Below are 144179 nucleotides of genomic sequence, written 5' to 3'. Positions count from 1 at the left end.
GATAATGTACTAATTAGGATATTCAATATATTTTGTTTGGGGAAAGAACTTATTACAAAAGTTTTACCTCTAGGAACTGTGCATTCACTTTAAATTCTGGAGGAGGAAGCCCTTGTTTGATAGCAGAATGTTTTTTTTCTTCAATACATTTGAAAAGATGTTTCACAGCTCGTGGTATAATGCCCTGTTCCACTTCCATTATGTTGACGTCAAATCCAGTTCCCATTGTATAAGTTTTCCCGGCACCTGTCTAGATTTAAGGGAAGAGACTAATGAAAATCAACAAGATGTGCACCACAACACAATCTTGCTTCACAAAAAAGTATGATGAAGCCCTGTTAAAACTCTACTATTAATGCATTAGCCTTTGACTCCAGCAGCTTATGTTGCATTTTTCTAAAAAAAAAAACCTTAATTTGAAAAATAAATATTTCCAAAGCGTTAAAACTGTTTGTTTGACAGAAATTAGTACTAAGTGGAGATGGATATCCGGTTAGCCCATGAATAGCAGACACTTCCTTGAGTCTACTAGACTTAAACTGATTTGGTAACCTTAAACATCTTATCCTAATCACCTGGTTTAAGAAACAGGATGCTTGCACCTTACTAGCAAGGACAGAAGCCTATGCTTAAAGAACCATCGGGACCTATTATCCCAAAACTCATGTTCCATTTAGAATTACTGAGACATGGTTCTCAGTACTGAGAAATGCAACCCATCACTGCATCTGTACAGTCAAGCATTCATTAGATCAGTGATTTTCAACCTTTTTCATTTCACAGCACATTGACAAGGAGCTAAAACTGGAAAGGTACATAATCAGGTTTTTTTTACCATTGACAGGGCATACCATGCTGCTGGTAGGGGACTCAAATCCTCCAATTGCCCTACTGATAAATGACACATCCCAAATTCCCATGGCACACCTGCAAACCATTCACCGCACACCAGTGTGCCACGGCACAGTGGTTAAAAATCATTGCATTCGATGCTTGTCAAGGTAGGCAGCTACTCTTGAAGCTTACTCAAAACTTTATTTAATCCCATACTTAGCGTCTCTTAGGAACTGTCCTTCCTTCCCCAACAGTTTGCATTTTAGTTCACAGTCTCAATATCCCAAATGTGTGAATTGGCTGTTTCCCAATCCAAGTCCCACCAATATGATTCCTAATCCTAATTCATTACAATTTTATTTGAATGATAGATCTGAATGTTACATAAGGCAGAGATGTTTGAAGAAGTTATATAATGTATAATTATTATGTAGTATAATAAGAAATTATAGTAAGAAATTATAGTAATAGTGGTAAATGTAGTATGTTCCAATACATTCTACACCATTTATATAACAACAACAGTATTTATATACCGCTTTTCAACAAAATATAAGCAGTGCTCTTGGAAATTGATTTCAATATAGATTTGATATTTACTGTATCTTAAATTTTTTATTCAAAAGCACACAAGGTGACATTAAATATCCCTGAATGCATGCAGAATCATATCAGGGAGGTTGGAGTCAAGCATTTCCCCAATTCAAGTTTGAGACAAGTGGCTAAATCTTATCCAAAACTGAAATAATTTTGCCATCCCCACTACCAAAACCTGAAGCTGCATTTCTCCTTGAATGATCCCACCATCTCTCTACAAGTTGCTTATTTTTCTTTGGTCAGAAAATTGTTTGCATTTATTCTTCCGGAAACTTGCGTGATGCTTACCTGACCATAAGCAAACACGGTAGCATTGTATCCTTCAAAGCATCCTTCAATCAGTTTTTCAATGCACTGCACATAGATGTCTTCTTGCTGGGATTCAATATCAAAGACATAATCAAATGTGAAGGCCTTGTCTTTTCCCAGGAATACTTGGGGCTCACCAGGTGTGACGGATGTACAGATGTGGCATCCTTCAATCTTCTCTTTGGCAAGCTGAGGTCTGATCCTGGTTTTTGGAAAGGAATGGAAGGTTACACATTACATGATGAAACAGAGAACACTTTTGCTTTTTCCAGAACTTACCCAATAAATAGAAGAGTGATTCCCAAGCTTTTTAAAACCAAGACCCACTTTTAAAAATGACACTCTATTCAGGACCCATGTGGTTTAAGAGACTTAAAAAAAAAAAAAGATATAGAAAGATGTATTTCTATTATTCAGTTACAAGTAATAATATTTTATGTTTTTCTTTATCTACTAAAACTCAATTCATTTGTCATAATGAAGCAGCCCAAATGAACTTAATGAATGCTCTTCTTTCCCCACATTTCTCCACAGAAAATTAAAAAAAAAAATTTTTTTAAATTCTTTTATCAACTAAGGGCGCAATCCTGTCCTTGATTTGGGCTGGCGCTTCCTCCCAGCGCCTTGCATTGGCTTGGATATGCTGACACAAGGACAAAAGGTAGGTGTGGGGAGGAGGCGAAAGGGAGGCGCTTCTGGGCAGGGGGAGGGCAGGTGGTGGGTGGCTCCGGGGGTGGGCGGAGCTGGGATTGGCAGTTATGCCGGATTCCAACCCCGTTCCCAGGGAGAACGGAGCGGCTCTCCTCGAACTTCTGCCACCTCAAGAGGCCCTGAAGACTTGTGCCACCTCAAGCCTCTTGGCTTGCCTGTTCCAGCGCAGGACAGGATTGTGCCCTAAGACACATTTATCTTCCTATATTTATACATGCTTGCAAACCCCAGGAGCTGAGCTGTTTGCAAGGTAATTAGCAGCGACCTGATTTTTTAATAGCTTCAGGCCTTGAGGCAATTAGCTATCTGGTCTTGCCATTATCTTTGTTTACATTGGAAGCCTGCCCAGCCTTTTGTGACACACCAAAAACCGGGTCACAACCCACCAGTGGGTCCTGACCCACAGTTTGGGAAACAATGAATTACAACATTTAGGCCTGTCAGGATACGAACCACTCACAACTCGCACCAAGTTCACGATCACCAAGGGAAATGAGAAACTTCATAAATTTAAATGGCCAGAGAACCAAGTATAGTTTGTTTCCATACAAGGTTGCTGTTTTTTGTTGTTTTTTTTAAAGTGCAATTCTTCTGAGAACCAGAAGTCCTATAGGAGCCAGATCATCTCCAGAGACCAGTCTAAACAGCAGTCCATTATTGATAAGCCTGCAAATTTATTATTTCAGGACATTACAATCCATGAAGTGGAGGAGACAAACAGCAGGAGACAAACAGCAGGAGCCCGCTTCTTCACGCCATCCCGAAGGGACTTATTTAAGCCATTTCTGCTCAGTATTGTATATACGCAACAGGGACCAAATACATACAACTGTGGGCCGGGCAAGAATGGGTTAAACCTGCAGAACAACTACCTGATAATTTGTAGAATAATTTCTGAAGAAACAACCCCCAGAGAACTATATTTAATTTGTTTACTTACAGCCCAATCTTTTCAAACTCCCCTGCTTGTCGATGCAGTTGTGCTACTGGAGCGCGTGTACCAAAAAAATTGTACACTTCAAACACTACCACACATTTTTAAGTTTAGTGTGCTAGCCACAAAACACCACTACTACAAAAATCCCTACTCATCTCAACAGGGCTTGCACCCTATTTTTATGGCACTATACAAGCAGTCTGTTATACTGTAGGGATGGGAGCCCTGGCCCCCTCATGGCTACATGACACCAAGTTGTAGAGTTAACATTTTACAACTTATTTTCAAGAGACATCTGAAAACAGCTGGTGCTCCCTGGTATTTGGAGCAGGAAAGACCTTCAAGGAGTTAGAAAAATACATATTGCTCGACTTCCTTGCCCACCCCACTTAGTAACACAGAGGTGATTAAAAGTTATAAGCTTTACAACTGCAAAAAACACTTCATAACAGCTTGCACAATGGCTCACTGCCAGTTAATCCCTTTACAAGAATTTCTAAAGAAGCAGAACTTTGCCCATGTCTTGAACACAAACTGCAATATGTGATGAAACCATGAAAAGTATTCTCAACTGTTTTAAAACAAACAACTGCTTTTAAAAAAACATATTATGTCAATCTACCCACCAGGAAGACATGCACATTGGGGTAAAAAATCAAAACTTCACACATAGGCTAAAGGTTTCTGAGCTGTCTGTGACAGATCAGGAGAGAGATCTTGGGGCAGTGGTGGACAGGTCAATGAAAGTGTCGAGCAGTGAAGAAGGCCAATTCTATGCTTGGGATCGTTAGAAAAGGTACTGAGAACAAAACGGCTAATATTATAATGTCGTTGTACAAATCGATGGTAAGGCCACATCTGGAGTATTGTGTCCAGTTCTGGTCGCCACATCTCAAAAAGGACATAGTGGAAATGGAAAAGGTGCAAAAGAGAGCAACTAAGATGATTACTGGGCTGGGGCACCTTCCTTATGAGGAAAGGCTACGGCATTTGGGCCTCTTCAGCCTAGAAAAGAGACGCCTGAGGGGGGACATGATTGAGACATACAAAATTATGCAACGGATGATAGAGAGATGCTCTTTACATGCTCACATAACACCAGAACCAGGGGACATCCACTAAAATTGAGTGTTGGGAGAGTTAGGACAGACAAAAGAAAATATTTCTTTACTCAGCATGTGGTTGGTCTGTGGAACTTCTTGCCACAGGATGTGGTGATGGTGTCTGGCCTGGACGCCTTTAAAAGGGGATTGGACAAGTTTCTGGAGGAAAAATCCATTATGGGTTACAAGCCACGATGCGTATGTGCAACCTCCTGATTTTAGAAATGGGCTATGTCAGAATGCCAGATGCAAGGGAGGGCACCAGGATGAGGTCTCTTGTTATCTGGTGTGCTCCCTGGGGCATTTGGTGGGACGCTGTGAGATACAGGAAGCTGGACTAGATGGGCCTATGGCCTGATCCAGTGGGGCTGTTCTTATGTTCTTAAGACAAATTTACACTGCAGAAGTCTACTTTCTCATAATTAACGTCTATGCAACTTTACAATGCAAGCGTGTTCTCCCTTCTATGAGATAGGAAGGGAAAAGAAATGTTTCAAGACTTGATTTTAGAAATCTATGTGCCATTCTACACAACCCTCTTGTACGTGGTAGACACTGGTCATGTCAACAGCCAGTTGATGTTACCAGAATTGGAAGCAATCATGGGTGGGAAGGAACATATGCAGAACTCTGCATGCAAGGATCTTTGCACCACCCCTGCAATCAGTAGGTTGCTCTTGACATCTTCTTGCAGACGTATGGGAGCCACTCATCTCTGAACAACTCCCACACAGCTGGAAAACTGTTTCAGTGACCCAACCACACCAGCAGGGCCAGCAAGGAAAAAGCCACTGCCTATTCAAGGGTTCATTGTTCACTGTTAGGTTAGATTCACAAGTGCCTGTTCAATACATCACATTACCACCAAATGTGGCGTGTGTTCTTACCATCATTAAGTAGTATTCTGCACCGATACTTTGCATATGTATAGCATTTTAAAGCACTTTACATATATCTCTCAGGTAATATGTGATTATGAAAGCTCTGACTACAGTACTTAATATAGATTAAGTAGACTGCAATTTCATATATGCAAGTCATTTCATCTCTCAGTGATTGTAACATCAAGTAATGACTCATTACTTGATGTTACAATCACTGAGAGATGAAAAAGCATAGTAGAATAGCCACTGATTTGGGTGCTGCCATCTTGGATCCCACAAAATCTCACAATATCCAAGATGGTGGCACCTGCGGGGAACAGTTAGGGGGTCAACCGGAAACATCCTGCAGCATGCAGGTGAATGTGCCACAACACCCTAAGTCATTGCAATGCACAACTTCGGAGCCCCTGGGGTACATGACGGAAGTCCCCTCCTCCCTTACCAGTATCCAGGCAGTTCCAGCTACCTAAGGCTTATTATCAGGGCAAGGAGCAAGCCCTTCCCTGGAAGCCCCTAGAAGCATTACAGGAAGTCAAGACTGGTGCTGTCACACAGCTCTTCCCACAGTCAGCTTTAATTATTTCGTGTATATGATCCATTCATAGTCAGGTGGCAATCTGCTTTATACTTTACCATCTATACCAGGGGTGCCCAAACCCCGGCCCTGGGGCCACTTGCGACCCTCAAGGCCTCCCAATGCGGCCCTCAGGGAGACCCTAGTCTCCAATGAGCCTCTGGCCCTCCGGAGATTTGTTGGAGCCCACACTGGCCCGACGCAACTGTTCTCAGCGTGAGGGCAACTGTTTGGCCTCTCGAGTGAGCTGTGGGATGAGGGCTCCCTCCACTGCTTGTTGTTTCACATCTGTGATGCAGTAGCAGCAGCAAAGGAAAGGCCAGCCTTGCTTTGTGCAAGGCCTTTTATAGGCCTTGAGCTACTGCAAGACCTTCATCCATTCATATACGTTTATCTTTAATATATGCATTAATATAAACTTATTCAAATTTGAAATGTAAATTAATTTGGCCCCCAAGACAGTGTCAGAAAGATGATGTGGCCCAACTGCCAAAAACTTTGGACACCCTGATCTATACGCACAAGAGGAAGATCATTATTTTTAACTGTGGCTTTATACTGGCTAGTTGGCACTTTACTACCAAACCCATTAACTTGTATAAATTACCCAGGAAAATAAAGCAGTTGCTAGACATTCTGCCATCCATCTGTCTTACACATAAGGCTTAAACACAGAGATTGGTTTAAAAGAGCTAAATTAAGAACTGGGAAACCTACAAGCTGTCACTCTGAATCTGCAAATAAGAGAGAGAGTAACAATCATGGCCATGTAATTTTAATTAAAAGGAAAATCTGGCACTGGAGTAATTGGATTTGTGTGGCAACAGTCTGTGTATGTTGCTGTCAAGGGTGTGCTTTGCTTAGAGATATTTATTTTCTTGAAGTCATTCTTTTCTGGATCTCTCATCAGACAGGCTTCTCTGCCCATTAACTTAATGCACAATATTCATATCTATTCTGCTGCATCACTGCTTATTAGACTTGCTTATTGTTTCCCTTCTACATTTTGATTTGGTTTTCTTGACCCTTTCGTCTCCATTGCTGGGCTGTTGCTAACGTTAGCTGCAGAGCAGTCAAGCTGTGTTTTTTTTGTTTCTCAAGTAGTCCTTTGGTCATTAACCAAATATAATGGTCTACCAGACAGCACAATACAGGCTGCATCCTCTTGCAGCCTGACAAGGTCTTTTGTGTGCTTGCCAGAAAACATTTTAAAAAGGGAATGGCTCAGTGTTGGCTCTCGAGTATACAGACCTCCCTCTATGAGCAGGTACTTAGTTTTCTTTTTTAGAAGCTACATACAAATATAGCACTTGTGAGTCTTATTCAGCATTTCTGTTTTATTTTTTCAGTATCATACATCTGTAATATTCAGTAAAATTAAAATTGAGTGTTGGAAGGGTTAGGACAGACAAAAGAAAATATTTCTTTACTCAACGTGTGGTCTGTCTGTGGAACTCCTTGCCGCAGGATGTGGTGATGGCATCTGGCCTGGATGCCTTTAAAAGGGGATTGGACAAGTATCTGGAGGAAAAATCCATTATGGGTTACAAGCCATGATGTGTATGTGCAACCTCCTGATTTTAGAAATGGGCTATGTCAGAATGCCAATGCAAGGGAGGGCACCAGAATGAGGTTTCTTGTTATCTGGTGTGCTCCCTCGGGCATTTGGTGGGCCGCTGTGAGATACAGGAAGCTGGACTAGATGGGCCTATGGCCTGATCCAGTGGGGCTACTCTTATGCTAATACTCGCTTCAAGTATTCAGCACCAAACATCATTCAGTCCAAATAACCCTAAAGCACTATAAAAGTCTTACCACTCTTTACTACTTAACAGTCCCTTATTAGCCGATATTAGTGAATCTCAGCAGTTCCCACACTGTGGGTCCATGGCCTACCCGTGGATCACAACCCGATTTTTGGTGGGTCACAACACTAACAAGGCAGATTAGGCTATGTGCATCAGGGGTTAAACAACCAGCTACTTGGAGAGAGCACTGCTGTCCATCACCATTATAGCCACAGAGGCTTGAGCAGTGAAACTTTTTTTTAGGTGGGACCTGATGCTTAAAAGTTTCAGAACCACTAGATTAAATTTTTAGGAATTTGGCACTAAATAGTCAAGGGTAACAGAGTACAATAGCACCACGCCATTCTATTCCACATCACTACAAGCGATGGACCAAGTTTCCATTACGAGGGCAATGTTTTCAAGCCCGGATTATAAAAGGCTGCCTTGCAGAGCAGTCCAAAGAAATTGCATGTTAACAAATTCCCCCCTCCCTCCCACTTTTTAAACTTTAATTCAATTGTTTCCATTACACTGACATTCCATTTCTTTTTTCTCACGGAAGCTCACACAAGGAGGTGGAATGTCAGATGTACAGAGAGGACCAGGACATTCAACAAAACTATTCCGCAAACACTGAGCGCTTAAATTCTCTGCTGTACTAAGCTCACTTCTACTACTAGCCTGCAAATGAAAGAAAATGTGAAGACATCTAAAAACTCTGCAGAGATGCTTACATTAATGAACCATTTTAGAAATGTGAAGACATCTAAAAACTCTGCAGAGATGCTTACATTAATGAACCATTTTAGAAATGGAAATAAAAATTACTTGAGTTCTGACTCCTATTACCAGGTTTACATCATTTTTTTCCTTCTGTGAAATAACTCATTTCTATCATTTCATTCATTTTCCTGTCTTTCAGCTGGTCAGTCGGCCAGCCAGCTTTTATTCAGTGTTGTATGTTTAATACTCCCTTCCATAAAAAGCTCCAAGCCAAACTTCACAGGGAAAAATGTTCCTTCATGTTTATTGTTGACTGTTTCAACAGACTGAACAGAAGCTGCACTGTTTAAAACAGAAGGTAGACTGTTCACGCAAAGGCTGAATTGCCATGAGTCAGTAAAAACCAAACTAGTCAGCAGTAAAATGCCACTTCATTCCAGGATCACACAAAATAGTACAGACAGAAAATTATACACTTGCCCATACTGTATTTGGGGCAGTTACATTTTAACATTCCTAAGTAGCAACCTAGCAGATCAGAACCATGCAAATTGCTGCTCCTCACTAACTACACACTACATCACTTTCAGGAAGAGTTGGGAGTGGTACGCACAGCAGAAAAAAAGAACTTGCAATTCATTTTTGCAGTTGCTCAGCAGAAGACAGCACTGGCTTGTCAGCAACTCTTGCCTTCTTCACCATAAAACACTGATTTTCCAGCCTTTTTCATCTCACGGCACACTGACAAGGCACAAAAATTGTCCTGCAATTGTGAGCAGCTTCGGTACCCAGCTTGGCTTGGGCAACCTGGCCAGTGCTGACTGGGTAGTGAAGAGGGACACGAAGTGGAACCAACTACTGCCTGCATTTATTGAATTCCAATCTGCCTCCCAAGGCATTGCTCTTCCATCTAGGTGAAAACGACCTCTGCCACAGGACGCTGTTGTCCTTGAAGCTGCAGGTTTGGCAGGATTTGAATGTGATAGAGTCCTGGGTCCCAGGGATTTATATCCTTTGGTCCAGTTTGTTACCAAGAAGGGTTTGAAGAGGGGCTAGGTATCCCTGTATATTGGATGCCACCAGGTGGAAGCTTAACGCTTACCTGGGGAAGGTTTTTGTCAGGATGGGATGGGAGATTATTCCACATCCAAACATACAATATGCCCGACCTGAGTGTTTCAGGGCTGATGGAGTGCACTTATCTCCTATTGGTTCTGTTGATTTTATTTTTGATTTGCAGCAGGGTCTACGGAGTTTGCTACTCCATTTGGGTGGTGGGGGTCAAGTGCTAGGCTGATTCCCCCATGTGGCAGGTGTTGTGTGCAGGTTCTGAAAGGCAGTTCAGGATAGCTGGTGTCCATCTTGAGACAGCAAAGTTGATGGGTGAGCCAGAGTCAGTCAAATGTTGATTGTTCAGCTTAGAGAGGCAGGCTGGCAAGGCCTACAGCCTTCGGTGCAAACCAGCTGTCTTGACATCACCTTGGGTCTAGAGTGATCAGCTTTGAGGCAGATGGCACATCCATGGTTAGCAAAGGGGAAACAGATGACCAGCGCCTTTCCTCCAGCTTAGATACCGCATGACAGGGGAATTGAGTTAGGCCCTGCTGCAAAAAAAATTTCTGTATTGGATTCAAATAAAGTGGTCCTAGGTTAAATCCACAGCATCTGTCTCACGTCATTTCCTGGTGGGTGCAAGGGCAATACAGTGGTTATATAGTGCTTAGGTGGTTACCTGTTTCATACAGAGGGGGAAAAAATTAGAGGGAATATTGATGGCAAGGAATAGCATTTTAAAAATAACCCCTGCAAGGGTCAACCTTTTTAAGGGAGGTTTCTTTCTTGGAGAAGCCGAAGTAGGAAGGCAACTCTTTAAACAGTTGCCGAATTAATTCTCAGTGGAGGAACTTACAAAGGCATAAAGAGAAGTTTATAGTACAGGGTGACCCAAAAAAAACAGAACCCACAAATCTTTGAATAAAACTGTCAATTTTTCATCTTTTTTCTTTCTGGGTATACAAGTCGACTTTGTGCATGAAATATTGGAACAATAATCTTCCCCAATATGTGTTGGTCAACCAAGGAAAAGACATTTCTTGAAATTTACTGGACCTTTGTAGGATTTAATAAAATTTTTATGGGTTCTGTTTTTTTTGGGTCACCCTGTATTAAAAACTGTGCAAGGACAAACCTGTGAGTAGGCATAATTTGATGGTAGAATGAATACTTTACAGGTAGAAGGACCCTAGTCTTGGTGACTGCTATCTGCTATTAAAAGCTCTCAAGAAGAAGGGCTAGGAAAGACCTGTGCCCGATATTGAGGAGACCCACTGATAATCAATAGTTTGACTGAACATAAGACAGCTTCACATGCACGCCTCTTTTTCATTTGCCCAAGGAAAGAGTGGTGTTGGAAACGAGTGTCTCTGTTCCAGCTGAGCTAATGCCAATGTGAGGAAAGCAATTCTTCTGTATGTTCTCAGAGACCAAAATAAGCTCCCCACCCTTGCTGGAGGGTTCTTCTATTTCACAAGAGAATTGGGAATACACAGTTGAAAACCTAAGATAGCCTACACTGTTCAGTAGCTATACATGGCCTTCTTCTCAGCCCCTTGGAAATAAAAGTAATAAGAGTACTGAAGCACATATATGTTCATCACTTACATGTCGATGCTATTAAATGGAACTGGAACTACCATATTGGTGGTCTGGCAGAAGTATCATTGCCAAATTTCAAAATCAAGGAGCATCAGAGCCATCAGATCTAATTTGCAGAGGTCTCCCAAAAGTAAAATATAGGCTCTCTTATATATTGTCACCTTCGGAAGGGGGTTTTACATATTATGAAGTAATATGCACAAATTAGTTCCATAGTTCATCTACTTCTGCTGCAGCTTCATAAAAAGGAGCCTGTTGGGTTTTACTTGTACAAGCTCTTGATGTGAAAATGGTGGGCACGTCTCATCTCTGCAAACTCACTTACATACGTATTTCACACCAGGAATGTGATGAAGCAAAGCACTGCAATCCCTTGCACCCTCACCTGCCACTTCAATTCATTGTACAAAGCTGCCCTAAGGGGGGAAAACAAAACTGGAAACCCTAAGCGATTTACTATTTTTTTTCTTCCCCAAGTTTGTGGTTTACATAAAACTCGATAAAACATCAGACACCTGTTGAACCATATGAGCACCTATACTATAATTCCAGGCATCTTGTAGTCAACTCCAGATGGGCTGATTTCATAAACAGGGCCCTCTCGGTTGTGGCACCACGACTCTGGAAACAGCTGCCAGAAGACCCAAGAACAGCCTCTCATTATTTGGTTTCCAGTGATGTTTGAAGATCCAATCTGTTTTGCTTGGCCGTTGAGGAGGAAGATACTCGTTAACTTTTAATCTGCTTTTATATTTTTTTACAGCTATGCTACAAGTTAATCTGCTCTTTTATTGTGGTTATCTTAAAAATTGTTTTAATGGGTGTTTTTTTGTTGTTGTTGTTTGTTTTTGCTTTATTCTGATGTTTTTATCATTTATATGTATATATTCTGTGTACCCTACTTAGGGTTTTTTTGGGGTTTTTTTTTTAGAAAAGTGGCATAGACACCTTTTAAATAATTAAATAAATAAATAATATGCGCATTCAGAGAAGACGGGACCAGACTGAACAGATGGCAGGTTAGCCCAGTACTGGAAGCCCAGTAACAGACAACCAACCCAAGGAAAGAAATCTCTCTCTTACAATGGTATGGAGAAATTGTCTCAAATGTGTGGTGAACTGATCCACATGGATGGCAAACCTTATTATAACAGTCTCCACCTGTTAACACTTTAAAGCACCCCCCTCATGGCAGTCATGATAACTGCCTCCCTGGGGGATGGATGTAAATAATACAGATTTATTTATCTAATGCCAGATATACACAGTACTTTGTAAACGTGACTGTTAAAAAAGTGTGGAATTATCAACTTCACAGAAGGTTCACGTGCAACAGCTGGGGAGGAGGCCAAATGAAGTTGGTTATTCTGGTGCATCCTAAGTGGTAGATTTCATGCAGCAGAGAGCAGTTATTTTCTCATAATGGGCGGAACAATTCTTTCCTTATTCGCCCAGCTGCAGCCGGTTCTGTGCTCTGCCAGTCTCCCTCAGCTCCAGTTCATCACACAAAGCAGAAACACCTGATCCTAGAGCCTTGTCTGTCCACTGAATGCCTTGCTGATGTTCCTTGGGGACAGAGGAGAAAAGGTCTGTCTCAGGCTAGCTTTTGAAGGGTCAAAACCCATTTCTTTGTTTGGCCTGAATTAAATCAGCCTCCTTAAATCGTTTTCCTTGACAAGAGAGTGGTTCCAAATCATGCATTTCCCAGCTGTGAGAAAATCATTAAATGCATATTACTTCTGGCCTGGTTGTACAGTGGAGCCCACAGAAACACCAGGAATAGAAGGAGGGCAACATTTTGTTGAGAGTCTCAGATTTACTTTTAAAAGTGATGTTTTGCAGAATCAATCTCTAAAAAAAGGGATAACAAAATGGATAAACCCAGTGCAAGTGTTGATGTTATGAACAATCCAAAAGAGAATTGTAAGCATTTTATTAAAAGTGGGTTTTGTGCCACAATCACAGGTAGGCTAGCCTGACAAGAACTTTACAAAGTGAAACCTTATCTTTTTCCCCACCAAGCTATCCATTTGATTTTTCTCCCTTGCAAAATCAAACAGAAGGTGCAAATTGTGAACTCTATTATGAGAAAACTCTACACACCTAGGTGAATAATTTAAGAATCAGAAGGAAAGCAACAACAAAGAATCCAGAGGCCAGAAGGATACAAGGTAATAATGTTCATTTTTAAAGGGTTGACAGCAACTACTTGCCAGAAACTGGTGGCAAATAGGCTTTGGAAGGCCACCAGTAAAGTCCTGATTATGCACTCCTTGGAAGCTAGTGGCGTAGTAGACCACAGTTTGAGACTCTTTCTTCCCCCTATTTCTCTAGAAAGCCCACCAGCTTTCAGGCTTTCTGCTATTTCCACGTGATCCTCTCTGCTGAAGAATCTATGCAGCACAAATTATCATCTGTCCTTCTTGAAATAGAATGGCATTGATTCACGTACTGCATGCAGTACAAATTTCTTCCCAGCTTTGCTACTGGCTAATGAGCCCATTTGTTTTCTTTCCCACCGTTTCTAAGCGAATGCCATCTTATCGCTGTCAGTCTAATTTATCAATTTTAATTTGCTTCTGCCATCTGAAATCACTCCCCTTTTTTGTCTCATCTAAATCTACAAATTTGTTTATCATACCCTCACCTCAGTTAATTTCCAACTTTAAAGCCTGAAACCTGAACACTATAATTTGACACTTGTAGGGACAAGATTGTATGACAGAGAAAAAGGAAAGAACAAAGAAGGGTTACGAGAGTCTGAAATTCATTTCATTACCTTAAGAGTCATTTCTTAGAGGTGATCCACTGGAGTCACAAACGCATAAATAATATTTATGTAAAAATACGGAGACAGAGAGTCCCATATACATGACCAAACTTCACTATTATAGATGACCAAAGGAAAAGAAGTCCCCTCCCTTTTGAGAATCTAAGAAGCCAGTATTCTTACTATGTAACTCTTATAAACACAAGAAGCTGCCTTACTCCTAGTCATGCTGCTGATCCAGTTAGACCAGGGGGTCAAACATAAAGACCGTGGGCCAAATGCAGCCCCCAAAAGCAATTTATTCAGACCCCATTAAAATTGGGCTCTCCCAACATGATAACTGGGTTTTCTCATATTTTGAAAATATGGACAAGATTTGCCTATTTTCTCTTCTGTCATTTGTAGATAATGAGCTTCTCTGTGAGAACAAAGTGCTTATTTTGAGCCATCATCTGCTTAATGAGGTCACTTCTGAACCTCAGCAAGCACCACGAATGCTAACTTCGGCCCTCTGTATGAAACGTATTTGACATCCCTGAACTAGACCATTATTTCAACTTTTGAAAGTGACGGTCACTTTCCAAGGGCACAAGTAGAAGAATCTTTTATTCTTTTTAGGAGATGCCAAGAATTCTATCTGAAAGCTTATGCACATAAAGTATGTGCTGTACCCACTAATCTATGGCACTCTTTTTAATTCAAAAGTGCATCCGCTTAAAAAAAACTCTCTAGTCCAATGAATAAATGAGGGGGGATACTGTATCCATAATATCTGGTTCATGGGGGTCTGGATAGTCATTGGTGAAAAAAAAGATACTGAACTAGAAGGACCTTTATTACTGTAAGTAGGGAGGGAGACAGCATGTTAATCAGATAATGTTCTTTCTCATTTCCGCACATAGTAGCAAGAACAAGATCACCTTGTTGCAGCAACTTCAGGCACAGCAAACGTATGAAGAGAAATACACACTGACTTCCTTGAGCCACAGAACTTGCTCCCTTTGCACATTACCAAAACTTGAACAGCGTTTGGAAATACTGTTTCAGAAGTTTGTCACTCCTCTTATGCTTTTGTCACTCATCCTAAGCTTTCAAAATAGAATCATTTCATCCCTCCCAGATGAAAGGGAGGGCACCAGGATGAGGTCTCTTGTTATCTGGTGTGTTCCCTGGGGCAACTGGTGAGCCGCTGTGTGATGCAGGAAGCTGGACTAGATGGGCCTATGGCCTGATCCAGTGAGGCTGTTCTGATGTTCTTAACTACAATTACCAGGAAGCCTTGCAGGTCTCTTGTTATCTGGTGTGCTCCCTGGGGCATTTGGTGGGCCGCTGTGACATACAGAAAGCTGGACTAGATGGGCCTATGGCCTGATCCAGTGGGGCTGTTCTTATGTTCTTAACTACAATTCCCAGGAGGCCTTGCAGGTCTCTTGTTATCTGGTGTGCTCCCTGGGGCATGTGGTGGGCCGCTGTGACATACAGAAAGCTGGACTAGATGGGCCTATGGCCTGATCCAGTGGGGCTGTTCTTATGTTCTTAACTACAATTACCAGGAAGCCTTGCAGGTCTCTTGTTATCTGGTGTGCTCCCTGGGGCATTTGGTGGGCCGCTGTGACATACAGAAAGCTGGACTAGATGGGCCTATGGCCTGATCCAGTGGGGCTGTTCTTATGTTCTTAACTACAATTCCCAGGAGGCCTTGCAGGTCTCTTGTTGTCTGGTGTGCTCCCTGGGCATTTGGTGGGCCGCTGTGAGATACAGGAAGCTGGACTAGATGGGCCTGTGGCCTGATCCAGTGGGGCTGTTCTTATGTTCATTTTACAATCACGCACAACCACTAAGTCCTTCATGGTAACGAGACATGAAAACCAGGCTAAGAAAGAGAAGTAGGGTGATCTAGACCAGGGGTTCCCAAATCCCGGCCCAGGGATCAGATGCGGCCCGCAGCAAGCCTCTATCCAGCCTGCAGCCAGCCTCTGATTCTCAAAGAGCCTCTGGCCCAGTTGACCAAACACAACCAGAATTGTGCTTGTGGGGTGGGGGAATGGGGATCCATTTAAGTGTGTGCTTTATTTTTTGGGCTGTGTTGGTGCTTGGAGAAGTCCTGGACATTTGAGCCCATTCATTTATTCATTCATCTAAGTTCCATCTCTAATGTACGTATTTAAATTTTATATTTAATTTTTTCCCCAGCCCTTGACACTGGGCCAGATATTTGATGCAGACCTTCTGCTGAAAAGTTCAGAAAACCCTGATCTAGATGACTGACTTTCAACCTTTTTTCATCTCACAGCACACTGACAGGTGCTAAAATTGTCCAAAAACTGATAGTGTGCCTTGACAAGGCACACTGCACTGCCGGTGGTTGGGGTCACATCCCCCGATAGCCCTACGAATAAGTGACCCTCCACCAAGCTTCCATGGTGCACCCGTGAACCATTTGCAGCACACCAATGTGCCACAGCATACTAGTTGAAAATTGCTGGTATAAACTTGTTGAATTTCCCCAAGTCAAATAAGCATTGCACAAATAAAAAGAGCAGATCCTGATTTTGTTGAAAAAATAGCAAAAAGACACCAGAAGGTTCAAGCTCAATGTATAAACCTGCCTGGCAAAGCAATATCCCTTTTTTCCCCTTTTTGGAACCAATCCATGATTGACAGCAGGATACCAATTCTTTTCTGACTCCACACCTATTTTAGCTGCAGACAGGAGATTCAGCATTAATTATTATATGTTTCTTTCATCTCTTATATTAGAAAACCCTATTTGGTTCATCATAAAACAAAATAGTCAGGTAATTAATAATATTGAGAATTCCATCTCCCTCCCCCTCACTGCAAGGACACTCCAATTCAAAAAGGCATGTGAGCAATCTACCTTGGAGGAAACTGTACATTTCCAACATGAATAACTCTATTGAGAGATGTTGGCAACCTTCAGTCTCGAAAGACTCTGGTATCGCGCTCTGAATGGTGGTTCTGGAACAGCGTCTAGTGTGGCTGAAAAGGCCAATTCGGGAGTGACCATCCCTTCCACATTGGGAGCAAGTGCAGTCTGTCCCTGGTCTGTCTCCCTGGCTATGGGCCTTCCTTCTTTACCACTTAGCCTCAGACTGTTGGCCAAGTCTGAGGCTAAGAGGCAAAGAAGGAAGGCCCATAGCCAGGGAGACAGACCAGGGACAGACTGCACTTGAGATAGTACATAACTTTAGAGCTGAAATATAAAGGCAGTATACAAATACCAGTATTATTATTATTTAGTTATAAATGACAACTTTCTTCATTAACCAGAATTAGTCTTTGTCAAATTCTTACACATAACACAGGGCTACAAAAAAAAGTTTTTTTAAGTTGCTAAGGACGTTTGAACGAATTAATATTTTACATAGGAACTGATTCTGATTATATTCTGATTACACACAACTGTTACCCTGCACATGCCTGATCTTGTCTGATCTTGGAAGCTAAGCAGGGTCAGGCCTGGTTAGTACTTTGATGGGAGACCGCCTGGGAATACCGGGTGCTGTAGGCTTATACCATAGTCTTTTGAGACTGAAGGTTGCCAACCAGGAGTCTAAGCTTTAAAGGAGAGCAGGGAGGAACAACAGATGCCTTTAAAAAGTATGGAACTGGACAGTCGTTAGATGGAACAGGTGGTTGAATTAGGTAATTGGGGGCATGAGGATATCAATCAGTGAGCTGATTAGCTAGGATTTCCTGGGTTAGAAAGTCTCTGGGTATATATATCATCCCCTTCCTCTCTGCATTCAGATGGGAGTGGGTGTTTGTAGAAGCCAGATTTTAACCTAAATTTCCCAGGCTTAGGGTTCCACACTCCCATATCTGAAGAAACCACGTGAGAAACAAGGAAAGGAGGTGGGTGATCCACTTTCTGCTCACTTTTAGCAGGCATAAAACTGATCAATGCAGGATTCATCCATAGTAGACTGGAGGGAGGCAGTGGCGTCAGCGGCATCGGGATGAAGGGTACACTGAATCTGCCATCCTCCTGCCACCCCCTCACCCACACCATAATCTTCTGCCAATGCAACCAACATCACCTCACCGAATGGACAGACTGACCCCAATAGTCTGTCAAAAGAACATATTAATGTAACACGGAGCAGACGAAGACCCCAAGGTCGGTAAGGTAAAAAAAAAAGATGCTGCCAAGTTGTAAAACTATCCACAGCTGGCATATTGCCATGACAATAAGCCACAGGGCTCATATTATTAAAGCAACTACAGATTGGGTGAATAAACTCCAGGACATAAGAACAGCCCCATTGGATCAGGCCATAGGCCCATCTAGTCCAGCTTCCTGTATCTCACAGCGGCCCACCAAATGCCCCAGGGAGCACACCAGATAACAAGAGACCTGCATCCTGGTGCCCCCCTTGCATCTGGCATTCTGACATAGCCCATTTCTAAAATCAGGAGGTTGCGCATACACATCACGGCTTGTAACCCGTAATGGATTTTTCCTCCAGAAACCTGTCCAATCCCCTTTTAAAGGCGCCCCGGCCAGACACCATCACCACATCCTGTGGCAAGGAGTTCCACAGACCGACCACACGCTGAGTAAAGAAATATTTTCTTTTGTCTATCCTAACCCGCCCAACACTCAATTTTAGTGGATTTCCCCTGGTTCTGGTGTTATGTGAGAGTGTAAAGAGCATTTCTCTATCCACTCTGTCCATCCCCTGCATAATTTTGTATGTCTCAATCATGCCCCCCCCCTCAGGCGTCTCTTTTCTAGGCTGAAGAGGCCCAAACACCGTAGCCTTTCCTCATAAGGAAGGTGCCCCAGCCCAGTAATCATCTTAATCGCTCTCTTTTGCACCTTTTCCATTTCCACTATGTCTTTTTTGAGATGCGGCAACCAGAACTGGACACAATACTCCAGTTGTGGCCTTACCATCGATTTGTACAACAGCATTATAATATTAGCTGTTTTGTTCTCAATACCTTTCCTAATGATCCCAAGCATAGAATTGGCCTTCTTCACTGCCGCTGCACTTTGGGCCGACACTTTCATCGACCTGTCCACCACTACCCCAAAATCTCTCTCCTGATCTGTTACAGGTCAGAACTCATCAGCCTATTCTTTGGGCAATTTATAGAGAGAGATGCCTTTTATGCTTTGAACCAGTCTTTGCCTGCAGGATATTAAAATCCATCATGTAACACTGTTGCAAATGAAACCTGGCAGGAAATGGAGGGTACATGTAGTCCTAATACCTGTGTATCCTCAATTCACCCCCACGACAAGCTGGCATACTAGAACAAAGGAAAGATGACACAACAGGAACCATCACAAGTATTTATTAAAATTACCTTTTCTTACTTCCCATTCGTAACTCTGTAGCTTAAGTCCAACTCTTGCGATTTTGGAAATAGACTTAATGCTGCAAGCCAAGCAAAGCCTGGGTAAAGTAGCTATGGAGGACAGACTGTTTCCCATGCAGCAAATCCCCCCTCTCCATGTCGCTGAAATGGTCCAATGGAAAGGCAGAGGCCAATACGGTTGGTTCCAGCGGCGTCGCAGGAGTTGCCAGAACGTGACTGTGTTCAGCCATGAACTGCCTCAGGGACTCCGGCTCCGGATTTTGCCTCCAGGTTGACTCCTGAAGCCTTTTCCATAACTGGATGTAGCCACAAGGCAGTGGAGATTTGGGATCAGAGTTTTCCTTCTCTCAGATGAGCTGCCTTCCCAGGCTAACGAGTCCCATCTACCCGGTGGCTGTTTAGTCGCCTCTTACGACAAGTACAGCCAAACTGAGGGCCTATTCTTATCCCCCAGCCCCCAGGGGTATTGATATCTAAGCGCTTGGTTTCTGGTACAGCGCAAAATGTGTATAAGAGACTCTACCTCGCCTAAACTACAACTACAAGAATGTTCTTCCCTGTGGGCATTTCTAAACCTGCCAAGTAAATCATTAGAAGGCATCACATTACAGCATGCCAATGTGAAAGCCCTCCTCGCAAGGGGGCAATCTAAAAGGGTCAAATACTTTGGCTGTTGACCAAATGTACTTTTGAGTTGCAAGTTCAAGGGAGAGCATTTTTTGTGTGTGTTGCACCCAAGGTCTCTTGCCTTTCTATATCAGTTAACCTAGCTGTCAATAGCCCAATGGTGGCCTCAAGAGTGGAAGCACCTTGTAAATCTGCCTCAAGACCCATCTGTTGAATTTTCTAATCTAATAAAAGGGCTAGGCATGGAGTTAACAATGAATCAGCCAACAGACCATTTAATAGCAGACTCAGTTCTGCCACTGAAAACACATTCCTGGGCTGAAATGAACAGCCCCGAATTAAGTATATGCTTAACTGCCTCCACCACTATTTTTCTCTACAGTTGATGGACATAAAGCAGTGGTTTTCAAACATTTTTAGACTGCTGACTCCCTTGACCTACTGGGAAAATGGCCTTGGCTCCCTATTAGAGCTACAATCCTATACATTGTATAGGGTGACAGGTTTCTATCCCATACATTGTATAGGGTAGCAGGTTTTTTACAAGGATTCCACAACTCCCCTGGCTACTTTCCACAGCTCCCCAAGGTGCCATGGCTCACAGTTTGAGAATCACTGGACATAAAAACCATTTACCTAAAAACCATTTACTAAAAAAAGTAAATTCTATTCAATAAGCCTGAAGTTAATCTATCCCTACTGCGTCCATATCCTAAACACAGAAGAAAGACACAGAGAGAAAAACTTTATTTGAGAACTCCTTTTCTGTCCCCCACCCTGTAAGTTACCAAACAGACAACAAATGGATCAAACTGATCCTGCTGGGTCTCCAGAAGGAAATTTCTCCAGCAAAATTAGAATTCTGAGCCTTTCCTTTTTTTTCCTCTACACCTTTGGAAAGGGACAGCAGATGGAAGTGAGAAAGCCACCTGGACTGTAGTCTTTGAATTTGTTAATGAGCTCCAAGCATCATATTTATACATTGACACCTATAAACAACAAAAGAAACAGTGGGGCCTTACAACACAAAGTTCACTTAAAATTGTCCCGCAACAGTTGTGGCATGCTGATCTGAATACATTGTTTTTCACCAAAGTACATTTTTATATTTACTTTTAAAATTAGGATTGTGTGTTTCTTCAGCCTTTGATCTAAGCCTCCAAACATGCTCTTGAAGCAGGCTTGGAGCTCCAGCCATCATTCCCCCCCTTGCCACAGAACATGAGAAAAATCACACAAAACTAATAATAATGTTTCTCCCTGAGATTCTGGTACTGCCAGGTTTCAACATTACATCACTTGTTTACAAAAATGACTGCCACAAGACTTTTGCAATTGTTCAACTGGATTCAGAAAATCAAGGACACAACAAGGAAATTCTGTTGGGGATAAGTGGCCCAAAGCTGTACAGTTCTTGATGTCATTCCCCTGCACACAACTCCTTAGAAAGGCTGTGTGTCATTTGGCTCTTGATTTTTTGAAGCTGTTGTATTGGGAGGGGGGGTCTGAAATGTTGACCACCCCATTCTACAACACAGAAAAAGAGTGGTGGATTGAAAATGCATGCTAGTATCTCGTTCAACAGTTCTCAGCTTGTCACATCAAACTTCCTACATCAAGAAAATAACTCTGAATATCTCCCTAGCAGATATTCAGCAAGGAGACTGGTTCTCAGACAAGAAACCCAGTAGGAACAGAAAAGATGAACCTACAGCACATTGCAGAAACCACTGTGCCATATGAAGTCTTAAAAGTACGAATTCTATCAAACCATTTTTATACAATCTTGAGGTCCTCAAATGCAGCAAGGTTAGCTTTCCTCTGGAGCCATCCTTCAGGGAGTTCTCAGTTGCAGCTCAGCGTTTGCTCCACAAAATGCCTGCGTTAGCTAATTTGTGAAATGAAGCACTGCTCAGCTCTCTTTCCTAATGCTGGAGAGATTAAGTAATCTTTTCCCAAGCTTTGAGTACATTCTAGAAAGCTACTCATTACCTCTGGACTTTTCTTTCCCTTTATTTACTCAAAAGAAAAGGCACATTGAGGCAAATATCCTTACCATTTGGATTCCAACTTTTTAAAAAAGACCATTTATCTTCAAAAATCAAACCTAGAATTTGTATCCAAAAAAGAATAGATAAGAGGCCAATTCTTCTGTAGGGATAATACCCAAAAGTTATCTCAGGCTTTAAGACCATGATGCTATTTTTTTGAGACAAAATTATTAACATCTACAAAATGTACAAATGGTACCCATACTACAAAATAAATAAATAAACAAACCCATGGAATTGGCCGTAATTTTTAAATAGAGCTTGAGAAGCAATAAGAAATCTGCCACAAAATATTTCTCTTTCAAATGAACCCCTCCCCATGTGGGACAGACGCCACTGTACTACATCATCTTTTATCAGGGAAGGATGAAGCATGTACACATCAGGTTGTACATATCTCCATTTAATAATGCAAAGATGTAGCGCAATTGTACCATCATGCCAATCCTGATTGAGTGTGTTGGGGTAACCCACTGAAGTGTTGGGGGCTTAGTAAGCCTGTGGTTTATTAAGAGTGTATTGTTTTATGTAATGCCAATAAAGGTTCCTGAATCTGAATCAAATGAACCACATAAGACCAACAGCACTACTTTCAGGACACATGAAAGTTTATTGCATACATCTCTCCAGTTGTATTTCTTAACTGGTATGCATTTTGACAATTGCTTCTTGACAAAACAATCACATCCACCTCTTGAATGCTCATATCAACAGTTTCTTCTAAATGTGGAACACAGAGGCAAGTCTAGTCAGAAAGACACTGTCAGTCTTAAGAGCACTTTGTAGCTCTTAAAGGAAATACATCTATCATAAACTTCTAATCACGCTTGGCGGAGGGGAGAACCATAACATACCAAACACACAATGGCAAAAATGTTGTGTCATTTCCAAGCTACAATCTGGGCCTCCCTATAGAGCCAATACAAAGGCCTATCCTTTTCAGATTGAGTGTCCCTTGCTATCTTCCATCTATGCAGTCTTCCCTTGTTTAATGTCATTGCTATGGTGACACCTTTGGAATCTAATTCAACAGCCATTCATGCTGTGGGTAACTCAATGGATTTACATCAATGCCTGGAAGACTAGACTCTGGGGATCAAGTGCAGCTTTTAAAATATAAAATAAGAGAAACTGTAGTTGAGTAGAAAAGTTGGAAACAGAAACTGATGGGGATATCTGGAGATGTTGACATATACTGAGCACTTCACTCCACAACACCCTTTCCACCAAATTCAGGTATAGCAGAAGGGATGCTAAACTGGAGTCTGGGATCAGTAACTGAATATACAGGTTGTGAATCCCTTATCCGAAGTGCTAAGGACAGAAACATTTTGGATATCAGATTTTTCCATATTTTGGAATACTTGCATATACATAATGAGAGATACTGGGAATGGGGCCCAAGTCTAAACACAAAATTCATTTATGTTTCATATATAGCCCTTATATACATAGCCTGAAAGTAATGTTATACAATATTTTTGATACTTTTGTGCATGAAACAAGGTTTTTACATGAAACATAGTTTGTGATTTTTATTTCTTTAGGCAAAAAAAAATGTAAAAAATGTCAAGCTGGTGCTCAAAAAAGTTACATATTTCTGAATACTCCATATTTCAGAATTCCAGATAAGGGATGCCCAACCTGTATATTCAGTCATAAGAAGATAGAGACACTGCAGGTAAGGTGATCACCTTTCTCACTCTGGCTGCTCTGGACAGCGTTGCAATCACCCAGAAGAATCAGGCTCACTATTTTAGAGTGCTGCTAGATTCAGCTCTGTCACCAGAAGTCCATGCGGTATCTGTGGTTCAAAGTTTAACCAGCCGAGGTTGGTGTGTCACTTCCAACTCCTCCGATGCGATTGTTTACATTCTAGTAATCACTGCAATGCATTACGTATTGGGAGGCAGCTTTGAAGACCTCTTAGAAACTTCAGTTAATCAAGAACACAGATGATAGGTTGTTAATTAGTATTAGCCAAAAGAGAACACATCTCACTGGCTGTTAAAACAGCTACAATGACTCAGGGAAACTCAGGTTGAAGCTTTAGCCAGAAGTGCATTCACCTAACTCCAACTGCAACTGCAACTCCTAATGCCAACTGCACCCTTATCTGAAAAAGGCATATCTGGCCACAGTTTACAGTCTAGTTACATTGTGGTTGGACTACTACAATGTGCTCTACATGGGGCTGCCCTTGCAGATGAGCCAGAAGGATCAGTTGGTACAAAACACAGCAGTGTCCTTTCAGGAGTCCCTTGGTCTGACCACATTATGCCAATCCTTTGCCAAGTTCACCAGCTGCCGCTGTATTTTCAGGCTCAATTCAAGGACTGGTGATGACATTTGAAGCCCTACATGGCTTGGGACTCAGACACCTAAAGGACTACTTTCTCCCAGATAAAACTGCCCATTCACTTCATTCAGCATTACAGGCCTTGCTCGTCATTGGCGCACATACAGCCGGTGAGAGTACAAGACAGGATCTTCTCAGCCGCTACACCAAGATTACAGAATTCTCTTCCTGGGGATGCCTGGGAGGGCCAATCACTGCCCATGATTAAAAATCCATTTATGTAGGTTAGTATTCCATCAATACTTTCTTTTTTGGCCTCAGTTCTTGGGTGTTTTTCAATTGTGTGTATGTCTGTGCCTCCCTTCTTATGTACTTTGGTTTTGTGTTTTTGGTTATTTTGTTTTAATGCTTATTTTAAACTATGTTGTCACCCTTGTGGTTCCTGTAGAAACAGAAGGTCTAGAACAAAATATTTTAAATAAGTAAAAAGTTACAGTCTACAATAGAATTAGATTGCTGCTTCAGCACTAAATCCCACAGAGATTTAATTCCTTTTGAACAAGTCACAGGATGACATATGCAAATCCCTTCTCCACTGACTGATCAATAGCCTGTTGATCCAAGTACGTGTTCACAAATGATACTCAGAAAGAACAGGATTTGAAAACCCTAGATTTGTAAATTTAAAAAAAAACAGCAACAGCTATCAGGTGTACTCAAGTATCTACGGTTTCAGTTAACCATGGTTCCATGGATACCAAGAATGCCCTTTAAAAAGATGGTGAAAATAAAGGACAACATGAAAAATAGCTTTGTTTACCTCAGTGCAGCAAAACCACTGCATTTTCAGGGCTGCAGGCAGTCTTCCAAGCTGGATAGGAAGCTGGAGCTTTATTTCTGAATAAAGAAAGATTTTCTTTCGTCTGCTCTAATTCTCCCTTCACTCAGTTTTAGTGGATGACCCCTAGTTCTGGTGTTCCATAAGAGGGGAAAAAACATCCCTCTAGCCACCCCCTGCATAATTTTGTTATCTAAAGTGAAGGAAGCTAGAATCATTTCAAAAAAGCTTTACGATCATTGTCACAAACTATGTTGTTACTGTATAGGAAGTCAGTATGCTAGAAAGATGCAAAACTGAAAATATACAGAACGTTTCAAGTTACTATACTATCATCTCTGGCAGAATATTAAATATTGACAGTGGAAAAACAGAGCACATGACGGAGAAAGAACAGTACAGTAATGACAGGTGAATTAATCTGATGGGGCAAAAGTGCACTTAGAAGACTAAAATCAGAAGAAAAGCATACTGTTAGAAGACCGCAATTAAAATATATTTATTGTAGGTAAAGGAACAAGCCATTGCTGAAGAGCATCCCTTCGCACCCACACAAAGAGAACCGCTATAGGATTCTCTGCTCCAGAAGTAGTGGAAGCCTCTGATACTTCAAAACTACTTACTACTACTACTGCTGCTGCTGCAAAACTGTGAGTCAAGTATTTCTTTTGGAACCTTAGCTGCCTCTGCTCTTCTCTGTGTTTATCAATAGCAGCAATACCTGTATATTTATTCAGGTAGTCATCCTGAACCAAAGAAATACAACTTCGCTTATCTTTAAAAAATATGATCAAAAGAGTCAACTGCTTTGCAAAATAAAATATTTGAACAGGAAGTAATCTGTTGGAATTCATAAAGAAATACAGGTTGGGCATCCCTTATCTTGAATTCCAAAATATGAAGCATTTCGAAATACAAAACTTTTCTGAGAACCAACATGACTTGTTTTTTCTTTTTACTTTTTTACCTAAAGAAACAAAATCACAAACTCTGTTTAATGCATAAACCTTGTTTCATGCAAAATTTTATTTAAAATATTGCATAAAATAACCTTCAGGATATGTGTATAAGGTGTATAAATGAATGAATAAATGAATTTGTGTTTAGACAGGCCTCATCCCCAGGATTTCTCATTATGTATATATTCCTAAATATGGCAAAATTCAATATCCAACATGGGGAAGGCTAGGAGAGGGCATAACAGAGGTGTTTCAGAGTGGGGCATGGGCGGGCAGGTCAGGACCAACTTCCAGCACTTAGGCCAGATCCTAACCCCCCTACCAAGCAGCCCAGCATTACACTGGGCTGCTCAGATCCACACCAGCAATTTTGCTGGTACAGATTTGAGTAAACCCATTGAGGTGCCTGGGGTATTACTCAGGGTAAGGGAACAGAAGTCCCCTTACTCTGAGTTGCATTCCTTCCACCTTCAAACCTGCATTGGATACAGCACAGGCCAACTGGCTGGGCTGTGAAGCACATAAGCAAAAGTATACTGGGCCCTCTGTATGGACAGGGGATCTGTTCCAGGAACCCCCATGCATTTCTGTAGATAATGAAATCCATGGAAGGGCCTCACAAACCTCCAAGATGCAACCGGAAGTGTCTTCCAGTAGTGTCCAGAAGCTCCTTTGAGGCCCTCCAGATGCGGGCTTGGCATCCACGCGGAGTCAAATCTGCAGGAGCCAACCCCACAGATAAGGAGGGGGCTGACTAGTTGAGTGAATCCATTTGAAGATATTGAGAGTAGGGCTTACTAGCTTTCTGTTGAGAAATTCTCAGAAAATAACAGGATTTTAATTTATTTATTTTTTGTGGCTGCTAATAAAATTTAATTCCTGAACTATGTTAGTTAAGGAGGATAAATCTAAGCAATAAGATCACTGATGGGCCTGCAGAGACTTTGACCAAGATCATCCTTTTGTTCATACTGCTCTGTATTGATGCAGAATTTGTATATCAGTAAGCTGCTTTTCCAAACCTTCACACAGTACTATCCCATCTAACATGATGTAGTCGGAGGGAAGATGTTCCAATTTTCCCAATTATTGCAGCCCTTAAGCTATCAGCTTGCACACCATTATTCTAGAACAGTGTGCGTAATTATGGGGTAGTGAATGGTGCACCAGATATTCCTGTTGAGTGAAGCATGAAAGCCCCAAAAGGCTTTTGGCAAATAATCTTAGCAACGAATGTCAAATTCCCCAGAACAATAGTCATTCACTGTAGTCATTCGCTAATGTAAGAGAGGCTTAAAAACGACAACTTGATGATGAGCTACAGCTTCAACTAAAAGGTTTGCTATTTCCTCTGTGTCTTTGATCCTGCCCAATTCTCAGTCATTAATGTTTTCAGTTACCTGTAATAAAAATTGCTCTTATGTTATCTGGACATTTAAAATACAGATGACAGCTTTGGCGAATAATACTTGCTTTCAGTCCAGAAACTAGAGATTTGCTACATGCTAAATACAGGTGTCCCCAGGAATCTGCAGGGGATTTGTGGGAGATAGTTCCCTCCCCCCTCCCCAGTACCAGAAACCACAGATAAGGGAACCATAGCTCTACAGCCCATTACCTTTATTTAAGTTTATAACAGTTGTGTGACGTGTCTCCTGATTTAACCCAGGGGTGACAAAATTTTCATCCTTGAGTCTCCTGTCATCTGTGGGATGACTAGGTCCAGGAGCCCTAAAGCTGAAAGATTGATCGCCCCTGCTTCAACCAAACAAGCAGTCACGCAGCCTCTTGTAAATACTGAATGTCTCCTGCTTTAAGAGACAAGCAAGCAGATAGGCTAGAAGGGAGAGTGAACATTAACTTCCTGTTTCCTGCTTCCAGTTAACATTCATTTCCCCTTCCAGACTGCCTGCTGCTTAAAGCAAGAGACACACAATAATCGCAAGAGTAAACAAAGAAATTTTAACATAAATAGGAATCCCTGCTCCAGTTCACACAGCAACGGAGTATAGAATGGAGTAAGAGACATATTGATACAGTTGCCTCCACTGCCACTACACGAATGATTTTCAACCAGTGTGCAGTGACACACTGGTTTGCTGTGAATGGTCCACAGGTGTGCTGTGGGAGTTTGAGGGGAGGGTTACTAGGGGTCATTGGGAGCCCCCCACCAGCAGTACAGCATGCCTTCTCAATTGTCAAAAAACTGATGGAGTGCCTTGTCAGTGTGTCGTGAGATGAAAAAGGTTGAAAATTGCTGCACTACATCAAGTCCCAAACTTACAAAGACATTGGGGGGGGTCAGCACAACATCAGCAGCAGATGTGGGGTGGGGGGCAGCACCAACCACCTCCTTCCAGCCTTCCTGCAAGCGGCACCAGTCTCCTACCCACCCCTTCCTCCACGCACACTCTTGCATGGATGAAATGTGAACAGCACGAAGTTCCATATTCTCTCCTCTGTTCAAAGAATATGGGTAGAGGAAGGGGTCAGATCCAGAAGCTGCACTCCAATCCAAGGCCTGTCCAGGCTTACACAAAGGTGAATTTACGTAAATTGAGACTTAAATAATTTGGGGACCTGCTGCATTACAACTATAACTACTGCCCAATTACAGTGTAAGAAACATCCTTTATGGGGTCTAAGATAAATGCACATGAATAAGTGACATGATGAATGTGACTTCACACCACTAAAAAAAATTAAACCTTACTGTTTTCACTGAGTTTCATCTCACTGTTCACTGGGTGTTGCCTTTTCATGCTCTAGTCTAGAAGGACTGCTAAACTCCCTTGCAATAAAAGCATAATGAGAAGTCAGTAACCTAATCACCCCAAGCCCTCTGCATCCATCATACTAGGTGCCTGTCCAGTCTCGTGAATGCATACGAACATAACAGCTCTCCACATCACCAGTGAAAACTAAATCTGTCTCTTATAAAAATGATGTTCCAGCTGCAGCAAATTCCACAAGGAATTTCATTCATTCTCAAGATCATTATTTCATACAACTAAAGCCCAGCTAAAGCCAGACTCCAAAGAACTCTATTTCTTTGCAGCATGTGATGCATTTTGTACATCTACAATGTCACACTGCAAGTCCCATCCAGCACTGAAGGGCAACAAAGTGGCTGTACAAGCTGATATAAGTGAATGTTTAGAGCAGGAACTAGGAAGGTTTGTTGCAATTATCTAAATGCTTTTAATTGAATAAGTAAACACTTTGATAATAAAGGTCCCAATTGCAAACTCTTAAATTTATTAATCTGGTATTAGAAAAGTTTGCAAGCATTATACTTGCATCACCTCAAATTCTGCAGTTAAATTAAAGCTTGCTTAGCGTAGCGAATCCTGGAAAAGAAGAAGTACACAAAAATCTACAGCAGGGGTATCAAACTAATTTTAAACCAAGGGACGAATAGCATTTATGATGTCTGCTGAGGGCTGGAAGTGATGTCATTAGGCAGGAAATGATGTCATTAAACAGGTCATAACCAAAAATAAGCACTTTTTCTCACTTAGGACCTCATTAGCTGCAAATGACAGAAGAGAAAATTTGCAAATCTTGATCATATTTCAGATATGGGAGAGCCTAATTTTCATATGGGCTGCCCTTTCAGAAGTAATAGCACTGCTTAGCAGATGAGAGCCTGAGGGCCAGATAAAGAGCTTCCACGGGCTGCATCCGGCCCCCCGGACCTTATGTTTAACACCCCTGATCTACAGCGTAGGCACACACAGGATCGAGATTTACAATGCAATCATATGCAGGTCTATTCAGAAGTTAGCTCTACTGAGTTCAATGGGATTTACTATCAGGTAAGTGTGTATACAGGACTGAAGCCTTACAGTAATTTCATCAATTATCTATGGCAGTAACTGGGTCAATTTTGACAATCTCTTATTCTAGCACCATTACAGTACCAGACTTCCCATGCACATTGGAAACACCAAAATAATTCTAATAATAAATAATTGGAAACACCAAAATAATTAAATGTTTCAATTCTGTTTGTCTGAAGACTTTCAAAAAGAAGCTTGTGAACACAGGGAAATTTCTTTGGTGTCAGGGAAGTACAATAAATTGCTGGCAAAAAAAAGTAGCAGTGAGCAGGTTTCTTCCTATGCTTCATTAACTTTTTAGCCCAGTAGCATGATGTTGCAATTTTCCATCCATGAGAAAAAAAACTCACGTATTCACTCCCTGGTTCTTTTTTTTTCACAACTCCAGCCAGCCAACCCAGTTACAGTCAATTAGCCAATCCAGGGCTGCAACAACAAAGGCAACAGCAGCATCTACCCAGCACAGTAGCCTCTAGAACACAACTGAGCATAGCACATGCAATGTTTTCAAACATAACATTCCACGCACTGTGTGCTCAAGTGCTTGATGTTTAAACTCCACCACTGGAGTCTTATTCACCCTCTTGAGCACACAGCCGCAAACCAGGCCAAGGATCTTAATAGTGTGTTCCCACTCACCCCCCCAAAATGATACACCAGAGAAAGCAGCACACACACATACAAACAACCCGGTTTTTCCAGCCACAGCTAATACATCATTAAACACTTGAGATTAAATATGCAAGATCTGAAGGAAACCAAATTCCTGGATGCAACAGCTGCAAGCAAGACCTTTTCCTGGACAAAGAGCAGCTAATAAGACTGCAGTGGTTCCCAAACTTTGGGACCCACTGGTGGTCACAACCCGATTTTTGGTGGGTCCCCAAATGATGAGGGAAAGATCAGATAACTAATTGCCTCAAGCCCTGAGACTGTTCAGGAATCAGATACTGTGGCTGCTAATTACCCTGCAAAGAGCTCAGCTCTTGCAGTTTGCAAGGATGTGTAAATATAGGGAGCAAAATGTTTGAGGGTCTTCTTCTGGTTAATATAAATAAATAATTATTTCTTTCTCATTTTTTAAAAGTCTGGCAAACCTAGGTGGGTCCTGATAGAGTGTCATTTTAAGAAGCGGGTCCTGGCACTAAAAAGTTTGGGAACCACTGATCACACCAGCCCTCATGCATATGTATTTCCTAGGCCTCTACATAGGATGAGAGCAAAGAGAGGAAATAATGTTTGCTTTCTTCTTCCCCAGCCTTACAACAACCTCTCTACCAAGAAGGGCAATCCACCATCCCTCCTGGTTCTCTGAGCCCTGGCAGGCCCTGGGTTTGCAATGCCGCTTCCAGCAGCACCAGCTCCCTGATCATGAACCCCCTTACCTGAGCCAGAGGGCTGTTGGCAACCAGAGGTGGAAGCCGAACTGCACCAGTGGTGTAGTGGGGGGGGGGGCAAAGCACTACGTTCTGTAGGGCACACACACACCCCCTCAGCATCAGTAGCACAGCCAGAGAAGGGCAAAGCACTAAGTTTTGCATGGCGCGTGCCCCCCTTGGCACCAGTGGCATAGACGGGGGGGGGCAAAGCACTACATTTCCCAGGGAGCCTCACCGCAGCATGCAAGCGCGCCCCCCTTCAGAGCCATTCCAGGTGGGGGAGCCAAACAAATGGCTCCAAAGGGGAGAGATCGCTTGCAAACTGCGGAGAGGCTCCCTGCAAAACTTAGTGCTTTGCCCCCCCCCGGCTACGCCACTGCCTGGCACCGTCTCGGGCCTGCCGCCAGCCAGGAGTCTTTCTCCTCCCCTCCCCCAGCCCAGCAAGGCTGCCATCCTCTCCCCACTTACTCCACTTACCTGGGAGTAAGCCCCGTTGACTCTAATGGGACTTGCTTCCGAGCAGGCTTGGGCTGCCAGACCCCCGCCCCGCCCGCCCCGCGGGGAAGCGCCTGTGCCCGGGGAAGGACTCACCTGACGGCCACCCGCACCGAGCTCTCGTCCGCCGACATGGCTCCGCAGCCGGGGGAGAGCCTGCGAGTGCGCGGACGGCGTTCCCAAGCCGGGCTCCGGGGGAGGCTGCAGGGCGCGGAGGGGGCCGCCTCACCGCCTCCTCCTCGCGCACCTTCGCCGCTCTCCAGCCATGTTAGGCGGCTGGCCGGGGGGAGAGGTGGCGGCGGTGGCGCGCTCGGCTCTGCTCTGCTCTGCTCTGCGCTCCTCCCACTCCGGGCGCAGGGAGCGAGTGGCCCCCGCCTTGCCCTCCCGCTCACCCCTTCCCCGGCCGGGCACAGCAGCGCCTCCCCCCGCTGCGCACTTGCGCCTTTGCGCGCGCCCGGCAGCACCTCTCCAGCCGCAATGCGCAACCGCGCCCCTTCTGGGCGGGCAGGCGACGCCTCCCTCAGCCGGCCGCGGGGGGGCACCAAGCGGGGGGGCACGTGCCGGCCTGCTGCTCGCGCGCGCGCGCGCGCGCACCTGGGCACAGCAGCCTCCCTGGCGCGCGCTCTCCAGCGTCTCCACAAGCCCCTTCACCTGGCCAGGCTCGCCTTTCCCCTCAAGGGGGAGCTGCTGAGGAGCCTGCCTCGTGCCACCTGCTGGGTGGGGAGGGGAGGCAGGGGAGGCAGAGCCTCCCCACTGGAGTCTTCCAAAAGCACCCACCGTGTGAGGCACTCGCAAGCAGCACATGGGTCACCATTTTCGTGGGCTCACACAGCGGCAGCGCTTGTTGAAGGACTCCGGTGGGGTGGGGACATCCCTGAGGGGGGCAAGGGGTGCGTAGCCCTGGGCGCCAGGCTTGGGGGACGGCACCACGCTCCCGTCTGGTCCCCCGGTAGCCCCCCCATGACACTCAGTCGGCATGCTGATATCAGAGCATTGGCTGACCCCTAAGGGCCATCCCCCCCCCCGTGTTCCACATGCTCAGTCAACATTGTTCAGGGAGGTGGGTGGGTGGGGAGGCAGAGCTTCCCCACCAGAGTCCTTCAACAAGCACTGTCACCGCCATGTGAGACACGCAACACTCACAAACCCATGCGCTGGTTGTCAGCATGTGTGCACCTCACATGGCAGCAGTAGTGCTTTTCAAAGGACTCTGGTGGGGCGGTGGCGTACCTGAAGGGGGGCAAGGGGTGCTCAGTCAGCCATGGGCACCAGGTTTGGGGGGGCAGTACCACACCACCATCCGCTTCCCCCAAAAGTCCACCCGGCACTCACTCAGCACGCTGATATCAGCGCACCAATCTGAGGGCCAATCTCTCAGGGCCACACCCCCCCAGGCTTTCTGAGGGCCAGGGAGGCCATGCACAGAAAAGTCAGTGGTTTTCAGCCAGAAACCAGACATGACTATTTACCACCTCCAGAAGGTCGTACAAGGACTTCTGAGGGCCAGGGAGGCCATGCACAGCCTCCCTGGCCCTCAGAACACCTGGAAGGGGGAGACAGGCACCTCCAGGTGTCACGAGAGGGCAGTATCTCCAAGTAGGGGGTGGCACCCCTAGGGGTGTACCCCAAAAGGGGCAGTGGCCAGGAACGCCACTGCAGTGGGAGAGCCACAGCAGAGCGGCAGAGCCTTCACACCCAACAACTGATAGTTGTTGCTATCAGTTTTAATAGTGAAATGCCCGTCTGGATGGGTGGAAGCATATATATTGCAAAGATCAAAGCAGGGAAGGGGTGCCTGTGTAATCTGCACACACACACTGCATTGTGCACACACGAAATGCACACTCAAGGCCATCCAGTTCCTGAGGTGGCGTGTTGGATGCGGCCCCGTCTTACCTGGTCATGCACCCACCTTTGCTCTTCCCACATTGGAAAAGAAGGGAAAATATGGAGGAAGCAATGGACTGGATTGCCTTCCCTGGATATGCTGTAGCCCAGCAATTTTCAATCTTTTTCATCTCAGGGCACACTGACAAGGTGCTAAAATTGTCAAGGCTTATTATCCATTTTTTGACAATTGACAGGACACACCATGCTGCTAGTGGGAGGGTTCACATCCCCCAATGGCCCTACTAATAAATGACCCTTCCCCAAACTCCCACAACACACCTGGGGGGAGTCAGAAGGGGCAAGTGACCCAGGGCGACACGCTTGTGGGGGCTGCACCACTATCCACTGCCCTCCCCCAAAGCCACTTGGCGTGGTTGTACATTACTCGGAGCGGCTGTCCGCTTCTTTCAAAGAGAGCGGAATAATACTTGTAAAAATTCCATTAAAAAGAAATGGAGCTTATGGTTAGCCTGCCTATATAAACCACCTTGAGTCTACTGAGAAATATGATATATAAATATTGTAATTAATAAATAAACTAATCTAGATAAGATACCTAATACCGTAGAATACCGTATCAGCACTTTCGTAAGTCAATATTCTACCCAGTGTCTGGAATTCATTTTTTTAGAATCGGTTACCAGTAATGAAGTCAGTGCCAGAAACGAGATAAGATTCTTCCCAGAAAAACCCTTATTGGTGTCATTTATTGAGAAAAAAAAAATGTCTGGCAAAAAAATCATTTTTTTTAAACTAATCTGACTTTACAGCTTGAAAGATTTCACTCTGCATCATAGGCTGCACACTTTGCAGTCTCTCCGAGCCAATGTTGGTGTTGGGGTGATTTGCTCTGCAAGGATTACACTGAGTCACTCACTGCTGTCCAGTATGACTAATTTCTGTGGTGTAAACAGTGCGCTCAGGTGGACAACGGGAAACACCTGTTTCTCTGGGACTGTCACTTTTAAGTGGCTTTCTCATTGCGGACTGTCACGGGTCAATTCTTGACGAGTTCCCTACCTGAAAGTTTGTATGTCCTCTTTCATCTGAATTTAAAACATTTTTTTTAATGTTCTTGCAGCCTGAATCATCAGTGAGTCCTTCTACCATTGCCCAGTACAGAAAGCATTGTTTCCTACCCACACAAAGCAAAAACGTGCAACTTCAAGAGGCTATAGAGCCATTCTAAGTGCTTAAAGGTCACACTTCCAGGTCACATGGAGGTTCCTTGCTGCTCCCAGCCTCGCTGGGATGTCTCTGGCCTGAACCTGAAATGCCATCCAGTCACACCCTCTTAGGCCCTTCAGTCACGGCTAGGCATCCACATACATTCAAATCCGCAGATGCAGAACCCACGGATAAGGAGGGCCCACTTTGGGCAGCATCAGGAACATCTTGTTGGCATCCTTCAGTCTCGGAAGACTCTGGTATCGCGCTCTGAATGGTGGTTCTGGAACAGAGTGTCCTCTCCAGTGCGCGAAGCCTGGGTAAAGTAGGTATGGAGGATAGGCTGTTACCCATGCAGCAAATCCCCCCTCTCCACATCGCTGAAATGGTCCAATGGAAAGGCAGAAGCCAATACAGTTGGTTCCAGCAGCGTCACAGGAATTGCCAGAACGTGACTGTGTTCAGCCATGAACTGCCTCAGGGACTCCGGCTCTGGATTTTGCCTCCTGAAGCCTTTTCCATAACTGGATGTAGCCACAAGGCAGTGGAGGTTTGGGATCAGAGTTTTCCTTCTCTCAGATGAGCTGCCTTTCCAGGCTAACGAGTCCCATCTACCCGGTGGCTGTTTAGTATCAGGAACATACACTGATGCACAAATTAGGTTGGTAACTAGCCCGAATAAGTCCCCTTTGATGACAGCATTACCTTTACCCAGTGTCCTTTCCCACCTGCCTATTTCCTAGTCTGCCACACTGTGTGTGTAACTCTTTCCCAGTGGATTTCTTGGACAGTTGTGATCCCAGTGGCAATTCATTTGACAGCCAGGGCACGGGGACTAATCGGCTGACGACAATCCATTGTCACCGAATGGCAGAAGGACAAGCACAGATGTGACAGCCCTAAGCCCTTTTTTTTTTTTTTTAAGGCACTCTTTTATAGGGTTGGGAAATGTCATATAAACAAATAATCTCAGTTATGGCAGCTTGGGCCAGGTAGCAAAAACATCTATCCTGCCAAAGAAAACTGACTGCTTTTAAAAATAGCATAAAATAATTCACAAGAGAACAACAAAAGACACATGTAGTTACAGGCCATGAAGTGCCTTATGACAGCTCACTAGTAGTGTTTGAACAATTTGGTTAACATTGTCGCCTGAACCAAGTGCTGCTGTAGAAACAGAAGAATGAAAGGTAAATTGTAGTAAAAAGATACTACTGGGTGGTCAGAAGGATCAGATTTTTAAGTCTGCAGTTAGTAAACAGAGTTATTAGTGGTATAGAGGCATCTGAAAGGCATACGTAAGCGGAGGCTATATTAAAACTGGGCGGAGTAGCAATCATCACTGTGAAATTTTTCATTTCAACAGAGGGGAAACAGAAGAAGCAATTAAAAGGCTTCTGTCCTTTACATGCTTCCCTGGGAGTAAACCCTACTGAGTCAACATGCATAGAATGGCACTGTACAGGAATCTGAAACAAGCCATTTGAGAGAGTGACAGTTCGAACTTATACTTACCTTACACCAGTGCAGGGACCTAGGGTGTTGCAAATGTGCTGTAAAGCACATTTGCTGCACCCTTGGAGTAAGGAGCACTGGCGGGAATGCCTGTGCTGTTCCACCGATGCCAGACCGGGACCAGTGCCTGACATGACATGTAGGGGTGTTCAGAGTGGTGCAGGGTGGAGGGAAGGTGGAGTGTAACAGGGCAGGGGAGCTGCTCCAGTGGTAGGGGTAGAGAGGGTGGGGGGTAACAGGGTAGGGGAAGGTTAGGGATCAGGTCCAGGAGAGGAGTGAGAACGATGGAAGAGATCTCCGCCGTATCTTATTCCACTTCCAAAGCCTTTCTCCCACACAGGGCTTCTCAGACTTGTGCCAGCAATTTTGTTGGAGAAGCTGGGGCTTGACACGGAGTTCCCTAGCCCCTGAGGAGATCTCCAGCCTGCTCAATCCCAGTACTGGATACAGCATGCACCAGTGATATGATTGGGCTGCCCAACAAAGGAAGGCAGAGGAATGGTATTGTGCACCACCCCAAGCCATAATAGAAGGCTGTAATACTCAAACATGCTCAAGCCCTACTCAAAAGAAGACCCCATCTGGAGGAGTGGGAATGAATATTTGTGGCTCCATTGCTTCTGGCCTGGTTTCCAATAAGGACATATAATACTGCACATCAATCCATAATGTTGTGACTTGTTTTAAGACACATTGGCGTCTGAAGGCAGCTGATGGCAGATGTGATGGTGGTCCGGTCAAAAAGAAGGCTCCTGCCTGGAACCTGCGGAACTAGAGATGCGCCAGGTAAATGAGGGGGAAACAGTTGCAAAAAGCAGAAGTGGCGATGCCCCACCCACCAGGGCAAAAACAAAGCCTCCGTACCCGTGACATGTTGTGGCTTGAGCAACGGCAGGGAAACTTTTTTTAAAAATTTACAAAAATGTTTTGAAACTTACTATGTTACACCCAAAGTGAGTCTTTGAGTTGCACTGTCTACTTTCCACTTTAGGAAGTCAGGAGAAAACTTGGATTCAGGATGCCTAGTCTTCTCTGCTGGCAAAGCACTGCACATGCTCAACAGATCCCTGCCACTAAAAAAATTAATAATACCTCTACTGGCACATTTTACAGAAAACGATGTTATCAAAAGCATGTAATTTGGCAAGTGCACAGAACGTGATGCTGAAAGACTTTGTATCATGGAGACTATTGGGCCTATAGAAAGAGAAGACGGAGCATTATGGTGCCTACCAAGATGACTTACACCACAATCCTATGCAGGTCTACTCGGAAGTAAGAGCCCAATCCTATCCCCCGCCATGCTATAGCATGCACTCGCACCAAAGATGTGCTTGTTGTAAGCTATGGTGAGGACAACATAAAGACAATAACAAGGTAAGTAAAAAACATTTTTACCTACTTCTGTATAAGCCTACAGGCCAGCTATGGGTCTCTTCAGACATGCACCAGCAATTTGGTGGCGTATGTCTGGGGAAAGAATAAGGGCAGGGAGATTTAAGAGGTTTTGGAAAGAGGGGATAAATTTCAGGTTGGCAACCTTCAGTCTTGAAAGACTATGGTATAAGCCTACAGCACCCGGTATTCCCAGGCAGTCTCGCATCCAAGTACTAACCAGGCCTGACGCTGCTTAGTTTCCGAGATCAGATGAGATCAGGCATGTGCAAAGTACCAGTTGCTACATCTCTTCTTTCCTCCAACATGCATGCCCTATTACTCTCCACCCACAAACTACTCCCTGCCTGGTTTACCTGCAGACTGCCTATGCTGATGCTATTTGATGATGGTAGCTGTAAGTTACTCCCAGGGAAATGTTATAGAATTGCAGCCTTAAGCATGCTAAAAGCTCCTGCTGTTTACAGCAAAACTGGATTTATCATAGGGGAAATACCTTGTGTTCTTTCCATGGGAACTTTGTTTTCCTCCTCCAAAACAACAATGACAAAACTGTCATTTTCAGATCCAAAATCAAATAGTACAAAATATTGCCCCAGCAATATCGCAACTATTGTCCCAGCAATAATTGCAACCATGATATTATTTTTAAAAGATATATATTTTATTTATAACAAGCAGTGGCATAGCTAGGGCATCTGGTATCCAGGACCAAAAAGTTTTTAATGCCCCCCCATACCTTCCATACCCCCCCCCCAGCCCTAAGAAAGGCACTTCCAGTTTTTAGCAAAAACCAGAGGTGCCTTTTGGAGGCCTTCTGAGGCTCGGGGAGGCTTCCTGCACCTCCCAACACCCACCAGATGTGACTGGAAAGCACTTCCAGTCACATCTGGGAGGTCTTTTGACACACCCCCAAGCATGGCACCTGGTGCAATGTACCCTCTGCTCCACTCAGGCTATGCCACTGACAACAAGGGCAGTGTGCAGGCAGGTGGAAAAAGGGGACCCAGATCCAGCTCAGTGTCAAATGCTGGAAGAGAGAGTGGGTAGCAAGTGGGGAAAAAATCAGTCTGGATCCTTTGGGAGGAAAGGAAAAAAAACATTCCTGGAGGAATAGTCAGGGCCTTATAGAGTTAGGCAAGAAAGTATCTGCTGACTTCACACACTTTCCACATCACTGTTTCTCAAGATACCCCTGGGGGCTGGGGATAAGAATAGGCCCTCCGTTTGGCTGTACTTGTTGTAAGAGGCAACTAAACAGCCACCGGGTAGATGGGACTCGTCAGCCTGGGAAGGCTGCTCATCTGAGAGAAGGAAAACTCTCATCCCAAACCTCCACTGCCTTGTGGCTACATCCAGTTATGGAAAAGGCTTCAGAAGTCAACCTCGAGGCAAAATCCGGAGCTGGAGTCTCTGAGGCAGTTCATGGCTGAACACAGTCACGTTCTGGCAACTCCTGCGATGCTGCTGGAACCAACCTCTGCCTTTCCATTGGACCATTTCAGCGACGTGGAGAGGGGGGATTTGCTGCATGGGTAACAGCCTATCCTCCATACCTACTTTACCCAGGCTTCGCACACTGGAGAGGACACTCTGTTCCAGAACCACCATTTAGATCGCGATACCATCGTCTTCCGAGACTGAAGGATGCCAACATGATGTTTCTCAAGAACACAAGTTGTCTTTCAACATACATAGTATTGTGGATCCAGGAGCAAAATGTGATCCAGGCCCTCTTGACAGGTGGAGGCCAAGTGAGTTAGCCACTGAGTGCCAGGCTCCCCTGCCAATCAGTCATTACCACCAACTCACTACCCTCCATGGCCACATGAGCGCACACGCACACACCTTGTTCGAGGGCCAGCCCTGGAAATCAGCAACTTCTTCAGAACCAAACAACACAAGCTTACATCACAGGTTCTGTAAAAGTCAATAGCGCAAGTGATGCAATTCCAGGGCACTTGAGGCCCTGGCCTGAATAACTGGAGCAAGCTGAGGGTTCTTATTCCTCTCTCAAGGTTCTCATCCTCCCGCCCTTCCTTAGCTAAGAGGCAATTGCAATCATGAGAAATCCACCCTGAGTCAGGGGAAATCTGGAGGAAGCACAGCTCTGCAGGTCAGGTTGGTGCACCTTTATTTTGCTGGGGGGCACCACTTGCCATGGATTTTTTTGTCCCAAGATTTGTTCCATTTTTAAAATTAGCTCTTGTTCTTTTTTTTTTAAACTGGAGGCTGTGATGTCACATATTTAAAGAACTAATTTCCCCCTTAAGATCCTAGGTGGGGAAAGCAGTGCCCTAGAGCTGGATTGGGCAGGAGGTCTGGTCTAGAGGGTAGAGCCTCCGTCTGCCTGAAGATAACATCCACAAGGTCGCCAGTTCGAGGCCACCGGCACCGTGCGACCTTGAAGCAGCTGACAAGCTGAAGCCGAGCAATTCCGTCTGCTCTGAGCGTGGGAGGATGGAGGCCAGAATGTGAAGCCAGATCGGAACGAAACACCTTGAATGTAGTGGTTCTTGAAAGAAAGAACCTTCTTTCAAATTGTAAAAATCCCGATTTAATAAGGGATTTAAATAAAGCCTGCCTATGTAAACCGCCTTGAATAAAGTCTTGAATAAAGACCAAGAAAGGCGGTATATAAATACCTGTTGTTGTTGTTGTTGTTGTTGTTGTTGTTATTGTCTGGAACTGGATGTCTGTTGTCTTGTGTGCTCCCTGGGGCATTTGGTGGGCCACTGTGAGATACAGGAAGCTGGACTAGATAGGCCTTTGGCCTGATCCAGCAGGACTTTTCTTATGTTCTTATGTTCTTATAATTGTATGCACGGTGGCAGGGTAGTAGACCCCATTAAAGTCACAATTGGGACTCTGAGTAGCCATGCCTAGGATTGCGTTGTAGGCGGTGTGGTACACCCATTGGCCCTATCCTGGCTGCAGCTCTGCAGTCCAGACATTGATTCCCATGGTAGCAACTTTAACTGGGGAGGACCAGGAAGGGGACTTGAGAATGTGAACACCCAGGGCTATCCAGATGACATCTTGTGTAAGGGCCCAATCCTGTCCAACTTTCCAGCGCCAGTGCAAGCGCAATGCAGCCCCGAGGTAAGGGAACAAATGCTCCCATACCTTGAGGAGGCCTCTGAGATTGTGTCTCCAGCACAGGATACAGTACATGCCCCATTGGTATAGCTGTACCAGCAATGTAAAATTGGATAAAATTGGATAAGTAAACGGTGGAACCTCCTAATCCATGGGCTCAGCATCCGTGGATTCCTGAGTCCATGCACAGAAGGCCTCAGAGGACCTCCCGGATACAACCAGAAGTCACTTCCAACTCATGCCAGCAACTTCTGGCCACTTCTGGAGGTGTTCTGAAGTTCTGAGGGAGTGGTAACCCCTGCAGCTGGAGCAACAGGTCAGCTCAGTCAGCTGAGTCAACTCACAGTGCAACCCGAGGCAAGCCAAATCAAAGTCCCATTGTGTTCAGTGGGGCTCACGATCAGGAAGTGTGATTGGATTGCAGCCTGAGTTAAATGCGCTCTACAAGAAAGAAGTTCACATGTTAATTTAAATGCTGCATTATGCTAAAACACCAATTAAAAATGTCTTTCCATTCAAAACAATGAAAACATATCCTAAAAGTAACCTACAAGTTGAAAAAGAAAAGCAAAAACACACAGCCTCATTTATTTTTACAAGCCTCCTGGTGTAAGAAAACTTCATTGTTCTTAAGGAGCCAATTTATTTTCAGGCAGCCATACTGCAGATTGCACAGGCCTACCAAAAACCCACATTTTTTAGTTGCCAAGGATGTTTGAACAAATTTAGGATATTTTTGGAGCACTGAATCCAAAAATGTCATCATTTTTGTCTTATCAGCTCCAGTTTTGGGGGTATGGCATAGCCAACTTATATGCCAATTCAAGCAGCTTCCTCATGAGAAAGCCCTGGTGTCTGCTTCCTCCTGAGGAAGGGGCTTGAATCAGCATATATTGAATCAGTGGCTATGCCCCAAATGAGAACCAATTGGGCAAAACAAGTGCCATTTTTGAATTCAGCACCCCAAATATACCCAAGAATAGGTCTAACTTTTACGATAATAAAATGTGTCTGTGTTATTTTTAAGGGATCTCAACTGCATTCACCAACACAGCTGATTTTGTTATAAGCCATTTCTAAACATATCTCTTTTGGTGTTGCACATTATGAAACACCCTATTCATGCCTTAGGAGAAGCTCTATTGACAAACAACAAGAGAGTCCACTGAAGGCTATGAAAGAAAGAACTCTGTGACCCTGATGATTGACTGGATCAGTCAACAAATAGGCTTGGCATGAATGATGGATAATCTGTAGGGGAAGGAAACAAAGACTTGAACAATACATATCAAGATACATATCTTGGCCAAGAGACAACTTAAGGGCATTCTGACAAGAGTGATGGTGAAAACAAGACTGGAAGTAAATTAAATTACAGTATTCAGGGTGAGTGTAATGATAACCAACAGGACCAAAAGAGAGAGACATTGACCAGCATGACAAATATTCTTGGTCATGAGATTCAGGGCCCAGTCCTACCTGGCCATAATGCCAGTGCTAAGCTCCAGCTAGGTGCTAGGTGCTAGGTGTTGTAAAGCATATAAAGCACGCTTATGTCACTGCAGGTGGAGGGAGCACTGGTTCTGGGCCTAGCACCAGAAGGACTCCAGCTGGAGGTGAGAGAGACCACTGGGTGGTGGTGCAGTCTTTCGGGGAAGGGGGCATTCCGGGGTGGGACAGGAACTGGGGGAGGAATCAGCCTAATCTTCCTGCAAAACCCAACATGGAGCTTTCCCAGTTTGCTCCAACAAAATAGCTGGTACAGACTTGAAGAAGCCAATTGCAGGGCCAGTGCCCTTACTTGGGGAAGGGGACACCCTTACTTTGGCACTGCTGAATCCCGGGGCCCCGGGGAGAATAGGACTGGGCTGCCCATCACTTATAGAAAGCCTCACAAAAGTCATTGTAGATTGTGCTGCATTTTGGACCACGTAGAATGATATTGAAAGCAAGTGGAAGCTTTTTTCCTTGGCAAATAACATCTGTGACAGCCCCAATCTGGATCAGAAGGGGTAAGGTTGAAGCTGTCTCTCCTCTGCTGCCATCTCATTCCATAGGGCAGAGGTGTGTCTAGAATGTGGCCAATGGGGGCACCTGTCCTGGGTGCCACTTGAAGGGGGGTGCCACTGCAGCAGCTTCCTGGCTGACTCTTGGCTTCTGCCGAGCTGCAGCAGACCTCTGAAGCTGCTGTAAAGGGAGGGGGCAACAGCCTCATTGTGAAGCTGCCACCGCCACCCTCCTCTGAACCAGGAAGTGACATCAAAGCCTCACATGATGTTGTGATGCTACGTTGTCGGCTTTATAAAAGCTTCTATTTAACATTTGAAAAACAAGCCGGATCTGCTAAAATTAATGTCTAGTTTCACCCCAAGCTGGGGCGTACACGTGTAGCAATGTCCATGTCAACATTTAGATGTTGCTTACTTTGAACATGTTGCAGTGGATACTGAGTGGATATACTTCTTAGACAGTGAGCACCAGCCCTGTATAAACCAGGCTGAGAGATTAGGAAAAGTCGTAAATATATATTAACCATTATCATCATGTACTTGAAAACATGTGTGTTTGTGACTGATCTGATCTCGGAAAGCAAAACCGGCATGAGTGTCTTTGAACCAGCGGCATAGCTAAAGGGGGTGCAAAGCACTAAGTTTTGCAGGGTCCTGAACACGCCACTCCCCTTTGGAGCCATTCCAGGGGGGTGGGAGCAAAAGGGAGGGGCCGCTTTCATGGCAAGTTCAGTCACCTGAAAAACCTAGTGCTTTTTACCCCGTCTTGCTACACCACTGCTTTGAACCCTCTCTGTAAAATCAAGATTATGCGATTTCCATATATCATGGAAGTGCTTGAAAAGAAGTTATCATCAAGTAAGCGTGAGATCGAGAGTTGGTAGAGATTTAAAGAAGAAAAAATGGCGATACACATCTCCCCTGAATTCAGCATGCAAATTCTTACGCAGGTGTCGACAGAAGGACTCAAGGGCAGACGGTTGTTCCCAGAGAATTTAACATCATACTTCTCTTCCCCAACTTATCTTAAATGAAGTTGAGATTAAACTGATACTTTTCCACAGGTGTTTCCAAGATTTGTTTGGCTGTATTAAAACTATGCAGATGTGGTTTTGCCCAAGCTGAAATCAGAGTCAAGTTATCTGCCGACACAAGTGCTTTAGGGAAAGGACAGAGGACAAAAATCCAGCAGATCAGCAAAGAACAGACATTGCTTTGCATGAGATGACCCTGTAACTCATACTCAGAGCTGACTCATTTCGTTCAGGACCTACAGGGTAGAAAACTACATACCTGGTATAGCAATGTCCTTTCCATATCTGGTCCATGATTTTTTTTCTTCCCATACGGGAGAGCTGTACACAGTTCAGAAAGCACCATTTATGTCTGCATTCAGAGCAATGGAGTACAGTGGGCCCTCGGTATCTGTGGATGTGGCATGCATTGATTCTATCATCCGTTGATGCCAAGCCCACACCTCAGAGGGCATCTAGGATACAACCAGAAGGATGCAAACTGGAAGTGCTGTCCAGCACTATTGTGTGTAGTAAATCTTTATTACGGTCATAAGACCAGCCACATATAAAATATCAAAATATATAAGCATCTATATAGATATACAAAAATATGCAATATATTATGATGAAATTTAAAACAATAAAACAGTTTATAATTATGTTTAAAACAGTTCTGAAATAGCCAGCAGCAACTTCCAGCCATCTCCCCTAAAACAGTTCCATTATATCTAGCAGACTATACTCTAACTACAAAGGTTCATCCATATTTAAAATCCATTTCCTAATGCCCATTGCAGCGGTAAAAAATTTAGCGACACTATATGTAAACATAGGATTGGAATCAGATAACAATGCATACATACATTGTTGCTCTGTGCATCCGAAAAGTCGGCCAATCAAAGGGGAAATAAGTTCTTCACGTATCTTCTTGTAATAAATGCACCGCAACAGAACATGTTCAGTTGTTTCTATCTGTTCCATTCCACATGGGCAAAAACGCTCTGCCCAGGGGATCCTTTTTTACCATCCCTCCTGCACAGCTGAGGGTAGTGCATTAAGCCGGGCCAAAGTATACTGTTCCAGCTGGACAAAATAAGGTGCTATTGCAACCTTATATAATCTATCCTTGCTAAGAAAAAATTCTGAGGCACTACTTAAGTCATATTGTCACTACTGTGTGTAATTACAGCACTGCAGTCCTCCTTCCCCCAGACTCCAGCATCCATGGATTTTGGTACCTGCAGGGTGTCCTGGAATGGGTTGCCCACAGAAACCAAGAGTCCCCTGTAGTCCAATAAAAGATGTTAGAAGAAGTAGAAGAACACATTTTAATAGAAAAGATTTTAGAAGAAGGCTACCTCAGAATGCCAGGTGCAAGGGTGTGGCACCAGGATGCAGGTCCGTTGTTGCATTGTGTGCTCTCTAAGGCAGTGTTTCTCACTGGTACTTGAGGTGGTGTCCAGTGGTACTCGTGGGACCCCCAGACCCCTGCTGCCTGGCAGCAAGGCCAGCAATGAAACATAACAAACTGCAGTTGAAGACTGGACTCAGTGGGCAAAGCTCCAGCATGTGCTTTTCACATGCTCAAAAAAAGCCCTCCCTACACCCTGAGCCTCTTGCCAGTGTTTGTTGCATTGTGCCTGGCCTCCCAATCCAGAAGCAACTGTAACACTATCACCAGTTACTTCTGGTAGTACTTCCAAGAGGTTGACCATGCAAAGTGGTACACTGGGAGGAAAACATTGAGAAACGCTGCCCTAAGGCATCTGGTGGGCCACTGTGAGATACAGGAAACTGAACTGGATAGGCCTTTGACCTGATCCACTCTGTGTGTGTGTGTGTGTGTGTAAGGGAGAGAGAGGGGGAGAGAGAAAGGAAGGGGGGCAGAAATCATGCATGCAGTTATGTGCATAATTTAAATTGTCATTGATTTATAAAGCGTGTTTTACCACTTTTGTGCAAGGTTTCCATTTTGGATTTCAATATAAGGCAAAACAACATTCTCAGCAAAATTGAAAGGCCTACTGCTAAATATATTTGAGATTAAACTGTAAAAAAAGGAGACTATCCAGTGGTGTTGCTAGGGGGTGAGAGTTGCACCAGGTGACACGCACAGGGGGGGTAACATCACTACTAGCCAAAAAATTTTAAATCTTCGTATTTTTGCATAATACCATCATTTTAGATATCATTTGATATGTAATTTCATGCAGAATGCAATGAAAATATCTCTATTCTATCAAGTTATAGCCAGAAAACCAGCGGGATGAGGTGATGATGAATTACCACGCCCACCACCTAGGGTGTTGCCCCTCCCACTGCATGAAAGGAGGTCCATCATGGGGATGACACACTGGCCTCCCGCACTCAGTGACACAAATCCTAGTGACGCCAGTGAGACTATCTTAAGACCAGTTGTTCTGGGTGGTGGTTGTTTTTTGTATCTTGTAACTATGGCAACATTATCAATGTAGATCATACATAAAGTGATTTGCGTCTTTTAATTTTTTATAATAACAGTAGTACAGCAAATAAAACCAGTGTGAATGCTTTATTACCTGAACTGCGGTCTTGGGGAGAATCTTGAAGAGGCCGTCCCTGCTGACCAGGTCGAAAGCCTTCGTGAGATCTATGAAGGCTATAAAGAGCTAAACAAACGCATTGGTAAAGCAGCTACCACGTTTTCCAGACTCACAAAGAGAGTCTGGTCCAACAAGAAGCTTATGGAACATACCAAGATCCAGGTCTACAGAGCTTGCATCCTGAGTACACTTCTGTACTGCAGCGAGTCATGGACTCTCCGCTCACAACAGGAGAGGAAACTGAACGCTTTCCACAGGCGCTGCCTCCGTAGCATTCTCGGCATCACCTGGCAGGACAAAGTTCCTAACAACACAGTCCTGGAACATGCAGGAATCCCTAGCATGTATGCACTGCTGAAACAGAGACGCCTGCGTTGGCTCGGTCATGTCGTGAGAATGGATGATGGCCGGATCCCAAAGGATCTCCTCTATGGAGAACTCGTGCAAGGAAAGCGCCCTACAGATAGACCACAGCTGCGCTACAAGGACATCTGCAAGAGGGATCTGAAGGCCTTAGGAGTGGACCTCAACAAGTGGGAAACCCTGGCCTCTGAGCGGCCCGCTTGGAGGCAGGCTGTGCAGCATGGCCTTTCCCAGTTTGAAGAGACACTTGGCCAACAGTCTGAAGCTAAGTGGCAAAGAAGGAAGGCCCATAGCCAGGGAGACAGACCAGGGTCAGACTGCACTTGCTCCCATTGTGGAAGGGATTGTCACTCCCGAATTGGCCTTTTCAGCCACACTAGACGATGTTCCAAAACCACCTTTTAGAGCGCGATACCAGAGTCTTTCGAGACTGAAGGTTGCCAATGCCATGAACTGCAGTCATGCGTTAATTCAGCAATTTTCAAACTGTGGGTCTGGGACCCACCAGTGGGTCATGACCCAATTTTTGGTGGTTCGCGGAACTGACAAGGCAGATCAGGCTACGTGCATCAAGGGTTAAACAAGCTGCTCCTTGTGGGGGGAGCACTGCTGCCCAATCCCCATTATAGCCACACCCCTTGGCATTAATAAATGAGCCTAGGACTCTAAAAAGTTTGGGACCCGCTGCATTAATTGTCATGTGCATCACAGAGTGTGCATGGTCTGGGTGGACCAGGCCCCTCCCTTTTAACATTCAAAGGAATTTAGGGCTTTTCCTATTAAAAAGGGATGTGATGCATCTGAAGCACCCTTCTACATGCGCTAATAAAATCTAACCTCCTGGGTTTATCAGTATGCATGTGTGGGGTTTTAGTATGATTTTTCTTCTGGAACTGAGCTCCATATCTGCAGGGGATCCATTCTTGGACCCTCTCCAGGTACCAAAACCCGCAAATAATGGAATGCACAGGAGGGGTCCAATAGGGCCTCTGAGTGTGACCAGAAGCACCATCCAGTTGAATCTGGGAGGTCCTCTGTGAGTCCTCCAGATGTGGGTTTGAAACCTGCGTTGGGTCAAATCTGTGGGTTCCGAATCCATGGAAAAAGAGGCCGCACTGTACTCTCGTTTCGAAAAAGTGTCTCTAGGCGGGTGTGAACTGTCTTTGATAAACATAGGAGCAGCCACAAAACTTTGTGCGTTAGGAATGCAGTTAGAAAAGAGAACCGCAGGAACTGAACTGGGTGACTTTCTAGCCTTCATTTATAAAGGATTCTTGAAAAGTCTCCAAGAACGCAGTTTGCTGTTTCAGCTGTTGTGAGCATTCCAGTGCCATCAGACAGGGCCTAGGAGAGGGGGTAAAGGGGTTAATTTGTACCTGGGCCCAGGGTCAGGAAGGGGGCCCAGGAGCCAAAGGAGGGGGCCCAGAATGTTCCTGGGATCTGACATTTTCCTATCTCACCTGAACCCGCTTCCTGTGCGTGATGCTTGGGCACAACCATGTACATACAGTGTTAACTGCTGCTGTAAGCCGTACACACTGGGCTCAGGAATACATCCATGACCCTCCTGAAATTGGTTGGTTGGCAACCTTCAGTCTCGAAAGACTATGGTATAAGCCTACAGCACCCGGTATACCCAGGCGGTCTCCCATCCGAGTACTAACCAGGCCTGACCCTGCTTAGCTTCCAAGATCAGATGAGATCAGGCATGTGCAGGGTAACAGTTGCTGTAAGTCTCGAAAGACTATGGTATAAGCCCACAGCACCCGGTATTCCCGGGAGGTCTCCCATCCAAGTACTAACCAGGCCTGAATCTGCTTAGCTTCCGAGATCAGACAAGATTGTCCTGAACACTGTGTCAAATCTGGGAGGAAACTGGCTTGCTGCAGTAGCTCTTTGGCTTGTGGATCCCATAACCATGAAATAGTGTATAGAAGCTCAGGGACCCAGGTGTAGGGCTACTGCTGATCCAGAAGTTCATTTTGGTCCATTCTAGTGTGAGCCTAAATACAATGATGCTAATTTTCTGCAATCGATTTCCTGTATTTCAAAGATTTTAGAGAGACTTAGGAGTGTGTTTGGTTTTCCATATTACTGTATCTAGCTGCCAGTGCTGCGTGATCAAGTAGACCTGGGCTCTGCATCAAGAAGCCTAGTAAACCTGGGCTCCAAAGACTATTGTGGCTGTCAGTACCCTCCCCTTACTGTATTTTGCCTCCTGCCTGCCCCCATTGCCCCCCTCCCTTTTGGGAAGAGGCCCAGAAGAAACTTTGTACCCCCTGATAAAATTCCTCTCACAGGCCCTGCCATCCGATGAGTTTGCATCCTATTCAACACTTCTCCCCTCCTTCAGAGAAGTTCCACAACCAGCCTCAAGTTAAAGGGAAACTGGGTCAGGTGCTGGTATTGTGCAGGCAACACAATATAAGAGTTGGCTGCCTTATCTTGCTCTTTGTAATCCATCACACATGCAAATGCTACAGGCAGGTTCTAAGCTGTGGTTCTCCACAAGGTGTAGCATTCGGTCTCCAGTTCTTTGCCACACTAATTTAAATGCCTCAGGTTAAACAGATGCCTGGATGGAACATGGGTGCTGTCTATGCAGAACTGGGGAAAGCAGGATCCTCATTTTCCAGCTGGTGATGACCTTTCCTCTTGAAGGTCACATATCTGTGCTGCTGCATGCAAGCAAGCCAGTGTCCATCCTGTAAATCCAGAATTCACTCAAGTTCATCCAGCATCCTGTTCATTTTTCTCTCAACCTTATAGGTGCAGTGACTTCACTCTGCAGAATCCTGCTGCAACATATTCTGCACCCAGCCTCATTTCTGCTCATATCAGTTCTGAATGACTCAGGGCCCAACCTTTGCCAGCTTTCCAGTACTGATGCAGTCACAGTGCAGCCCTGGGGTAAGGGAACAAGCATTCTCTTACCTTAAGGAGGCCTCCATGAGCGCCCCACACACACACACTGAAAGATGCAGTGCATGCCCTGTTGACATGGCTGCATCCACACTGGAAAGTTGGATAGGATTGGGCTGTCGGTTTCTCTTTCTTGGATTTTCCTATTGAAACAAAATTATTTATTATTATTATTTTATTAATTTATATCCCGCCTTTATGCCCAAAGGGCACACAACAACAGTATTACCATTTCTCCCTATGTATACAATGTACTTTTCAAATCTCATTCCTCCAACATCACTATCCTGTGCTCTTCTGCATTCAGGTTTTCTCCACTTAGAATTGCCAGTGGTTTGGGGTAACACCCACGGTCCAACCCTATTATAATATGAGCAAACTTAACAGAGGATGCCTACAATCCGAAGAACGAAAACACCTTATTTCCTTTCTAGAAGCCATAAGATATTTTAAATGTAGATGAGAGCACCATCTAGTGCTAAATGGTGTTTCTTGATCCATGAATTCAACTGCATCCAGCACTTGTCCTTTCATATACTACTTTTCAGTAACCTGTTTTACTTTCTTTCTCCCAGAAAGAATATTTTTTTCCCAAGGCATTGAGAATGCACACACTTTTTTTAAGTGTCAGATGATGGTGAACGTGATGCTGAAATTAATACAGATCCAAAAGGTGGTTAGTTTACCATGTAGCCTGTAGCAAAAAACAAAAGTAAATAAACAAGCAAACAACTGTACAACTTTAGGAAAGCACAGAGTATCTTTTAATGACTCAGTTTACTTCAAGCCAGATTCACTCATACTTAGCGGTGACTTGTTGCAACACAGTCCTAAAATAACAGGCACATTCATAGCTAAGTATTCCTAGGTGTTAACAAATAGTCCCCACTGATTTTAAAGGTGAAAAAGCTTACCTGGTGAATGCCAGAGTTCTTGAACGCAGATACTGACCAGATATTTCTCTGTCCCCAAGAGTTGGTCTATTAAACATGCCAGCTGAACAGCATAATTCATGCAACTGAAAATTCCATGGAAATTGATGCTGAAATGAATGTCTTTAAAACACATGGTTGGTAAGCAAATTCATTGGAAAGATTAACAAGAATCATGAGAAGCTATAAACTTAGACAGAATTAAAAGTCCCTCTGGGTCTTTCCAACTGCCTCGTCCCTGACTCCCCCCCCCAAATGCAGTATGTACTCCTTTGACAGAGGGGGGGTGGTTAGGTAGGATTGGACTGTGTGTTGATTTAACCAATGGAAACTGAAACTGCCCTAACTGACTAGAATTCCCATACAATGGTTATCCATTGTAACCTCTCTACCTTTATGACATATAAACACCGACTTATTTATGGTTCTTGGCCCAATCCTTCTTCTTCTTATGTTACTGTCTTTTGCATGAAAAAGAAATGAGGTTGCAAACAGGTATTTCTGCCACATCGCTGTGAACCAATTCAGCTTTGCAATGGCTGGAAGCCAGATGTGTTTGTAAGCACCTTTTCTCCTCCTACTTCTTTCCCAGCAAAATTTGTCCTTTGGGAGATCATCATGATATTCTAGCCTTCCTTTTTCCACCACCTGAACAAAAACATTTGCAAAAGGCAGGTCACAGGGAAAGGTCTTAGGCAGGTCCAGAATATCTACTGGCAAAAATTCATGTGTATGTGTTATACAAGGGAAGATGTTCGAGTTTGGATTATTCTTGGATTATTTTTAGAACTGGGATAAATTTGTTTCAAACTTTGTTTCTTGCACAAAATTATATATAAAACATTTAAAATTATTTAAAAAATAAAAATGCTTTATAAAATTATCTTCAGGTTCTATGTGCGTGAAACATGTTTAGACTTGGGTATCTCATTATGTACCTATGCAAGTATTGCGAAACCTGAAAAAAAAAATCTGAAACATTTCAGGTAAGGTATATTGAACTTATATTACTTCAGGTTAGGCTACTACAGTATAACATTCCATTATCACCTCATCTTAAGCTATGTTAATTCATCATCACCTCAGGCTACTATCCTAGTTGCCAATCAAGCTAATTTCTTTCCTGTGAAATGGATTGTCCTAGAAGAGACCAGAGACCAGAGTGGCCCCATGCACAATGCTGGGGACAGGAGCACCTGCCTTGAAGGTGAGTTGGTGGGGAGGGCAGAATAGGGGAGGGTGGGAGGTGTGACAGAGTGGCACCCAACATGGATGATATATGCTGGATGCTATCACCTGCAGGAGTAGCCAACGCACCCCCATTGTCTCCTTGGACTTGCACTAGCTAAAAAGCTGGAACAGGTCCAAGGAGACCCATTGGCAATTGGAAGGCTTACAGAGGGGTAAGAGAAAACATTTTCCCACTCCCCACCCAAGACTCCTGATACGCCCCCCCCCCCCGGCCCCACAGCATACAGTGCAACCCATTTTGGCCTGGTTGCATGCTATGGTGGAGAAAAGGATGGGGAAAGGGATTGCACTCTTGGTGTATTATGCTGCATATGGGCTTTCAACACAGAACAATCTGGACCAGTTTTCTAGGATGACAGTTTGATTTCATTTTTTCCCAGCTTGATGGATTTCTCAACTGTTCCCATCTGGAAACGGTAAACTGATTACATCTTGGTTTAAAGATTTAATCAGTTTACCTTTTCAGATGGGAGTAATTGAGAAATCCATCAAGCTGGGAAAATATGGAACCAACTGTCATCCTCAAAAAGCTGTTCTTCTATATTGGATGTCTATATAATGCAATAGATACAGTGTGGATGGAAATGTTTTGAGTGGCCTGAAAATGTGCCCCTGCTGGAGCTCCAAGTCAGATGTAGGCACATATTTACCTACACCAGGGGCCCAACTCTTAGATGTTCCAGTGAGGATAAACTTCCTTTAAGAAATGGGCTGGAAGGAACAATCCGAGATCAGCTTACAGTTGTGTTTGCTTCATTTGTCAAAACAGACACCACATAGATCCCATATGCCTTGTCCTCCTAGACTCAGGTGTATCTTGAAGGGTTCTGGTGTTCACTTACTAGCACAGCAGATGCCCAAACCAAGAGACTGCAGAGGGGAAAAAGTCATAGGACTGAAGAAATGCATGAGGGAGCAGTGGAATAGATATACTTGAAAGCTAACAAAATCCTGACCTGAGCAGTGAAAGGGCAAGGCAACAAAAAAGAAGAAAAAAATCAATGGGTCACAGGATCAAATTTACATGCCCCCAAACCCCCAGTTAGCAGAAGAAGGAAAGGCAGGCCTAAAGACAAACGAACAAACAACAATTATAAACACTAGTGAACTTAGTGGTTTGCACGCCCCTCTAGCTACACCACTGCCCTGGTGAACAGAATGAGCAGCGTTTGGTGGAAAGAAATCTTCAAAAGATTAAAATGCTGCAAATTAGAAGATAAAAGGGCAAAGATTACTAGTGCAGGATGAAAAGAGGAAATGACATAAGCGGGAGAGGCGGACGAAACAGGAGACAGAACCGGCATTTGAGAGGCAGGTAAAGAACATGACTGACGGTTTAAGAACCATCTCTACTGCTGTTACTCAAACAGGCATTTTAGAGCCAACCATGATGGTTCTCTCATGTTTTCAACTTGTAGGATTCATTACTTTGGTTTTTATGATGCTGATTATACTGCTCTGGTGATTGATTTTTATAAGGTGGTTGAGTAGATACCCGTACAAAAACGCCTGCAGCAACCATAAAATTAAGGTTGGCAATTCTACATTTCCATCACTTTTTTTTTTTTAAAAAGGTGCCCCGAGCAAGAAACACAAAAATACAGTGAAAAAAGGGAAAAAAATGCAGCAGTAAAACAAAACTACAATCAGTTCTTATTATCCGCTAAGTTGAGTTTCCTGGAAAACATAGTGGATACTGAATTAGGAGATACTGAATCATTGAGCGTTGGGAGAGTTAGAACAGACAAAAGAAAATATTTCTTTACTCAGCGTGTGGTTGGTCTGTGGAACTCCTTGCCACAGGATGTGGTGATGGCGTCTGGCCTGGAAGCCTTTAAAAGGGGATTGGACAAGCATCTGGAGGAAAAATCCATTATGGGTTACGAGCCATGATGTGTATGTGCAACCTCCTGATTTTAGAAATGGGTTATGTCAGAATGCCAGATGCAAGGGAGGGCTCCAGGATGAGGTCTCTTGTTATCTGGTGTGCTCCCTGGGGCATTTAGTGGGCCGCTGTGAGATCCAGGAAGCTGGACTAGATGGGCCTATGGCCTGCTCCAGTGGGGCTGTTCTTATGTTCTTAACTACAATTCCCAGGAGGCCTTGCAGGTCTCTTGTTACCTGGTGTGCTCCCTGGGGCATTTGGTGGGCCGCTGTGAGATCCAGGAAGCTGGACTAGATGGGCCTATGGCCTGATCCAGTGGGGCTGTTCTTATGTTCTTAACTACAATTCCCAGGAGGCCTTGCAGGTCTCTTGTTACCTGGTGTGCTCCCTGGGGCATTTGGTGGGCCGCTGTGAGATCCAGGAAGCTGGACTAGATGGGCCTATGGCCTGATCCAGTGGGGCTGTTTTTATGTTCTTATGTTCTTATTGAGCCTATGGAAAAAATGGAATTAGGTTCTAAGGGACCCTCTCCACTAAACACTCTGAACTTTATGAACCTTAACTTGAAGTCTGTGGGGCTGGGTAATTGTGAGGGCTCATCAACATCTGATATTTCCTCCTCTGTGCTGACTGTCCCTCAACTCATTGAAGGCTGCTGGCCCAACAGTGAGACCTCACAGTTCGGCATTGAAGAGGGGGGTTGCTTCACCTATCCTCCTCCTCCACTACCTGTCTTTAGGCTCCTTCCTGGGCTTGCCCCAACCCCAGAACAGCCCTCAGGTAGCCTTCCACTCATCATCGACCTCTCATCATTGCCAGGGTTGTGAAGGTTCAGCTGGAATCCCCGAGATGGTGGGGCAAGTCTGGAAGAGGATACAGAAGTGTCAGACGATTACTTCGATGTGTGAGGAAAGCCACAGATATCTCTAGTAGTCCTTACCAGATTCCTTTCTGGGTGATGCTAACAAGATAACAGGTGTGGGAAACATAGTCCAGGTGTACATTTTTGAGCACCTGGAAGAGTAGTTGGCCAGCACTGTTTTGAAAGAGGCCCACTGGACAGCTGTGCACACCTTTCTCCAGCTTTTTGTGACACATAAGAAGCATTTCAAATTAGATCACATTTCTCTGCATTTTTGCCACATGTAACAAACATTTCAAAGGTGGTCACAAGCAGATTGAAGAAGTTAGATCAGGTTACCTGGCTGGATTGGGGTGTTAAGCGGTGAAACTCGCTGACAGGGCTGGCGTGGCTCTTAATCCTCCTTTTGAAAACTCTAAGTACAGCTGGCTTTCTGGCCCTCCCATTAGACAAATGGGGTATTTGCCCTGGGTTAATGGACTATCAGTCAGCTACTGTCTACGCATTGCTGCCTCCACCAGCCATGGAGCTGTCACAAGTGTGGGGCAGGTAAAGGGAAGGAACATGTTGATTTCTGATCCAGGGGGCGGACGTGTTCCATTGGCAAGGGTTTGCCCTTTGCAAAATGATCTTTGGCGCTGATATGTTCTCCAAGGTCTCCACCTAGAAATAGCTGAGAAACAAATAGACAGTGAGCGTGATTTAAGGCAGGGCAGCTGCAGAACGAGTAGGGCTCCATTGTGGTTTCCAAATCTGCCAAGAGGTGCGTGCTCAGCCACAGTGAGGAGGGTGGGGAAATGAAGCCAGATAGCAGATAAACTAGAAATGCAAAGAGTTCCACCAGAGGCACTCCAAGGTGTGAGTACTCCCAAACAGAATGCAGAGAGCACCACACACAGTCTGTCTTGGAAGAAGGTTGCCGGCGCATGGATACATTGTGGTGTGGGCTGTGCAATATACTGCTCTTGAGCATCAGAATGGCACAAAAGATCAAAAGCTGAGCTGCAGAGATTTCTGGGAGAGGAACTGCCCTGGTGAACTAACTAGGGTACAAACTCCAAGGGGAGGAGCACACAGGCAAACAGCTGGACTTTCACGCTTCCAGTTCCTCTAAATCAGTCATGAGTCATTGCCTCATGAGCGAACCCCTGGATCCACAGCACCGTATGGCAAGCTGCTTGATCAAAGCTTTGGTGTTGGCAGCAGACAAAAATAATGCACATATTCTCAGTTCTATTTATGATCCTTGTTGGCATCCTTCAGTCTCGGAAGACTATGGTATCGCGCTCTGAATGGTGGCTCTGGAACAGGGTCCTCTCCAGTACGCGAAGCCTGGGTAAAGTAGGTATGGAGGACAGACTGTTTCCCATGCAGCAAATCCCCCCTCTCCACGTTGCTGAAATGGTCCAATGGAAAGGCAGAGGCCAATACGGTTGGTTCCAGCAGCGTCACAGGAGTTGCCAGAACGTGATTGTGTTCAACCATGAACTGCCTCAGGGACTCCGCTCTGGATTTTGCCTCGAGGTTGACTCCTGAAGCCTTTCCCATAACTGGATGTAGCCACAAGGCAGTGGAGGTTTGGGATCAGAGTTTTCCTTCTCTCAGATGAGCTGCCTTCCCAGGCTGACGAGTCCCATCTACCCGGTGGCTGTTTAGTTGCCTCTTAGGACAAGTACAGCCAAACCGAGGGCCTATTTTTATTCCCCAGCCCCCAGGGGTGTTGGTGTTTCCCAGCTCAGGGAAAACCCCACAAAGAAGCAGAGAATGCCTCTGTTTTGCTCTCACCACCCAGAATGGCTCTGATGGGGTGGGGGAGGGGCCGCTTGCATGCCATGGTGAAGCTCCCTGCAAAACTTGGTGCTTTGCACCCCCTCTAGCTATGCTACTGGGCAGAGGTCAAGGATGAAAGTATGCAACAGTTAGAATAGCTACATGCTGCAAAGCATCAAGGGAGGAGGACAAACCTCAGATTTCCAAGGGATGGAGGGAGGGAGGGAGGAATTAGGGGCCAATAGAAAACAGACAAGGTGGCAAAAAGAGCTGGGAAGGAAAATTGGGGCAGGTAGAAGCCCACCATTGACATCTTTATAACTACATTGGTGTCAACACTGGTGAGAATATATAGAGTGCTACCCCCATCCTTCTATCCAGGGTCGGCTTTCAACCAATTGGATACCATATAGTACCATATGGCCAACGCTCTACACTGAATAGGAAGGTCTCTTGTTGATGCAGGCAGGCTGCATCAGCCCAGTGAGTTGCCTGAAAATGCTGTAAGTCTTATGCACTTACAGCATAAGTCTTAAGCACTTAAGGAGGTGCTCCTTAAATTGATACTCTTAGACTTTAGACCAGCAATTTTCAATCTTTTTCATCACATGGCACACTGACAAGGTACTAAACTTGTCAGGCACACCATCAGTTTTTTGACAAGTGACAAGGCACATCACACTACCAACAGGGGGATCTCATCCCCCAAGGGCCCAACTAATAAATGATCCTCCCCCAAACTCCTATGGCACACCTGCGGAACACCAATGTGCCATGGCACACTGGTTGAAAATCACTGCTTTAGTCAAATAAAGCTCCTTCATGACAACCTTGGACTAGGTTTGCTTCTTCCTCAGAATCCAAAGAACCTCCAGCCCCACAGCCAGAGCTGGGGCCTGAGACACTATGGTAGCCCTTTGGCAAACTAGCCACCTGCAACGTTCTGCCAAGTAGTGTAAATTATTTATTTTCAGTATTTTTATTCCTCCTTTCTCCCCAAAGGGACCCAAAGCAGCTAAATACTGTTCTCACTTCCCTGGGGTTTCCAAACGGGTGTGGAGGTGCAGTACAATTCTAGGCAGGACTTCTGTTAAGGCCACCATTCCAAGTAGAGGCTTGCACACCAGGTTCAGTTGCCACATCCATGTGCACTCCACACTTCCTGTACTGAAATTGCCTCCCATACCAACAACCAACCATTGTGTGAACCAACCTGAGTCATAAGTCAATAAATGTGCAGATGACTTATACACTGATTCAAGTTCCCACGCTCCAGTTAGCCATGCAAATGTTATGCAAATAAAAGAAGTTTATCGCTTCCAGCCAATTTCATGACGTGTTTCTATTGGGGCGGAGGGTATTTTATGCAGGCTTGGAACCTACTTTTATATTACAAGATCCTACTTCAGAATGTGTTTAGGTATTGCAGAGAATGGTATTTGAAGGTTCTTTTGCTGCAGTTCAGCCTTGTCTCGTCACTCAGGGGTTTTCTTTACTTCTGCTATAAATCGCTTTTGATCTTCATCACAAAATGTGTTGCAACGCCAGAGGGGGATGGGCCTCATTGGAATGACTTTGGTTCAAAATTAATAACGATGCGATTAAAGAACTGAGCTTATTACGATCCTTTGATGTGTGAGAAAAGCCACCTGAAGCCAGATGCATCCCTTAGAGGCGCAATTCATAAAGCCGGAGATAGTTGTGATAATCTATAATCTGATGGGCCACAGGGGTTCCGTCAGCTATTTTTTTCTTCATCCCAAACCTGAAAGTGCTGTTAGAAAAATCTCCACCAACGTCACCCTGTCCCTTTCAAGGCAAGGCTCAGGTCCAACACAGTAAAAACAGAAGGAGATGAGTCAATTCCTCAGTGTTCTTAACCACCAAATATCAGCATGAGGGCCAAACCACATCAAGAGTTTCAACACAGTATAGGCTGATTTGAGGTTGAAGTTGAAGCTTAATAGAATTCAAGACTTAGCAAGTCCCTCAACATTAAGGTTTCGGAGTTAACCTTCTTGTATAACTTTGGTTCCACTTTTAATGCAATAGGATTAAACTGATAAATGCTTAGTAGATGTTAGGAAATGATTGGGAGCAGACTGAACAATATGTTTATTTATGCAGTGAACTTTGATGTCAGAGTTCTCATAAGGAAACCAACTATTTGGTGTACCTATTCAGTTTTTGCTTCTCATTTGATATCAGGTATTTGTTCAGTAAAACCAATTTTACTATTTTGAACCTGTAATGGAAGATCAGAAGATCATCAGGTGGATGATGTGGTGTTGACAGCGATTCCCTGTTTTGACAGCTGTGTGACAGCTCTGGGAAGGGCAGGGCTGGCTCCACAGCTGTAATCAATCAAGGCCAGTGGAGACCTGGATGGACACCTGAGCTTCATTTGACTTTGATGGGACTTTGAATGGACATGGACTGAAGGGATGGCTCACCTGAGCCTAATTTGCAGCTAATGAGGTAGCTCACAGCTGAGCTGCATTTGGATCATGAGACATCCAAGGATAAAAGGCAGCTTTGGAAGGAGACAGGGCTACCCTGACCCAGCACCAAGAGCTGGACGCTGACCCAGCCGGAAGCTGGACCCTGACCCAGAGCAAGGAGCAGGACGCTGACCAGAGGGAGGACCCTGACCCAGAGCCAGAAGCAGGACGCTGACCCAGAGGAAGCCGGACGCTGACCCATAGGGAAACCCGGACGGGGACCCTGCTGGAGGAGACACTCTGCTGGAGAGAACACTGCTGGAGAGGAGGAACTCTACTGCAGAAGATTGGCCTGGGAATACTGGACTGGGAAAACTGGACTGTGCTTTGGAGATTGGATTGGACTTGGACTGGAGGATTCAGACCTTTACTCACTAAGTTAAGTGGAGTTTTGGGGAGGGAAAGCCTCTGGACAAGAGGACTTGCAGGGAGTGTATGTGTTTGTAGCAATAAACTCTTGTTAATTGCTATAGATAAGAAGTTCTGTGTTTATTCCTTTGCATACCACAGCTGTTGTTCCTAGAGATAAAGAGGGTGTTAATTAGCCAAAAAGCGGGCATTAGAAGGGAGTTGGGATATTTGGCAGAACAGAACCATATTGATCCTATGCATTTAGCTACAAAGCCCCCTCCCCAGCATAATAAAATCTACCAGACTTTGCCCCCTGACCCACTAACACCCACCAGGCCCAGCTTCTACCCAAACCTGGTACTGTCCACTCCCTGAACCACTCATGAGACTCTACCTGTGACTCCTCAAAAGTGAACAGGGCCAAAGAGAGAGTCAGGGTGGTGCAGTGATTTGGGAGTTGAACTTAGACCTGGAAGATACAGCTTCAAATTCCTGCTCAGCCACAAAGCTTCCTGGGTGACCTTGGGCCAGCGCTCTCAGTCTCACAAGGTTGTTGTGAAGACAGAAGGAGGAAAGGAACCACATACACCACCCTGAGCTCCTTAGAGGAAGGTTGGTCTGTCTGGTGGTAAGAGACCAGACAGATGCCCCATGACCAGCGCTGACACCCGAGACAGCATGCCGAAGCTGCCCCCCTTACCAAAGATGTGCCCACTCTCAACTGTTCCAGCTCAAACATCCCTTCCTTTCACATTTCCTCTTCCAATCCAGGGAGAAGCAGAGGAGGCAAGTAGAACACATGGGCAACACCAGCCTGCTGCCTCAAGGGACTGCTTCATTTGGCCTCATAGATGGGCCGTCCCTGACAATAACAGGTGCCTACAGTAGACTTTCATACTAAAATAACCACTCATACATTCTCCACCCTTTATTTCCAACCCTTTGCAAGTTTTCATTTTTTTTTTAAAGCTAAAAATACATTTTAGAGTAAATACAATTACTGGATAAGCATGTTTACTCAGACGTAAGCACCACAGAGTTCAACAGGACATACACCCAGGTAAGTACTGTTAGACTTAGAGGAATGCAGCCTCGGTCCATGTGTTTCTCTGCAGAATTGTTTCAAGTGATATGTGAAGTTTAAAAACGGCAGATAATTTTCAAAAATATAATAATAATCATCAGAATATTTCAGATTTGGTTTCCCCATCTTCATAAGCCGACTGCTACACACTGTTTGTGCAGGCCCAACTGTGAGCAGTGGTGAGGCTAGAGAGGGTGCAAAGCACTGAGTTTTGCAGGGAGCCCCTCCCTTTGGAGCCATTCCTGTGTACACCTCTGTTTTGCTCTCCCCCCCCCCTGGAATGGCTCTGAAGGGGAGGGAAAGGGGCCACTTGCATGCCCCGGTGAGGCTCCCTGCAAAACTCAGTGCTTTGCACCCCCTCTAGCTATGCCACTGACTGTCAGGTTCATTTCCAGCAAAGCACATCTGTTCTCATCTTCTGATTTTTTTTCAACAAATATTTGCTGCAGCCGCCACATCAGGAAGACAGGGGAGGCCTAAACACCTGGTGGACGACATGCTGATACAAGAAGAAGCATGATGTATTTTCTGTATCTAATGAACACCTGCTGTGGAAAGTGTATTTCCTCAGACAGCTTTGTGTACAATCTGCCTCTTAATCCTTTTATAAGAGTTGATGTTCTAGGTGTGTTCACTGTTGCGCGTTGCACATTGAAGTTCCAATGAACTCCTCGCCATTCTTGGCAAGGGGTCAGTAAAGAGCTGTTTCCTCATGGCTGTTCTAGAAGGCATTCTGCTACCAACTCAGCTGTTTCCCCTTCAACATTTTGAAAGCGCATAGTGGAGTCTTCCACATTTCTTCAGGGCAGTGGCAAAGTCACAGGAGGTCCAAAGCACTAAGTTTTGTAGGGGGCCTCACCGCAGCCACCCCTATGGAACCAGGCATACAACTCCGTTTTGCTCCCCCCACCTGGAATGGCTCCAAAAGAGGGGGAGGGGTCCCTTGCACGGTGAGGTTCCCTGCAAAACTTAGTGCTTTGCACCCCCTCTAAGCTACGCCACTGCTTCAGGGTTACACAGCAGACTGTGCCAAGCTGCTGCGTTTGTGTCATGCAGGCAAACCTCCCCAAACCTGTATGGGCTCTTCAAAAGATGAATAAACACTGCGGCATCAAATTAAAATACACCATAGTTTATTTAATGCGGACATAAATTACAACCATAACCTAGCAAATTTATTGCTTCAAAACCGGAAAACTTTAAATTTGTGTGAATGAAACCAGAATAAAACGAAACAAAACAAAAAACGATGTTGAAGTTCATTCCTCTTAAACCTTAATAAACAGCCAAGTGTTGTAATTTAATTTGCTGTCATATCATTTGTATGTTTTAGGAAGATTTAAACACATGCACTCTGGTTGTTCAAGGGCATACAAGAGCTCAAGTATGTGTAATCCGAGGAAAAGAGGAAATAATTCTCTATGGTCATAAGTAGCTGATAAAGCAGGTGGCTTGGAGGGGCTGGCCCCAGGTGCCAGGCCACAGGGGGGTGTCAGAGGGGCCACTGGTGTGCAGGGGCAACTGGGGCGATGCGCTCCCCTTCCATGGCACTCTGGGTTTTTTCCAGGCTCATCATGCAGGGGGACACGGACACACAGCACCTGTAACTCATAGTGCTAAGTGCTGCAAATTGGGCCCACCCACATTACCTGGTTCTGAGTGGCTCCAAAATGGAGCTGTTCTGGAGATGGGTGCATACTCAGAGTAGGCTCAGGGGTGACATGATGACATAGGAGGTGATGTCTCCATGTCTCCCGGCCCTGGGTGCCAGTAGGTGCTCATTCACCACTGATGGTCATCTATATGGTGCCCTGCTTGATTTTATGCCATTCCTACTGTGGTTAAGGAGCATGTTACTTAAAAAACAAAGTAGGCTCATGCTTTACAAGGGCATTTTGGACGCTCAGATCCTGCAGGTTAAATAATCTGCATTGCTTAAACATCCAACAACTATAAGAGAAAAGGTATTTTTTTCATACTGGGAAACAAATGGCTCCAGTTAATAAGTGCATTTGCTTTAACCTTCTGTGAAAAAGCAGTCCTTTTTGCCATTGCCCCTGTTTCACCGTTCTAACCAGACCTCTTGTGTCATGGTTTAACATTTTCCCTCTTCCTTTAAGAATGCAGCCACACAGATTAAGCAAATTCCATCCTCCTACAATCTGTCAACATGTTTAAAACAGAAGTCATCCTTCACAGTGCCCATTGCCAATAACTATTCAAATTACTGTGGTGGTTAGGGTCTCCCAGAACCAATTTGACTGCAGTCACTTAGCTTAGTCCAAGGGTCCAAAGCTTAGTCCAAGCATTTCTGCTTGCACCAGGGGGATTCTCGAGTTCCACCCTTTCCTTCCCTCCCGTACAGGCTTCCCATCAAAGCACCACTTCTGAAGGCCGCCCCCCCCCAACCTCAATCAGAGCTAGACAGACACACAGGTCGATGCAGAAGTAGGGAAATGGGAAGACCACATTCCACATGGAGAATTTCACTTGTGGTTCTTAGGATCTACACCAATGTGTTCAGGGGTTCCAACAACATAGCACGCAAGATATAAAAGTGACTCCTGGGATGCTGGGGAACGAGCGTCCAGTAGTGTGCAGTCCAAAAGCTGTAATCCACTATAGATCATTGTAAGAAAGCAAGAGAGAAGGCACAACTTTCAGATAGCCCAGTACATCTGCAGCTGCTGATGGACTAGTCTGCAGTAGGGAGACTGCATGGCGAATACCATCCAAACAGGACATGTCTCTCCAATCCTGAGAATGTTTTAAACTGAAGTCAGTAACAGGGTTCTTGTTGTGAACACTTGAACCTGGCCTGTGCATTCTGCTTTAAAATGTTCATAGATCTTTCTTTTCTGTGTGGAGTTGAGAACTGACCAGGAGAGTGTCCACTATACACAGTGGAACCTCTGCATCGGTCAGTCCCATATCTGCAGATATCATAAGAACATAAGAAGAACCCTGCTGCATCAGGCCAAAGGTCCATCTAGTCCAGTTTCCTGTATCTCACAGTGGTCTGCCACCTGCAGTTACAGAGTCCAAATGGGTGCCTCCCCATTTGGCTCCCTACAATTACTTAATTGGAATCTTCAGAGGCCTTTCCTGGGTTGTGCTGGGCTGGTGACCCAGTCTATCGGCCTGGCCTCTGCAGTCCTCAGAATGACCTGCAGAAGCCTCCAGAAGCTACTTCAGGTTTTGGACGGCAACTTTTGGTTTAGCCTTAAGTAAGTTCTGGAGACTTCTACGAGCCGTTCTGAGGCCTACGGAGGCCAATAAAATGGGTTGCTGGCTTGGTGTGACCCAACAGAGGCCTCTAGATGCTCCAGGTGAGTAATTGCGCGAGCTTCAGGAGTGAACCCCAGCATCTTCAGAATTCCTTATCCAAGGGGAAGGGTCTGAAACCAAACCCCTGCAGATAAGGAGGGCCCAATTAGAAACTGGCAAGTCACTTACCAGGGTAGATCCTGATCTCCAAAGGGCTACCATCAGAAAATGCAGAATATCATAACCACAGAAGAAAAACTTAGTGTATCTCACTTTGGTATATACTGGATTATAGCCAGTACATACCAAATGACCCAGCTCCTCGAAGCGGTCTAAAGTAGTCTGCACAAGACTGAAATCTAGTAAGAAGTGGCCCTGAGTCAACCACAAACAAAAAGAACACACTCAGATCCACTGTACAATTTGACTTGCACTGAAATAAATCAAGATGTTTAAAACAGTTATGAGAATTCACTCTTTGAGGACAATGTAACACTAATGACTACTTTCCCTTAGTGGAACGCATGCTGGCAATTCCACGTTTTTAAACAAAGTTGAGACTTGGGCTTCCAGAAGTCATCCAATTTGTTCACACACTTGAACATAATAGTTGATAAACATGGCTGGCATTTGAAACCTGCTTTCAGCACTACTAATTGCCCACTGTATGCTGTTAAGCACTTTATGAGTACTACATGATATTTATACAGTGCTTTTCAGAGTGTTTCACATGCATTATCACCACATCCTCATCCCCAGAAGGTAGGCCAGTATCATATACATATCACAGAAGGGGTGAAGCTGAAGGAGGCCATTCAGAGAACTCATGGCCAAAATAAGAGCTCGGCTCATTCTCCTGACCGCCATGCAAACCTGAGATCACACAAAACATGATGCGAGGCATCATCTTTCCAGATCTTTTAGACTCTTCTGGAATCGTGTTTTTATAAGGTTGAGAAATATGGCAATGTCATCAAACAGGGACATCTCTCGGTGACATCTCTGGCTTTCTCTTCTACCCATTATTAAGGAAAGCTATTTCGGACTTTTTCATTGCTTTCTACACATTTTTAAAGTGGTGTCGCAGTGGAAGGGTTGGGCTGTTGTCCCCCTTGTGGGGCGCCACCTGGGCAATTTGCCTCCCCAACATTTCTCAGGTATGCCAGTGGTTGCATGTATGCAGTATCAGCGGATTAGACTCATCGCGCATGCAATGGAAACCACCTTGCATGTCCTCGAATTTGGGAGAAAGGTGGGGTAAATTCTTCAAATAAATAAAAATTGGGAAAGCTCATCAAAGCAGAAGTGGCCGTGGATTTACATTTCCACATGTCCGTGGGGGATCCTGGCACAGATCCCCCGTGCATTAAAAGGGCAGACTGCACGACATGCATGACTGGTGCAGTTTTATTCCAAATGAATTCATCGAGATAGTAAACTAATTGGAAAACAGCACTTCTTTTATTTCCCTGCCTTACATTCACACAAGGAAAACGTTTTAAGGGAGTGTGATGTATTTAGGAGCAGACTAGCAATGCGAAACACCAACTTCTATCTGAGAAGATGGTAATGGGTAAGGCACAGTTCATCTCTCCGGAATCTACTTTGCTCCTCTTTTGCTCATCCTCTTTTTTTTCTGGACCTGCCTGTTTGGTTTGTTTGAGACAATGCAAGTTAAAAAAAACAACCACAACAACCCAAAACAGAAAAAGAAAAACCCCACTGGGATTGAGGGAGAAGAGGAAATGCACCTGCCCAGGTTCCCCATACTGCATTCCACCAGTGGCATAGCTGGTGGATGTGCTGTCCCAGGACACACTAGCTGACCTGTTGCCCGTCCCCGCCCTCCAATACAGAAGTAATTGTACTGACGTGATGATGTCACCGCAGTTACTTCTGGCCTGCTGCAGAGTAGCAGTCATTCCCATGGCCTGGCAGCTAGTAGTGAGGCCGGCCTCACCCCAGCAGCTGTATCAAGGGAATGACTGCTGGAGAGGTCCTCCTGTCTATAGGCTCCCAACGTTTCTTGGCAGAGCCTGCCTCACTCCCAGTACTGCACTGGGAATGACCACTAAAGAGACAGTGGGCAGAAGGCACTGGCGTCACTAGGAGGGTGCGGGCCGCACCAGGTGACACGTCAGGGGGGGCGACGCGCCCTGGGGGAAGGATGCGCTAACTTTGCGGCGTTAGGAGCTAGCCTGTCGTACCATACACCGTTGGATGCGGAATGCCAGCAGTGTGCAGTGCAAAAAACAGAATTGAAATAGCTCCTTTTGTTCAAAAGTTATGGCCAAAAAACCAGAAAGAAAAAAATGAATGGATCCCTATGGAAAGTGAAAGTGAGCCGTATTGCATGTTTACTCGCGAGTAGGCATACTTGCCATAGTCCGTCGGAAACGGCAGGCTGAGAGGAATCCAACGACACCAGAATGGTCCCAATTCAATGAATGCAGCCCCCTAAAAACACCCGAGAAGCTCCCCCCTCCCAGTTGTGAGTCTGAGCCCGAAATGAAGTCACGTGGCCATGTTTACTCGCGAGTAGGTGAGTCAAGGCAGGTTGAGAAGCTCCAAGGACATCAGAATGGTCCTCATCCAATGAGTGCAGCCTCCAAAAACACAATCTGGTTCTTCCCTCCCAGTCTATATAGCCTTATGGAAAGCAAAGCAGGCTCACAGCTGCGTTTACTTGTGAGTAGGCAGACGTGCCTTGGCTGGTGGTCACGCCAGGAAAAGGGGAATGTGAAGACACCAGAAGGGTCCTGATCCAATGGAGCTGCTCCAGAAGGTAGCCTCCCATCCCCCTAAAAAGAACAAAAAAGAGGCTTGAATGGTAAGGGGAAAGTTTTATATTTTGCACTTGCAAAGCCAGGCGGGTCTTTTTTCTGATGTGCCTGAAATGGAAGAACTTTAAACTGGGCACTGGGGAGGACTGGAAATCTCACTGGTTCTTTTTGGGGGGTTGTTATTGCAGGCAGACTACAGAGTAGTACATTGACCACTATGGGACTTACTTCAGAGTAGACATGTATAGGCTTGGGCTCACAGGCTGCAATCCTACCCACACTTTCCTGAGAGTAAGCCCCATTGACCACTATGGGACTTACTTCAGAGTAGACATGCATAGGAGTGGGCTCACAGGTTGCAATCCTACCCACACTTTCCTGAGAGTAAGCCCCATTGACCATTATGGGACTTACTTCAGAGTAGACTGCATAGGCTAGAGCTCATGGGCTATAATTCTACCCACACTTTTCTGAGAGTAAGCCCCATTGACCACTATGGGACTTATTTCAGAGTAGACATGCATAGGAGTGGGCTCACAGGCTGCAATTCTACCCACACTTTCCTGAGAGTAAGCCCCATTGACCACAATAGGACTTACTTCAGAGTAGATTCACTCGGTGGAACAGGACTGGCTTCCCCTTATTTAATTATTTTATTTTAATTTATTTATAATTACTTATTTTAATTGCTTGATGATGTCACTTCTGGCCATGACATCACTTCCAATGGGTCCTGGACATATTGTCATTCTAAAGAGTGGGTCCCAGTGCTAAAAGTCTGAGAACTGCTACAATAAGTTGTTAGTAAGTTGACACGGGGTGTGTGTGTGTGTGTGTGTGTATGTGTGTGTGTGTGTGTGTGTGTGTGTGTGTGTGTGTGTGTGAGAGAGAGAGAGAGAGAGAGAGAGACTACAAGTTTTCAAAATCACTAAAATCAGAATCTGGAGGAATAAGACCGTCATGTTATATATCAATCAATGTGTAATTTCATGCAGAAAGCAATGAAGCTTTTGAATCCACATTGAAATATCTGTGTTCTATCAAAAGGTACAGCCAAAAAACTGGTGGGGGTGGGGTGATGGTACATCACCACGCCCATCTGAGGCGTTGCCCCGCCCACTGCATCGGGTGATGCGCAGGCCTCCCGCATCGGGTGACGCGACTCCTAGTGACACCACTGCAGAAGGACCTGCCTGCCGCCTCCCCAGTGGTCATTTAGCATGGACACTGGGAGCAACTGTGCTGAGAATCGTTTCAGGGGCAGTAGGAAGCAGGACCTGCTGGCCTCTCCAGGGACACCCAAAGTGCTACTCAGTAACATGTGATACTGTATGGCACTACGGAACGACACCACTGCATTCCACCCAGGGTCTTCAGAGTATATCACCAGGGGCCTTTGTCTCTAGTCTCCTGTAATATACTAGGCAGAACCTGGCGGCAGATTTATAAGATAATACAACAGATCTGTTATTTTTTTTAAAAAAAAGCAGCAAGGAGAGAAATCAGGTCTTCTACATTCATGCCCCACTAAAATCAGTGGTACAGAGTACAGGTGTATAACCTGCAATGGAAGACAGACAGAAAATGATCTTCTTGCCTGCCTACTGTTTGGTTCTTTCCTAGGAAAATGGAGCTACTGACAAGCAGACATCATCAGCTGCAAAACAGGAGGTTGGCTGGACATGGACTAAAAGAACATTGCAACCATGATAAAGCTTTTCATCCACCTTTATACTCACCCAGCCCTGCCCGTACGATGCTCCATGCCTTGGCATCACATCCTAGTCAATGTACACAACAGGCATATCATATGCATGAGCTGATTGGGTAGGGGAGCATATTCTACCAGCCGCCTTGAAGCAAGAACCTGCTGAGATCATCTAACTACAGAAGCAGCTCCCCAGGAACAATACGGACTCGTCTCACCAGGAACTACTCTAAAGTACAATAAACCATCATCATATATACAGTCTGCTTCTTATTCCTTTCTCAGGTTTCAAACCAATGCTGAGCCAAAATGGAGGAGGGGGTGCACTCAGTGAACACTTCCCACCCGTCCTTCACCATCTGAAACAAATCAGACTTCAGTGATTTCTGTGCACTTTTTTTTGTAAAAAAGTGTGAAACTGCAGAAGGCTGTGGCTAGTGGGAAGAAGAGCCAACTTGTCCCACTGGGAGACAACTAGGGCAATATTTTTTCTTTTGATCCAGTTGCACACCCTCAATTAACTGGACCACATGCATTAGTTAATTATTCATTGAAAATAATGCAATGGGGATGAACAGCGTCCACATTTTGATGCATAAATGATGAACATCTGACAAGAGATGTCCATCCTCACTGCTTACAATCACATTTGGCGCTCTGTTGGAACCCACATCCTGCATTCTGCCCAGTTAGTTATACACAATTACACACAGGGCTGGACAAGCCATGCTTGCATCAACGGTGAATGGGTGGGAGGGGGGCGAGAGGGTGGTAGATTTGGGGGTGCCCTTCATGTAGACTAGTCATGGATTTGAGCTGCATCCACCTGCAGGCTTACAGTACTCCATTGTGTGTTTTTCCCCAACCAGGAAGTGCAGGACAGTTTTCTTTCAAACGACCTGCAATGGAGCTCTGTCATTCAAATGGTCTCTTTAAATAAAACTAGAAGTCCTGCACTGCCTGGTTTGCAAACACTGCATTCAGGAGCACCACAAGGGTCTTTTGTCTAGCGCAGTGGTGGCTCCAGGACTGCACTGGGCCATCCCTGACTACACACAGCGAAGGATGAAAAATCTTGCCATGTAGCTCTGGCAGAAAATGAACCAGCCAGGAGAGCAGAGCTTCAGCCTTGTGGCCTGAAGAAAGGGAATGTGTATTCTCTCTTCTCCTCTCAGGTCCACAATAAGGGAAAATGGTGGGGGGACGGGACGGGACGGGACACACACTTTCATTTGCCCTCAGCAATGTTGCCATATCAGTAATTCTGATTTGCAATATGGTGCTGTGATGGTGCCGTGTTAACTTTGTGACGCTGATCGGCTGGGATCACAAAACAAAGAATCCTGGCAGCATATTAAAGTTGTGAAGAGGCATGGGGAAAACAATACAAGACCACTAAGCCTTTCTTCACAACCCTTGAAATCTCATGTTCATGTTAAAAATCCAACCCAACACTCCATGCAGCATAAGTCCAAAGCACTTTCTTCCTTCCCTGTAGAAGGCCGAAGGCGTATTGAAGCATTTCATCGGTTGCCCATTAGGCTGCCTTATCATCTAAGCTAGTCATAGTGCATGCAAACCATCGTGTCTCCGAAACCATAGTGCATTCACCTTTAAAAAAAATTTGGAAAAATAGAAACGAACGCATTTATTCTTCTGTACCCATGGTTTTCAGCACAGAATCTTCCCCCAAGATTTTGCACAGTTCATTCAGTCTCTGCTGCATTTTTGGCATTCCGGCAAGGTGGGATTCTAGTCTCTGTTTCTCCTCACTGAGGGTTAAACGGATCGCAGTGTCCAACTGTTCAAAGCGCCAGCCTCCTTCCCCATCAAACTGAAGCAAGTGCGTGTGATATTTCCTGCAGGAGAAAAAGATAAAAGGAAAAGCATAGTGATGGCATTTAGAATGGCCATGGGAACACCCGGCACCGCAACTACAGTAAGTACTGCTGGTGCCACAATGCACCATAAGAACATAAGAACAGCCCCACTGGATCAGGCCATAGGCCCATCTAGTCCAGCTTCTTGTATCTCACAGCGGCCCACCAAATGCCCCAGGGAGCACCCCAGATAACAAGAGACCTGCAAGGCCTCCTGGGAATTGTAGTTTAAGAACATAAGAACAGCCCCACTGGATCAGGCCATAGGCCCATGTAGTCTAGCTTCCTGTATCTCACAGCGGCCCACCAAATACCCCAGGGAGCACACCAGGTAACAAGAGACCTGCATCCTGGTGCCCTCCCTTGCATCCGGCCTTCTGACATAGCCCATTTCTAAAATCAGGAGGTTGCGCATACACATCATGGCTTGTACCCCGTAATGGATTTTTCCTCCAGAAACTTGTCCAATCCCCTTTTAAAGGCGTCCAGGCCGGATGCCATCACCACATCCTGTGGCAAGGAGTTCCACAGACCAACCACGTAAGTGGCCCCTCCCATTTACTCTCAGAGCCATTCCGAGCAGCAAGGGCAATGCACAGGCACACCAGTGCACTGCCATCGCTGCCCAGTATGGCTCCAATAGCAAGTGGGCGGGGCCACTTACACTGCGCATTGTGCTGCCTGCAGTACTTACCCTTTTGCCCCCCCTCTAGCTACGCTACTGACCGGTCCACCAAAAAGTGATAGGAAAAGTCTTTAGCACTGACGCCATCTGTCTCTTACAAATGCGGGCTTAACAAGACTCAACGAAACCGACATCCATTATCCAGCTGCAAGACAAAAAAAAAAAAAAAGTCTAGTTTCCAAGACTCACCAAAGAGACGGCCTGTGTGTGATGGAAAGCAAGGATATGCCAGCTCCTTTTGCAGCCTGAAATATCTTTCCTTCGACATCGATGCTGACAGCACTTGTGCATTCATCCAGCAGTGCATATTTGGGTCTTAGAAACAGGAAAATACATGTTAATTAATCTACTTTTGGGAGTCGTATCTCTGCTCAGTGGACACAGGCTTGGAGGTGAGATGTAGGGAAGAGTACTCATGCTCAGGCCAAAACACTGTGGCAATTCTTTTGCTGTGTGAAGCTCCATGTGAGTGCTGAATCTTCCACATGTGCCCTGAAGCACTGCTGTAGAGCAGGGCTCTCCAAATCCCAGCCCGAGGGCCAAATCTGGGGTTCAGAAAAAGCCCTCCCCCCGTGAACAGTACTTAACAATCACCACTAATAAGCACCATTTGTTTTCCAACTCAATTGCTGTACAGTCGCGTCTGCCTGGACATCCTGCTGTACAGCCTGCTGGGACCCTGGGCAATAGACTGACTACCCAAGGCGTCCCTGTGCAGAGACTGAGTTGGGAAATAAGTGGTGCCATGGCAGAATCGTTAAGTGCCAGTTGGGACAAGAAGGGCTTTCCCCGAACAAAGCAGTCTCCAGTTTGGAGACCACTGGTTTCAAGCTACACAAACATGGAAGCAATCGATTTTCCACGCAACCCACAATTTCTGCAGTTGTTGCAAAAAACAAAATGAGAAGACTCACTTGTGGTAAAACATCCGCGCCATCCCCATCCGCTGCTTCTCTCCTCCAGACAGAACATCTTTCCAGTCTGTAACAGCATCCCACCCTTGAAAGAGACACAAGAAAAATAACTGGCATCACGAGAGCTTAACACCATTCATAAGTAACAAAATACACTCAGGTCTGGCTCAGTTCAATAGAGCTCTTATGGGACACGCTGTAGGACACTCTCTGGGTCTTAGTAATTCCCTGACCTGGATGGTCATGTGGCAGGGCTCTTGCTACCGAGAACATGCTTTATATGTAGACAGTGTGAGGATCAGTCCTTGGCATCTGCAATTAACTTGATGTCAGACTGTAGGACTATGAAAGGCCTCTTAGGACTCAGTCCTATCCAACTTCCCAGCGCTAATGCACGCACGCCAACAGGGATGTGATGGGTGGCTGTCATGGAAGCTTCCTCAAGGTAAGGGACCATTTGTTCCCTTACCTTGGGGCTGCATTGTGGCTGCATCCGTGCCGAAAAGTTGGATAGGATTGGACCCACAGTAGGCCACACTGGGCTACATAGATCAGTAGCTATTATGAGGACTAACAACATAAGGAAGCTTCATATGTTGCTGTGCTTCTGATGCCTCCGTCATATATGTGAAAAGAAACGTTTAGTGACACTGCAAAGTTTCGATATGCACAAATTGATGTGCCAAAAGACTTGGAAGGGGTGAGTGTGGACTCAGGAAAGACACAAATTACACAGGTATGGAGAAACAAGGTTCTCTTACATCACATACATCAGGCCAAACCACGGCTCAAGAGCCACATATATTGTGGCTCATATATAGTGAGCCACATATAAATACAGCGTTGCTCACATCTTCGACATACAACATGTGGCTCTCAGAAATGTGTTGGCTGAGCAACTTTTTGCCTCACAATTAATACAAAAGATAAATAAGAAATGTTCAAGTTTTATCATTATTTACTAGGTATAAACCGAGACTTCTCTGGATTAAAACAAAAGTTTAATGTTCATGGTGAGTAAATCTATTTAAGAATTTAAATGCTTCTTAAATATTGTGGCTCTCAGTTATCTTTCTTGCAGCCCTCAAACATCTGAAGTTTACTGTATGTGGCTCTTGAGCAAGTCTGCTCACCCCTGATATATATGCTGTTTTTCCTCCCTAGTTCAATGGTTCCCAAACTTACCTGGGTCACAACTGCCCTGCAACCCTATCTTCCAAGCTCAGCTAGGTACCAACATCTTTGATCTTGTGAGATCCAAGATGGTGGAACCTAAAACTTGCGAGATTTGGGTGCCACCATCTTGGATTTCGTGACGCCAAGATGGTGGTACCTATGGGAACACTGGGGACATCTCACAGCACCCCTATGAGTGTGCCACGATGCCCTAAGGCAGGGGTGTCCAAACATTTTGGCAGGAGGGCTACATCATCTCTCTGACACTGTGTCGGGGGCCGGGAAAAAATAATTAATTTACATTTAAAATTTGAATAAATTTACATAAATGAATATATTAGAGATGGAACTTATACAAATGAATGATGGTCTTGCAGTAGCTCAAGGTCTATAAAAGGCCTTGCACAAAGCAAGGCCAGCCTTTCCTTCACTGCCACTGCTGCATCACAGACGTGAAACAGCAAGTAGTGGAGGGAGCCCTCGTCCCACAGCTCAGGTGAGAGGTCGAACAGTCGTCCTCACGCTGAGAGTAATTGCATTGGGACAGCATAGGCTCCAGGAAATCTCTGGAGGGTCAGAGGCTCATTGGAGACTGGGGGCTCCCCGCAGGCCGGATTGGGAGCCTCCAAGGGCTGCAAGTGGCCCCCGGGCCGGGGTTTGGGCACCCCTGCCCTAAGGCATTGCAATGCACACCTGCCATAGTTATATATTCCCTGCTCCAGCAAATGTACCTCCTTCTCTCTGTACTATGTGATTCAAATGAACAATCTGCAAGATACACTCAAGATCCTGGTCTTGGTATCCCTTCTCATGCATGTCATCCACAGAGTCAGGATAGATGACTTGATCACGTAGCGTTCCAATGGACATGTAGGGCCTGTGAAAGGGAAGCAAGAAATTAGTCACTTCGCACAGAGTCACATCTCAAACCCTACTATTTAGAGCTCTCAGTGGCTATCTTTGAACAGTGCATAATGCTGTAAGTGCTGTTTTTAAATACTGTAATTACTTGAGGATGACTGTTTTCCTAGAGAACAATGCATTGTTTACTAAGCGTGTACAAATGTGACTACCGGTGGCTTGAGAGCAAGATAAAGAAAGATGACAACATGTTTTCCCTTTCCCAACATGCATCCTGCCTGAGTGCACAAATCAGAACTATACGTTCATATACACACTGTAGTCCCAGTGGGATAATCTGTGTTTAAATGCTCTATAGCAGTGTTTACCTACCTTGGTCTCCTGGCGTACCCCTTGCAATGGCCCATCTACTGGAAGTACCACCTGAAGCAACTGGCAATGACATCAAAACCAGTTAACTTCTGGGCTGGGAGACAGTGATGCGACAAACACCGGCAAGAAGCTGAGGGCATGTGGGAGGGCTTTTTCAAGCACACAAAAACCACGTGCTGGAACTCTGCACACTGAGCCAAGCCTCTTACTAGTGTCAGTCATGGCAGGGGTCTTGAGTGCCGTGTATACCACCGGCCACCACCTCAGGTACCACTGGCGCTACACGTGCCACCGGTTGGGAAACACTGGTCTATAGTCTGCTACAGTGGTCTCCAAATCATTCTGGGCAGAGCAGTGGCAAAGCCTTACTATTCTACCCTACAGCCACCTTTCTTTGTGCCAGATCACCACAGACCCTCACACCGGGGAGCCACTTCTGCTGCATATTGCCCCAGAAGGCTCTTCACCCCAGTTTCCAAGGGAATTTGCTCCCCAGCACAGCAATCTGACAAAAAGAAAGGTGGCCGCAGGGTGGAATGGTAAGGTTTTGCCACTGCCATGCCCGGAATGATTATTCTAGCACACCGGATCCAGCCTGTGGGCTGGGGTTTGGAGCTGCCTGGTCTATGCTATATGGTCAAAATAAGGTAGAGTAGTAGGTGAGCAACCCAAGATAAACAATGAGTTATGGGGACATGGTAAGTGAGGGCAGGGTATAGAAACATCTACAAAAACCCAGAGGTAGAAATGCTGGATTTCTGGGAGGTCTTCACTTGCTAGGGGCATTTACAAAGTGAATCTCATATATTCTGCCTGCTAGACGCAGGTGACATGAGATACTTCACGTGTGGCCCGGCGAGTGACGTTGATGACTCATTGCAAAAGACACGTCCTAGCATGTGAAATGGCAAAAACACTGTAATCTCAGAGTGGCTCACGTTGATTTAGTTGTGCTGTGGTTCTACTACTAGCTGCAAGATGCAGTGATTTTTTTGTTACTGTGTAAGTGATGGTTACTCATTCTTTACTCACCAAGTGCATATATGCTTAATTAATGTGATGTCTAATTAGTGATGTCATAATGTCTTTTAAGAAATGCTAGAATGACAGATGTGCCTTCCCAATTCAGGAGATACACTTCCCATTTTTAATAAGGCCTTGAATAATACAGTATTACCAGAAATTCTTGATTTTTTTTTTTCCAAAGGAGGTTTAATATATCAATTCTAAACTAGAAGCACATGACAGTGCATGTGATTGACCTGGACAGTAACATACACGCAACCAGAATTTTGTTTTTCATTTTCCCCACAGTAGTTGCCATCCCAAAGAAACAAGCCAGTATTCTCTTTGAAAAGTGGCTTGACTTTTTCAGCAGAGGGAACAGCTACAGCACAAATAAAAAGCAAATGTGACAACAGTCTAATCCAGTGTTCTTCAACCTGTGGCCGCATTTGGAGGGCTGTGGCAACCTTTCAAAATCTGTGCAAGAGAGGGCTTGGATCCAATTCAACAATGGCACTGCCTTATTAAAACTATAACCAAATAACGGCTTGTGATTGCCCAGTGAACCATGGGAATTTTAATCTATGAGGATAGGGGTTGGAAATCTCCAACCCAGTATTTCTCAAACTGTGGGTTGGGACCCACTAGGTGGGCTGTGAGCCAATTTCAGGTGGGTCCCCATTCATTTGAATGTGTATTTTATTTTTAATATATTAGACTTGATGCTACCATGATATGTGATTGCATTTGGGGGCATGTTACAGATCTGTACTTTTAAAAGGCTACTATGTATATGCTTTGAACAATGATAGTCAATAGGGCTTACTCGTGGATAAGTGTGGAATAGATAGGATTGCAGCTGGGGAATTTTTTAAAAACAGATCAGCAACTGCTTGGGAGAGTTAGGAGGGTTCTTCTTTATTTTAAATACATTTTTATATTTATACTTACTGTTAACTTTTAATTAACTTACTTAATTTGATTTGATTTTGTTGTATGGGAGGTGTTAAAAATTTTCCTGCTTAATGATGTCATTTCTGGCCATGACATCATTTCAGGTTAATGACATAACCTCTGGTGGGTCCTGAAAGATTGTCATTCTAAAAAGTGGGTCCCGGTGCTAAAACGTTTGAGAACCACTGCTCTAACCAATAATTCTCAGCACCCTCATGAAACCACAAATCCCAGCACACTTTGAGGAAAGCCATGACTAATCCAAAGCCAATAGTAGTATAATGTGTTCTAATTGGAAGTTAAGTGTTATTAGACACATTTGCCAATCATAACAGCATGTTGTGACACTAGTAAAATATTTGGCCAGCGGACTATTCAAAGACTAACCACTATTCTTGCACTCTCCCTTTCTATTGAAACTAGTTCAAGGGTGTTTTAGGACACACTGCGGTCTCCACCACTCTCTCAAGATATAAATAATTGATGGGAGCCTGAAATAGCCCACAATGAGCTTTCCTCTCCAGTCGCCAAGACGGTCTGTTCAATATTTCAAGGAGATCATTTACCCAGCTTTAGCGTAATTAGCTTACACCTGGTAACATAGTTTACAGGGCATGAAAGTGGAGAGCTCCCTGACCAGGACGTATAATTAGAAACCGCCGTCACGGGCAGAAACATTGCACAAGAATAGTGAACTGCAAAAACTGCAAGAGTGTTTAAGGTGGAAAGAAAATAGCTGAGCACCTGTCCACCAAGTTGAAGGGCACGACACGATTTTGTGAAAATTCTTCTGGCTCTTGCAAAGCAAAAAAGGCCTTATCTGGCAGGAATTCGGGCCCGGAGGAAAGACTCAGCAGGGAGCCGGCTGTTAGTCAAGACACGAGTCAGCAGTGTGGAATCTGAAACAGCTGTTGGGACATTTCTTGAGCCCTAGATAGGGCTCAGATGCCAGTGGTAAGAGAGCAGCACATAACCTGAGAATCTGCCACTACGTTGAAGGCCGCCTTTGGTTATGAGATTCTGTGCATGAAAACAGGAGCGATACCCTTGCAGCTTTATGGAGTATAGCAGGAGTGGCCAAAAGTTGCATTACGTAAGAGCCACATATGATAGACTTCCGATCTTTGAAAGCCACAATATTTCAGAAGCATTGAAACATAAGAACATAAGAACAGCCCCTCTGGATCAGCCCATAGGCCCATCTAGTCCAGCTTCCTGTATCTCACAGCGGCCCACCAAATGCCCCAGGGAGCACACAGGAGAGCAAGAGACCTCATCCTGGTGCCCTCCCTTGCATCTGGCCTTCTGACGTAGCCCATTTCTAAAATCAGGAGGTTGCGCATACACATCATGGCTTGTACCCCGTAATGGATTTTTCCTCCAGAAACTTGTCCAATCCCCTTTTAAAGGCGTCCAGGTCAGATGCCGTCACCATATCATGTGGCAAGGAGTTCCACAGACCAACCACACGCTGAGTAAAGAAATATTTTCTCTTGTCTGTTCTAACTCTCCCAACACTCAATTTTAGTGGATGTCCCCTGGTTCTGGTGTTATGTGAGAGTGTAAAGAGCATCTCCCTATCCACTCTGTCCATCCCCTGCATAATTTTGTATGTCTCAATCATGTCCCCCCTCAGGCGTCTCTTTTCTAGGCTGAAGAGGCCCATACGCCGTAGCCTTTCCTCGTAAGGAAGGTGCCCCAGCCCCTTCAATATATTGACTCACCACGAATATTTTTAATCCAGTAGACACTCAGTTTATACCTGGCAACAAATTATATAGTGTAAATTTATATGAAAGGTAAATTTTAAAAATTTACATTTTCCTTTTATATTACAGGTGGGGCCTCGGTATCTGCTGAGGATCCATTCTGGGACTCCCCGCTGATACCAAATTCCGCGGATACTTAAATCCGTGATCTTCACCCCATTAACCCCTCCAAAGGGAAACAGATATCAGTATCCATGGTTTCAATGATCTGTGGTTCAGAAATTCCCCCCATTGCACAAATGATCTGCTTGTGACTGCAGCCTTCCTGTCACTGTTCCTGGGTCTCACTGGCCCTTTTCTGACCAATATGGAAGCAGTAAGCACTCAAAGGACACGAGGCAGAGGGCTGAAAAAAATGTGACACTAAGCTCTTTGAACTCTATGATAAACATCACGTCCTTTTTCAGAGCCAGGGACATGATGGGGGATTTTTGAACAGCTTTTTAATGGGTTCTGTTTTATCCACGATTTCCATATCCATGGAGGGTGGGAAACTCCCCCCCTCTCAGATAGGGGGGGCACCTGTATTCTGATACATTTTGAAATCTGGATTAAAATAAGCATTCACTGGGAAAACCAGAACCATATCGGGGGGGGGGGAATTACACTCACAGTTGAATAAGTTATAGTTATATTTCCTGTTAATTTTCAAGGTAGGTGGGGCAAATAGTTTGGGTCAGGGAGTTCCATTCACTTGCAAAATGGAAGCCAGGGTTTTGCATATATTATGGCAACTAATATAGCAACCTAAAATATCAGTGAACTGACAAAGTCAAAACTATGTACCATGTGTTTGTTCCCAGATATAATTCAAACAGTTTTCATAAGAATCAAGTCAAAAGTGGCATTTACGGCACATCTCCAAACAAAAATATTGGAATGTGTGCCTTGAATTTACATAAGAACAGCCCCACTGGATCAGGCCATAGGCCCATCTAGTCCAGCTTCCTACCAAATGCCCCAGGGAGCACACCAGATAACAAGAGACCTCATCCCGGTGCCCTCCCTTGCATCTGGCATTCTGACATAGCCCATTTCTAAAATCAGGAGGTTGCACATACACATCATGGCTTGTACCCCGTAATGGATTTTTCCTCCAGAAACTTGTCCAATTCCCTTTTAAAGGCGTCCAGGCCAGATGCCATCACCATATCCTGTGGCAAGGAGTTCCACAGACCAACCACATGCTGAGTGAAGAAATATTTTCTTTTGTCTGTCCTAACCCTCCCAACACTCAATTTTAGTGGATGTCCCCTGGTTCTGGTGTTATGTGAGAGTGTAAAGAGCATCTCTCTATCCACTTTATCCTTCCCATGCATAATTTTGTATGTCTCAATCATGTCCCCCCTCAGGCATCTCTTTTCTAGGGTGAAGAGGCCCAAACGCCGTACCCTTTCCTCATAAGGAAGGTGCCCCAGCCCAGTAATCATCTTAGTCGCTCTCTTTTGCACCTTTTCCATTTCCACTATGTCCTTTTTGAGATGTGGCGACCAGAACTGGACACAATACTCCAGGTGTGGCCTTACCATAGATTTGTACAACAGCATTATAATATTAGCCGTTTTGTTCTCAATACCTTTTGTAATGATCCCAAGCATAGAATTGGCCTTCTTCACTGCCGCCGCACATTGGGTCGACACTTTCATCGACCTGTCCACCACCACCCCAAGATCTCTCTCCTGATCTGTCAGAGACAGCTCAGAACCCATTAGCCTATATGTGAAGTTTTGATTTTTTGCCCCAATGTGCATGACTTTACACTTACTGACATTGAAGCGCATCCAAATTCTCTCTCTCATTCAAAATCACCCAGGCACAGGGGAATTATAAGTATAAACTTTGACATTTTGCAAAAGTATTTTAGGAAAAATAATCTCTGTACACTGATCTAAGATTTGCTGTCTGGGATTTCTACAATTCTAAGCCCTGGGTCTAATTAGTTGGCTCTCAGAGTATCTGAGTGCCAGCCCTGGTGCCCTGGATGGTAGGAGATAAAATAACAGCTAATCCTAAAGCCAATATTCACTTTTGGAGACTTGCCCAGGTAATTCCTTGACGTTTCCTAATGGTAAGCAGTATTGCAACCTTTCTTATTGCCTCCTGGGCATCACATCATCCACGATGTTAAAATATCACTTGCATTTCAAGGTTATATCCCATGTATAAGCAAAGCGCTCCTTCAGTGAGAACACTGGCTAGATTCCCCATTAAACCATATGGAATCAAAGCAATCCCTGTTCTAATCTAGATAAAATAAACTAGCGCTTCATTTAATTAGGATAAAAAACAGCACAGCATCTTGCCTTTGAAGGAGTAGTTCACTAATTCAAAGGAATCTCATAATAACTGTAGCAGTAGTCTTGATGGGTATCTTAAGCAGGTTCAGATGATTTTGATAGGGGCTTCACAATCTACAGCGGGGGAGTCAAACATAAGGCCTATGGGCTGAATGTGGCCCCCAAAAGCTCTTTACTCGGCCCATGGGCTCTCTCAGCATCAGCTGCTCTCAGCTGCTGAGCTGTGCTGAGGTGTCACTGCTAAAGGGCAGCCTCAGTGATAATTGGGCTCTCCATATCTTGAAAATAAGATCAAGATTTGCACATTTCCTCTCCTGTCATTTGCAACTAGTGAGTTCCTAAGCAAGAAAAAGTGCTTGTTTCTGGATATGACCTGCTTAACGACATAACTTCCTCTTCATAACATTGCTTCCGACTCTCAGCAAGCATCATGAATACTATCTGGCCCACTGTACGAAACAAGTTTGATACCCCTGACCAGAGGGAAGTTTTCTTGACTCTTTCCTCTTTCCTTTCAATTTTCATTCCTGTTCTGCTTGTGCAGGAGACCTTCCTGGTCAAACTGTGCCAAACAATCTGAATTCAGTTTTGATCAAATCTAATTGATAGTCATGGAATTTAGGCCAGTCACATCTTTGATTGATTCTGGTGGGACTTAAGTCACCATTAAGTATAGCTGGACTGGCACTATGATGAAGTTTAGTTGTAGCTTTATGCCTAACTCCATTTTGGAAGAGCCCCCCCCCCCCAACACCACATTTCAAAAGAGCCACTTGCTCAGTGTTGCATGAATGCATGCACATGTAAAAGCATGGGGATCCCTTCGCCTTCACAGTCTTCTCTATTGCTGGCTATGTCTGGAAGACTGGATTGTCTATGATTAGTGGATGAGTTCCTGACCTCAAATGGAAGCACAATAAGAGCCAAGACCCCGGAGCCCCATTTCAAAACCCTTGAAACACAAGCCTTGTGTGCAGATGTTCTAATATGTGCAGAGAACAGTGATGGGCGGTAAGTGAACAGCTGGTGAGGCATCTGCTACGGTGCAGTGCCACAAGGCATTCTGGGGGCTACCTGGAAGCTGCGAATCCTGCCCAATCACAGTGGAGATGAGTATGTGCCTGTTACTATACTAGGAGAGACTAGAGCTCCTGCAGACAAGGGCTCAGTCTCCCTTGTGAGCCACTTAGAAACTGGACGGAGCAGATTTACAATGTAATTCCCTGTGATTGCGCATATGCTCCACTCTGCTTCCGAGTGGATTCGTGGATCCCAGGGGAGACTGAACACTTTCTTCTGCAGCTCTAGTCTAGTAGCACCCACAGCTCAGCCTTCCCTGTGATTGTGCAACAGCTCTGAAAGTGGAAGGAGTGCATGCACAATCATAGGGAAGGCTGAGGCTATTTTCCTTGGAGTAAGACAGATGAGGCTCTGCCTCCCCTCCCTCTGCACTTCTCTGGTGGAGAAAAATGTGCAGAAGGGCAGCAAGAGCAATGCTGGCAAGCCCCACCCTTGACCCAACGCACTCCTGACAATATGGCCCTGAGGCTCACAGGGCAATCTCTCCCCCAACTGCAGCACCTGTCACTTCTCACAAACGCTGTACTCTCCTCTGCATTGTTCTCGCCACCTGGAATGGCTCCTATAGTAAGGGGGAGGGGAAGCTTACCAGGCATGTTTAGGCACCCTGAAAAACACTGCGCTTTGCCCCCCCCTTGGAACGCTACTGTTGGGCAGCGGGGGAGGGGGGAGCAGTGTTCCAGGAATGTGATGGTAGGGGACCAAGGCTTGTCAGCATGCTCTTGCTGGCTCCTGACCACAGCTTTTTGTAATGTCTGTACATCTTCTCTGGGATATAATATTAGGTTGCTTCAGCTTCACAAAATCACGAGTACTGTATATTTAAAATCGGTCCAGATGCTGGCGGTGTATTATACAATGCCAGTAAACACAACATGCCAAATTAAACAAATTGCAAACCTTTGCGGAATGTAGAACATGCGCTGAGGTGGCGGCTTGTAGAGAACGCCTTCATAAACAGGCCACAAACCACTCAGGATTCGGAAGAGAGAACTCTTCCCGCAGCCATTGGGACCAGTGATAAGAAGATGCATTCCTTCTTCCACCTACGAGAGTGGAAAATAAGATAAGCAATGACCTTTCAGAAACCACTTGGTTTCACCAAGTAAGCCCACGGAATGTAGTGTGCTGTACCCAGTGGCATAGCTAAGGCATCTGGTGCCCGGGGGCACAAACATTTTTAACACCCCCCAAACCCCCGTCACATCCCCAAATTTTTAACACACCCCCAACATGACTTCTTAGAGACCTCCAAAAGGCACTTCTGGTTTTCAGCAAAAATGAGAAGTGCCTTTTGGAGACCTCCAGGAGACGTTCTGAGGCCCAGGGACATTGGACACCTTCTGAGGCTCCACACAAGGGGGTATCTTAAAGGCCTCTGAAAGGCACTTTCAGTATATGGAGAAAACTGGAAATGCCTTTCGAAGGCCTCTAAGACGTGGCACCCAGAACAATGTATCCCCCTGCCCTCCCTTAGCTACGTACATCGCTGGCTATACCCCAAAGTGAAGCCACCTTGGCATTTTGATTCACTGACTTCCTTATTCTAAATATTTATGCTGATGTAGCTGCAAGCAAAGACCCTTGCAATGCCAGGCGAATATCATCGCATTGCATTCACATGCCCACACCCAATCAGAGGCCTGCTGGTTGGGTTCATTATACATTCCTACTGCCTCCTTGAAATCTTTAGAAGTTTGTACGGGATTTAAGGAAAATAACTGAAGGCATCAAAGTGGGAGTGGTGGAAAACTTACTTCCAAACACACAGTCTAAATAAAAACATTTATTTAGACATGCTTAGCTGTGTGGAAAGCTGTGAGTCATGCTCATTTTAAAAAGGGGGGGGGTCCACTACTTTTGCATTCTCCCATTTTTGGCTGCGGAAGAGAAGACCACTCTAGGCATAATACCATCAAAGGCACCACATATGTAGGGTTCTGGATTAGAGCCCTTGTGTTTTATTACCATGTGCCTCATCTGTTGGTTAGAATCTAAACACAGTTTATTTTTAAATGCAAAGGAGCATTTGGCCTCCATGAAAACAAAAAATATACCCACAAACCATAGGCTACCCTCTAGGGCAGGGGTATCAAACATAACCTGAAGCAATTTATCCAGCCCCCTGTCATAATTGGGCTCTCTCATTAAGATTTGCACATTTTCTCTTCTGTCTTTACAGCTTTGTTCTCTATGGGAGAACAAAGTGCTCATTTCCGGCCATCATCCGCTTCATGATGTCACTTTCTGCTTCATGATGTCACTTCTGGCCCTCGGCAGGCACCATGAATGCCAACTTCAGCCCTCTGTTTGAAATGAGTTTGACATCCCTGATCTAGGGTGAGCCCCGATTGCCAGCATTTCATGTATCACATGTACAATTTCAGGACAAGACTTTCTTTCTTCAGCTGACAGGCACACACAACTTTTTCTCATATCTGTTGAGTTTTTTTATCACTATGCAGTGAGACCCGTGTGAAATACCACAGAATTCCATTCTATGGTACCAATTATTCTTTAGCAAAAAATACATATGCTTCTATTTAGCATTACAACCTTAACTAAGCATTAGTGCAGAGGGATTAAAGCTATATTATTCCCCCCCCCCCGATAACTTCTTTTTTTATCTGCATAGAAGGGTATTTTTTTAGAAGTACCACACATGCCTGGAACAAACAGGTATGGAATTCTGATAAGAGATTTCAGTCACAATTCAAACTAGAATTGATTCATATCTGCACTCACAACTGGTAATTCTATTGTCTTGTCAAATATGTGAGCACATCACATGAGGAAAAATTGACTGTATGTGCCATTGGTTCTCATTCACCACTAAGGTGAAGATCCCTATAGTGATTCTCCAGCAAACATTATGGGACTATATGGACAATCAGGTAATCCACTTTCCTCACAGGTACTCAGACATGGAATGGAGATGCTGTATCCAAACAAGCCCCACTTCATTTCAATGGATGGAACATAAAGGAATGCGTGCGGATTGACGGCTTCTATTGAAGTAAACAGGGAAAGTGTCCCAGAAGAAACGCTTTGCAAACTATCATTACTTATTGCAGGATCAGAAGACATGGAATACAAGGATACTTTTTTAACTGCTGACAAATGCTAAAGTTCCCCCCCCCCCCCAAGGATCTGATCACCATCTGAAAGGATGCAAACTGGCTTAACTCCTTGGACTCAGGATTCACTCCAGAGCTTTGGTTAGAAATGGAGCACACCTCAGATACTAAAAGCTTTCACGGATGTCACCTGGAACTAGGCTATGAGTTTACAAATACATGATTTTGCTTCAGAGCCAGTGAAAAGTCAGGAAAGGATTTCCAAGGCTCAGGCTTCACATTTCGGAGATCTCCAAATTTCAAAATACATGACTTCTCCAATGGCCTACTGTGTACTGCTCAACATTCTTCATTCCACACAGCTACTGAGATTGAGACCTATCTTGTATGGATCCTGGCAACCTTATTGGCCATGAGGAGGCCGAGAGGCAAAGCGAAGCAGATGCACTTCTTGCAGGAAAGTTGCATGACGGGAGAAGGGGTGGAGCAAAGAGGGTAGGAGACAGAAAAGGAGAACCTTCATAACCATTTATCTTTATTGACTATATCAAGGTTTTTCAAAGTGTGGATCATGAGCCCATGTGTGGTGGGCCATGAGCTGGGATGTCCCACCCACTCCTGGGAGTGTTTGGCTCCAAACTGGAGCCATTCTGGAAGGGAGGGTTGCCGGCCAGAATGACTTACCGGGTACCTCCAGAGGCTTCTTCTGGGATCACACTGGGTTGGCAACACACTCTATGGGCCCCTGCGTATCTGAGAATGGTCCACAGAAGTGCCCAAAAACTTCTTCCAGTTTTCAGAGGTAACTTCTGGTTTGCCCCACAGAAGCCAATAGAGTAGGTCATGGGTCTGGTGCAACTGGGAAGAGGCCTCTGGAGGCACTCAGTAAGTCATTCTGGCCAGCAGTGTTGTGACCCACTGAGGAGGATGGGTTGAGTCACAGCGCTGGAAAGATTGGGAACTGCTGGACTTCATGGCTTGTCATTTCATTTAACGTGCAATGTGATCTCACTATGCAGTGCATTTCCAAGCCTCTAGTGCTAATGATGTGAGGAGAGAGGGGGGGGGGGAAGCGTGATGACATCACATCACACACTGAACTGAATCCACACCTCTGTAGGAAAAAGGTTCCTCCACTCACTTCTCCCCTGCAGCGGCCTGCATCCCAAGATTTACCAAACTTCAGGAATGGTTTTTTGGAGGTTCAAAGTCTGCTGTGATAAAGGAAAGGCAGGAAAGTTATCCTGGGTAAGATTCCTTCTGCTCAACAAGATCTAGATCCAACTGAATGTGTTAAACTAGCCACCCTGAGTTCCTGGAAGGATGAAGAGGTGGGCATAAATTTTCTAAACAAATAAATGGACAGGTATGCATCAAATAATGTTGAAGATACGTTCTTTGTACCCTGCCATTAAGTGATTTTATTGTTATGCAAAATCTTTACGGATGTGCTATTAGGATGTCCCTCCCCTGGGTTGCGCAAGGCCTCCACGGACCTCAGAATGGCCCTCAGAAGCTACTTCTGGTTTTCGTAAGCAAACCTGAAGTAGCTTTCCGAAAACCCCAAATAGCTTCCTGAGGCTTCTGTGGGCCTTTCTGAGACCCATCAAGGCCCAGCACGACCTGAAGGAGGCCTCTGGGCCCTCCAAATGATAACACCATCACAAAGGTAAGGAGTTTTCAGCTATTGTGCACAGTGTGTCATGGGTTTTGTAGTCTTAGAGTTGAACAAACCATGGGGGACTTGCTGGCTGAATACTCAGTGAATCTGATAAAGATGCTAGGGGTTTTGAAATATTTGCCTCGTTTTGGAATATGGTCTTGAAACTGTATAATTCCAGATTGTGCCTTGAATTCTGTTTCAGGCAGAATCAGGTGGCAATGCTGATATCATGTAATGCTGGAAAGACAAGTGACTAGGACTAACTCAGAGATGGTCAAAGCACAACCAGATCATTCTCATCCTCTGTCTCCCTAAAATAATATAAACTATTCACAGGCCTGTAGCAACTGAGCCACTATGCCTACCTTTCTTGACTTCCCCTCTTTTCCAAATGCTTCTCCAAATATTTAATATAAGAGACATGAACTCTAGGCTGTTTTTTTTGTGTGTGTGTGTGTGCTAACTGGGATGGCAACAATCAGAAGATTCTTGCATTATCATCTTACTTTGAAGTTTAGCCTGGAAACCACCACATCTCCATTTGGGGTAATAATAGGAACATTTTCACAGATAATTCCATGATCAACATCTATCACTCTTCCTACAAGTAAAAGAAATCACGACACATGTTAGTAGAGCATACATACATACACATGCACACAGAGGCAGGCAGGAAGGCAGAAAGTTGCAGAAAGGAGGACATATTTAGTTATGAATGTTCATTGTTATGCACGTTAATTGTCTCAATCAAAAAATACTATTGTGCTTGAGGCAATGCTAGGTGATATGAAAAGATATTTCTGGGTTTTTTTAAATATGTGCCTATTTTAATAATTCCTACCAATGTCAGTTATACACCAAAAAATAATAATTGCAAACAACTGACTTTTGGCCAAGTGTAACACTTTAAATTTAGTTTTGCTTTCAGAATATAAATCCTATTTTGGCGACCTTTTCCCTCTTCATCTCTTGGAAGAAACTTGGAAGTTTCATGTTTGTGTTGTAGAAATGATCATATCCCCCTTCCTGGCCTCAATCCACCTTCCTGGATCCACTTGGACTTACGCTAGCAAAATCCCGCCAGGTAAGGGAACAAAAGTTCCCTTGCCTGGAGGAGACTTCTGGAACCGTGTCCCCATCCCCCCTTGCAGGATGCAGCACAATGCTTTAGTGTTCTGTCTGAACCAAGCAAGCCTTTTTGTCTTCAAAACATGACACTCTGTAAGAAAATGTGGTGACAGATCAGAAACAGAACATGCATATAGTTGAAGTCAAATATAAAGAATATTCCCTCCCATTTTCTTCTGCAGCACCTCCCCATAAGGCCCAGAAATTGTGTTTTCATACTCCCCTCGGGAAAGTCCTTCAAGCTTCTTGGGCAAGATCTTAAGATTTGGAAAAAGTTGAGAAATATTTGCATTTTTTTAAGTGGGAAGACCCCCCCCCCCACAACAACAGAAAGGTAAAATGTGGGCAATCAGAAAATCCTGTAAAAGCAAATAAAAGGTAAGAAGTGCTGTTGGTAAGGAGAAAGTGGGTAGCGGGAGGGAAATTCTCAGAAGTAGGCAGGAAATGAGACAGAGACATAATGGAAGAAAAATGACTACACTGCATGTCGCATGAGCCACAAGGTGTCTAATGTGGTGGGTTACTGGGAAGTAAACAGCATCATGTCCTATGGGGAACTAATACTGCCCATGAAAAGAATGGTTGGGTCATGAGAGTTGATGGTATTCCAACATTTAGCAGAGGAGTGGAAAACCCAGTTTTCACATGATCTGAGACTACAGGTACAGAACTGAAAGTCTGCATGGCCTAACGCAGTATTTCTCAAACTGTGGGTCAGGACCCACTAGGTGGGTCCCCATTCATTGCAATATTTTATTTTTAATATAATAGTCTTGATGCTCCCATGGTACGTGACTGCATTTGGGGAAATGTTCCAGACCTGTACTTTTAACAAGCTACTATGTATATTATTTCAACAATGATAGTAAATGGGATTTACATTTGGGTAAGTGTGGGTAGGATAGCAGCCTAGGAGTGTTAAAAATTTCCTACTTGATGATGTCAGTGCCGGTCATGACATCACTTCCGGTGGGCCCTGATAGATTCTCATTCTAAAAAGTGGGTCCTGGTGCTAAATGTGTGAGAACCACTGGCCTAATGCATAAGAAAATCAAAATGGGCACATTAGGGAGAAGACTGAGCTGAAACCTTCTCCCCGACATGATAATTTTCAATGGCTAGGGAACCTTTGACATGTGACATATTCAGACATGCAGTCTCTAACTTGCAATTCTGAAATGACAGGGAGGCAGGGACTATGTACCATGTGATTCATCTGAACATACAGATCGGCCCTCAGGCTTCTGATCAAAGGTAATTTTACAGTGTAATCCTATGCATGTATACTCTGGTCCCACCAGGTTCAGGAGGACTTACCCCCAGGTAAGCGTACATAGATTTGCAGTCTTATAATGGCAAAGAATGCATAGCTGGGAGTCAAGGGGTGCAGCTTTCTTGTCCTAAGCAATGAAAATTCATTCAGTGTACAAAGGACACTTTTGGGTTATACTGCTGCTTCCCCAGTAGTTTGATTAAAACTGCATATCGACGTGAGTTGTCGATAACAGGACTAATTTTTAAAAGCAACAGGGTGTTCGGTACCCTTGATTTCTAAGAGGCCATCAACAATTCGTTCCGTTTTGTCTCTCTTCTTGTTGCTGCTTTCGCATTCTTGAGGAACTGCTGTCCGTTTATAAATGCCTCTCTTGACTTCATCAAAGACTGAAAACATGTTGTACACCCGAGCTGTGTAGCCTGCTAATTCCGTGACCTGCAGGACAACAAATGATTGCAAAGGTTAGAAAATGGTGCAGAGAAATGACTGCAGCGAATACAGGTCAGCCGTTGTTATCTGTGGGGGGGATCTGATCTCACTTTAAAATGTTTAAATAAGTTTAAAAAGGAAAATAAAAAAGCTTCCTTTACCAGCTTCCCTGTGGCAAGCTGGAGGGCAGCAGGGCAGTCTGTGGTGCTCCCAGAAGCCATTTCCAGGTCATGCCAAGGTCCCCTCCCCCTCCATAGGTCCCACATCACCCCAGAATGCAAAGAAGTGTTTCCCAAATGTTTCCACAATGCATTCTGGGGTTATGCAGGGCCAAGGAAGGGGGGGAAGGGGCGACCCAGAAATGGCTTCTGCAAGCACCACAGACTGCCCTGCTGACCTCCAACTTGCCATGGGAAGATAAATGAAGCTTTTTTCACTTTTTGAAACTTACTCAAACATTTTTAAAGGGACCTTCTTTTTCACGACTCAGTGTGGACGACCATCCATGCTAAGTTAAATTCACGTATCCAACATCCACAGATGAAAAGAGCAGACTGTTCAGTGGGCCCTTGGAGTCCTGTGGGGGAACTGTTCCAGGGCCCCCCACGGGCACCGAATTCCACAGATAATGAAATCCATGGGGGGCCCAGCATGGTACCACAATTAATTATGTGGGGGTTGCATGCAGCCTCCCAACCTTCTCAGAAGCCTCCTGAATTTGACTGGAAGTCATTTCCAGTTTGTGCCAGCTCCTTCTAGAGATTTGAAGCGTGGAGAGGCCTCAGTACAACTCCGGACATGTCAGGAATTCATCAGGATGAAACAGAAGTGACTTCTGGTTGCATCTGTGAGGTCCTCTGAGGCCCTCCAGCTAGGCATCCACACATAATCAAATCTGTGGCTGACAAGTCTGTGGATAAGGAGGGCCCGCTGTACTGTACTTAAAAAAAAAAATTTCACCACAGGCTTGCCCCATGTCTTCTCTTCTGGTCTTGGTGAAGACTAAGAGGGAAAATGGGGTGATGCCAGAGTTGGCCGTAGCACAAGGGTCTATTGCCAGACCCAGTCAGGCTAAGTCCTTGAGCTCCCAGTACTGATCAGCCACTGCAGTTTCCCACATTTGACAAAGTGGAGGGTGGGAGGAGCCACTGCCCTTCAACCACTGCTGGTCAGCCTGGAAGACCCACAGCCCCCAGCAGCCTATACTTAAAGCTGTACTTCATTATATGCTCCCCTGAAAATTCCTAGATGTGCTGATGCATTTGCAGTTTTGTCTTCCTACAGACACTGACAAAACAATCACGGTCAAATTCTCCACCATAGAGCATGATGATGTTGTCACTGCTGGCAGGTATCTAGACTGGCAAAAGACATCAGTCAGTAATGCGCACTTCCAAGGCCTGGACACTTGCAATCCAACCACTCTCACACTAGCAATTAAGGCTGTAAAATGTAATTTATTCATAACTAAGCTGGCCAGAGATGGTTTGTGGACCATGACTGGCATTGTATGGAGAAACTGGGCACCTGCAGTAAAGCAGTGCTAATCCCCAAAGGAATGAGACGGTTAAAGATTGCCTTCAAAGAGGAATAATTGCTATGCTTCTCCCCTCCATATTGCCAGTTGCTTAGAAACATGCAGCATCATTCGCTTGGGATCGACTAGTATCTGGTACTGAAGTCAACTCTAGTCCCAAGTATGCAAACTTTCCTAAAGTTGCTTAGCAACTCACTTGTAAAATATTACCGGTAGATTCAGGACAGGGTCAAAACACCCAAGAACAAGTTGGGGCTTCAATTCATGTGAAAAAGGAGCAGGCTGTATCCACTGAGGCGGGACAGCGGTTTGACAGGCTTCTGTGGGAAAAGGGATTTAAATCCCCTTATCTTTCCATAAGTTTGAAACTCTGCAATGGGTCCCTTCGGACCTGTGCCAGCTCTTCAACTGGCACAAGTCTAAGGAGAGAAAAGGGGGCAGGAAGGCTGCACAAAGAGGGAATGGGTTCTGGAATGCACCATTGCCACTAAAAACACCCCATCTGGCCCCCTCCCTGTCCCAGTTCCAACCCCCTACCCATTCCCTCCACAGCCTTACCTGCTCTGGTGGCTGTGGGCAGGTCCGGCAACGGATGGTGAGCACTGACACCTCTTGTGGCAGCACTGCCAAAATGGCTGCCGACAGAGCACTGCACCATTTGTCAGCAGCCATTTGATGACAGCGGAAGTGTCTTCCACAGGTGCAAAGCTCTCCGTAGTTTGCAAATCATTGAACTGACATTGTTGGCAACCTTCAGTCTCGAAAGACTCTGGTATCGCGCTCTGAATGGTGTTCTGGAACAGCGTCTAGTGTGGCTGAAAAGGCCGATTCGGGAGTGACAATCCCTTCCACACTGGGAGCAAGTGCAGTCTGTCCCTGGTCTGTCTCCCTGGCTATGGGCCTTCCTTCTTTGCCTCTTAGCCTCAGACTGTTGGCCAAGTGTCTCTTCAAACTGGGAAAGGCCATGCTGCACAGCCTGCCTCCAAGCGGGCCGCTCAGAGGCCAGGGTTTCCCACCTGTTGAGGTCCACTCCTAAGGCCTTCAGATCCCTCTTGCAGATGTCCTTGTATCACAGCTGTGGTCTACCTGTAGGGCGCTTTCCTTGCACTTACATACAAGTCTGTAAATATGAACTGCCATGTATGTCATTTTTTATTTTTCACATTTTTATGCCGCTCTTCCTCCAAAGAGCTCAGGGTGGTGTACACGGCTGCTCCCCTCCTTCTTGTCCTCACAACAACCCTGTGAGGTAGGTGAGGCTGAGAGAAAATGACTGGCCCAAGGTCACCCAGGAAGCTTCGTGGCTGAGGGCGGATTTGTCATTCATTCATATCAGTTCAGCCCCCCTGTACTTGAAAGTTTGCATATATGAGCACACATGTGAAGGCAAAACAATTACATATACATTTCCACAATAAAAAGTCCGAGCAGTTCCACAGCAGAAACTCTCAGTGGGATGATGGCCGATTGAATGATTATTGTGTGGAACTTTGTGTATTTGTGGGAAAGTTCCTGAAGACAGGGATTTTGAAGGTCAAGTCATGAAACGCTAGAATCCCGTTTTGTTCTTCAGTGACCTCTCTCCTATCGGGGGCACTTAAGATGCTTTATATGCCTGTGGCACCAATTCTAATTTTTCTGTTGTTCAACCTGTCTTCAAACAATGCAAGAAGTCACACCCAACCTTGTAAACTAAGCAGGGGGCGGCAGAGTTCTACAGGCTGACAAGTTCCCTACCAAGAAGTGATGACATCACCCCAAAATTACAGCGTGCCGTCTCCATCTGCTGGCAGAAAAGAATTATCCCAAAACATCTGGACCAGTTGAGAGGATAAGAGTATTTTTACAGGCAGGCAGTAAAGTGATCCCTTTACTTGCCAAGGGATCAGTTCAGTGATCAGCACCCCTTCAAGACCTTTCTTTTTATGCAAGAAAAACTTAATGTGGTTACGTGAAATAAAATAAAATTCCTTATTAAAGTGTTGCACAGCTGGCAAAGTCTGTTGAATGAAACAGGCACAAAATTTAAACATCCTTGTATCATATAATGTGTTCTGAACTTAATTTTTCATGCACTTAAAAGTTTTGTCTCTTAATTTCATTATTTTAGTGCATATTTTGAAATTTGTCAGGGAAATGTATGCATGTTCCCCTGACCTTAATTATTAAATTTCAATTTCATTAGCTTTATATGTTGTCCAGAAGAACTTGCCCTGTGTAGTTCCCACTAGGCCTAATTATCTAATGCTGCTAAGCAATGAAAAAGATGAAAAACATAATTTTTGTTCCCATCAATTGTCCCAAGCCAGCAGTGAGGGACTTCCACATTGCAAAAAGCAGTGGTGTTAACATTAATATAAATTAGACCAAATCTAGCCCATACACAATATAGTGTATCCACTTTTATTATAACTGCTTTTGTTCATCATATTCATGTGACATCCCTCAATCAATCAGTGTGCTCCTATGTCAAAGAACCTTCCCCCCAGGCTTTTCCATTCACTTCAACTGAAAGAGGAAGTTCCATACGAACATTCCATGTGGACATCTTTAGGTAAAAAGAAAACAATTCAGGTTTGAACAGGAAATGCTAAATGTGACAACAGCAGTGAACACTACATGCCAGTGGTTACCAAAATTACCTGGGTCATGACACCCCCACAACCTTTTCTACCCAGCTCAGCCGGGCACTGTTATTGGGTACTGTTATCCTGGATCTTACAAAATCTTACAAGATCCAAGATGGCCGCACCCAAATCTCATTAGATTTTGTGAGATCCAAGTTGGAAGCACCCAAATCTACTGTGATTTAGGCACCACCATCTTGGATCTCACAGAATCTCACAAGATCCAAGATGGCAGTGCCCAAATCTCATGAGGATTTGGGGGAACAGGTAGGAGAGACCATCAGGGACGTGCCACAGCACCCCTGTGAGTGCGCCATAATGCCCTAAGGCACCACAACACACACTTTGGGAACCCCTACTATATCCAGTTCTAAATGTTATTGCTACATGCCACATAAGACTACATGTCAGAAGAATTTGTGCCCCAACTCTGCTGCATGTGTATCACTTGACAGATCAGGAATTGTTGCTATGAACAAGTGTGTCAGAGCAAATGGTAATGGTATTTGGCCATATTCCAGTTCTTTCAGTGGATGTACATTCAAATGCACATTGTGGTCCGTGTTCTGGAATAACTAGTCACATATAACAACCTTTTAAAAAATGACTAGGGTTAGATGGGAGCGTGGATATTTTCTTCCAGATGTGTGCATTTCAGTTCAGCTTGGAGGATTCAGCTTGCCTTTTACTGCCTTTTACAACGCTAATTCTGTCAAAAGCAAACAGAGCATGAGTGGCCAACATATTTCTGCTTCTGAAAAGGGGAAATATTTGTAAACCAAGGTGTGTATGCGCTGTGTCACATAGCACAGTATTGTTTTCATCATGAATAGGTAATAACAACAACAAGATTGACACATATCTCACAGTCCTGGGGCAAGAACATGCAGGCGTTTAAAAGTACTTGGGAAATATCACACAATGACTGAGTATGAATCTGAGCTCATAGGCCCTGAATCAATTTTACATTAACATGTTGCCTATGCTAAGTAAATCAGTCAAATTCTTCATTCTTTTCTCAATATGTTAATAGGTTTCATGATACATGTTGTTTGTCTTCCTTATCCTCTCAACTGGTCCAGGTGTTTTGGGCTAATTCCTTTCTGCCAGTAGATGGAGACTACACTGCAATTTTGGGATGATGCCATCACTTCTTGGTAGGGAACCTGTCAGCCTGTAGAATTCCCCCCCCCAATTGCTTAGTTGAGTGTGACTTCTTGCACTGTTTGAAGATAGGTTTCTTTCTGTGCCTGTGGCACCAGTTCTGATTTCTCTGTTGTTCAACCTAAGTGCCACCCGTAGGAGAGATCACCGAAGCACCAAACTGGATACTAGTGCCCAAGTTCCATGACTCAACCTTAGAAATGCCTTCACTAGCATAGCTAACGGGTGGTAGGGGTACCACGTCTGAGGGGGTGTCAGCAACGCCTCACCCGCTTACAGGCCTGCAGCTCTCTTTCCTGTATACTCTCTTTTGAAGCATAAGTTTGTCAGGTACCTCTTTGTAAGAAGACATAATGCGTTCAATGGCATCAGCTCCAGAGGCCAATAAATTTCGTGACGTCGTAAATGCTTCTGTTCGCTCACTGACCATTGCTTGTTTCTGGCCATCTTCTAATTCTAAAAATAAGGGTTAAAAAAAGGAAACTTTAATTTGAAAAGGAAGCAACTGGAACTCACAACCAACTCCAGGAATGAAAACATCCCTTCAAGAAAAGGAGGCAAAATCCATGTGGCATAAATCACATCGGAACCACTGAGACAACATTACCAACACTTTGCCTCAAATGTTTGGGAAGAGGCCGTAGCTACATGGGAGAGCATCTGTTCAGCATTCCGAAAGTATCAGGGTCAGTCCCTAGCATCTACAGGTAAAGGGGGAAAGACCCCTGCCAGAAGCCCCAGGCAGCTGCTGCCTATCAGTTTAGACCAGCCATTTTCAACCTTCTTCATCTCATGGCACACTGACAAGGCACTAAATTTGTCAAGGCACACCAACAGTTTTTTTTTGACAATTGACAAGGCACACCACACTGACAGCAGCAGCTCGCATCCCCCAGTGGTCCTACCTCAATGATCCTCCCTCAAACTCCAGCAGCACACCTGCAGACCATCCATGGCACACCAGCGTACCCTGGCACAGTGGTTGAAAATGGGTGATTTAGACAATACAGTGGGACCCGCTTATCCACAGGCTCAGCATCTGTGGATTGGAATATCCGTGGATGTCAAGCCCGAGGTTGGAGGCCCTCAGAGGACTTCCTGGACACAACTGGAAGTGCAATATCTGCAATCTCCAGAGGGCCGTGCACTGCTCCCAGGTAAGTAATTGTCGCACACATACCCACAGATTTCATTACACAGGCCTACATTTTGTTATTTTAAAAAGCTAGACCTATTCTTGGGTATGTTTTGGGTGCTGAATCCAAAAATAGCATCTGCCCAAGTGACTCCAGTTTTAGGGTACAGCATAGCTTTGTTAGCCCCCAAAACTAGAGCCAATTGGGAAAACTGGTGCCAGGTTTGGATTCAGCACCCCAAAAATATCCTAAATTCTTTCAAAAATCCTTGGCAACTAAAAAAAAAGGATTTTTTTTTTGGTAGGTCTGTGTTATCAGCGGTATCTGAGGGGGTTCATAGAACAGATCCTCTGTAGATATTGAGCTAAAAGGACCAATGGCCTGATTCAATACAATTGAATCACTTTCATAAGTTCATGATCCCTGTGACAATGGCAGAGACTTGGCTAGGAAACGTCTGATAAGTATGGTTATACAGGGCAAATACTGTAGTAAAGTAAAAGCAGTATCTTCCCCACATTCCCCCTGCCATACAATCACTGAAAATGCAAAAGAACCCTCAAGACAGGTTTGGGGGAATCCTATTCTAAACATGGCAGAATTGTAGGAGCTAATTCAACAAAGTAAACAAGCAGGAAACACAACATACCAGTGGTGGGAAAGCACTTACATTTGTCCTAGATTGGAGCCACCCATCTGTCACCCAATAATGTCATTATGACTTGTTTCATGGGTTACAAAGTGGTCCTCAACATCACCCATAGTGGGCTTGATTATAAGCAAATTTCATGATATAATACTCTCTCTCTCTCTCTCTCTCTCTCTCTCACACACACACACACACACACACACTCACACTCACACACACCACAAAACTGTCACAGAAACATTTCAAATGAAATAAATGCTATTACCGCCATCTGCAAATCCCGTTGCGGTGATGATCGGTACAGCCACCATAATCAAACCACAGCTACTCCATACGTACTTCATCAGGAACTGCTCCAGCATGATGTACCATAAACGTTTGGACAAAATGAGGTTCATTTGGTCTGCCAGAGCTTTGTAGCTTTTCTGGAGCTGGTTCATTTCTACCTATAGTTTAAAAAAAAAATAGAGCAAAAATTGACACAGTACGGTACATTTATAGAAATGCATGCCCTTTCAATACATACTGCTGTTTGGAGGCTTGCCTCATAACTCCCTAGAGCAGTGTTTCTCACACTGTGGGTTGGGACCAACCAGGTGGGTTGCGAGCCAATTTCAGGTGGGTCCCTATTCATTTCAATGCATATTTTATTTTTAACGCATTAGACTCGATGCTACAATGGTATGCGACTGCATTTGGGGATCTGTACTTTTAACAGGCTACAGTGCATATGCTTGTATATGCATTATAACAATAATGGTCAATGGGGCTTACTCCCAGGTAAGTATGGCTAGCCCCTGCAGCCTTTGGGATGTTTGGGGAATTTTTTTTTAAACAGAGCAGCAACTGCTTGGAAGGGTTAGGAAGGTTCTTCATTATTGTAAATAAATTTTAAAACTTATTGTAAACTTTTAATTTACTTAATTTGATTTGATTTTGTAATATGGGGATGTTAAAAATTTTCCTTCTTGATTATGTCACTTTCAGCCATCACTTCCAGGTTAATGACATCCTTTCCAGTGAATCCCAATAAACTGTCGTTCTAAAGCAGGACCTGGTGCTGAAAGGTTTGACAATCACTGCCCTAGAGTGCTGCAATGCACAGATTAGGGAACCTCTGATCTAGGGAAAGGGATGCTCAGATCCAGGTTTTGAAGTTCATACCAGATGTGGAAACACGGTGAGGAAAAGAGGTCAGGCATGCTTCTGCTCTTCGTCAGAGTTCAAGCACCCTCAAATACAATATTTAGAAATGGTTTAGGTATCATCTGGATGATTATCCCAAGTCCAAACCAGCCCCATGTGATTAAGGATGTGCACATTCGCAGCACACGTGCATCTTAGCACCTTCATTTCAGCCTGGTGTGGGCCAGTTTCTTTAATTGGGGGAAGGCAGTTCATCCAATAGCTAGTATTACTTTTGAAAGGGCAAGACGAACCACCCCTCCATGTGATTAGGAAAAATCACCCCTAAGAGGAAGGATCTGGAAGTGTGCATGTCTTTAAACACGTGGGGCTGGTCTGGTCAGAACAAATGGCCCCCCATCAAATAAATTGACATTGCATGTGGGTTTGAGAGACCAGGTTCCAAAATCCCTGATTCAGGTTCCTGCTTATATTACCTGGCAGCAAACTAAATTCACCATAAATTCTGGATGCTGAGCCCACACTGCAGAAGGCCTTCCGGATGCAAGTAGAAGCCACTTCCGGTTTGCACTGGTGACTTGGATGGGTTGTGAAACGTTTGAAAGCAATGAATGTAATTATCACCTTTGGATCTTATCCTTCTTGTGTGGAGCTCAGGGCAGCATATAAAAGTTATCCCATTTCATCCCTACAAGAAGCTCATGAAACATATGAAAGGAAGTAACTGGCCCAAGGTCACTCAGTAAACTTCATGGCTCAGTGGGGATTTGAACCCAGCACTTCCTGGTCCAACACTCTACCCAACGCCCACATCAGCTCTGCATATCTGCTCTGTATACAGATTTAAACAGCATTAAGCCAATGATATATAGCCCAAACATTGACAAATCTGGCTGGTTGGCGATTTCCATGGTATTAGGCCAAGACAGGTTTCCATCTTGCTGTCTCATCATCTTCAAATGGAGATGCCAGGAATTAAACTGAGCACTTCACCTGTGTACTGCAAAATGCTCTCAATTGTTTCGGCTGAGGAATGACCTATTATAGCTTTTTTCATAGATCTCAATGCAGAGAACAAACCTATGAGTTGTTCCATTCCTAGAAGGCACAGCTAGAATAGTGAAGTAGCTAGAGGAGTTGCAAAGCACTAAGTCTTGCAGGGGGCCTCACTGTGGTGTGCAAGGGGCACCTTCCCTTCCCCTTCAAAGCCTTTCCAGGTGGTGGGAGCAAAATGGAGGTGTTTTGGGGCAGTGGGAGCAAAAGGTGGAAGGCAAAGGCTGGAGCAAAACAGAGGCAAAACAGAGCCTCCGTTTTGCTCCCACCGCCTGGAATGGCTCTGAAGGGAAGAGAGAGAGGACCCTTGCACACTGTGGTGAAGCTCCTTGCAAGGCTTACAGACCAATCCTATGCCTGTCTACTCAGAAGTCTCATGATATTCAGTGTGGCTTACTCCCAGGAAAATGTGTTTCGGATTGCAGCCTCTGTGCTTCTCAACCGCTCTTGCTAAGCCACTGAGCTAGAATTTCCATGGGCTGACCCTTTAAATATCCTGGCCGAGGGATTCTGTGCCAACATACACCAGCTGAACATCTGGCCAGCTAAAGCTACTGTCAATCCTATCACGATGATAATATCCTGCATAGATTTTAATACACTTTAAAGCAAGTATTAAAGATTTATGAATCAGACTGACTATTTAATTATTTTAGCAAATACTCCCCCCCCCCCACCTGAAATTAATTTAGGAACTGAATGAAAGAGTAGCTACTTTTCTCAGCCCTTAAAAAGACAAGTGATAACACTGAACTTTGGCCATTAAATTATAATTCAATACAGGTGGCCCCTTTTTATCTGAGGGTTTGGAACCAGGGTTTTGACTCAGCATGGACTCCAAACCTGTGCTGGAGGACCCCAACTGACCTCCTGGATGTGATCAGAAGTGCTTTCTGATCATGTCCAGGAGGTTTTCTGAGGCCCAGGGAGGCCATGAGCAGCCACTCCGGGCCTCAGAACACTTTGGTTGTATCTGGAGGTCCTCTGATGGCCCACATGCAGATTCCATTATCTGCGGCTTTCAGTACCCACAGGGGGTCCAGGAACAGATCCCCTGTGGATACAACCTGTGTTTTTAGGCAATCTGGAACTTATTTTGGACTCAAATCTTTGTTTAGGCCAGGATCTCAAGTGCCCTCCCAGGAGGATGAATTAAGTTAAATCTTGAAAAATGACATTTCTCAAAATCAGCAGAATATGTGGATGGGGTGGAGTGTGAGTTGGTTGGTGTCTCCCCGAAGCCATGTCCCTCAAAGTATGATTGAGGTTACAATCCTATCCTCACTTATCAAAGGAGTAAACTCCATTAGTTGTAATGGCACTTACTTCTGAGCACACAGGCATAGGCTTGGGCTCTAAGCCTCCATGGGGAGTAATTGCCAGAACTGAGATACTACAAATGTCTGTTAGCATCTTCAGCCCTGCTTCTGTGGAGAGATGCAGTGCCTATCAACTCCATCTGGCTATCAGTAACTTGTTCTCCTAACAACGTTCTCCTAATATATTAAACATGCAATGGGACAATTGATCTCCATGGGGCTTTTCTCTTCTCTGGGATCTACTCCACATATAAGTGACAATATTACACATTACTCTTATCAACCCTCCCTTCAGTTTTCCTTCGAATACCTGGTTCACCTTTTCAGTGGACCCCATACTTGGGGGGAAGGTGCTTAAGTCCTTGCAAGGCATGCATGGAAACCGTGACAGTGTCAACCATCACCTCCACATGGGGCACATGTACACACAGCCATTGCTATTTTGCAACATTGCAGAGGACTGCTACAATTGTACAAACTGTGACTACCTGAACAGGCTCCATGTGGAAGCACCTATTTACACCATCACAAGACCAAAGGGTAGCCCTACACTACTGCAAGCAATCAAGCAGGCACCCCAAATGATTTAACTATGCCCAGGTACTGTTAGCTAACTGAGAAAGAGCACCTGTCTCAGTGATGGCAAACTCCTGACACCTGTATCAAAGGTGACATGCCACAATATATTGAGTGATACACCAGTGTTCACCAACACTCACCAACTGAGTTTATTTCACTTGTATTTCATTTTTGTAATTATTTGACATCTCTTTATACAATACATAGCACCACACATGATTGGACTGTATTTTTTTTAAATAAATGAATATGTAAATAATCATTTCTCTTTTGTTTGGGGGGGGTACATGCCAACAGAGTCAAGTCAGACATTTTCTGAATTTTTAATATGCCAAGCCCAAAAGGCTCACCATCACTCAGCTATCTAAACTCTCACATAGTTGTGTACAGGTAACTCTAGGTATGTCTATACAAACTTCCTTATGAATGACTAAGGCCCCCGTATGACATGGTCAGAGCATATCTAGTCTAAAGAAAGTCTCTCTCTCTCTCTCACACACACACACACACACACACACACACACACACACAGAGCGAGAGAGAGAGCGAGAGAGCGCTGTATTTAAAAGGCAAGACAACTGACCTAGGTCTTTCCAGGATGTGGAGGCAAAATTGACACGATTCAGATCTATACTGTCCTTGCACTTGTTCTGATCTCATTCGTCAACGTAGAAGTGATAATTGCATGGGGTTCTTCTGGGACATAAGAAAAGCCCTGCTGGATCAGGCCAAAGGCCCATCCAGTCCAGCTTCCTGTATCTCACAGTGGCCAACTAGGTACCTCAGGAAGCACACAACAAGAGACCTGCATCCTGGTGTCACTTCCTTGCACCTGGCATTCTGAGGTAGCCTACTTTAAAGCCAGTAGATTGCACATACCCATCACAGCTTGTAACCTGTGATGGACTTTTCCTCCACGAATCTGTCCAATCCCCTTTTCAAGGCATCTGGGTCAGGTGTCATCACCACATCCTATGGCAAGGAGTTCCACAGATTAATTACACATATCAGTTGTTCCTAGTGGGACGACATCCTATTCTCTCACCTAAGTGCAAGAGTTGAGACCATAAGAAGCAAACATGGCCCATATTAAGAATAATGACAAATCAGACAGAAGTAAAAACATTAATTTGGAGCTAAGCTTGTCGGAAATCTGATTCAGTAGTCCCTGCCCTAATTTTAACAGTAATCTTTGACACCCCCTGCCACACACATATACACACTGACTTTAAATAATAAAAGTCACTTTTTTGTCTTTAAGACGGAGCAGCACAGGTCTTCATGCTGATTTCTTCAAGTCTCCTGAAGAAACCACACTGGAATGAACACAAGTAGTAGAACAGCATAGATGTACTCTAGCACAACTCATCTCCCTTCCAATGGTGCATGCACAGAATACGTTCCCAGGAAGACTGCACTCAGTATCCTTATGTTGAGAAATTTCTTCTTACAGTTTCATATGACACAGAAGAGTTTTTAAAAATTGTAAAGGAGAAAAACAACTTATTCACCCCTAAATAAAAACTGTTAATTCCTAAAATGTTTAGATTCAGATAAACTAAAGTCTGGCACTTTGATCTTTAAAGGGATCATTCATTTTATGTAACAAATGTTATGACTGTTAAAACACAGCACTTCTCTTTGGGCTATTTAAAGACTCTGCAAGACTATCTCTGTTCAGCCACTGAGAACAACTCAAAGGCTAGAGCAGTAGTATTCAAACTGGGGCGTCGCGACACCCCAGCCTGTGGGTCCTGGCCTCTGCTCCCTTAAGGGGCGGGGCAGCCAGGAGACAGGGGGAAGGCAGCTGTGCGATCCGCAGGGTTGCGCTGCTCAGGCGGGCTGCAGGGGCTTGGGTGCACTTGCTCAAGCCTCCTGCAGCCTCCCGGGGGTGCGGGGAGCCCTTCGCAACCTTCAGCAGGGCTCCCCAGGTCAGGAAAAGCAAAAGCGGAGCGATCGCGCCCAGCTCCACAAAACTGGAAGCAGAGCATGATCGGAAGCAGAGCATGATCGTTCCACTTTCACTTCTTACGGGGCTGCAGGGACTGTGTGAGGGGAGCCCTGCGCGAGCACCTGCAGGGCTCCCCAGGTCAGGGAAAGGGAGAGTGGGGCAATTGCGCTCTGCTTCCGCTTTTGCGGAGGCAGAGCAGATCACTCCACTCTCCCTTTCGCTGACCTGGGGCGCCCTGCAGGTGCTCGCGCAGGGCTCCCCGCACACAGGGATGGCTGCTGCAGGAACTGGTGAGTGCATCCCAGTCCCTGCAGCCCCCTGAGCGAAGCGATCGTGGGGATCGCGTCGCTGCCTTCACCCTGCCCCTGCTGCCTCCCGCCCAACCCCGCAAAGACTTACTGTGGGTTTCAAACTCCCAGAGCGTTTGAAAACCGCAGGGCTAGAGTGAAGTTTTTCTTCAAACTACCATGTGCAACTACTACATTATCTGTGCATTTAGATTGGGAGGTATTGAATTAATCTGTTTGAACCAAGGCATTTAGAAGAATGGAAGAGACCCACAAGAAATTCAAGAAAAAAATATTTACTTTAGTAAATCATCTCTAAGAAGCAAAATGAGTTTAGCAAGGATATTACTTTTAAAATATTTCATTAAAAAGAGCACTTAAAAATTGATGTTGTGGTTGTTATCCAGGAGAAAAGCACCCAAAAATAGATAATGTTTTGAAGATGAGCCTAAATGGAAAATTAATGCACAGTTATAGGAGCATATAGTGGGAGCCATGGTGAATAGCATTCCCTAAGGGTTAAGCAGGCAAGATCACACTTTTTATTCTCAAATCAATCCCACACGGCTCTCCCATTTTGCATTTGCTATCACAAAAGCAGAACAGAAATTCACCCCTTCAATTAAACTCACTTGTGTGAAAAAAGCCTGCCTTGTAGAATGTATAGACTAGGATACGAAATTCCTGCTAAGTGATGACTGGGGATATACCTGCCCAAAAGTGTTCCAGATTCAGAGTTAGTACAACAATCAAACACCCCTTTGCATCCAGATCTTGTCCTCACCCATCAAGCATGCAAGAGCCCATTGGCCAAAGGTCTATACTGGAAACAGGCCTTAATAGGAATTCAACCTCTCAGGGGATGGGAGGGGGGGGAGAGCATATGTTCCATGAATCTCCAGGTACAGGTGAGAAAGATTTTTGGCTAGAACCCTGGAGAGCAACTGCCACGTACTGTGCATTAAATACTAAGCTAGCTGAACCATAAGAACATAAGGAGAGCCCAGTTGACAAGGCACACTGCACTGCCAGTAGGGGGCTCACATCCCCAACGGCCCTATATGACCCTCCCCCAAACCACTGAGGCACACCATTCACAGACCATTCACAGCATACCAAAGTGCTGAGGCACAGTGGTTGAAAACTGCTGGTCTAAGGCTCCTTAGTACTGCAGCAACACCAGGCAGTGGAACAGAGAAGTCAGTGGTGCTCAAGACATGACCAAGCGGTATTACACACATCATTATGCATAGGGGAACATGAGAACATTATGCATAAGAACATAAGAGCCCTGCTGGATCAGGCCAAAGGCCCATCTATTCCAGCATCCTGAATATCACGGTCACCTCCCAGATGCCTCAGGGAGCACACAAGACAACAAGAGACCTGCACCCTGGTGCCCTCCCTTGCATTCAGAGACAGCCTGCTTCTAAAACCAGAAGGTTGCACATACTCATCATGGCTTGTCACCTTGACTTTTCCTCCTCACATCTGTCCAATGCCATGTTAGATGCCATCACCACAGCCTGTGGCAAGGAGTTCCACAGACTAATTACACACTGGGTCAAGAATTATTTCCTTCTGTCTGTCCTAACTCTCCTGGCACTCGGTTTGAGAGGCTGTCCCCTGGTTCTGGGGTTGTGTGAGAGAAAAGAACATTCAGCTACACTTTCTATCGGTCCCCTGCATAATCTGCCAATATAATGCACCCATGAACCAACTGACTCAGTAGGGACCTAGAAGCAGGACCAGAGTTGCCATGCCACCAGCTGCCGGCCTACCTTGTGACCGCGATAGAAGGCAATCTCCTCCACGTTGGCGATGATGCGGGAGTGGACGTAGCGCAGGTAGCCCTTGCGGTGGGCCTCCTCAGCCACCAGCTTGCCGAACTTGGGCGAGCAGGCCTTGAGCACCTTGGCGGTGGCGAAGACCACCAGGCCGGCCAGGAGGGTGGGCCCGACGGGGCTGGCGCCCCGGGCGCGGGCGGTCTGGATGAGGGTGTAGGAGGTGAGCAGCACGTCCAGGATGGGCTTGGTGAGGTTGGAGTAGAGGTGGGCCACCGACTGGGAGAAGGCGGTGATGTCCTCGGTGAGGGACTGGTCCGGGTTGGCCAGGCGGCCGTCCATGCTGATGACCCGGTAGTAGGTCTGGTCGGCGAAGTAGGTGCGGTAGGCGTGCTCCACCAGGCGGGTGCGGAAGGCCAGCGCCAGCTTGCACTCCAGGTAGCGGATGGCGCTGTTGACGAAGGTGGCGGGCAGCGCCACCAGCAGCCAGCGCAGCAGCTGCAGGGCGAAGCGGCGCGGCGCCTTCTCCACGATGCTCTTGACGATCTTGCCGTCCAGGCGCGCCACGTAGATGGAGAGGAAGGTGCGCGACACCAGCGCCGCCGAGTGCAGCGCCAGCCAGCCCGACTCAGCGCCCGCCGGCCGCGGGAACAGGATGCGGCGCAGCTCCAGCAGCTGGCGCAGGAACGCCGCGTTGGCCGCCGGCGAGGGCCGGCCGCCCGCAGGGGGCGCCCCCGGGCCGGGCAGCAGCTCCGCGGGCAGCCCGCCCCTCCCGCCGGCCCGCCCCTCCCGCCAGCCGCAGCCCGCCCGCCGGAGCCGCCCGCAGAGCAGCCTCAGCCCCAGCGCCGCCGCCAGCAGGCAGCCCGCCCTCCTGGCCGCCCGCGCCCCGCGCCATCGCCCGCGCCCGCCGCCCGCAGCCTCCAGCGCGGGGCTCATCGGGGGGGAGGCGGCGGCGGCGGCGGCGGCGGCGCGCCTGCCTGCCTCCCCTGCGCTGCTCAGCCCCGCCGGGGAGCGGAGATCGCGCCCCCGCCCGTCCTCATCCGGCCCCCGCCCTTCCCCCCAGCGCGCAGGGATGCTGCCGACGCCGCCGCCGCTGCTGCTGGTGGCGGCGCTGGAGATGCTGCTGGTCCAGCCCCCCCGCAAGCCCCGCCCCGGCCTCCCATTGGCCGCCGGGCCTAGGAAAGCCGGCGCCAGTTCTCCTTCTGGTCCTGCCCAGGGCCAGGTGATGATGCTCGGAGCACTGCGGGAGGGAGGCGCCTCCCCCCAGGTGTGCTGCTGCTGCTGCCGCCCCCTCCCTGCTCCAGCCTGGCCACACTTTCCTGGGAGCAAGACCCACCGACTGCAGGGGGTTGTGCTCTGTGGCCCACCTTCCAGTGGCGTAGCTGGAGGGGGTGCAAACAGGGTGACCGGGCGCCCTCCTTTCTCAGGACAGGGCCTCTTTTTCAGCCTCGTGTCCTGGAAAAGAGCTGAAATGCCCTCCTTTTTCCAACAGTGCAGGGCCTTCTTGTAATTAACAAACTCTATGTAATTATAACTGTAACTGTAATTATAATTGTAACTGTAACTCTATGTAAATTATATGCACTGCAGTGCTCCAATTAAACACATGAAATCAACATATAGGTGTTCTTAGCTTTTATTTGTTTACGCCCTACATTTTCCCTGGATGTCCTACATTTTGGGGGGCCTTGTCCTCTTTGGCAGTTATGACATCTGGTCACCCTGGGTGCAAAGCGCTAAGTTTTAGACTAGAGGCCCAAAGCGGCTGCTGTCACTGTGGGAGGGCACCTCCTGGAGTGGCTGTGTGCCCCCCCCCCAGTGATGTGCTGCTTGCCTCATCAATGCTCCTGAACTGTGGCCGACTGCCATGAAGAAGGGGGGTTCCTTCCAGTGATGTAGCTAGAGGGGATGCAAAGCACTCAGTTTTTCAGGAAGCCTCACCACACTGGGCAAAGCACTAAGTCTTGCAGGGAGTTTCACTGTAGCATGCGAGTGGCCCCTCCCCACTTTTGGAGCCAGGTGTTCACCTCCATTTTGCTCCCCCTGCCTTGAATGGCTCCAAAGTGGAGGGTGAGAGGCCACTTGCACACTATGGTGAGGTTTCCTGCAAAACTCAGCACTTTACACCCCCTCTCTAGCTATGCCACTGATTCCTTCCATCACAGGTTGGCCCTTTGCATAATTAGGTGCCATAGTCTGGGAAATGTGCCTCTTTCAGCAGTTCTGACGAGGGCAGCAATTTTCAACCTTTCCATCGCATGGCACACTGAGAAGGCTTGCACATTGTCAAGGCACAGCATCATGGCACCATGGCAAGGCACACTGCACCGCTGGTAGTAGCAGCCATTGCCCTACTAATAAATGACAAACTCCCATGGCACACCTGGGGACCATTCGCGGCACACCAATGGGCCATGGCACAGCGGTTGGAAACAGGGAGATTTGGACTTACCAGAGAATCCCCCTTCTTGATGATCTCCATGGCAGAGCCAGTCCTTGTCATCTGGGAAGCTCCTCCCTCTCAGACAGGAATAAGTAAGTCCCTGTTTGCTGTGTATGATTTCCCATGTGTCTGAAGGTAGAGGTTCTGGGTATATAAAGATTCACCACCCTGTGCACATCCAAAGTGAGCCAGTCCCACTCTCTAGGATGAGAAGGGTTTGGGCAGAAAGACAGGGGCACAAACTCTTTAGATCTAGGGAACACAGAATTAACCTTGGTGAGGAAGTTATGGGTTGGTGTGGAGAAACACCCTGTCCTCCTGAAACAGATACAAGTTCTAGCTATATAAAAATCTGCCAGTCTAGATAATCCAACTAGCTGATACCAATCCCACTAAAAAGGCAGTTTTCTGGGAAAGAATTTGTAAGGGACAGGTAGCCATGGGTTGTGTTCGTGCCTTGAGAACCAGACCTAAGTCCCACCAAAGAGCCATGGTCACTGGAGGGGTGTTAATGACCCCCCTGATGAATTTTCTAGCTTAAGGATGGGAAGACAGGAACCAACCCTTAGGATATTCCAAGATAGACAAAATTGCCAATTTTCAGAGCGACCGTACTCAGACCCTTATCCAGACCTGACTTGAGGAAGCTCTTAAGAGCTTCCTCACCTTTAATTTCTCTGGTTGGACCTGGTTTTGGGAACACCAGCCTACCAACACCCTCCAAGTAGGTTTACAAACCCTCCCATCAGCTAGAAGTGGCTCTGAATAGCCTAATTTAGGCACTGTTTATCGCTCAACCTCCATGCAGTATTGCTCTCTGAGGATGGATGATGGGACCCTGAGATAGCAGGTCCAGCCTCAGGTCAGAAAACCATGAGTGCAGATCATGGGTCAACAGGGGGCCTGTAAGCTCCTGAACCCTCCACCTCGGTGTGTTGAGAAACGAAGGGGGTAACACAGTCCCAGCTGGGATTTGACGCATCAGTTAAGGATGACTGGATTGGCAACCTCATGGTTTCCTAGGACTGCTGCCTCCATGCTTGATGGAACAGGCTGGAAAACCCCCTCAGCAGAGAAACTGATGTGTCCAGACATGAGCTTAACAAGCCTCTTCAGTGGTTCCAAAATTTTTTAGCATCAGTACCAGAAAAGCTTTATCAACCACTCAAGTCTCAGTGGTTGTATGGTAATAAAGGTTATTTGGCCATAGTTGTCCCCTCAAGTAGCAAATAGGTTAACCTTGATGGACATAGTCTAGTCTAATTGTCAGTTTTATGACTCTCCAAAAATTGAGTTGGGACCCACTGGTGGGCCACAAACGCACAGTTTGGGAACAACCAATCTAACTGCAGCAGCAGTTTCTGAGGTAAAAATTCTGGGGTAAAAGTGCCCCCCCCAACACAGAGGGTCTTAGCACCTAATTACAGATGTGGGGCGAGAGACCTTTCTGCATTCAAAAAGACCAAACAATGACTTTAATCTAGTACTCAATTCCTGTGTAACCTTGAGGAACATCGTAAGTCAAGGATGCTCTGTACTTTCTCAGAAGTAGTACTGTGGCCGCAGGACTGGGCTTCTTGTTAAAAGGGGGCTGAGGTACCTCCTGCTCCTCAGGTGTGGACCTGGCAGGGGTGGGGTGGGGGGGCTGAACGTGGATTACAGTAGCTGCCACTTCCTTTTGAATGGACTCTGGGGCAGTTGCTATGTTGGAGATGCGGCCTGAATGATATTTTGGATAGTGCTGCTCCCAGTCAATGGCGCCAGAATCGAGGTGAGGAACAGGCGCATCAATGGGCTTCCCTGCAGAGCTTTCTGTCATGGTGAGGCAGAGCTGAGGAAAAAACTGCCCAATTGACTCCCCAGTGCTGTGCACTCTAAGAAACCGGAGGTCTAGATCCTGGACCTGGTGCTGGTGAGGAACATGCCCCAGGCCTGGCCATGCCTTCATAGGGACATAAGAACAGCCCCGCTGGATCAGGCCAAAGGCCCCTCTAGCCCAGCTTCCTGTATCTCACAGCGGCCCACCAAATGCCCCAGGGAGCACACCAGATAACAAGAGACCTGCAAGGCCTCCTGGGAATTGTAGTTAAGAACATAAGAACAGCCCCACTGGATCAGGCCATGGGCCCATCTAGTCCAGCTTCCTGTATCTCACAGCGGCCCACCAAATGCCCCAGGGAGCACACCTGATAACAAGAGACCTGCAAGGCTTCCTGGGAATTGTAGTTAAGAACATAAGAACAGCCCCGCTGGATCAGGCCATAGGCCCATCTAGTCCAGCTTCCTGTATCTCATAGCGGTCCACCAAATGCCCCAGGGAGCACACCAGATAACAAGAGACCTGCAAGGCCTCCTGGGAATTGTAGTTTAAGAACATAAGAACAGCCCCACTGGATCAGGCCCATCTAGTCCAGCTTCCTGTATCTCACAGCAGCCCACCAAATGCCCCAGGGAGCACACAAGACAACAGGCACAATCTGCGTCCCAGTGCCCTCCCCTATCTGGCAATCAGAGGCAGCCTGCCTCTGAAACCAAGAGCTTACAAGTTACTATGACTTGTAACCTGTAATGAACTTTTCCTCCAGAAATTTGTCCAATCCCCTCTTAAAGGCATCCAGGCAAGATGCCATCACTACTTCTTGTGGCAAAGAGTTCCACAAACGAATTACACGCTGGGTAAAGAAATATTTTCTTCTGTCTGTCCTAATTCTCCCAAAGCTCAGCTTCCACCCAACTTCCTCAGACTCGTGCAGCATTCCCCTCGCTGCTGAGGTGCTTCCTTTTGGCAGGCTAGAGCTGTGGCAGAAGAATTACCTGCCACACTGTGACCTGATCTCCCCCAAGTCCCATCGCCTATCCAAGTATGGAGAGTGTCAGGGGCTCTACAGTCAGTCACTTCTGGCAGGGCCAGGCAATCTCCGTCCCCAGCCTCAGCAGAGGGGTGATCAGGACACCTTACAGGCAAACAAAATGGCCATTGCTAAAGGCTTTCTGAGGGCACAAGCTGCTTCTCTGCAGGAAGAATGCAATAGGCAAGGCCAAATGGGAGCAGCTTTGCAACGTGCCATGCTCTAGAGTCCCCAGCTTTATTTTTTTTTTTAACTTGTTGGTTGCACTGATTGATCTGGCTTCCAGAAGACCCACTTTCCTGGTTTCATACTCACCAGCACAAAAACAGATTCTAATCCCCATTCAGAGTATGGCACAAAGGTTTAAGGGTGTTAAAGCAAACGAGCCTGTCTTAATAGAGGTGAGCGTGTCACCCTGGCATTATGAAGCATCTTTTCCACCCGAGAAGCTGACTTTAAAATGGCTGCCCAGTTCAAAATGGTTGGACTTTCAAAAAATATACAGCTTGTTTGTTTTCTGTGACCTTTGGAGACACCTCAGTCCCCAAGAAAGAGAAAATGTTCTCCCCCTTGGCAACCCTGCAAAAACAAACAGAGATATTTACAACTTCAAGGACTAAGCGAGAGTGACTAGACCACACAATAACAACTCTCCCTGGTGGCTAAGGGTGGCCAGGGAGGTGTGCCGGGGGCCCTGGAGGCCTTCTGGTGACTGGGTGCTCAGGAAGCCTGGTGTGAGCAGGATCTAAATCCCACAAATAAAAGGTTCAGTTAAAGGGAAAAAAATTCTCAAGGTAGCTTTCATAAAAAAGAAATGAAAACCCAGATCCCAAAGGGGCTCAAAATAATAAGCCACAATTTAGGCATTCCTTTCTTAGGGCCAATCTACTACACAGAGTATCTGAAGGAGGTTTTTGAGTTCTCAAAGGCTGTATATCAGGTTGGATGTTAAGCAAAGCCAGAAGAAAAAAATATGGGGTGGCAGCTCAGCATACGAACTTGAATCTGGATTCTAAGGTTCCATGGAGCAGGTGCAAGTGCCTCGGCTCACATCTGGTGCTGGCAGAGGTTGCTGGGGGCTCAAAGACCGTTTCCTGCTTTTGAAAATGTGGTGCATTTTTCACATCTAATTGATGCCGTGATGTGCAATTCTGGAACTGTGACCTTTTTGTGAGGATGGGAGGGTGGGGTGAGCTCGTAGCCTGGGCTTGGGCACTCGTTTTCTTCCTCCTCCTGGACCTGAATGTTTCCTGCAGATCCTTCTCTCTGCAGGTGGAACTGTATACCTAGAAGGCAGACACTTCTGTCCAGCTCTGCAACTTCCAATCCCAACCAGATGTCTTGTACCTCCAGACAGCCCATTTCATGTCGCCAACAGACAAGTGCTGATGGAAATGCACTTGACCCTCCTTGCCTTCATCTTACATCTGCAGGCCAACACTATTGAATGTCACACCCTCCCAGCTTGGTCTCTTTTGGACTCCTAGGCTAGATAGCTAACTTGATACCTCAGTCCTTTCCAGACAAGTCCCCAGCGGTTTCAGTACCATCTTGCTCCAGAAAGCTCCCCTGACATTCCAGCACCATTTTTCTCTGGACAGTTCCTCTGCAGTTTCTTCTTAGACTACAACCTCCTGCCCAGTCTTCTACATTGGACTTCTAGCTTGTACAGCTAACCTGATACTCTAGTTCAGTGGTTTTCCCAATAAATCAAGTATGAGACTGGAGATCCTCCACAGATCCTGCCTTCCCTTGTAACCCAATCCACCTACCCCCCCCCACCCTGTTTCCCCTATCTCTTGTATCTTCTCCACAACCCTGTTGTAGCTGATCTTAGGACATGTGGGACAAGATAGTATGAATGGGCTGTGCAGGATTATATCAAGTATTCAGTTTTGGTAAGGCAGTACCATTATTGGATTGAATCGCAACCTCTTGCCCAGATGCTTGTCTTGAGCTCATGCAAGAGGGCAATTTTCAGCTATTTCCCCTATCCTCTCCAGCCCCCTGTGCCCTTCATAAATCTGTTCTTGAGGACTGGTGGACCTTCATGAACAAGTTGGAATATACGATTTCCAGAAATTCCCTTTCCTCTTCAGCCGCCTTTGCTACACAACATCTTGTTCCTGAAGTTCCCCTAACTCTCAGGACCAGATTTAGGGTAATGCAAAGGACTAGAGAGGGAAGGGAAATTACTGGAAAAACGTGCTCACCTTTTGCACTTTTGCAAGAGAGTTAGATCCAATACACTGTGCAAAATGAGGCTCGATCTAGTTTTTGTTCCAGTAAGAGGAAGACTTTGAAAGGTTGCCACAGCCCCCAAATGGAGGCTTCACAACCCACAGGTTGAAGAATAGTTTCTTCCCCTTCGAGATAGCTTTCCTGAGGTTCAACCAGTGTTCGGTGGGATTTTGGGCAAGGGTCATGTATTAGTAGGGCTACTGAGAATATGAGACTCCCCACCATTTTTCTTAGTTATCAGGTTAGCTGTACTTGGAAGAGCTATCTGGAGAAAAATGGTGCCAAAACTTAAGGGGAGATGTCTGGAAGAGAAAGGGATTGAAGCATCAGGTTAGCTCTCTAAATTAGTCCAAATTAGAAACCAGAAAAGCTTCATGATCCTGTCATTTTCCAATATTGTGGGGCTCTGCTCCAGAGTAGCTTCATGAGTAGGCCACCTGCTCAGTGTCCTGACAGTATCAGTCAGTCAACAGTCAACAAAACCTTTATTAGGCATAAACATTTGATGGGTGAAGACTCTGTCCAGAGACCATAGAGAGAATAGAAACCTAAGCAATACACAAATATATGTATATGCGCGCACCTACATGTACACACAGATATAAACATACATTATACATACACACACGAATTATTTAAAAGACAGAAAACAGTTACTCTACAGACACTGCCAAGATGTAATATACTCAGTGGTTGCTTGGTACAGAAAGCTTGACTCGATTCAAATTACTCAAATTTAAGAACTGTGCGACTGAGAGGGTTGTATGCTCTGAGAGGGTTGTATGCATCACCTGCCAGAAGGCATTGAATTATAGCATTCTCAGAATGCCGTTTTAGCGTCGAGCAAGGGAGATAGAAATTGCTGTCTTCGTGCTAGATATCTGGGACAGCACAACATAATGTGTATGGATCAGGGGTGTCCAAAGTTTTTGGCAGGAGGGCCACATAGTCTCTCTGACAGTGTGTCAGGGGCCGGGGAAAAAAAAAGAATTTGCATTTAAAATTTGAATAAATTTACATAAGTTTACATAAATGAATATATTAAAGATGAAATTATATGAATGAATGGAGGTCTTGCAATAGCTAAAGGCCTTGCACAAAGCAAGGCTGGCCTTTCCTTTGCTGCCGCTACTGCATCACAGACATGAAACAACAAGCAGTGGAGGGAACCCTCATCCCACAGCTCACGCGAGAGGTCAAACAGTCGCCCTCACGCTGAGAGCAGTTGCGTCCGGCCAGTGTGGGCTCCAACAAATCTCTGGGGGGCCAGAAGCTCATTGGAGACTGGGGGCTCCCTGAGGGCCGCATTGAGAGGCCTCGAGGGCTGTAAGTGGCCCCAGGGCTGGGGTTTATGCACCCCTGGTATGGATGATTCTACTTCACCTAAATTGCAGCTACATAAATGTTCTTCCCAGGAGGCGTTTCTAAATCTGCCAAGTCAGTCATTAGAGAGGGTCACATTACAGCCTGCCAAGCTAAAGGCCCTTCTCTCCAGAGTGTGCATTAGGAAGGACAGATATTCTGGTTGTTGACCAGTTGTAATTCTGAGTTGAGAATTCAAAGGGGAACATTTTTTTCGTGATGCGCCTGGCATTTCTTGCCTTTCTATATCATACAGTCTGGTGGTCAAAAGCCTGGTGGTAACCTCAGGAGAGGGGGCCCCTTGTAGATCAGGCAGGAGGTCTGGTCTAGAGGGTAGAGCCTCCGTCTGCCTGAAGATAACATCCACAAGGTCGCCAGTTCGAGGCCACCGGTACCGTGCGACCTTGGAGCAGCTGACAAGCTGAAGCCGAGCAATTCCATCTGCTCTGAGCGTGGGAGGATGGAGGCCAGAATGTGAAGCCAGATCGGAATGAAACACCTTGAATGTAGTCGTTCTTGAAAGAAAGAACCTTCTTTGAAATTGTAAAAATCCCTATTTAATAGGGATTTAATAAAGCCTGCCTATGTAAACCGCCTTGAATATATTCTTGAATAAAGACCAAGAAAGGCGGTATATAAATACCTGTTATTATCAGCCTCAAGGCCGGTCTGTTGAATTTTTTTTTTATAAAATAGTACTAGGCAAGGAGTTAACATTGAATCAGTATCATTTCAGCTTATGTATCTGCAAGGCCTCTAAGACTAATTGGTTCACTTTGGTCAACCTTTTGAAAATCAGGGCTTTGGGAGTCATGCTTAACATTTTGCAATTTTTTACTTTGTCTCCCCCAATCATACCACTCAAGTTATTTATCACCCCTTCATCAGTTCTAAATCTTTTTCGCTAGTGTTTCTCAAACCTTCCCCCCCCCCATTTCCCTCTCCCAATTCTTTGCTTAGGTTCTTAAATCTGACCACAGGTCAAACCCTTGGCTTTTGCCGCTTGGAGATACCAACCAATTGATACCAACCAGAATTATTCTACTTTCATTTGATTAGATTATTTTTAGATTGCCTGAACTCTGCATTGTGATATGGAAAATAACCCAGACCAGACACTTCTGAATCTTTGATAAATAGAGGTGTTTGAAAATAGTGTTATTTATTTTACTCAGTCGTAAGCCAATTGCATCCAGTTGTAATCCTGTCTTATTCACTGGAAAAACACACCTTTAGCCAGCGGTTTTCAAACTCTCAGGGAGTTTGCTCTGCAGAAAGAACAAAAAGCTGCAGAAAGCTGCAGAAAGCTGCTCTACGTTCTTGCGGGGGCAGGAGGGTGGTGGTGGGGGCAGGGGAAGGCAGCAGCGTGATTCCCAGGATCATGCTGCTCAGGGGGCCGCAGAGGCTTGGGTGCACTTACCCGAGCCTCCTGAAGTCTCTCAGGGGCGTGGAGAGACCTGCATGACCACCTGCAGTGCTCCCTGCAGCTTCAGAAGTGAAAGTGAAGCAATCACATTCCACTTTAGCGGAGACAGGGCGTGGACAGCCATGCAGGGCTCCCTGCACCCCTGGGAGGCTACAGGAGGCTCCGGTAAGTACACCCAAGCCCCTCAGCCCCCTGAGCAGCATGATCCTGGGGATCACTCTGTTGCCTACTCCCTGCCTCCTGGCTGGCCCCGCCCCTTAAGGAAGCAGAGGTCAGGGCCCACGGGCTGGGGCGTCATGACACCCCAGCCTGAAAAGCCCTGCCTTTAGTGATAAAGTCTGAGCTGCCTCAAATTCAGATGTCAGTGAAGAGTCAACAGCTGGTATTTAAACCCATATATCCATTTTTAAGGCTCTGAAACAGAATATTGTAAAAAAATGACCAGGAACGGAGATCATCAATATAAAACAATGTTTAATATTCACATTAACAAATACATAAGTTATACTCCAACACACCATTCACAAAATAACCAAACCCAACTTGACAATTGTACAAGCAGTGAAACCTGCCTTAAAAAGACATCCATCCTCATTAGGCACATCCGTGATCTTAGGAACACTTAGTCCTTTGGTTCAAACATGGGTAGTTTGATATATGGGTTATGTATGTGTGGTTAGCTGCAAAGAGAATGCAATTTCCCTACTGGGTTTATTCAATATAAAGGTGCTCTCCCTATATCACTTATCCATGGTTCTCCACTTCCCCCAACACAACCATTACTTATCTGTCTTCATAAGCTCTCATCTCTCCTTTTCTTCACTAGAGAGGAACATGAGAAGCAGTCAACTAGAATGCTAGAGAAGGGAGACAGCCAGAATGCCAACAGGAAGCTTCCTGTTAGCGTTTAAGAGAAGTCTAGTCTCCTTCCTTGTGCATTCTGGCTGACTTCCTCCTCTAGTGTTCTATAACAGGCTGCAATGGAAGGGAGATGAGTGCTTGGCACCACAGTAAGTATAGGGCCCTCTTTTATCCACAGTTTTGATATCCGCAGGAGGGAAGGAACACATCCCCTGCAGATATAGGGGGACATCTGTACATCTGCTTTCAGCTTCCTCTTAAGAAAGTGGAGAGGTTATATTGTCATATACTTTGTGTGTGCAGAGCGCATAGTTATAGTACAAATTCCAAAGAGTATTGCATCTGATGCCACCTTCCAATTAAAATCTGAAATAAAACCTAGCTGTTCTGCAGAACAAGTAATCCAAAGTTCTTCTAAGTTAAGGCTCTGATGCCACTTCTACAGAGATAGCTTCACACTTGCCAGTATCTTGGTCTGTGCAAGTAACATGCAAGGATCCATCCCTAAGAAACAGAAATTTGATTTAATAGTATAAACACCACAAGGGGAGGGAATCCAAATCTAGTCACATAAACTTTCCATCTGCCCTCTTGTACCAACACTGTGACCTCATCCTGAAGCAAGATGTTACATGGACTTTCCAGATGCAGCCATGCAACTGCTGACTAGTACAGAGGACTCCCAGAAGCAGCCTCACTGCTCTCTGGCAAGTGATAACTTCATGATGCAAAGCAGCATATAAATAAAGTATGTTCTCAACCATATGTCCTGACATGCAAAAAGAGCAAATGGGCAACAGTAATCAAGCTACTCCATGGGTCCCAGAGAGCGGGAGAGGGAGAGGGGGAGAGAGAGGGGGAGGGGGAGAGGGAGATTGAGAAGGTGAGAGGGAGAGAGAGAGGGTGAGAGGGGAGGGGGTGAGAGGGAGAGAGTGATTGAGAAGGTGAGAGGGGAGAGAGAGGGGTGAGAGAGAGGGGGATAGAGAGGGAGAGGGTGAGAGGGGAGGTGGGAGAGAAGGTGAGAGGGGGAGGGAGGGGGAGTGAGAGAGGGGGGAGAGAGGGTGAGGGAGGGGGAGGGAGGGGAGAGAGAGGGAACTATTTGGTCAAGAAAGAGGCAGCCATGCCACAGAACTATTGCAGAGACTCTGAGGGCAAACATCTACACATCACCCAAGTAGCAAATGAAATTGACATGTTCTGAGCCCTCCCTGAAAAGTTATGAAGGAGGGGGTGGTTCCCCCAGAACAGAATTCCATAGTTGTGGTGCCACCACAGAGAAGGCTTGCTGAGAATGCTGCTACTTTAAGATTTTAATACATTAGAGAATACATTATACCATAGTCTTTCGAGACTGAAGGTTGCCAACGTATGTTATGTAACACATTAGAGAAACTGTTGGAGCTTCCTGAATCTTGCTTTGCAGCTTGAGCAGTTGCTTTGCAAATTGTTAGGTCTAAGTTTTCAATGTGAAACTTTTTTTTTCCCCAATTAGAACTGGAAGCCTGTCTCACTGTTGCATTAAGCCAACTGCAAGGCCAGTATATAATAATAGTAATAGTAATAATAATGTCATCAAGCTCTGAGATGCATTTTTTTAGGGTCACTTTGCTGAACCAGAGAAGTAATATTTTGATTTTCCATACCTTTTCATTGTGAGAACAATCAATACGTCATGCAAACCATCTTCTTTCACATCTAAATCCTGGAGTACAATCTGGGTAAGAAAACAAAACCATAGCTCTATGTAAGCTATTTTAAACAAACCAAACCACTATCAAAGCTACAGAAATTAGATTCAGGATCACTTTGACGTAATTTGTTAAGCAATATCATTTATTAAATGTAGGTAAAACATTCTGCCACAACAAGATTTCAGTATAATTTTTTTTTAAGGAAGGGATAGTTTTAAGGAGAGTAAAGCTTTCAAAGAAATAATATAGCTTTTTAATAAGCTCCCAGCTAACCTCCTCCCAGAATGTGGTATTGGAAAGTCACAAAGAGCCTACACAACAGGATCCACCTCTACTTCTCCCGCACTGCTGCTTCTTAGGGCCTTTAGAGCTGATTCAATGTTTCTCATGGACGAAGGCCCATTGCTCTGCCAGTCACATGTTGTGGGAGAAAGTGAGCCCACCGTTCACCTGTGCTTTCTTGATCTCCTTTGTTTACACAATGGCAAACACAGGAGGCTCCTTTCACCTCCATTCCACCGTCACTGTCAGGATTTGTCTGTCTATTCATAAAGTCAAGACTTAATAAAAGGTTACTCACAGCAATGGCTTAATTATCCAAATCCGCAAACACTGGAGGTTCTTCAGAAATATAATCTGGTGGTAGACTTTTAAACTCTACACAGCATAGGAAATGCAGAGCTCTAACAAAAAATAAACCTTTGCTTTTCTTCTGGCATTTGCTCACCTGTGCAAACTTATCGCTCTCTTTTATCCGAGTTTTTTCCTGAGACTCATACAATTCAAGGCAGACAGAAGTATTGCTTCCTGGGGCTTGCAGGATATGCTGCCTCCGAGCTGGCAAAGGAGTCCCGGATGGGAAGACCACCAAGAAATTATCCGCTCCCGACTCATCCACTACCTAAGAAACAAGAGAGATTTGCAGTTCCACTGCTTTGCAGAAATGACTCCAGTTGAATTTGATCATCATGTTTCCACAGATGGCAGCTGAGGAGGGCAAGGGCTCACCAAGCTACAGCTTGCCTGTTGAGACAGCACACTGAGGTTTATCACACTGTTCTGTACTCGTTCATTAGGCAAAAATAAAAAAGAAAGGAGTGAGCAGAGCACTGGCTACCAAGTCTCCAAACCACATTCTAATGATTTCAGCCTTGTTTTCGTGTCGGAAAACATCACTATAATTCCAGGTTGTTTACAGAAAAAAATAGTTATTTTACAGTACACGCTGTGCCTTTCTAAATGGGAGATAAGGTCATTCAAAGATTTGTACTGTAGTACTTTTTAACAGTATGCTTATAAATTGCTCTGTTTATCAACCAGATGCTCCTGTCGTAGTTTCCAATTTCTACATTATTTTTAAAAATAGAGCAAAACAGGCAGGTTAGCCTCTGGTAACTGTAGGGGATCCGTACCTGGATCTCCATGGATACCAAACCTGTGGATATTGAGATCTGTGGGAGGGGGCACAGAAGACCTCCGGGTGCATTCCAGTCATGTCTGAAGGTGACCTGAGGCACAGAGAGGTCGCCTGGCACCTCCCCATGCCTCAGCAAGCCTGCAGAAAGCTTCCTTTGACAAAAAAAAACACACAAACCAGAATTGCCTCTTAGAGGCCTCTAGTAGGCCTTCTGCGACATGGGGAGGCCATGAGCTGCATCCTCATGCTTCCGAACACCCTCTGGATGTGACCAGAAGGCGCTTCCAGGAGCACCAAGGAGGTCTCTTGAAGCCCTCCAACCATGGCACCCATGATAGGCAACACTGCAATTCTAAAACGAATTACAAGGTTGTACCCTTTAAGACACATAGCCAGGGTGTTAAAAACACTACCACTGGCTGAGATGCTACCAAATGCTTGCACCTACTTCAATAAAGGAAGTACAGGGGATTGTCATGTCGCCTTGCTCCGCAGGCACTACCGTGAGAGTGATTTTGAGAAGTACCCGGATATTTTAGCATCCTCCCGGAGTGTTGTTTGCTCAGACAGTCCTCTTCTGTCTGGTTCCATCACCTGGGTTGATGGCAGCAGAGACAATACCAAGGCTCCCTCCCCTTCAGCTGCATGGCCAAACAGGGAAAGAGGGCATCTGGAAGGGAGTCAGCATGCTAACCACTAAGCAGTATGGCCCTGGGTCCACCCATGGGCCCTGTGCATACCCTGCTCTTCCTTAACACACATGCTGATGAACAGGGGAGAACACTTAGATGACTACAGAAAAATCTCCTTGTGGTACAAGAATGCATGGAATAAGTAGTAGCCCAAATCAAGGAGAAAAATTGTACATATTCTTAACATGCCTTGATGGTCAGTGACAATGCTAGCAGTGCAGAACAGTTAAACACCACTTTAGTCTTACCTTGACTGAGATATCTTTGGCAGAACATTCAATAGACAGTAGCTCATCATCTAAGAAGTGACTCTCTCTTCCTAGAAGGATTCCGGCTTCTGTGGCAGCCCCGATGGGAATTACCTCATCTGGAGGAATAGAATTCAGCAATTCAACAGTTGGGAAAAGGTCTTTGATCAACTGTTGCAGTTTTGGGATACGAGCAGATCCACCACAGAGAACCACCTAGACAATACGAAAACATGAAACAGGATGCGTTTAATCAAAGATGCGTCATGTCAGTCATACAAGAGTGCTTGTATTCTCACAAAGCTGTAACTGCAGAATGGGAAACAGACTTTTTCTAAAATATTTAGAATAGAACTATGTGAAACATTATCCAATTTAACCCTGGAAGATGACATATAGTGTACTGAAGGCTTTAATAAAGGCGCTAGTTAAAAAAAAAATCTAATGTGTCTGGCGACTGCACAATGATACAAGATGAGAGGGAAAAGATTCTTAAATTCCTTTTGTCTGGGGACAAGGTAGATAGATACTGCTTGCTTAAATTTTACTTCTTGAAGTTCATAAATAAAACAAAATAAATGCTTTCTTAGAACCACAACAGCAACCAAGAGACTGGTATCACTGAAACAAACACAAATTTGCTCTAAAAACTGAATGATAGAAAAGGTGACGCAAATACAACTAGCTGGTTAAAACACAACAGTAAACCATCAAGTGTTTCAGGAAACCAAAAAGAGAAATGTTCCTTGCCTCAGTAGTGTAGCTAGGGGGGATGGTTAAGTACTGCAGGTGCTACAATGCACTGTGTAAGCAGACCCTCCCATTCGCCATTTGGGGCAGTGACAGCAATGTGCAGTACTTACTGCACTGCTTCCCCTCTGGCTATGCTACTGCCTTGCCTGGTCATCCAACAACAATCCTGATGCATCTGAGACAGCTGAGTGAAGATTTACAAGTCTATAATACAGCAGTCGCCAAACTCGTGACCACTGCATACGAACAAAGCAGTTCTGTTCAGACTGCAGCTTACTGGACTTCTACTAAGATCAGGAGACAGGGACACTCTGGACAGTTGCGATTCTTGCCCAGCAGGTTGTGCAGGTTGCCCAGAGCATCCCTGTCCCCTGATCTCAGTAGAAGTCATGAGGTGACCCAGCTATACAGTAAGTTGCAGTCACAGGGCAGAAGGATCCGGCCCCCGGCCAGGGTTTGGAATGCCCCACTAGAATACATATGCAACAGCTCACTGCAGCAAGTACAGGATAATGTGTTCTCTTATGATAATCACATGCACAAGAGATTGCAGCTCACCTCTAGATACAATTATCTCACGTTACAATTATCTCAGAGATCACTTCAGTCTGAAACTCAGAAAGCAGTCACAACCCACGCACGAACGTGCTCAACTCATTTCAAAATAATCTTCCAAACACGAGACGCTCAACAATAGGGTGGAAAAAGACAAACTTATTGGTATTGTTACCGTATTGATATCGTCTGCTTTGAGTCCAACGTTCTGCAAGAGACTTTTGATGGCTTCTATGCATTTGTTAAAAAGGGCAGAGCAAATAAGTTCAAACCTGGCCCTGTTGTGTTAAAAAGACAAAGAAAAAACGAGAAACACTTGCATGTGTATTTGCTCTTCTGTAGAAAAAAGGGTTTTGGAACACTGACAACATGCCCTGTGTAATCACTGGTGCACAAGAGAAGGCCTAGAATACAACAGTCAGAGCAGCATCCTATTAAATAAATGTTTCCCATCTTTTAGGAGTCAGCAGACCACTGAGGCAAAAATTGGAATCACGGTGGACCACATACAACCCCCACCCCCTACACGCAAAAAATGCAGTCAAATCTTTTCCTAATACAAATTTATTGGAGATGTATTAGTGATTTAATAGATTTACAGTGAAGATTTGTGAGTTTCTGCTTTTGTTGCTGGCTGCGGCTTCAAGTGGTCTGTTCTCTGCCCTCTCTGATGCCCCACAGGGAGCCCGCCCTTAGTGAGATGCTGGAAATGATCGAAGGCATTTTTTTCTGAGATCTTGCAGACCACTTCTCAGGGTCTCATGAGCCACATGTTGGGAACCAGTGCCCTGAAGGAAAGCAAACCTACAAGGGTCGCCCAGAAAGTAATGCACCACATTTTTTTTTCTTCAACAATTATTTATTGAACACAATGAAACTTACATACAAGAAAGAATGATGTTTCTTCTACACTCCCTATTTTTCCACATAATCTCCGTTCAGTTCTATGGCCTTCCTCCAGCGAGACACAAGGGCATGTATGCCCTGTCGGTACCACTCCTTGTTCTGGTCACGAAGCCATTTCTGCACTGTGCGAATCACCTCTTCGTCATCCTCAAAATGTCTTCCGCGAATGGCATCCTTTAATGGCCCAAACAAGTGGAAATCTGAGGGAGCTAGGTCAGGGCTGTAGGGTGGATGGGGTAACACAGTCCAACCCTGTTTAGTGATGTGTTCCGAAGTCCTCAAACATGTGTGAGGCCGAGCGTTATCATGCTGAATCATACATTCACCTGGGTTGTTATGGCGCCGAAGCCGCTGGAAGCGCTTCTTGAGTTTGGTTAATGTCTTCACATAAGCTTCAGAATTAATGGTGCTGCCTCTTGGCATCACATCATGAGTATGACGCCCTCACAGTCCCAAAACACAGTGATCATGACCTTACCGGCGGAAGCAGTTGCTTTGAATTTTTTCTTCTGTGGAGACTGAGGATGACGCCATTCCATCGACTGTCGTTTTGTTTCGGGCTCAAAATGGTGAGCCCAGGTTTCATCACCTGTCACAATCCTGGACAAGAACGCTTCCCCCTGCCCCGATTAACCCCTGCTAATTGGGTAAGAGGCACTTTTTCAAGTGGGTGCTCCTTTTTTTAGCAGGGGGAGAGTAACTGGCCCACCTCACCCCAGCACTGTCTGTTCTAGTGGCTGTCTGCTGGTATTCTTTTTGCATCTTTTTAGATTGTGAGCCCTTTTGGGACAGGGAGCCATTTAGTTATTTGATTTTTCTCTGTAAACCGCTTTGTGAACATTTAGTTGAAAAGCGGTATATAAATACTGTTATTGTTATTATTATTATTATATTCCCCCTCATCTTCAAAACGTTTCAGCAACTCAGAAGAAATGTTTTTTCTGAGAGATTTTTGGTCCACTGTAAGACAGCGCGGAACCCATCGTGTACACACTTTTGAGTAATCAAGAGCACGGATGATTGCATCCACACTTCCTTTGCTGATTGACAGCAGCGCCAACTGCCTAGTCGTTATGCGTCAGTCTTCGCGAATGAGCACATCAGCAAGCTGCGTCTTGTCAGGTGTGACAGCAGTGGATGGCCGCCCCGAACGCTGCAAATCTTGGAGCTCTGCTGAACCACCTTCTAATGGCCTCATCCTCTGTGCCCAGCAACTAACCGTACTTCTGTCGACTGCAGATTCTCCATAAACTGTACACAAACGTTTGTGAATGTTCCCAACAGCTTCTTTCTCCGCAGTGAGAAATTCAATGATGACACGCTGCTTGTAACGTACATCACTTACAGACACCATTTCAAAACACTGCTGCAGCTATGCTATTTGTCTGAAGAAACCAAAAATTTGTGTACGCACTCCTGAAAATTCAAATAATGTATATCTAAAGTTTCGCATTCATACCATTACTGTAGGCTGAGAAAAAAAGTGTGGTGCATTACTTTCTGGGCGACCCTCGTAGATAGCTTTGACCTGCTTATCGTTAAGGGTAAGTACCAAAATAAATGCCAACATTCATCTTCTTCTGAATGCACTTCCCAAAATAAATATTCAGAATTGCTATCTAAGAAACTGAAAGACTACTTCAAGGACTATATTAGCCATATGTTCCATAAGCAGCTTACCTGGAAACATTACAGTCAAAATCTAGACCATCGTAGAGGGAATCAACGAAGCAGTTGGCACTTCCCAAAGTTGAGAGTGAATGCTTCGCAACTTCAGCACTGTTCATTAGCTTCATCATGGCCCTGGGGTTTTCCCTCACATCATATTTATAAGATCTAGATTTACAAAAAGTCTTATTAACAATTCCAGAGGAAACACTCTCAGACATATATAACTGATGATTTACACTTACAATCCAGGAGCCTACTTATATTTCCAACAGTCACACACTTCAAATTCAGAATATAGAAATATAACTTTGAAAAAGTTGGAACCTATGCCTATTAGTATTCGCAAGGAACCAGTTCCTGACTCAGCAGACACTGATTTTCATGGATACTAGGGTCTGCAGGAAGCCCTTAAAGGACCTTCCAGGTGACACTGAAAGCACCTTCTGGTTGCACCCAGAAGATCAAGTGAGGCTCTCCGTCGCATGAAGCTCTCCAACCTGGGTCAGAATGCATGCCAAGTCAAATCTGTGGGTACCAAACCCACGGATAAGGAGTACCCACTGTGTCTATGGAGCATTCACCTGTCTCCTAGTGCTCTGATATCTATATTTTTTTAAATAAACCTAATGCATGATTATAAACTTGGCCAACAACCTAGCAGACAACGAAAAACGAACAACTATTCCTTCCTAGATCTTTGCAGAACTCTGCATACTATTTTAGATTCTAGAGCACCTACCTCTGAAATTCAGAAGCTAAATGTTCAGCCAAGGCTTCCGTGAAACAGATGCCACCTATGCTGTCATCTGTGTTGGTGGAAAGAACACGATACAGTCCGCTGTTGACTTCTATAACCGTGAGAGAGAGGGATGTTCCTCCAAGTTTGTATACCAACACATTGCTTTGGGGTGCCAAAATAAAAACATTAAAGCAAGATCAGTATGCCTTTCCTCTGAACAGCACCAACCTTAAAAATGTTTTACCCCAGTTTTTTTCAGAATCATGATAAACAAATACAAGACTAGTCAAGGTTTGGGGTTTCATCCCTTCCCCACTAAAACAGGGTTAGTATTTTTAAGTCTATCAAAGTACTCTGCTGTTCTTATTTGCCAGTCAACAGGTAGCGCGGGAACTGCCAAAGGAACGTTTATGGGACCATCATTTAAGGGAGCAACTGAAAACTCAGAACGACAATTTCCTAGGCCAATTTTCTGTTTGTACAGTGGCTAGAAATTTATGGGAGACAGCAGTGGCAACTATTAACCCCTTCTGTCACTCCTACTGAACCTCAGCCACAGTTGGGGTTCAGAATCAAACTAAAGGAGCCTGTCATGCTCTTCCCAGGAACCTCCTCCAGTAATGAAGGAAAAAGGTATTTCATCAATCTTTAAATAAAGAGCTACAAGCCTTGAATTGTTATTCTCTGGCTGAATATGGACAAAGCTATAAAAAAAGGTCTCTAGCAACGAAACAGGCTGCCCAGGTACCAATCCTACAGCCAGAGTCGTGTTCCCAGAAATATGGTAACAAGTCATAGTTGTTTCTGGATCCTAGCTATTGGAGGGGGGAGGGGTGCCACAGCTCAGGAACAAAGTTGCATGTGCATTATGCAATTCTGAAAGCTGTGAATTCTGAAGCTAAGCTTCACAAACAACGTAACCTAGCCTGGCTTAAATTAAGATTTAGGGCCCAAACCTATCCAACTTTCCAGCACCGATACAATTGCAATGCAGCCCCAAAGTAAGGGAACACACATTTCCTCTGTTTGAGGAGACCTCCATGACTGCCCCCCACTGCAGGATGCAGTGCTTGCTCCTTTGGCATGGCTGCAACAGCGCTAGAAAGTTGGATACGATTGGGGCTTAAGAGAACTAGTATATTACTGTATGTGGGCATGCAAACTAGTAATCACTAACATGACCACTATAGTTCCATGTTTGGTATATCTTAATAAGCAACACTAAACACTAGTGCAATGCAAAACGAATATACTACACAGCATTGAATGTGTTACACAAAAAATAGAGCTTGATGACTAGCTTGTTAAACCTACATCTTTACCTTTTCCCACTGGGTGACTCTTGCCCAATTCCATAAGCCAGCAGAGCTGCAGATGGTTCATGAATCAGCCTCAGTACATTGAGTCCAGCTGCCACAGCAGCTTCTCTGAAATAGACATGATTGTTAGAGATGAGCACACCATTTCACACTTACACCACTATTGTGTCTCAATACAAAATGGCAGACACACTTGCCTTATTTGATATAGCTGAATCTACACACCTCATTTTTGGCCAGTCCACAGGTGCATACATTTGATCCACTGCGTATATGCAACTTTGGGAAGAAATGGCTTAGTGCCTCAGGATAATTACCTTTTCCAACATCATGCAGCTGTATTACAAGAGTGAGCTTGTAATGGTCATTTCAGCAAGTGATCAATTGCAAGTGTGTAACTATTCCCATTTTACAGATAAAAGGTAGATCAGTATCTGTGACTTACTTTAGACTGGCAAATACATCTACTGCCCTGCCGAGTTGTGATTTTGAAACTACGTCATCCCAGTACAACCCAAAAATGCCACCTACTGGTTCCGATATGTCACTTTCTGCACAATTGCTGGATAGCAATAGTCAATAACAATACTGTATTCCTACCCAAGAGCAATCTTCTGATTCTCCCCAAAGTCAAATGGAAGTGTAATCACTGTGTCATTGACATCAGAACCCAAAGCAGACTGAGCAGTTTCTATAGATAAAGAGACATAATGAATTAACACACGTTCAACTTTATGGAAATATCTTCACGTACTCCACTTTGGGGGGAAAAAAACCCACATTTATACCTGAATTGAGTCTCTTACCTTTCATTTTACTGAAGATCAATTTTGCAACATCCTCCGGAGAGACAAGTTTGCTATTTATTTCATAATGAAGTTTTCCATTCTTTTCAATGACCTGTCAACGATCACAGACATGCAAAACATGACTCAACCTTTACTTACCAGTAATCAAAGATATATTATCTTTTGTTTTGCCAGAGAAGGTTAGTTAGAATGCTCATATTCCCTCTTTATTCTTTGTTTCAAAACATTTTTTTCTTACACAGCCAAAATCACTGTTAATCTCACAACATTACACAGGCCTGAACCATAACCAAGCTGCAGGCATCAAACATTCTACAAAAACAAAAATGGAAGATTGCCTTGAGTGTCTTGGAGCATGGTCTCATTGCACATTAGGGAACACTTTCTCTTGATAAACCTTCCTTCTCTGGAAGACAACGCTTGAGATTAACAGGATACTGTGAAGCAAAAGCTGTAGGTATTTTGAACACAGTATTCTAGGTAACAATTTCCAAACTACAAACCCCCACCCTACAGAGGCATATCCATTATATAGTTTTTAAAAAGTAGAATTTTTTTCTGTTTTGTCAGACTTTGGCAGATTAAAAGAGATACAGGTTGAGCCTACTTATGTGTGGATTTTCCATCTGGAGATCTGTCTCAACTTGAACTCTTTGAAGGCAACTGGAGCTCTGCACCAGTCACCTCTGGAGGGCTTTCTGAAGCCCACGGAGGCCATGTGTGGATATGCATGACCTCTGAGGGCTTTAGAATGCCACTTAAGAGGCAAAAAAAAAAAAGACTTTTGGTTGTCATGAATTTATGTGCCTTTAAAACGCATTAGGAGGGCTGGGGAAGCCTCCAGGGTTTTGGTTATCTCAGAAACATTCCTTTGCCACAAACAGCCTTCCATATGCATTCTCATTTCTGAATAATCAGAACAACAAGCTGGCCGTATGCTATAAAGAAAGATGGCGGCAATATTGGAAAAACACATGTTATTGGGAGAAAATACAAGTTTGGCTCTTACTTACTGAACATTTACTTTCTGCAATGTACTTCTCAGCTTGCGGGTCACCAGAGCTGTCAAAACAAAGAAAATAAGAATTTTTTTTCTAAAAAGAGATACACAACATTCATCTTATTATTCATATAATGTTTTAAAATGTTTTAAATCATGTTTTAAAATAATTTCCTACAGATTTTACTCTCTGGTTTAATATTTATCTTTCCAAGCATAACAACAGCTTTTGCAATATTAATTTCTAACACTGGCCCCCCACAATCTAAACTACAATCCATATGACCGCACTAATAGTCTCCATTATGCCTACCAGTCTTAGCCAAAGAATGGCTGGTTACTAATTATGCTTCAGAAGTAAGCATTTGATTCAGATCTACGTAGTGGCATACATAACCTGTAAATAAAAGCCTGCTTCTGCTTAACCCCGTTCTGCAGAAGAAAATCACACTCTATCCCAAAATGAAACACAGCAGTAGTTCTCCCACATTTAGCACTGGGACCCACTTTTTAGAATGAGAATCTGTTAGGACCCACCAGAAGTGATGTCATGACCAGAAGTGACATCATCGAGCAGGAACATTTTTAACAATCCTAGCCTGCAATCCTACCCACATGTACCCAGGAGTAAGTCCCATTGACTATCATTGTTAAAAGCGTATACACAATAGCCTGTTAAAGGTACAGAGCTGTAACATTTCCCCATATGCAGTCACATACCATGGTAGCATCAAGTCTAATATATTAAAAATAAAATATTGAAATGAATGGGGACCCACCTGAAATTGGCTCACGACCCACCTAGTAGGTCCTGACCCACAGTTTGAGAAACACTGAAATAGAGCGTTACTAGTTTCCATACCTTCTCCCAAGAATTTGCTTCACTTTCACTACTGTGTTGGAAAGATTTCTCACTCTGTTTTGTTTTGCTGCCAGACCAACAACCTGCAAGCAACAGAACATTTAAAGATCATTAAAACAAAAACATCCAAAATACCCCCCACCTTTTTGCTTGTTCAAAACCCTAAGGATCGAATAAGCTACCTCTTCTTTTTCTGAATAGGCAACAACAGCAGGAGTAACCCTGTCACCTGCATCGTTGGCGACAACATCAGCACGGCCATCCTGAGGAAAACAACACATCAGCTGAGCACACAGCAAGAACATAAGGCTTGTTATTTACAACACAGCTTGCAAGTTACTTAGAAAAACATATAGAAAAATAGTCGCATTTCCTGAAAAGTCACAAAATCATTTTGTTTCTGGTCTGCCAAGGCTGGACGATGTTCTTGAATTTGAAGTATCCATGCTCCAGGTCTTCCTTTCTAACCTCACTAGGAAAGCACTTTATAAATTTTAAAGTACAGTTGACCCTCCATATCTGCAGGTTCGGCCACATGGATTTGTCTCAATGTGGGTGCTGAGCCTGTGTTAAGAGAGCCTCAGATGACCTCCTGGACATGACTGGAAGGTGCCTCAGGTTGCATCCAGGTCCTGTAAGGCCCTTCCATGGATTTCATTATCCACAGAAATTAGTATCTACAGGGAGCCATGGAATGCCCCTGGTTACAGATACTCCTGGGGGAGGATCATTTTATGAAGGTTCCACTGCATAGAAGGCTCCCCGCAAGCAGAAAACTAGCTGTGCTGTCCTTGCTGGGTGCTTCAGAAACAGAGCATTGTTAACAAGTACCTGAAATACCTGTAGAGGAGCAGCCCACTCTCTTATCTGCACATCTGTAGCTTGTGTAAGCCAGGGTTGAGCTGTAAAGGCTCTTAGCATAAACTCAGTCTCTGTGCCCACTAGGCAGTACTACCTCCACACGCAGGCAGTGATGAAACGATAGGAAAATCTGATGGATTGTACCACTTCAGACAGAGCTGCAGTTGGGGGGGGGATCATTTTATGAAGGCTTCCTACATAGAAAACTCCCTGCATGTAGAAAGCCAGCACTCCAGGGCCTCCCTTCACGTGGAAAGTCAGCACCAAATGAGACCTCCCTACAGGTGGAAAATGAGCACCCAGGGACCACCCTGCACGCAGAAAGCCAGCACCCCAGGAGACCTCCCTGCAGGCAGAAGGCCAGCACCCAGGGACAAGGACTCTGAAGGCATCTGGCACCAGCTCCCTCCCCGCGCCCCCCAGGCGACACCACCTCCGCCCACGGGCAGCGTTGCTCAGGCAGCCCCGAGGCCCCCGCTCGGTCCCACCTTGTAGACGGCGGCGCAGGCGCAGGTGCTGCCCAGGTGGATCCCGATGGCCGCCATGGAGACGCCGCCCGCCCTCGCACGCGCCGCTCCCGCCTCCTTTCGGACGCAGACAGGCTTGTCGGGCGGGCGCCTCCCCACAATGCATCGCGCTGAGCGGCTCAGCGCCCCTGCGCCTTCCTCAGGAAGGCCCGCTCACCAGCAGCCAAACACCACTTACTTTTTCCTTCCGTTCTGCCAATCACCACACACGCCTTCCGCCCGAGCGGCCAATCACCACCCACGCTTTTCTTCTGACCAGCCAATCACCATCCACGTCCCCTCCTGAGTGGCCAATCATCATCAACGCTTTTCTCCCGACCGGCCAATCACCACGCACGCCTTCCTCCTCACCAACCAATCGCCACCCACGCCACGCCCCACTCACTACGGAGAGAGGCGCGGCCAATCAGAAGCGCTCCGCGTGACGTCATCCGGGGGCGTGGCCGCGCTCGTGCAGCTGCGCGGGGCTCCTGCTGCGAGCGGCGAGCGCGTGGCTGCTGTCGCAGGACCATGTCGGGGCAGGCCCGGCCCGGGCGGCAGCACTGCTGCCCTCTCGCAGTCCTGGCCGCGCTGTGCCTGGGGCTGTGGGCCGCCTGCGCCCTGCACCCCGCGGGGGCCGCCGAGGCTCGCTGCGAAGGTGAGGCCGCCCCGCTTGCAGCAGCTGCTGACCCTCCGCCGCCCTGATTGGCTGACAGCGTGTGGCGTGTGTGCATGCAGTGACGTCACCGCCTGTGTCACCTCATGACGTCATATGTCCAGCGGCTCGCATTTTAGGGGCCACCCTGTTTGCAAAGCAGAGAACACACCTCCTCAGACTAGCAGCTGCACAATGGCTGACGCAGAACGGTTGTGGTTTCCTTGAACTAAACAAAAATCCATCCTTTGTTTGCTGCAGTGGTGTACAGATGCACGAGCGCATGAGGATTTGCACACTCGCTGATTTGATTGACGTGTCAACACACTTTTGAGACATCAGTTTGTGCAAAAGTGCACTGGTGTAAAGATGCACAAGTGCATGAGGATTTGCACACTTGCTGATTTGATTGACGTGTCAACACACTTTTGAGACATCAGTTTGTGCAAAAGTGCACTGGTGTAAAGATGCACAAGTGCATGAGGATTTGCACACCCACTCATTTGATTGACATGTCAACACACTTGGACTTGCACCAGCCCAGGGCACAGTTAGGATTGCACCCTGTTTTGCCAGATTCCCAGTCTAACCTCTGCCTAGAGAATTATGCCCACTTTCAGCTAATTAGCTCCCCTTCTTCCCCCAAACATGACCCTAGTTCTGCCTTGTAGTCCTGCTAGACCCCACCACCAGGGCAGCTCGCCTGTTCAATCTGCAGAGGCCCTTTCTCCTGCCAGCAGGTTTCCCACCACTACAGCAGGTCTTGGGGACAGCCTTGGTCCTCAGCAGGTCTTGGGGACAGCAGCCACACACCAAACTCCAGTGCCTCCAGCAGTCTCTGCCTCAGCAGTCTCCAAAGTGCTCCAAACACCATCAGCAGTTCCATAATTCCAGTTGTCCTCAGCAGTCCATCAGCCATTAGTTTCACAATCCAGCCTCCCCTTCCTCAAGCTTTCCTTCTGCTACCCACACCAAACTCTCCCTTCATCATGTGCTTTTATGCCTGAGGGCCCTATTGCCTTCAAGTGGTTGCAGCTGTTCAGCACACCCTGCTGAATGCCCAGGCCTTAATCCTTAAAGGGACCACTGCTGACACCACATCCTACCTCCTCGAGGGATCTTGCACATGTCCATTACACACACTCAGTTTACCAACCAGTACAATTTGCTGTACAAAATAATGTATTTAATTATTCATTATATGCCACCCTTCCAACAGAGATACTCAGGATAGAGCTGCACATAGTGAAACAATGCAATGATCAGAAAAAATAAAACATACTATCAAACATACAAAAGCAGAATAAAACCATGGTAAGAAGATATTACCAAAATGTTGAAATTATAGGAAATTAAAAAGAATTTGTCTGGCATTATTAGCATAGCTATAGAGGGGGCAGCACAGTAAGAATTGCAGGTGCCACCATGTGCTGTGTAAGTCCCACAAGCTGCCAGAGCCATTCTGAGCAGCATAACACAGTATCTATTAAATGAGATCTGCTGGTAACAGCGACTGCAATACTGTAGTCTCTCCTGTGGGTGGCGTAAAGGCACCACAAAATTACCATTTTACACATTTTATGTCAGGCTGTTGAGCAGCAGAGTGGAGACTGCAGCAGAGCTTATCAGGATAGGCTTGGATTTATGTTTTTATCAAATCATCAATAAAACATTATTTTATGTTGTTATCAAACATGGTGCTGCTGCTGATTTTGATTCCAGATGCTGCACCTAAAAGGCAGGCAGCCACTGTTTAAAACACATGATATATATACTCAAAAGATCAATTCAGTTGGGGAAAAACTTTCTCCAAAGTCCATTAGTTTATCCTAGCAAGGACAACAATGGTGCCTTAAAGACGGACAGATATATTGTGACCCAAGCTTTTGTGGGCCCACTATGTCTAATGTGGAAAGTAGACGATGGAAGGATGGATGTAAAGCAGTGGCATAGCTAGAGGGGTGCAAAGTACTATGTTTTTCAGGGAACCTCACCGCAGCATGCAAGTGGCCCTTCCCCCTCTCCTTCAGAGCCATGCCAGGCAGTGGAAGCAAAACAGAGGCGTATGCCTTCTGGGCATGTTTTAATAAAGTCCTTTACTCATCAATGTAAAATGTTGTTTAAAGTGTTCTTGTTTCTATACTTTTAAAGTTCCTAGTCCACTGTGCCATAATAATAATAATAATAATAATAATAATAATAATAATAATAATAATAATAATAATAATACAGGTATTTATATACCGCCTTTCTTGGTCATCAGATTTCTCCTCACACTTTATTCAAGGCGGTTTACAAAGGCAGGCTGTTCTAAATCCCCGTAGGGATTTTTTCAATTGAAAGGTTCTATCTTTCAAGAACCACAACATTTCAGATGGATCTTTCTGATCTGGTATCACATTCTGGCCTCCAGTTTCCTCCCACGCAAGCTGACAAGCAGCTCCTTCATCTCTCACATGGAGGGCAGCCAAGACGCTTCTTTGCTCACACCAAAGAGCAGGTGGAATAACTCGGCTCGGCTTGTCAGCTGCTTCAAGGTCTCACCATTCATGGTGCCGGTGGCCTCGAACTGGCGACCTGAGGATGTTCAGGCAAACGGAGGCTCTACCCTCGAGACCAGACCTCCTGTCCCGCCATGGCACACTGGTGTGCTGCGAATGGTCTTCAGGCATGCAAAGGGAGTTTGGGGGAGGGTCATTTATTAGTAGGGTCATTGAGGAATGTGACCCTCCCCCCCACCAACAGCATGGCATGCTTTGTCAATTTTCAAAACACTGATAGTGTGCCTTGCCAATTTTAGTGCATCTCAGTGTGCTGTGAGACAAAGAAGGTTGAAAATCACTGCACTAGAGATTTGGTCATTGCAAGTTCACAAGCCAGTAGGTGTGGATAGGACCAGATACATGCACAACAACACAGGAGTTTATTCCTGCTTGTAGAGACAATACCAACCATGACTTCAATGAAAATCAGAACTAAACTAATAGAATGCAGAAGAAAAAGTACCAAAAAACCAAAACCAACCATGACTTCTATGAAAATCAGAACAAAACTGATAGAATGCAGAAGAAAAAGTACCAAAAAAAGAACACTTTAAACAACATTTTACATTGCTGAGCAAAGGACTTTATTAAAATACATAATGAACGGAATTTCTCTGGAAAAGTTTTTGTCAATTGTAGCTGCTGCCGCTGCAAAAATGGTCAATTTCTTGGCTCTCACAGATCTCTTCAAACCCGCATTCCAGCATGAAAAGAGACTGAATGCACTGCTCCAGCTGGCTTGAACAAATGTTGAGGAAGAGTCTCCATTTTCTGCAGAACAGCAGACAGGCATTAAGGAATTGGCCAGAGGAATTAGTACCAGATATTCCCAAGTACTCCTGAGTCAATTTCTTCTTGTTCCACAATCTGGGAAGAGTGAACCTGCCTGATTATATATAACATGACAAGACCCATGTTTACAAGAAATAGAATCTTGGCCTGCTACAATATTCTTTTTAGCAGTGCAGCATCTCATTATTTTTATTCCCTTACTTCAAGGCATACAGGAGACACACATCCAACCATGCGTACTTGGTGTTAGATGCCTATCTGAAGAGCAAAGGGCTCTCCAGTGGTTCCAGTGGTTCTCACACTTTTATTATTATTAACATTATTATTAACAGTATTTATATACCACTTTTCAACTAAAGTTCACAAAGCGGTTTACAGAGAAAAATCAAATAACTAAATGGCTCCCTGTCCCAAAAGGGCTCACAATCTAAAAAGATGCAAATGAATTCTAGCAGTGCTAAAATACCACTTTTAGCACTGGGACCCACTTTTTAGAATCTGTCAGGACTCACTGGAAGTGATGTCATGACCAGAAGTGACATCATCAAGCAGGAAAATTTTTAACAATCCTAGGCTGTAATTCTACCCACACTTACCCAGGAGTAAGCCCCATTAACTGTCATTGTTAAAAGCATATACATAGTAGCCTGTTCAAAGTTCAGATCTGTAAACTTTTCCCCAAACGCAGTCACATACCATTGCAGCATCAAGACTAATATATTAAAAATAAAACGATGAAATGAATGGGGACCCACCTGAAATTGGGTTGCGACCCACCTAGTGGGTCCTGACCCACAGTTTGAGACTGGGCTAGACGATTAATGTGGCTAATTCCAAGACTGACTGCAACAGCCACAGACCCCCCCCCCCAGACCAAGAAGGTCACATTTTTGAGTAAAAGGCCATGGAACCACTTCTCCCGTCTTAACTGATCTACGAAATTCAGTGCTCCAGATTTGAACTGAGCTTGTTCACTTGTTAAATGGTAATGGAGATTTTACACCTTCAAAATTCCAGTGAGCTCTCCAGCCCTAAATCCAGTTGGAGCAACACATTTAAGAGATTATGACCCCAGTCCAGTGGTTCCCACATGGGGCACTGTGGGATGTTCCAGGTTGCCCCTCCTACTGGCTCTCCTGGGCACCACCATTTGGACCTCACAAAATCATACAAGATCCATGATAGTGGCACCTAAATCTCACAAGATTTTGGCACCTCTTTCTTGGATCTCTTGATATTTGGGCACTGCCATCTTGTGAGATCCAAGATGGCAGTGCCCCACTGACCAAGGAAGAAGAGGCTGTGGGGTTGCCATGACCTCCAATAAGAACAAAGAACATAAGAACAGCCCCACTGGATCAGGCCATAGGCCCATCTAGTCCAGCTTCCTGTATCTCACAGCGGCCCACCAAATGCCCCAGGGAGCACACCAGATAACAAGAGACCTCATCCTGGTGCCCTCCCTTGCATCTGGCCTTCTGACATAACCCATTTCTAAAATCAGGAGGTTGCGCATACACATCATGGCTTGTACCCCATAATGGATTTTTCCTCCAGGAACTTGTCCAATCCCCTTTTAAAGGCGTCTAGGCTAGACGCTATCACCACATCCTGTGGCAAGGAGTTCCACAGACCGACCACATGCTGAGTAAAGAAATATTTTCTTTTGTCTGTCCTAAACCACCCAACACTCAATTTTAGTGGATGTCCCCTGGTTCTGGTATTATGTGAGAGTGTAAAGAGCATCTCTGTCCATCCCCTGCATAATTTTGTATGTCTCAATCATGTCCCCCCTCAGGCGTCTCTTTTCTAGGCTGAAGAGGCCCAAACGCGGTAGCCTTTCCTCATAAGGAAGGTGCCCCAGCCCCATAATCATCTTAGTCGCTCTCTTTTGCACCTTTGCCATTTCCACTATATCCTTCTTGAGATGTGGCGACCAGAACTGGACACAATACTCCAGGTGTGGCCTTACCATAGATTTGTACAATGGCATTATAATACTAGTTGTTTTGTTCTCAATACCCTTCCTAATGATCCCAAGCATAGAATTGGCCTTCTTCACTGCCGCCGCACATTGGGTCGACACTTTCATCGACCTGTCCGCCACCACCCCAAGATCTCTCTCCTGATCTGTCACAGACAGCTCAGAACCCATCAGCCTATATTTAAAGTTTTGATTTTTTGCCAATACATTTGGAAACTTAGACACTTCTCTTGGCTCCTGAGTTAGGGGAAAACAACTTTTTTAAAGAAGGCTTCACACACTTCCAAATGGGTGCCACACCCTCAACTGGGCTATGAAGCGAAGGCAAAACCCAGTAGAGGTCATTAACAACAGAGGACCTCCTGATTGAATCACCCCACCTAGGAGTTCCATAGGATTCTATGAGGGGAACTATATAACCCTTTGACTTTACAGCAGCGATTTTCAACCAGTGTGCCATGGCACACAGGTGTGCAGAAGGAGTTTGGGGGAGGGTCATTTATTTGTAGGGCCATTGGGAGATGTGAGCACCCACCGGCAACATGATGTGCCTTGTCAATTGTCCAAAAACCAATGAAGCACCCTGACAATTTGTGCACCTTGTCAGTGTGTTGTGAGATGGAAAAAGTTGAAAATCTCTGCTTTGGACCCGTGTGTTCTTTGGTCTTCATTCCCCATTCATTTGTTTGTTCTCAACTTGCTGTTTGCCCACTACTCACTATTCACATTGGCTTTTGTGAATCATTCTGTTTTACACATGCATGTTGTATGTTTTTCAGTTTTTGAATTTCTTGTTTTCTTATTACAGTATGCCAAGATTTTTTGGAGAGATTTTACATTTCTTTAAAAGAAAAACATTCTGATTTCTCCATGGCGTCTATAGAGGATGAGCTAGTCAGGAGTTGCATGAATACGAGAGGAAAAGAAAACCGTTTGGTATGACACTCTCTCTCTCTCTCTCTCTCTCTCTCTCTCTCTCTCTCTCTCTCTCTCAGTGGTGTAGCTAGAGAGGGTGCAGAACACTAAGTTTTGCAGGGAGCCTCACCACAGCATGCAAGCAGCCCCTCCCCTTCAAAACCATTCTGGATGGGGATCAAAACATTCACCTCCGTTTTGCTCCCCCAACCAGAATGGCTCCAAATGGGAGGGGCCACTTGCATGCTACAGAGTCAGCAAAACCTAGTGATTTGCACCCCCTGGCAGCTGTGACGGCTTCGGTGGGTGGGGGGGATCTTTGCAAGCCTAATCACCAACACTGAATTAATGTTCACGGTCTCCCCTGTTTTCCTATAGTGCTATTACATTGGGGCCACAAGTGATGCTGCTAGCAAGATCATTGCCGAGGTCAGCCGCCCCATGAGTGCTCATGTTCCTGTGCCTAAGATCTGTGAGAAGCTGAAGAAAATAGACGCTCAAATCTGTGAGCTCAGATACGGTATGACGGAGTCCTTGCACAGGGCAAATGAGTGGGCTGGCAATTCAGGGCAATTTGGGATTCATTGTTATAAATTCAAGGTGCTGGTTTTGAACCTAAACCAGGGGTACCTTCAGGAACTCCACTCCCATACAGTTTGGCTGATCCCCTAAGGTCATCTGGCGAGGCCCTGCTAAGAGTTCTACTGCCATCCAGGGTAAAGGGATGGCAGTGAGAAACAGGGCCCTCTCTGCTGTGGCACAGCATCTCTGGAACATGCTTCCAGAGGATCTTGACTCAGCTCCCTCTGTGGAGCAGTTCTGACGAGACTTTAAAAAGACGTATTTGCCACCTAGCTTTTCAGGGGGGAGGGTATGGGCTTAACGTTGCATTATATGGGTATTTTATATTTGTATCCATTTATAATTTCTGTTTTTTGATGTTGTTGTGAGCCACCTCGGGTTTGGTAAACAAACAAATAAGAAATCTCATTGGCTCATGCATCGTGACCACGACACATCTAAGAACCAATAAGGGGTGGCAGTCGTAGCTTCTATCCATGATGGATCTCATCTTGCGGTAGTCATTTCCCATGAGCTTTAGGTCTGTATGTCATATACTAAAAAAAATGCACTGCTGAAACAGAGACGCCTGCGTTGGCTCGGTCATGTCGTGAGAATGAATGATGGGCGGATCTCCTCTATGGAGAACTCGTGCAAGGAAAGCGCCCTACAGGTAGACCACAGCTGCGATACAAGGACATCTGCAAGAGGGATCTGAAGGCCTTAGGGATGGACCTCAACAGGTGGGAAACCCTGGCCTCTGAGCAGCCTGCTTGGAGGCAGGCTGTGCAGCATGGCCTTTCCCAGTTTGAAGAGACACTTTGCCAACAGTCTGAGGCTAAGAGGCAAAGAAGGAAGGCCCACAGCCAGGGAGACAGACCAGGGACAGACTGCACCTGCTCCCAGTGTGGAAGGAATTGTCACTCCTGGATTGGCCTTTTCAGCCACACTAGACGCTGTTCCAGAACCACCTTTCAGAGCGCGATACCAGAGTCTTTCGAGACTGAAGATTGCCAATACTAAAATGTTGTTCTTTGTGTTTTCATTGTTTATAACTCTTGCAAGTCATATTCTAGTCATGGATTTGATTTTAACCTTTAAGGAGTAGTAGCCATATTTTTTCCCCTTTTACTGAAAGATTACTATGACTTGCCACTTCCCTACTTTTAAATTACTGGGGGCCAAATCCTATGCAATTTTCCAGTGCCGGTGCTGCTGTGCCAATGGGGCATGTGCTGCATCCTGTGGTGGAGAGGCAGTCACAGAGGCCTCCTCAAGATAAGAGAACATTTGTTTCCTTGCCTTGGGACTGCATTGCGGCTACACCGGTGCTGGAAAGTTGGATAGGATTGGGCCCTGGATCACTGTAAGAACCATTGGAATTAGACTTGGAAGATCCAGGTTCAAATCCCCACTCAGCCACTAAACTTTCTAGGTGACCTGGGGCCAGTCACTCAGCCTTGCCTACCTCACAGGGTTGTTGTGAGGTCAAAAGGAGGGGGAGGAGGCATGTCCAGCATACTGGGCTCCTTGGAGGAAGGGTGGGATAAAAATGTAAAAAATAAATAAGTACTGCAATGCATTTACATTGAGTAGATATTAACTGCAACCCAAATAACCTGGAGTTCACTTTTCCTTGTCAAGTTTCATCATCACATTTGGTATCGTTCATTAGTGTCAAAACTGGTGTTTTCAGTACGTCCAAAGATGGGAAAACAAGCTGTCTCAGCAGCTCAGGCAGGTCGTTCCGATTTTGGCATGTTAACAAGGCAGTTTTTTTGCTGGAAATAAAATGGCTGCTGGCCAGTTTCTCAGGGCTGTCATCACCTCTGGGCGTTGGTGATTTGGGACGTTGAGTTCTGCTAATATAACACCTCAAGGACTTAGCCTGTTCACAGAAAATTAATTTTGTAAGGAAAGAAAATTCTGCGTAGATTCCAGGCCACAAAAAAAGGTGAAGAAGTTGTGAACCTACAAAAATTTGGGTCTTTTGCAGAGTTTTCCTCTAAAAATTCTACTTGACAGGAGTCGTGGCCCCAGTCTTGGCTCTCCTCTCTCTCTCACTCTGTGTGTGTGCGTGCGCATGAAGGAGAGAGAGAGAGAGAGAGAGAGAGAGAGAGAGAGAGAGAGGGTACATGTGCTTGTAAACGTACATTGATCCTTACTTGTTCACATTTTTCCCATGTCCGAGTGTTCCCTTGAGCTATATTAGGTGTGCAGTCCACCCTTTTTATCTGCAGGGGATCCCTTCAGGTATGCAAATCTGCAAGTCCAATTAATCTGTGCAGGTTGATCAGGCCCAGGAAGGGAGGATAGGATATGGGCATGAGGTACCACCAATCCCAATCCCGCCTGGGCCCTATCCACCCATCCTGTCCTGTTACCACCCTCTGCCCACTGTGTCCCACCCCATCCCCACCCTCACCCTACCCTTGCACCAGACTTACCTGCTCCAGCAGGTGTCCTTCACTCCACCAGCACGTGCAGGATGGCTCCAGCCGTGCTGCCTACTGATGCTGCCGCAAAGCACTTTACAACACTTTTGCTGCCGTGCCTGCTGACAGAACACGCATTCTGCCTGCGCATCTTTTAGTCAAGATTGGGCCGATAGACGCATACAATGGAGGATAGCTACCACCAACACACGTGCTCCTTGTGAGATTCTACAGGCATCTGGCTGGCCAACGCTGGAGACCATCTGTCATATGCACTAGCATGTTCAGTGGGAAAATAATCTTTTTGGAATCATGAGCTTTTTGGGAAAACAGTCCCATAACAAACAGTCCCATAACAAAAAAACCAAAATAAATAAATAAATAAAGTATATGTCTCAAACTGCTACTTTTTTGCAGAAAGACAACTTGATTTAACGTCGGTGGACCTTTCTAAGATGAAAGTGTCTGAGCTGAAGAAGATTCTGGACAGCTGGGGAGAAGTGTGCCGAGCATGCGTGGAGAAAACAAACTTTGTGGACTTGATTAAGGAGCTTGCACCCAAACATACAGCTGCCCCTTCGAGAACTGATCTGTGATGGTGCCTTCCCTAAGCACATACCTGCTTACTAGATAATGTCACATTTCTGAACAGAAACAAGCAAGGGATGATGATCCAACTTAAGTAGCAAGAAGAGTTTGAAGAGTTCATCAGTGGCATAGCTAGAGGGGGTGCAAAGCACTAAGTTTTGCAGGGAGTCTCACCGCAGTGTGCAAACGGCCCTCCCACTTCCCTTTGAGCCAGGCTCCATTTTGCTCCCCTGCCCGGAATGGCTCCAAATGGGAGGGGAAGGGGCCGCTTGCACAGGGGGGTGAGGCTCCCCGCAAACTTTATGCTTTGCACCACTGACTTTAAGCTCAGGGTCCCCTTTGGAGCTTTTGTGATAAAGTATAATAGACACACAAATTAGAAGCATTTGCATGATAGATAAGCTCAACATCAAGAGTTTCCGCGTTAAAAAATTTAGAAATAATGGCTCAGACCCCAGACTCAGAAATATGGACTTCAAATGAAGGTCATCATCAAAAGTGGCAAAAATTCATGAATTTTTTAAATATACAGTTAATTTAATTTCTCAGGGCACAACTTCACATTATCCTGTCAAATGTTTCAATTTTATTTAGGCATAATTCTTGCCCCAGCTTTATTGGCGTGCTCAAGGGTTTGACAGTATTGTTGTGGCACAACCAGTTGCAATAAATGAATGCACAATTTTAGCAACCATTAGAATCTTATTTATTTATTTAAAGTTATTTATTCTGCCCTTGAAAGGGTCCGTGGTCCAGCTTACAAAAAGAAACAACTAACAGAATTTTTTTTTAAAAGGCATTAATCAATAATCATTCAATTACTAATGAAAACAAAATCTCCCTATGATAGGTTATCCTCTGCACCAGTGGTCTTCAAGCTTTTTGTGCCAAGACCCTCCTCCCAAATAAATAATTAAGACAGGGGACCCAAATCCCACCCTACTCCTGGGACCCAATCCACCCACAACCACCCCTAATGTCACCCATCCCCTGCTCCTGCTCACCCCGTTTCCCCTTTCTCTTGTGTCTTCACAACAGCCCTGCGGGGCAACAGCCTGAGCAGAACTGACCTTAGGCGCTGTGGGGCAAGACAGTGAGAAGAGGCTGTGCGAGATTATATCAAGAACTCTTTTGGTAAGACAGTACTATGGTTGGATTGGATCCAAGCTCTCTCTTGCACAAGCTTTGAAAGGTTGCTGTGGCCCGCCAAACGAGGCTTCACAATCCCATTAGGGTCACAACCCCCCCCACACACACACACTCCAGTTTTTAAATTTTTTAATCGAGACAAGAGAGCTATCATCAGACGATGTTTGGTTAGCAAGACAGTTTGTTGGGTTTCGCATTTAGTTTAACAACACTTTAGTCCATCACAGACGGACTTGCATAGTGTAGCTTGGAGCACAATTCCACCACAGACTGCATGTTCTGTTGCCAATACCCTGCTGCAGTCATCAGGAGCTAATCTCCTTTTTTCTCATGCATCCCAGGCTGCCATGCCACAATGGCAGCTGGCAAAAGTCCAGAGGTGCTTTATGCCCCTCCGTGTCACGTGACGAGAAGAGAACACCCATTGTCCACCTACAGTGGGACTTGGTGGTAAAGAAGGAAGCTGTGAAACAGTAAGTAGTGTTAGGAGCCATTCAGCCATAAAGAGAGACTGTGTCAAGAGGACAAGGCTCAGTTCAGCCTCCTGCTCAACACGGGTGTTCTGGGCCATTGTGAGCTGGATGCAGAGTGAATTTACAGGCCCTTATGGAGGGATGTGTATGGGCTTTGTGCAACCAGGAACTCCAGCAGAGAAGAGCATTTCTGTGCCATGATTACAATTGGCCTTCTCAGAAAATAATACGTTGCCGTGGATCACGGGAAGCTTCATCACTGTTGCTACTGTTCGTGCTTGTTCTTGACCATTAGAAAGTTACAGGCAGGAGTCCCCAAGAGGAAAGTGCATTGGAGACGTCTTGTGTTTTCTGTAAAATTAAACCCAGGGAACCGGGCAAGCACCCAATGGACAATGCTAGGAATAGACGTGATAGATGAGCTTCCTGCAGCCTGATTCGGAGTGAATCTGCCCAATTAAAGTAGGATCAAATCATAGATGACACTAGAAAGATCGTTATTAGTTTTACTTTTTTTTTTTACACCAAAGTAGCAGTTGTGCAGGAAGATCAGAGTAGGTACCCCAATGCATGAGTATAGGCTACTTTACTTTGATTCTCTTGCTGCAATTTTGATGGAAACTGCCTCCCTAGAAGCCATTATTGCTCTTGGAAAGGAAGTTCCCAATGAACAAGTTTGTTACCTTGCCCTTAATGGCAGGGGTTTCCAAAGTGTGTCGTGACACCCTAGTTGGCAACCTTCAGTCTTGAAAGACTCTGGTATCGTGCTCTGAATGGTGGTTCTGGAACAGCGTCTAGTGTGGCTGAAAAGGCCGATTCAGGAGTGACAATCCCTTCCACACTGGGAGCAAGTGCAGTCTGTCCCTGGTCTGTCTCCCTGGCTATGGGCCTTCTTTCTTTGCCTCTTTGCCTCAGTCTGTTGGCCAAGTGTCTCTTCAAACTGGGAAAGGCCATGCTGCACAGCCTGCCTCCAAGCGGGCCACTCAGAGGCCAGGGTTTCCCCAAGGGCAGCCATTTTCAACCACTGTGCCGTGGCACACTGGTGTGCTGCGAATGGTCCCCAGGTGTGCCGCAGGAGTTTGGTGGAGGGTCATTTATTAATAGGACCATTGGGGATATGAGCCCCCCCACCACCAACAGCAAGGTGTGCCTTGTCAATTGACCAAAAACTGATGGTGTGCCTTGATAATTTTAGTACTTTGTCAGTGTGACCAAAAAGGTTGAAAATCACTGTCCTAGGGTGTCACGGTGCACTCACAGGGGAGCCACAGGATGTCCCTGGTGTTCCTTCCTACCTATTTGTCCAGACGCCACCGTCTTGGATCTCACAAAATTTTGTGAGATTCAAGATGGCAGTGCCCAACTCTCACAAGAGTCAGGTGCCACCAGCTTGGATCTCACAAAATCTCATAAAGATTTGGATGGTGCCATCTTGGATCTCATGAGATCCAAGATGGCAGCACCCATTTGAGCCGGAAAGAAGAGGTTGCTGGGGCATCGTGACCCAGATAAGTTTGGGAACCACTGCTTTATAGTGATGCACCAGCTAGGCTCTTTCCTGGACAAAACTAAAATGGCCGTAGTCATTCATGCCTTACATCCAAATTAGTTAATTGCAATATCCTCTGAACTGAGAGTTACCAAATACTAGCTTCAATTCATTGAAGTTCAATGAGAATTGATTACTTTTGATGGCTGGTAGCTATTGGGCGCACTGCATTTGCTGAATTGGTAGTAAGAAAGAAACGAGGGTTTATCTATCATCTATTAATTTATCGATCGATTGATCGATTGATCGATCGATCGATATTTTATATGAATAAAATTGGTATTTATAAACAACCTTCTGCACAGATTCATAAGGTGTTGTATGTGATAAAAAAAATGTATGTACCCATAAAGAAAATTAGATTTTTTTTTTAAGTTTGGGCTTGGCACAAAGCCAGTGAAGAAGCAACAGGTCTGTCTGCATTTTGGAGGTGGCCGGCAAGAAGGAGGGCAGTCTCCCAAGTGCATGTTGTTGGCTTTGAATGAAACTGCTGCAGCTTTGAAGATGATCACTGTTTTGTCTGGGGGCTTCCTTCCTTCTGCTCAAGCTCCAGTTGTTTATATGTGAATCACATATAATTTGAATGCCATATGTCCCCAGTACCCGTAAGAAAAATTACCCTTTGAAAGGCTGTCCCTGGAACTTCCCATTCTCGAGGGAAGTCTGGACCGTGAAACAATAAAAATCTCCTTGCCAATCGCTCGGAGCAGTACATGATGAAGCCGCATTTCATGAAGGGTTAAGAGGAGACAAAAAGGAGATTTAGAAATCATTTGCCAAAGATCAGGAAGACAATGTGGAAATGAAACAGCTGTTAGAATCATTTCTGGGCACTGATACAGGAATTCTGGTTGGTGATCAGTCTCCAGCGGAACCAGATGGGGGAAAAAAAAACCCTGAACACCTGTAGGCTTGCTGTGTGGTTGGGCTTTCAGAAGATAATAAACTCTTAATAACGGAACGCAATCAGCAGCAAGTGAAGCTGACACTGGCTGTTGTGTGGCTGCCAAATTGCAAGAGAATCGTGATTAACTCTTATGGACTTCCAGAAGAAATGATGCAATGTCTCTCACAAAGGACACATACGCTTTACAAACTAGTAAAATGCTGGTTGGGCAGTCCAGTGGAGCCACTTGGGTTTCTGTCACCTGATGCAGGAGGCCAACGTGTCACCCCCACGTGTCACCCCCATGATTAACCTCCTCCTGGGGGGGGCAGTGCCCAGGGCTGTGAGTGTGGTGATGTATATGCCACACTTCTGCTGGTTTTTTGGCTATAACCTTTGACAGAATAGAGATATTTTAATGTGGTTTCTTCCACTGCATTCCACATGAAATTATACATTGAATGATATATAACATGATGGTATTATTTTAAAATAGCAAAAACTTTAAAATTTTGACCAGTAGTGGTCTCTCTCTCTCTCTCTCTCTCTCTCTCTCTCT

General features: G+C 45.3%; 4 protein-coding genes and 1 pseudogene across 7 annotated transcripts in view; 1 reads left to right on the top strand and 4 right to left on the bottom strand.

Moving 5' to 3' along the window:
- KIF21A (kinesin family member 21A) overlaps window positions 1-31870 on the bottom strand; it is a 107754-nt gene extending 75884 nt beyond the window's left edge. For all 4 annotated transcript variants that reach the window (XM_066633127.1, XM_066633129.1, XM_066633128.1 and 1 more), the window contains exons 1-3: window positions 31826-31870; window positions 1720-1942; window positions 68-250 (exon numbers count right to left, since the gene is read on the bottom strand). In XM_066633127.1, the coding sequence (XP_066489224.1) occupies window positions 68-250; window positions 1720-1942; window positions 31826-31863 (444 nt within the window). In that variant the 5' untranslated portion in view covers window positions 31864-31870. The remainder of the gene's footprint in view (window positions 1-67; window positions 251-1719; window positions 1943-31825) is intronic.
- Window positions 31871-48380: 16510 nt separating this feature from the next.
- On the bottom strand, window positions 48381-48500 carry LOC136657854 (5S ribosomal RNA; annotated as a pseudogene).
- A 21229-nt stretch (window positions 48501-69729) lies between these two features.
- Window positions 69730-108141, bottom strand: LOC136657038 (ATP-binding cassette sub-family D member 2-like). The gene is made up of 11 exons (XM_066633631.1): window positions 107810-108141; window positions 103877-105419; window positions 96026-96206; window positions 94310-94431; window positions 88485-88653; window positions 86321-86415; window positions 81975-82120; window positions 73468-73613; window positions 71561-71645; window positions 70836-70961; window positions 69730-69940 (listed from the first exon to the last, which is right to left on the bottom strand). Exons 1-11 carry the CDS (start codon window positions 108139-108141, stop codon window positions 69730-69732), a joined length of 3156 nt encoding a protein of 1051 aa, XP_066489728.1.
- A 6516-nt stretch (window positions 108142-114657) lies between these two features.
- Window positions 114658-129221, bottom strand: HSPA14 (heat shock protein family A (Hsp70) member 14). Its single transcript, XM_066633598.1, has 14 exons — window positions 129073-129221; window positions 127906-127986; window positions 127724-127806; window positions 126875-126923; window positions 125859-125952; window positions 125653-125743; window positions 125056-125160; window positions 123734-123895; window positions 123004-123159; window positions 120593-120695; window positions 119110-119325; window positions 117480-117653; window positions 116705-116775; window positions 114658-115565 (listed from the first exon to the last, which is right to left on the bottom strand). The coding sequence occupies exons 1-14, from the start codon at window positions 129127-129129 to the stop codon at window positions 115481-115483; spliced, it is 1527 nt and encodes a 508-aa protein (XP_066489695.1). The 5' UTR covers window positions 129130-129221; the 3' UTR covers window positions 114658-115480.
- Window positions 129222-129539: 318 nt separating this feature from the next.
- On the top strand, window positions 129540-140257 carry CDNF (cerebral dopamine neurotrophic factor). Its single transcript, XM_066634092.1, has 4 exons — window positions 129540-129748; window positions 135873-136000; window positions 136358-136499; window positions 139393-140257. Exons 1-4 carry the CDS (start codon window positions 129622-129624, stop codon window positions 139569-139571), a joined length of 576 nt encoding a protein of 191 aa, XP_066490189.1. The 5' UTR covers window positions 129540-129621; the 3' UTR covers window positions 139572-140257.
- Window positions 140258-144179: the final 3922 nt, after the last annotated feature.

Source organism: Tiliqua scincoides, chromosome 7, assembly GCF_035046505.1.
Source record: "Tiliqua scincoides isolate rTilSci1 chromosome 7, rTilSci1.hap2, whole genome shotgun sequence".
NCBI classification, from domain to species: domain Eukaryota; kingdom Metazoa; phylum Chordata; class Lepidosauria; order Squamata; family Scincidae; genus Tiliqua; species Tiliqua scincoides.
Note: the sequence above shows the minus strand (reverse complement) of the source record. Positions and strands in the feature narration are given on the sequence as shown.

What these genes read in the sequence shown, in the direction of transcription:
- LOC136657038 (XM_066633631.1), bottom strand. Translation starts at nt 108,141, where the DNA reads ATGACAGAAAGCTCTGCAGGGAAGCCCATTGATGCGCCTGTTCCTCAC. An exon ending in CAAGGTTACACAGGAATTGA is followed by an intron (nt 105,420 to 107,809) that starts GTACTAGATTAA and finishes TTATAATTACAG; the next exon opens with TTACAGTTATAATTACATAG. An exon ending in TTTCCAGGCTAAACTTCAAA is followed by an intron (nt 82,121 to 86,320) that starts GTAAGATGATAA and finishes CCACTCTCGTAG; the next exon opens with GTGGAAGAAGGAATGCATCT.
- HSPA14 (XM_066633598.1), bottom strand. Translation starts at nt 129,129, where the DNA reads ATGGCGGCCATCGGGATCCACCTGGGCAGCACCTGCGCCTGCGCCGCC. An exon ending in CCAAAGATATCTCAGTCAAG is followed by an intron (nt 117,654 to 119,109) that starts GTAAGACTAAAG and finishes CTTGTTTCTTAG; the next exon opens with GTAGTGGATGAGTCGGGAGC. An exon ending in AGAGCGATAAGTTTGCACAG is followed by an intron (nt 116,776 to 117,479) that starts GTGAGCAAATGC and finishes TTTCTTACCCAG; the next exon opens with ATTGTACTCCAGGATTTAGA.
- CDNF (XM_066634092.1), top strand. Translation starts at nt 129,622, where the DNA reads ATGTCGGGGCAGGCCCGGCCCGGGCGGCAGCACTGCTGCCCTCTCGCA. An exon ending in GAGGAAAAGAAAACCGTTTG is followed by an intron (nt 136,001 to 136,357) that starts GTATGACACTCT and finishes GTTTTCCTATAG; the next exon opens with TGCTATTACATTGGGGCCAC. An exon ending in AATCTGTGAGCTCAGATACG is followed by an intron (nt 136,500 to 139,392) that starts GTATGACGGAGT and finishes ACTTTTTTGCAG; the next exon opens with AAAGACAACTTGATTTAACG.